The sequence below is a fragment of the Coloeus monedula genome (assembly GCF_965178545.1).
Source record: "Coloeus monedula genome assembly, chromosome: 14".
NCBI lineage: Eukaryota > Metazoa > Chordata > Aves > Passeriformes > Corvidae > Coloeus > Coloeus monedula.
The window spans coordinates 17767458-17911636 of record NC_138794.1 but is presented as its reverse complement, the minus strand read 5'-3'; the positions used below and the strand labels follow the sequence as shown (position 1 = coordinate 17911636).

The following is a 144179-nucleotide window of genomic DNA, read 5'->3' as shown; positions in this document are numbered from 1 at the left end:
ATTCTTAATCTACATAAGGCACAGCTTAAGTGCTTTGAAGCCTCCTACTTTAAAGTGAGAAAGGGACGGAAAGCAGGACAAGGAGGAAAGAGTTGTAGGAGTCAGGGGGGCCATGGAGAAGCTTATCAGGACACATTCAGCTGATGTGGCCACAGATTACCCATCCAGAAATGCTCTAGTGCTGTTTTCCCTGAAGCTTGTGGCCAAAGGGAGATTTTGATAGAACAGAACAAGAGAGACTGTGGAAGAAAGAGATTACATAGACCATTCCTACCTTGTGTGCACAGGGAGGTCAACAGGAGCATTTTTCTTGACTTTGGTAGAAGTGAGATCATCAGTCACACTGCAATTCAGATAAAGGAAAAGTGGGGGATCAGGTAAGAGGGAGAACATGCACACATTAAAAAATTTCCACTCGAGCACAAGACTTAACTGTGTCCTTTTTTCTATCCAGTACAGAGCTTATGCAGTAAAATAGGAAAGGCCAGATTAGATGAAACTGATAGACTAATAAAATATGTAATAATTACTAGAATTAACGAAAGCACTTTCCTAGCTGGGCAGGCAAAAATGGAATTTGGGATTTTCGTTGTGTAACTGAATGAAATTTTTAAGTTAAGTCTCACTTCAGGCATTCAAACCCCATCATTTTCTGCTTACATTATGTCTACAGCAAAAATAGCAAACCAGAAAATTACTTTTGCAATATAAAAACTCCCTAAAGGAAGACACTGCTAATCTGAGCTGCTGTGGAAACAAAAGGCAGATTTAGAAGTACTGGACATGGAAACAATAACAGTTAAAGGAATAGCCTCAATGAAGTGATAGATTCTTCCCTGTCCTGCCCCAGTGACACAAGAACAACAGAAATTGTATTTCTCAAGAGTCTGGGATCCAGCTGCTTGCTACTCTGAAGTTTTTGAGAAGCAGTATCTCCTGGGATGATTTTATTTTTGGTGACTAGAACTGCTCTGCTACCCTTTCCCTTCTTCCAGGAGTAGCTGGGTGCCAGTTAACTGCAGCTGCTCGCCAAGGCTTGCTGAACTAAAAGAAGCTACAGGCAGTGTCTGGGTCTTGCTCACAAAGACAGACTTGAGCACAGTTCCACTGAACTTACAGCCATGACCTGCATGGTGTGAGCCAAGATCAGGAATGCAATCGGGGAAAGAGTTCCTGCAGCAGATGTGGCAACACTCAGAAGGACTCCAGGAAGAACAAGAGCTCCCACTGCAGACAACCACTGGAGAAGTTCACCAGCAAAACTGCAGCCTGCAGGCAGTTATGGTGCCTTGAGCTTTACAAGGTTGGCAGAAAAAGAGAGAGCTGTTGCAGGGTAAATCCATGAGGCCTCATTTTCATTTCACCTGCTCTCCTTCCATTTCAGTGAAGTTCTGGATTTAAACCAGGGGCAGGAAGAGCAAAATCTGCCTGAGAACAACTATTTCCACTAGATGAGCCAGTAGGAACCATTCCAGTCACTTCTGGCCCATCTGGGACCTTCTGTGCTTTTTAGTCTCCAATAATTTCTCTTCAAAATGTGCTAGGAGAGCTTCCTAGGACCTGTCATCTACTGAGCTAAAACCTTCCAGCACTCCCTGAGGCTCAGTTAAACTGGGTACAGAAGTGGACATGGATTTTTAGATGGCTCATAAACTCTTTAGATCTTTAGTACTATTATTCGTAGTGGATGATTTTATAACACGATTCAGGACTTCAGGAGGGATTGCTCAAAACCATACAAGATATTATTAGCATGTGTCACAGCTGGAAACTTCCTTTTACTGTGCTATTTTCTAAATGTGAGATTCTTCACTGTTGCTCTATTTTCAGGCAAGCAGAATTTTTGAGGGATCTTGGAAAATCTCAGTATTTGACAGGAAACAGATTTGTCCAGGATATTTTTTCCATCAAAGAAGTAAAGCACACAAATTCCCTTCTCAACATAACTCTTCTTTCATTTCAGAAAAAATTCAAGATTCTTATTAAAAAAATCCACACACATATACAGACAAAGAGCAACTCAAAGTACAAGTCATCACCATAAATCAGACACCAAGAAATCACTCTTCCAGTTTTAAAAGCAAATAAATTTATCTTGGTAGAAGTAACCTTCATTGCCAAGGCAAACTGTTTTTTTACTAGTCTTCGGAGATATTTAATAAGCAGTATGTACCCTTTTAAAATCCTCTTACATTGTTAACATACATTTCATAAGGCCAATGAGGCAAAAAGAAAATCATAAAATGTCATTAGAGTATTGCCAGAAGCTCTGCAGATACAAAATTTGCAAGACTTGCATATCCAGACTTAATACAGTCAGCAGCAGCAGCACAGTTAGAGCACTGTACTCAGATCTGCTCAGATCTTACTTCAGTTTGTAAGGATCACTCATTTTTTTCCTTCCAAAGTTAGGTTTACTCACGTGAATTTTCCTCTCCCTCAAATGCAGTTGTGAAAAATCAGTGTGTAAAGGGAATGCATCACCCCACACAACCTGCAGAGCTGTGGTAGCCCTTTTTTCTTTGAATTGTGCCTCTGAAACCTGTTCAGCTCAATACACATATCTGCAGACAGCAAACACACACTGTATACCCCCCTGGAGATTTAGCTTTTCTTTCATCTTTATTGTTAACTTAGTGAGACTAAAAGCTTACTCTTTTTTTTTCTGTGTAAAAGGAAACCATATAAACCTCATTTTGTCCCAAAACTATATAAGCATTTACATGCAGCCTCTTTAGTCTAATAGAAATATTAATGAATCTGAGTTTCAGCATCTGTGTTTGATTCTCTCACTTTGTCACAGCTGACACAATTTTTCTAAACTCATCATTTTCTGCCTATTCATAAATGAAAAGAATAGGGTTCCTATGAGAGCTGTGCATGGTAAAAGATGACAATTTGCTGACTTATTACTACTCCAGCAGATGAGGTTGGTCGTTTGCATTTACCTCGGTGCAATTAGATAACAAACGCGAAAGGAAAAGAAAGGCTCTGGGGATCTACACATGAACTACCTGATTGGCTGCACTGCCACTAAAACCAGAAGAACCTTCAAAATGGAGTGTGAGCCTTTTTCTCACAGAGAAGCTTTGGCATTTTACTTATCTTGTTTATATACAGGCAACTGTCCCCAGTGCATATGCACAAGATTAAATCAGAAAAGCTTATTCCTGCATAGGAAACCAATCTGATAAAAGGCAATCTGATTCTATTTTAATTTTACTAATTATGAACTGCACAACTACCAATTTGTCATACAAATGTATTTGTAAAAACATAAACCAACATTTTTTTGCCTACACAGACTTTGTTTCTGGTATGAAAACTCATGCATGCAGAGAGTCTCTGAGAGCTGTTCTGAGAGGAATGATCTATTCAGTTCCCAAATTATCCCCTACCACTATCAGTCTTAGAAGTTCTGCTTATCCACATATTCAAATTACTTCTGTCATCCTCATGACCCACTTTTCTTCTTACATGTGAGGATACACAATTTCAGAAGCTTGAGGTCCCTCTGGGATTGGCATATGGAGTTACACAAATAGATGGATCTGGAAACAGTTCTGTTCATGTGGCTGTGGGAAATCTCACACATACTGCTGCCTTTGGAATTGCACAAGTTACAGCATAGGGATCACACATAACTGTTTTCATAAAATCAGAAGGAAAGAATTAGAGCAGCCTTACTGATATAAAAGCTGATGGCAACATGTCCTCCAGGTGCAGAAAGGAAAGTAATGCTAACTTGAGAGAACACTTCACTTGACAGTGAAGGCTGAGAAAGAAATAATCGATCTTCTCTCCTCTCCATCAAAAATTCAGCTGCTGAGTGTTTTTGTGAAGAAAAGAAGGCAGTGGCAGCTCTTCCTCTGTTTATTCCCAACAGAGGACACCAAGATGTTGCTTCCCTTGCCCAAACTGCTCCCTTTGAACCTCCCAAAAGAGCCACATCCCTCTTGGGCTGTGAGCAATATTGTCTTTCTGCTTTACTCTTTAGCCTTAATGCCAATGTAACCAAAAGGACACGAACACCCAAGTATTTGCCACAGGTAAATTTGATGTGGACTGTGTACCACACCTTAACTATTGTCAAGCAATACTGAGCCCCACAATCACTTCAAACAAGATTATAACCCAAGCAAAGAAAAACAAACCAACACCAGCAGCTGAAGACCAGATTCTGAAGAACTTCTTGTCTTGTGAGAGAACTACAGTACACAGAGTTAGAAAAAGAAAGCAGAAATGTTTGAATAGTTTGAGTACCTAAAATGTTAGGAAGAACCTTATGGAAGACAAATATAACAGGAGGCACTATCACTTGTCAATCCTGCAGGAGCAGTTATTTTGTATCTTCTTGACTTTAAAACCACTTCATAAATCCCCTCTGTGGAGACAACCTCCCCGCTTCTCACCTTCTTCTGGCTCCTAACAGAATGAACCAGGTAGAGAGAACCAGTAACCAGATTTGTCTACAGTACCCAAGCCTGCTCTGTACAGGAAGGGAAAAAAATAAATGGGACACTGGGAGAAGGAGAAGCTGAAGGGAAGTTCAGGAATTAGGCTTCTTTTCAATCCCAGGTAGAAAACATGTAAGCTTTCTCTGCTTCTCATTCTTCCTCAGTATCCAGTAAAATAATATTAAAAAACGATGCAAACTACAATTGTCAATCACAAGAACAGCAATGGGAAATAGCCTTTACACAGCTTTTAGGATTCTTTAGTCTAAAGGCAAAAAGAACACAGCATGAAAGAGTGCTTCAGACTGTTGTGTAGACTAAAATGTGGTCTATATCCCTGTAAATCCTTATCTTTCATTGTGTTTCTATGTTGTCAGTGTAAGCCTACAACTTGGGCTATATCACAAGAGAAGACATGCTCAGTTTGCCTTCCAGTCCTGTCTGCCATGGTACAGCACTCCCCAGAGATGTTAGGCTGTTTGCAGAGCAGACTAAGCACACAGTGGGAGCATGATCCCTGTTAAAAACAGGTTGCTGGAATTGGCTTTCACACAGGATAATTAATTAATGAGAAGAGCTGTGGTTAATGTGTAATGCTGATAGTTGCTGTTTACTTGTTACAGGATAATGAATTTGTTGCAAGTAAATGGATGCTTTGAACAGTTAATGTTATGTCAAGTTAATATCTTTGTTTTCCCTATAATTTAAATTAATAATAGTTAATGTTAACATATTTCAGTGATGGAGAAGCTGGGAATGTTCTAGAATACTGGTGATGTAATTGAAGGAGGAGTTTGAGTGAGAGTTTAGCATAAAAGGGGTATATGCAAGAAGATCATTGGGTGAAGACCAAACCTATGACAAGACCCTAGACAACGGGAAGCAAACACCAAGCCAATTGAAGGGACTGACTCAACTCCAGCCAATCATCTCGGCCCTAGGAGGAGGGCAGAGGGGAGATGATGGGCGGGGTCTGTGGGGTATAAAATGTAGCATCATGGGCCTCGAGGGTGTCTGGCTACGGGCTTAGTAACACTCAGCGCGGCATTTCACTGTGTATTGTTGGGGTCTCCTCCCCCACCATGTAGCCCTGGGAGAGGGGCCCTGAGGGGACAGACACAGGGTTTCCCTGCCCCTGCTCAGCCTCGTTCCCCATTGGTTGGTTTGCGTTCCCTGCGCGGGCAGGGACGCTCGGGTCCCGTGACTGGAACAGTTCCTCGGCAGAGCCCCGGCCATGCGGCTGGAGAAATAAACAGCTCTGAAACATCTAGCAAGAATCCGTCCATATATATTTCCTTTCCACGGGACTCCTGGTTTGATATATGCATGTTGCAGTATCTCCACTGCAACATAATGGTAGAGAATTGTGAGCAGAACGATCCCCGATCCCTAAGCGACTGATTTGTGTGAGTAAACCCTGGAAGCTTTGGATTCCTCTTCTTGGTTTTGCTTTGTGTTGGGGTTTTAGTTTAGTCTTAGGGGTTTTTTTTTTTCTGTTAAAGGAATTTTCTCCCATATGCATGTTGCTAGGGGACAAATAGCTGTACTTAAGAAAGACAAAAAGGGAGTGGGGCGGGCCTGGCTACTCCTTTGTCTACACCTGGGTGTGGGGACAGTTCGCTCTGAGCGTCCGGAGAGAGAAGCTGCAGAGAAAGGAGCTGCTGCTTCTTTCTTTTTGGCCGTTCTTCTCTTCCTGCTGGAAACAACGCCGGGACCCCAAAAGCCGCTTTTCCTGCCCTGCTGGAGGCCGAGCTGTGGCTGCCCTGACCCACTGCTGCTGCTTCGAGTTTTCGCTACGCTATAGCCCTGCTCGCCCTGCCTGCCTGGGCACCCGTGGGGTTCTCCCATCTGGATACATCTCGCCTGCCACCCGGGATTTGCGTTCGTCCCTGCTGCTTTAGCCTGCTGCTCCCGCCTGCCGTTTCCAGCCTGCCGTTCCCGAGAGTCCGGGATCGGCTGCCCAGGGGTTTGTGAAGCCTTTGTTCCTTCCCTTCCCGGGATCCCAAGGCGCCAGTGCCGCGTGTTTCCCGAGCTCGCTCCGGAGCGCCCCCTGCAGCCGCGGGGGAACCATCGCACCCGCCCTGCTCACCGGGAGCCGCCAGCGCCCCTGCCGGCTGCGAGCGGAACTGCACCCGAGGGGAAAGGGCCTGACAGCCGAGAAGGCTGGGACTGGGTTTGTGTGTGCTGTTACTGTCCTAGGTGTTGTTGTTTTGTTTGACTGGTTATATACATATACATATATATATATATATATATAGTAAAGAACTGTTATTCCTATTTCCCACATCTTTGCCTAAAGGCCCTTGATTTCAAAATATAATAACTTGGAGGGGAAAAGGGGTTATATCTGCCACTTCAAGGGGGGCTTCTGCCTTCCTTAGCAGACACCTGTCTTTCAAAACCGAGACACTTTGCTATTCCATATCTAAACTATGGAGGAACCATGGGAAGACTCTTGGCTCTCAGAGCCGCATATGGACATTTATCTTAAAAAGATTCTTGAACAACGATTTGTAAATTTTAGCTTGATTCAAGCTCAAAAAGAACTGAAACACTTCCTGCCATGGTTGTTTAAGAACTTTTTTCTATGTTTCTTGGGATTTAATTCTTACAAAGGGCTTTTGGAAAACCGTTTGGACACAGTTAATATTGGAGTCAAAATATATGCCGATGGAAGAATATTTTCGTGAATATTATTTAATTACCGAGACTGTTGAGCAATGTCAGCTGTGTCCTGGCGAAGGGAAGCCTGGCGCAGGGACCGTGCGGCCCAGGCCACGTGCACCGAGCGCTCTGCGAGCAGCAGCGAGGCAGTTCCTGTGTGCGGGCGGAGCCATGCGAGCCGCAGTGTCGGTGGCGGAGCGAGGAGCGGCGGGACCCGGCGGTGCCCGCATGGCCCAGCACAGCGCGTGGTGGAGCGAGCCCTGGGAATGCCCAACCGAGAGGGGCGGCGTGCGGGCAGCGGCTGGCAGCGATGGCGGTAGAACGGAGCCGCGCCCAGCCGAAAGGCGCGCTGGAGCAGGGTGCGGGGGAGTCGTCGCTCGGGGGCCCGGCCGAGACGTGGGTACAGCACCTGGCAGCGGCAGCGAAGCTGCGACCAGAGGAAGCAACACACGGAGAACTGAGCAGCGCGGCCTGGCCCGGCCCGCGCAGCCCCGAACGCGACCCCGGGAAGAGCGCGCAGGCACAAGCAGCCCCGACAATTCCAACACGGGAGCGACCGAAGGAGAGAGCAAAGACGCAGCGAGACAGAAAACAACAGCTACTCGGAAAAAGGAAAAGATCATAGTAGCTAACATCTTAGGGATAGTAAAATGGTATAATGTTAAGCAAAATTATGGTTTTATAACAAGGTGTGACAACCAGCAAGACATATTCGTGCACAGAACTGCTATTAAAAAGAATAACCCTGAAAAATGCATCCCAAGCTTGGGAGATGGAGAGGTGGTGGAATTCAAAATTATACAAGGTAGAAAAGGGTTACAAGCATCGCGGGTCACTGGGCCTGATGGTGTTCCTGTAAAAGGCAGTATATATGCAAAAAATCGTAGTCATGTTAGACAATATCTCCATTGTAAGCCCTCCCTACAGTCTCCCTTTCCTAATCCCACCTTTCCCTTTTACCCTATGTCCTATTACCCCCAGTGTATTCTCAATCCGTTTTTTTATCCATGGTTTCCCTCACAAAACCATGCTTTTGCCAATTGTTTCCCCAAAAATCCCTTTCCAATGCCGAGTGGGGGATGAAAAGGGGGAGGGAAGAAATTAAACCCTCTCCTGCCTCAGTTTCCCACAAAGCATGCTCAGAGAGTTCTGTCTCCCTTCTGTCAGCCCTAAGATGTTCCACAGAATCTGTTTGGACATTTAAAGACTCAGGAGGGTGGCTTGTTTTGTTTTGAAACTGTTCTTGTAATGTTTATCCAGTTGTTTTCATTCTCCTTTTTATTAAAATAAAACGGGTGAGGTGTTGGGGTCTCCTCCCCCACCATGTAGCCCTGGGAGAGGGCCCCTGAGGGCACAGACACGGGGTTTCCCTGCCCCTGCTCAGCCTCGTTCCCATTGGTTGGTTTGTGTTCCCTGCGCGGGCAGAAGGACCCTTGGTCCCGTGACAGTAACAGTTCCTCGGCAGAGCCCCGGCCATGCGGCTGGAGAAATAAACAGCTCTGAAACATCTAGCAAGAATCCGTCCATATATATTTCCTTTCCACGGGACTCCTGGTTTGATATATGCATGTTGCAGTATCCCCACTGCAACAGTGTGTAATGGCAGATAGCCAAGCTAAGCCTCTTATCGTTGTGTTTTGTTATATTAATGAGTTAAAAAATTCTTCACGGTTCCAATCGTGAGAGGTCCTTTCTCACAATCCCCCTGACGTGCTCACCCCTGCAGGCAGGCATTCAGTCCAGGATGCATTGAGAGAGGCCCTGAGTCTGGCTCACACACAGTGGCACAGAGCCTCGTGTGCAGCGAGTGAGGAATTGCTGGCAGGGCTGGGCTCACGCTCAGCCTTGGGATCTGTCTCGGTTTTGAAAGACAGGTGTCTGCTAAGGAAGGCAGAAGCCCCCCTTGAAGTGGCAGATATAACCCCTTTTCCCTCCAAGTTATTATATTTTGAAATCAAGGGCCTTTAGGCAAAGATGTGGGAAATAGGAATAACAGTTCTTTATTATATATATATATATGTATATAACCAGTCAAACAAAACAACAACACCTAGGGCAGTAACAGCACACACAAACCCAGTCCCAGCCTTCTCGGCTGTCGGGCCCTTTCCCCTCGGGTGCAGTTCTGCTCGCAGCCGGCAGGGGCGCTGGCGGCTCCCGGTGAGCAGGGCGGGTGCGATGGTTCCCCCGCGGCTGCAGGGGGCGCTCCGGAGCGAGCTCGGGAAACACGCGGCACTGGCGCCTTGGGATCCCGGGAAGGGATGGAACAAAGGCTTCACAAACCCCTGGGCAGCCGATCCCGGACTCTCAGGAACGGCAGGCTGGAACGGCAGGCTAGAGCAGCAGGGACGAGCACAAATCCCGAGTGGCAGATGAGATGTATCCAGATGGGAGAACCCCACGGAGGTCCAGGCAGGCAGGGCGAGCAGGGCTACAGCGTAGTGAAAGCTCGAAGCAGCAGCAGTGGGTCAGGGCAGCCACAGCTCGGCCTCCAGCAGGGCAGGGAAAGCGGCTTTTGGGGTCCCGGCGTTGTTTCCGCAGGAAGAGAAGAACGGCCAAAAAGAAAGAAGCAGCAGCTCCTTTCTCTGCAGCTTCTCTCTCCGGACGCTCAGAGCGAACTGTCCCCACACCCAGGTGTAGACAAAGGAGTAGCCAGGCCCGCCCCACTCCCCTTTTTGTCTTTCTTAAGTACAGCTATTTGTCCCCTAGCAACATGCATATGGGAGAAAATTCCTTTAACAGGAAAAAAAACTAAGACTAAACTAAAACCCCAACAGGCCCACACTTGCTCTGCAGCTTAGATGTACCCTGCTGACAGCCCTGAGCCACCACTGTCATTGCAACTTCATTTAATTTATACCAGCTTCATTATACTCTGCTGTAGAGTTGTCAATCAAAATGACAATCGATCCATTAAGGCTGCCACCAGTCAAATGCAATTTTGGATAACTCAGAGGTGTTGAACTCACTCAATGTATGAATCCTGACAAATTGGCTATCACCTCCTTCCTTCCTTTTGTGGTTTTGTTTTTTGTTTTTTTAAGTCACCATGTGAGCTATTTCTTGCATTTCTAGTAATCCTATTAACTTCCAAAGTGATGCAGCATGGGAGCCCAGTCAATCAGCCAGTCAGTGAGAATTAATGGCCAGTGGAAAGGCTTCCTGTGATAGATTGAGCTTTCATGCAAAGAAAATTGGAAATGCAAGTGAAAGAGTCAATGGAGTAACCGCAGTAGCCTGTGGCCCTACCAACAACTGAGTGAAAAATATCTACAAAACACACAGTACAGCTCACTGGAATAACCTGACCCTCAGGTCATGTGCCAAGCAGATTGCTCAGGCCACAGAAAAGTAAGGTCTGATGTCAACACATTGTTACCAACCTCAGGTGGAGCTGCTAACTGATTAGTGGAATGAAGCTGGGGGAAGAAGAAGATGAGGCACTATGTTTTGGAGAAGATCTAAACCATCTCCAAGCCTTATATATATAAAGGTGGGGAGGCTTGTGAAAGGCCACAGAACACAAAGTGATTCACCACAACTCACTCTGTGTCTGCTCACCTTTATGTCAGTTCATAGAAACCAATGGCAGTTTTTCTAGAAGGACGCACAAGAAATAAATGCGAAGTTTCCCTTCTTTTGGCACCAAAACAGTGTTTCATCATCCGAGATCTGAGATGGAACTTCAAGGCCTCAGTCAAACAGAAGGGCTAAGGCAATTTGATTGCACCTCTCTAGTCCTCTGCATTTGAAGCAAAAATCTTCTAGTTTTGGCTGCTTGAGGCATTCTGCTTCTATAAAAGTTTTTCCAATAGAAAAGCAAAAATCTCCAAATCTGGCAGGTGGTTCTGGAAGATAATCCTCCTTCCAATAGGAGTAATGGGAACAAACCTAACCAGTTCAGATGCACAAGCTCATACAGGAATGCTTGAAAGCCAGGATTTGGTTGTCCGCAACAACAGAGGATAAGGTGTATTGGTTTCCAAGGGTCACATGTAGGCACACCACAGTCATACAAGAGCTTCTACTGTCACACAAAAGCAAAGAGAAACCCAGCTGACCTCATCCTGAGCCTTCAACACTGTTCTTTTATAATTTGTGATGCTTGATGCTCTGCATTAAGCAGTGCACATAGTACCAAGAACACAAAGATCAACTTTTTCACTCTCACAAATAAGATTTTCTTGGTCCTGTAATGAAGAGAAGCAGATAAATATGGCTTGTGGTGCTCTTTAGTCCTATGTGCCACGTCCATTATCCAAATGTCACATAAGCTGCTCACTTGTATCAAAATGCATCTGGGGAAAACTTTATCACTGATGTAGTCCAATATTGTTTGATTCTGTAAACCAAGTATACATGGGTGTCTTCTCAGTTACTTCTGAAGAGATACACTTGTATCCAAGGGAAAGTCTTCACCATAAAACAATAATGAACATGTTGGGGGGGGGGGGAGGTGGGTTGTTTCTGCATGTTCCACGTGATTTCAATCAAGAGATGTAAATATTCCACTTCTGGAGTCTAATGTCTGTAGGACTGAATCAAATTACCTTTTGGAAGAAGTGACTTCTGGCTAGCACTCTACTTAATTCATTCTGTCAGCGTGTACTTTAGTGGTCTGTGTGGGAGACTGACTTTGTCCAAGACCGACGCTCTCTACTCTATAAATTGAATCCACTGATGCATAATTGAGCCCTTGACTATATCAAGCATTTGCTTCACCAGACCCTCTTCTTGCTTACTTGCTATATTTGCTCTGTGAAGAATATGCTCTTTTCATTCTGGGGAATGAAAAATTGGGAGGTGTGCTGAGCATGCTGGAGCCCTGCAGAAGTAGGTAACATTTGATATATGTCAAGTAACACCTTTGATTTCTATTTTGCTACTTCTTTTGTTTTTTTACAACATGTTTTTAAGCAAATCTTGTTGAAAGCAAGAAACAGTTAGTGTTTGTGTTGAAACAGCAATTATTCTGGTTTTGGAAAGACAAGAACCAGGCTCACTCCATAGCATCCTGTAAATCTGTGTGTATCTTACAAAGCTTACAAGGCTGCTCTTGGGGAAGCAACCCACAGTCTGGAGCCTTTTGGCAGAGCCCACCCAGCATTCGGTGGTGCCCATTGATTGCACAGCACACATAGCACCCACCCTGTCACACACTTCAGATGCTTCATCTTCAAAATGAGGGAACACATTTTTACTTCATGAGTAAGTGTCCCACGGGAAGGCCAGTTTGCTTTTTCCTCTGTCAGTGCTCACTAATAGCATATCAAGATTGGTTTTTAATCATTCAGAGAGAAGCACAGAACAGCAGGATTGCCATTCTAAGTGCCATTTGTCTCTCTGTTACTGAACTTCCAGGCTTTGTTCCAAAGATATTTGAAAGATGTTAGGAAGCAGCTGCTCGCAGCTAATGTTGTCTGACAGGCACAAGTGTCTGAGAACACCAGCCTGAGCCAGGTGTAAGCAGCCCCAGCACAGAGCCCTATCTCACAGGCTGTGCTGTGTCCCACGACTGCCCCATAAGGATTGCCTGCACTTGGTTGTAATTCCAGTATCTGCTGAATCTGAACTGTCAGAAAGCTTCCCTGCTTTTCTGTGTATGCTGAAATGTGGAAAGGCACCAAAGTGCCACTAGCACCATGCAAAATGGATAACAAGAAAGGAGGAAGCAAAAATCGAATTTTAGCCAACACACTTATTTGGAGAAGCGTATTTGTGGCCAAGCATCACCAGACCTTTTGACAGAGGGGTCTGTGTGTGGGTCAAGAGGACAGAACAGCTCGAAGTAGTGGTACAGGAAAGTCAGACCATTACTGCGGGGATTGCTTGTAACATTCCTTAAACTCTTTTTGCTGTAACCAGGAACTATGTGACTATGTTAGCCTGGAACAGAGAAGCTTATTCCACAAACATAACATAGTTGCACCTCACTTGGATATACTGGAAATTCTGCTAAAACCTTTGAGGATATCGTTAATCTTTCCTGGCTTAATTTACAACAGCCTCGTAATTCTGGAGAATTTCAAACCTAGCGTTTGAGAGAGAGGACAGTGCTGAGGTTACCAACTCCAATGCAGTTTACCAGCTTGATTAAAAACTGTATTTGCCCCAGACTCCCTGCATGATCTGGCCAAGCTGCTCCCTGCCCATCTTGCAGAGAGAGAATACTCTTCCTTCACCAGTTGGTGTCCCCATGTGGGACACTACAAATGGATACTCCTTGAAGCAGGGATGGTGTTCCAGAGTACACAGCAGCACTCAGTCCAACAGGGCTCTGATTTAAAACTATCTTAAATGAAACATTGTGTCATAACGTATATAACAACAATCACCTCTGGACTGGGGAATTTTCTGTTTGACAAATCTCTGTTTATCAGCAGCACTAATCCCCACTAGAAGACCTGATCTAGAACCTTTGCACAGGAAATAAAGTAGTAACAGAGAAAATTGAGCAATCAGGAGAAATAATTTCAAGTAAAACAACCTGTAGCCAAACTTCTGGAATAACTGTGCTGGGAATTCTATGTTGCACATAGAGAAGTTTGCCATCATTGTACATTCTTAGGTTTCCTTTGTCAGGTTTTATCAAGAATGTATCTGAGGTATTTTTACAACACTGATGTCACTGGCACATGTAAGTTATCTCATGATTGTCATTTATAACAAAATAGGGACAGGTTGTTACAAGTTTAACTTTTTCTGGAAGCCCTTGGCTTTCTCTGCACCAGTTAGGCAGATTGCTTTTGACAAGTGGGTTGCACTTGCAGATGCCAGTCACAGAGCAGCAAAGAGCTTCAGAGCAGTCTGTCATCCCTCCAGCTCTAGAGGTCACTGCACAACAACGATTACACTCAATACTGGATCCAGAGCCTCTGACTCACCCACAGCTAAACGGACCTCGTGGTGTCATAGGGCAAGACCCACATTCTTAAGTTTTTCAGGTTCTCCCTGCATGTAGAATTAATATCATATTCTGGATATTGGTTTATAGTATTCTGCAAATAAGGCATATTAAAATGGCATTCAAATGAAGACTGCTATAAAAAATAGTAAGAGTACTACCTGATAATACAAAGTTTTACATTTTCTGAATTTTTTTAAAGTAGTAGTTTTTTCATTTGTTTGTTTGCTTGTTTTTTAATGAGGTTAATGCAGATAAGCTTTCTGCAGGTGTAAACTGTCCTGCCTGGAATAACTGTAGATCAATATGTACCGAAGCAGGACCCTAGGATGTGATTTCCAAGTCCTGAAGCACAAAGGAGTAAATTATTTGCAAACATATTGTGTAAAATTTGGCTGAATTACAGTGCAAAAAATCTGTTCCCAAGCTTTTAAAAGCCCAGTAAAGGTCCTTACAATTGATTTAATGCCATCCTTTGCTTAATCTGTTTTCACCTTACAGGTATGCACAGGAACCAAAACAGCAGCAGTCAGGGGGTGAAATCAGATGAGACCTTTCCTAAGAAGGCTGAAACATAATCAGCTCAATTCCCCACATTCGAAAGTAGTGGTGAATATGATACCCCACCTTAATGTCTATGTACACATAGGAGAAGAAACATTCATGTGAGTCTCAGAAGCATTTGGAAAGATCCAGAGAAAAAAAAAAGCAAGTTTCCAGTTTCCTCAAGTATCTTTCCACTGTCTGCTATGATGAAGATGGACAGTCCTGATGCATTATTTACAATGCTGTTGGGAATGCCCCAGAGCCAAAAGGAAGCAAATTGTAGGCAAGAGAACTGCTGTTGCAGAGCTTCTCCTGTGGAGACACAGTGAAGAGCTGCCCAGGCAGGGCAGCCATGGCTTCCCATGGTACCACAGCAGTGCAGGCACAGGTGAGGCTTTTGGGGGGGTAACAGAATTATTCTTTCTGGAAAGAATCTGATACTCATGAAGCAAGATATTTCTCAAAGGCATAAAGAAGCATAAAGGCTCAGCTCCCTCCATTAACAATTCTAACTTTCCATTATTTCCTTTATTTCATGAGCCTATCAGTCACACATTAATTATGACCCTCTTTCTTCTGCAAAACAAGCCTCTTCCCCTGACCAGACTTTCCTCTCCAGCTTTCTTCCAAAGTTGTCCTCTTATCATTCACTTCCTTCCATGCTCCATGCACCAGCTCTCACCTCTTTACTCAAATCCAGCATTACTCTATCTTCTTTCAAATCCACCATGTCAAATACCTCACAGGAAAATGCTTTCAGATCAGCCCCAAGTTAAAAAAGCACTCTAATATCATGTCTATAAGTTGTCTTTTCCTCCATGTTGCAATGCATTAATATCCAGTTGTTTGGCAAGGATCAGATGCTGCAATGGTTTTTGCTGTTAGTGCAACAACAACAACAAACAGCTGAAAGCATCAACAAAAGCTGTACCGCTCACAGAGGTGGCATTTAGATTTTAAACTCAAGACAACAGGAAACATCCACCTCCCTCTGGCACAGCATCAAGAAATCTGCTGGTGCTTGACAAATAAATGTAATAAAAACAGCAACAGCAGCAGCAACTTCATCAATAGGGATCAGCCTGGGCTTTTGTGCCTCTTTCTGCCTTCCCTGTGCCTGAGAACCTGGTGGGACGTAAGCCCTGAGGCAGCATCACAAACTGTGAGTAAAAGGCTGAGGATTCTAGGGGTAAAGCTGAAGGGAGAGCACTTTGTACATGTGTGAGTACAGGCTTAGCACAGAGGCATCCAGTTCTCAGCCAGGGCATCCAAGAGCTGCTGCAACAACCAACAGTGCAGAGAACTCTCCTTCGAGTGCTCAAATATTTTCAGCCTTGGGCTATTGAGAGAAGATTAATGTCTCCTTCTGTATTTCCCTACTTAATTTCTTATTTTCAGGTGGTTCTTTTGAGGTGCCTTGGTAAATAAAACAATATAAAATATTTCAGTAGGACATTGCAAGGAATGAATGACAGAACAATAACTTAAGGCTAGTACATAGTTACCTCTCAACCATGGCCCCAGAAGGAAAACTGGAACAAATCACAGCACTGTAATTCATGCTCTCAAACTACTATGGACTGACTGCACACTGAAAGTTGTAAATTATAGATGAATATTTTAATGCCAGTAGCCAATCCAGATTTATTTGTTACTCAGTTATTTGTGGTCTTTTCTGTACAGGTCTGTGAGATGTTGATGCAGAGCTGCAGGGTATTTTGAAACTGGAAATTTTATCAAGCCTATGTATTTGGGTTCTGAGGTTTTTAAATTGGTACTTTGACAGTAAAGAAATATTTGAACTTGTAAGTGGGAATTTATTTTTAAAGACATGCACTGTTTTTATTAAGTGACCAAATGTGACCAAAAAGGCCGACAGATGAGATTCAAAGCCTCCCAAGCATAATCAAGACGTCACCTTTACTAATTGTTTAAAAAAAAATGCAAACAAACAAGTATGCAGGAAGACAAACACATTAGATGCTAGCTCTATTGCTACTGGCTTAAAAGCACAAGGATCCCAGCCTTACTGACATTTCACTCCTCAAGATCACTCCAGGGGTTTACTCTCAAGTGAACTACATGAACAAAACCAGCATATGATGAAAAGTCTGCATCTTAGGAGCAGGTGAAACTCCTGCTCTGAAGGAGTCATGTCAAAGCTGAATGGGTATATGAAAACCTGCAGCTCCAGTGAAATGAAGCTTTAATGTTGCAGTTTGCTCTTAGCAAGTCATTCTGGTGAAGTCTGCCAAAGCTTTTTAAATGTTAGGGCATTTCTGCATGTTGATTAGCAGCCAGGAGCTATAGGCATGAAAATGCCATTTGAAACACTCATAGCATAATTTGCACGTGTTTGTTGCAAAACCTAATCAGGATTGCAGTGCTTGAGACAGTAAATTGACGGCAAGTCATAAACTTCTCCAGCGAGTTGATGTCCAGCATTTTGCAGGAGCTGGGCAAATATTAATGTTAAAATAAGAGTGCAGTCCAATGTAGGTTCTCACATCCACAGAACTAACTCAAGTCCATTTATATTCAGAAAAGAAGTATTGCACTCTGGAGTTTATCTGTTACGTGACATATGAAAATGCTGCCTAATGAGGACTGACCTAGTTTTAAGAATGGAGAGAGCACCCGCTGTTTGCTTCTCCTTTCACTGCTCATTAGCAAGTCCCTTCCCCTCTGACAGCCCCTGACCAAACCAGTACAACACATGGCTGATAGTGTCATATTTTTCACTATCGCTTTAGGATTTCATTGGGTAACAGTAACTAAATTCCCCAGGGGAAAACAGACACCGCCACCAGCCTCCCCTGCACCTGAAGCTCAGGAGCTTCTTGATACTCATCCTCATAGCGGGGGCCAGAGCAGTGTTCAGAACTCCTGGCTGGGCAACCTGTTTGGAGAGTAGTTACTTCAGCAACATTAATACACCACAAGGAGGAGGCAACACTGCAAAGAAAATTAAAATATTTCTCTGATTGCATTGAAAATCCAGCTCCAATTAAATATCATTGACACTGGGGGAAAAAAAAAAGGATCTGCTTCTCTCAAATGGCTTCTAAATTAGAAGTCTGAGAGAGGCCTCTCACCCAGGTAGATTTAATGAAATATTATTTCAGAAGCAGAGATCATGACTGCATAGCAAAAGCACTTCATCAATGGGAATCTGACTCATAAGGCATCTACATCCTAAACAGAAAAGATATAGCCAAGGTCAAAGGGGAAATGAAAGCCAATGGGGTGGAGGCAGTGTGCCCAAACTCATGCTTCAGACCCGAGCCAATTCTACTGATGCCACGATGACTTTTTGCCTTTTCTTTTATACCTGTTATATACCTTTTATAGCTTTTTGTATTCTTAGTGTTTTTTAGCTTACATTCTTAGACTTATTTTGTTAAGCTAGGAGACTAAACATCTCAGAAAGCCCCAGACCCCAAGGTCCTCTCCAGAACACATTTTGTAAACTAAGACAGAACCATCCAGGGGAAGGTTCCTTGGGGAGGGAGGCTCACTCGAGCCTCTCACTGGGGAATCTTTGATACATGTGCTAATTAGCAAAACCTATAATGATATACCTGATCTATCGTGTGTGGGCATTGTGGTGTGCATTTCGGTGCATTCCACCTGGACGTAGTGCACCTAAGGATCCTTAAATAAATACTGAGGTAAAACCCCTTTTTCCCTTCTAGCCGTGTTTGATTCTTGATTTTAAAACCAGGAAAAGGTATCGTTACAATTGGTGTCCTGACTCTGCTCAAGCAGTCCTGAAAGGCTACTGCTCACTGCATAATCTTCCTTTAGCTAGTCATGTGTGGATTAAACTAAACATCTTAAAAGCAATTTCTGAATTAAAAGCCTTTTTTTTGGTCATATAGCCAATGTCCTTCATATATACCAGGAAAGCATACCTGGAAATATACCTGGAAAACTTGCATTTGCTCCTGTAAAAATTCACCACTGTAAATGTATCACATATCTTTCTATCCTCAATAAGCTTTAAGTTTTTACATGTCTATTTATTTTCTCTACTATTTATATGACTTTTTAAAAAAACACAGATATAGTATAAAGAAAAAATAGTAAAAGCTAAAATCCTTTAGTTGTGAAATGATAAAATTATCAGGATTAGGGAGCTGCTGAATTACCTGAAACTACATTAAGTTCTCTGTTCTGCGTGTCTCAAGTAACTCTCTTTATGGTATATACAAAGAAGCTGCACCGAATCAGACTAATAAATGAATAACTGCATGAAAAGCTACTGGGCAAACAGCCAATATTCAGACCAATAATGCAAAAAGGAACATTATTGCATTTCTCACTGCTTCTTATTACACATGTAAAAAGCGGGGTGCTCTGCTCTTTTGACATCTGGAAAAAAGGAAAATTAACAGTCATTGTAGTATGAATACAGTAATTGAGTAAGACAGCTCCTTCATATTTATGGGCAAAATTAAAAACAGTAAAACATTCATTTTAATCCTGTGGGCATCAGCTCTATAAAGCACAGCTCTGGATACTAGGGTGAGCACTCATGTAATTACTTTTGTAAAAGATTATGTGACTTAAATGTTCTTGAAGTACAGCCAGCTGAAAACCCTCAATTCTTTTCTGTAGAAGAGAAGAAACACGTTTTTATTCTTAACTAAGATACACAATGGAAGTCCGTGTGCAAGGAACCTCTAATTCTCCTACTGAAACTCCCTGGCCTGCCATCTAAAATATCATGCAATTGGCAGCGGATTAAGCTGCCATTCTTGAGACATTTTCTTTCCCTGCTGCCTGCCCTGCCCAAGTGGACTGACATTCTCCCCAGAGACCAGCACACAAACCCACTCCCAAACCAATGCCTTCCTCAGTCTTGAACTTCAAGGCAAATCACGTTCAGTTTTGACTCACACTCATATTTCAGGCTAAAGATTGTTGCCTGTCTGATGCTGATTTGTGGCCCATTGAGGTTTCTGGCATGGAGAGAAGCAGTGCAAAGGGTCACAACTGGTTTATCCCTTTTAACTTAATGCACTGCCAAGTGCATGTCAGTCCTGAGAGTTAGCTGACATGAAGCTTAGCCCTGAAAATGAACTGTGGCCAGTGCCATGTCACAGTGATAATTTAATCCTGTTTTTATTTACACCGACTACTCAAATCATGGCTTTCTCCAGTCAAGCAAGCTTAGTTGCTTGCAGTCCTGCACATGCAGGAGCAGTTCAGGCGAAGTACTGTGGATGAACAGTGATGAGTTTCCCTTGGTTCATTGTCATCCTCTGCCATCACTGCTAAATGCACCATCTAAAAACCAGGCTAAGAAAAACAAACCTGTCTTTTGTGGGTCAAAAGGCCTCTGGACAGGCAATGTCTGTGGTTTGCACCAGGCAGAGGGGCAAAATCAAGTCCCACTTCTTAAGGTAAAGCATTTAATGTTAAAAAAACCCCAAACCATAAAATGAGCTGGCTAGTATCTTCCTCTCTTCTCTGCTTATTTTATGCTCTTAGGTGGGCTAACCAGAAAGGGAAGCAGGCCAGCATCATGAAGCAGATAATTAAGTCATCCTGCATTATTTCAGGTATGATATTGACCATTCACAAATATAATTGGTAGCTAATGGTGAATTAGTGCTGCCAAGTTGTCTTCTCTCTATTTTTCTCAAATAATTTTCCCTGGGGATGTGCTAGAAAGGAGACATTCCAAACCCCTTTAATAGGAGTTTATTTAATATAGCCACTGACTTTCAAATGAAGAAATCAAAAAGGACAAAGTAGAGACAGTGACTTAGGGAATTAACTTCATATTCTAGAAAATAGATTTGTTCTCACATCAAGTGAAAAAGAACTTGATGGTCTCAAGCAAACCTTCCTGGGCTTGTTCAGGTTACAACCTCATTTACAATGCAAAAAGAAAGCCCAGAGCTATTCTATAAGCAAATTTCAGCTTCAGAGAACTCACAGTGTCACAAACTCATGTCATGGAAAAATGACCCAGCCCTGCCCCACAGCTCTGGGCAGCCCCACAGTGGGCACAGCTCCCCCAAGGGAAGAACAAAGCAGGTTTTTACCAGCAGGAGCTGTTAAACATTCAGAGGCTTCACTCATGGCAAAGCTATGTACTTCATATCAAACAAACTCAGGAGTGTTTGGGGTACAAGGTACCATTCACACCATGTCTGGAGTGAATTCCTTCATGTGAAACAAATGGCTCGATGGATGGGTGCTCCCAGGATACGCATTCTGAGCATCCCACAGCACCTACACGTGGCTATAAACCATGAGGGGCATCCTTCCATTCAATTTTCTTGATTTTGTATCAAGAAAAATTACAGTTATTCCCTCCTGTAAGAGCCTTTAGTTCTCTTTAAAGACATTCATCCTCCAAAGAGTTTGCCTTTTTCATCCAACCCCTGCACTTGCTGAAACCATTTCAAGGTGACAGTCCGTGAGGAAATAGAAATTATTAATGCTTTATTACTCACATTTTATTGCATCTTTACGGAGAGGAGACTTTGCTTTCCTTATAATTTGAACAAGTCTTTTCTGTTCTTTACAATTCATAAAGAATTAAAAACTACTTTCAAGTTCACCCTGTGAGGTTCATTTGTGATTGCTCTCCCAGCACTGGTTTGGTTTTTTTGATCAATCTTACCAGTCCAAATACTTGTAGAGCAACTATATTATCAACTGTTACCAAATCCCCTCCTACTGCCGCAGTCAGACAATATTAGGTTACTTCAACATATCGAATTATAGTCATCTAAAGTTATGTATGTAAAAAGCAATACTGCAACATAATTTCTGTCCTTAAATATCTAAAATAAACGAGCTTTCAGCATTGTTTCCTAATTTCCAGAGGAAAATGCATTCATCTCTAAATGTAAGAACTGCATTAACTAAGAACAGAAATTGAGAGTTTGAGTAGATTGTGTGGTCCCTGTGCACACCTGTGAAGTTTGATACTGGACACAAGAGGCTACTCTCCTCGTTATCCACAGGTGTAATTGTACTTTTTAAAGTCCCGGACTTTAGTCTTGGTCATTTTATTTAGACATTTAAATCTAAAAAAAAAAAGAGCTAGCAATGCTATACTGTCATTAGAGAATTGTAACAGCATGAAAATCTGTATTTGTATTCAAAGCATACACACATTCAGAGTGTCTGTCTCAAAGCTAAATTGCCTCGCAGTCACACAATGAAGTGACTTGAATAAGAAACTTGCTTGATTGGTTCAGTAAGGATAGAAAGTTATTTCAGGTAATTAAATCCTCACGTGACTGCAAGGAGTTACAGAAAGCTCTGACAACGCTGAAGGAGCATTCAAATTCAATACTCTTAAAACACTGTAATGCACACAAGGGTAAAACCGTGCCAACTAAATCTACTTCTTAATAGAAAACTTACTATCCCTCAATAAAGTAATATGAGAGTCATTATGAATGGGTTTATGAAAGTGTTTGATACTCACAGGCAGTAAAAAGGCAGATATGTCTGGAATTCTTAAAAAGAAAATGAAGATAAACAGAAAATATTTGGGTTTTTTCCTAGCAGAAATCTCTGCATTTTGATCACTAATCTGTTTCTTTTATTCTTCTCTAAGTGCTCTATGTATTACCAAAACATCAGCAGAGATCCAGAATTTGAATGCCAGGACCTTTGTTTGCTCAAGCACAATTGTTCTTGAATTAAAACCCCTATTTTAATTACCAGTCACCTTTTCCTACTCACATTTTCAGTGGGATTATGTTTAAAAAATATACAACTGATTATTTATTTATTTTCAACCCCCTGCATACAGTTGAGCTGTGATGGCAGAAACTTCTGAGCAGTTATTACTGTTCCTCACACAAGCCATGTGAGCCAGCACTTCCCCTGGCACCACATGGGGATGTTCCCTGGTATTGCTGCCCTCTTGCTGCCCTGCCAACCCCTCCCTGCCTCCATGGCTGGACAGCACATCAAATGCTCTGCTTGCCTAACATGTCTGCAGGACAAAGATGTGCTGAAGTGGGACTAACGCTGGTTCAGAGAGAACACCTTCCAGACTATCATAACAGAAAGGTGTCAGAAGAACTAATAAATAATGAAACCTGACTTTGCTTTTCAATATCTGCAAGTCTGGCATTTAAGAAGTTGTCTGTAAATCCAAAGTTTAAAAAACGTGATGATACAAGGAGAATAATCAGTTATTGTATAAAGAGCAACTAATTCAATTCAGGATGAAGCAAATTAGTTTCCCTGCATGGGTAGAGCAGCAGAGTAAGCAGTGTTTGCTGAGCACTCCCTCCCACCTGCTGCACCCTTGCAACATAGTCACATTGTTGCTTCATGGATGTGGCAGGACTGAGCTGGCATGCAGAGGCAGCAAAAGAGATACAGCATCCCTGGGAACTCATACATAGACAAAGACAGCCCAAGGCAGTGCCTCAACCCACCAGGACATAACACTGTTGAAGAGGATTTCAGACACAGAAGGCCAATACGGACACCCAGGCTCACCTGCAACTATCCAGGAATGCAGCACTTCATTTTATTGGTACTATTGAGAAGTCACTCTTCCTGCACAAGAGGAAACAACTGAAAGCAAGTAAAATCTTTATGGTGATTTCTGTGGTCTTTAGAGTAGTTTTTAAATATTGTGTCTTTAAGCACTGCCCCTGGAGACACTACAGCTTCTCATGGCTTCCACACATGGAAAGCCCATAGCAGGTCCTTCCTGCGCAAAGTGACTCACCTTCTGCTGCATATGCCCTGCTCTGCCTTGGGAACTGATAGAGAAAATCTTCCAGTTCCTTAACCTCCTCTCTGCTCTTTCATCTCATACAACACAAAACTAATGTGCTTACTCCTAATGGCCAGTTATTGTCCTTCCTAAAGGAAGTCACTAGTGGTGTTTGCACATTTCAGAGAGTTTGGAGTGAGTCACTTGAGTTTCTTCATCAGTTTCTGTATTTATGAAGGGTGGTAAGATCGATATTGTACAGACAGTCCTCTGTTACAAGAGTACTGCTACAGATTACTATAAGCAAAAAAGTGCATGTCATTCATGAGAGGACATTTGGTAAATATTTTACAGTGCTGGTTATATATGGGCTCACCGATTTACCTACAGCCTGGTGCACACACCCCTGCTGGGACACCATTCATTTTTGCAACACTTTGTCTTCAGGTAGGACAGTGTCCTAATACCTAAATGCATTTGTAGAGTGAGTAAATTTCTCTGTTCCCATTATTCATTGACTTTTCATTCAATGTCCTGCAAGTCCCACACATTCTGAAAGCAGCAGTGACTTTTTAAAAAACCTATTATTAGAGCAAAGCAGGAGCCCAAAACCATGAGGACATACTTTCAAAACCCCTTTGCTTTGATTCTGCATTTGCTATGCAGAAATGAACTTTCCAATACAGACAGTGGAGAGTCCTGGCAAACAGGCAAAAGTCAGAGAGATGGCATTATCTGATAACAGGTACTTTTCTTGATGTCAGTTCTTCCATCTCAGAATTTTTACAAGGACAGCATTATAGTTCTACCAGCAATGCTGGGATAGGAAAGACTGAAAGAAACAAAATTTAAAAAAAAAAAAAAAAAAAAAAAAAAAAAAAAAAAAAAATCAACATGACACTTAGTGTGTCTATTTTCTTACTGGTCTCTGGGATAGCATGATCTATTACAGCATGCCTTCAGGAAAAGTGGAATAGAAAAGGCATAGATATTTAAATATTAATAACTTTTACTGCTCTAATGCATTAGAAACAGCTCTGCTCACTACACACTAGAGAGCTGATCCCAGCACCAGAGGTATAACCCACCATTATCTTCCTAATGTGGGCAACATATTGATTTTTGTTTCTTTTATTCATGCATCAAGGCTCCCAGAGAGTGCATGTGCACATGTGTCTATTTGAGTGAGTGGAGTAAAGACTTGAGATGGATGATATTCTTTGGAGATTTTGATCCATGTCTTTGGACACAACAGCTTTTGCCCTAACATTTTATGTTCCTCTGCTCCTTCATCTAGGAGCTGTTGTTTCCATGCTCACCCTGCAGCTGTGAAATGAAAGAGTCTGAGCTGGGCCTCAGCTGAGAGCAAGCGGTGAAGCATGATACAAACCTGACCTTCCATCCTCTCTGCAGGCAAATATCTTGCTTTTAGACTGCTTCCAGCCTCAGCTGAACCGAAGTTGAAAGGACAGACTCATTCTGGATCCTGCAGCTAGTGCAGCATGTTGTACAGTGCACACATCAGATGTCAGCTAAGTCTCTGTCAGCAAATTGAACCATGTCAGAACTGTCTAGAAAAGCAGGAGAAATAGAGAGGAGAGCTAAATAAACTAACTCTCAGCAAAGTAAACTCACAAGCCTGTTTCTTATTACTCACTAGCAGTATTTCTTTCTGTTTAAAGAAAAAATCAGAAGTGTGTAGCAATTGTTGTAGTTCTCCTGGTATTTTACTTATGTGGAAAAAGGTAATAGAAGAGTCTTTTTCATGATACTCCTCACTCCCTGTTAGCCAGTGACCAACCCTGCATTTCAGAATAAACTCTTTTTTGCAAAGGTAGAACTGGCCTTGAGCCCCAGTGCATATTGGGACCTTTGATGTGTCTGTACTTCTTTTTGCAAAAGAACAAGATTTTTCCTAAGGGGAAAGGCAGAATCCCCTGAATGAGTGTTCCCGATGGCTGTTTTTGGGAATGTCTGAACATGTGTGTGAAAGACATTGTTGCTATTACAGGACACACAGCATGTGAATGGGAACTCCAGGGCTCATGTGTGGTCTGTCTGCAGATTCCAGCCTGCTGTATTTCTTCTCCAGCCAGGACTTTGGAAAGATAAGAGGAGATATAAATAGCACTTAGCATGCTGGCAAACTGAGCTGTGACAAAGTGCTGTGCTGACTGCTCAGTGTCATCCTGAAGGAATCAGCACTTTTTTGGGATGCTACTTCAAATCTTAATAATTGGAATAGATTGAAAAGATCAAGTGTGCCAAATACACTGATTCCAGTTCAGAGCAAAATTTTAAGTACACAAAAATCAGGGGCATGGAAGGAAAATTTTCTCTAGAAATAGTCTCTTTTCCTCTCATTTATCTAATCCAAAAGGATTTAGCCTAGTACTTAACATACACACTGGTTAGAGAAAACAATCCATCCAGCATTAAGTGCCTTCCATGGCATCTGCTGCAAAAATCCAGTGTCCCAGAATACTCCTGACTTAACCACGCTGTTTTTGAGTGAGCTCATGGACAAAGGCAGGAGGAAGACATGAATACATGCAGACTAGACAGAAAATTCACTTCCAGAAATTCAGTCTTATCTTTTCACTGACTTTCAGGGACACTATAACAGGGATAATTCTGCCCCAAATGTAGCATGGTGATGACTTCAAAAGGCTGTGCCAGTTGGTAGGAGAAACAGAGAAGAGTCTAACAAGGAATGGTGCTTGGAGTGTGTACAAGCCCAGAAAGCCCTGACTGCCCTGTTAGAACATGGAAAACGCTGAAGTAAAACCAAACCACTCCTTCCCTAGACGCTTGGCTGGGCTCATTTTCAGTTATAAATCATGCTTACCTAGCCCTTGCCAAGAACTGCCTAAGTAAAACCAAGATGACTTCCCCAGCCACCTCACTCTCCTGTTTACACAACAGTATCATGTACTTCTCTGTACTCCCCAAGAACAGCCTCACTGGCTGTCAAACAAGCCAAAATATTTCTTTTATTATACACCTCTCTCAAACCCTAAAACAAAGACACTGTGTGATGTCTTTTTGGGTGTGATGACAAACCCAACAAGGGAGGCTTCAAAACATCATTCCAGTGACCTGGATTAACCAAATGATGGTCTTGTCCAGACTTCCTATGCAGCTCTACCTCCAAAGGAGACAGCCTGGGACTTAAGGCACTGAATGCTCCTCCTCAGACTTTGAGGAGGTCTCAGTAGGAGCAGTCCTTGCTGTACCCACCTACACAAGGCTTTCAAGCATCAAAGAAAGGAGTGGAGTCTAAAATGTCCTCTTTTCCTAAGTCTGAAATCAATAACTATTTGCCAAAATGTTTGTGTCAAGTACTACTCAGAGGTCATGATGTTCAGTGTGAGCTCTACTGCCTTATTATGCGCTGGTAATGAACTCATAAATGTCTGAAGGGGACATGAAGTGAATGTCACCTTGAATTTCTGTAGAGGCCAGTTGATTATTATGGCCCACATAGAGTAAGGTGCTACTTGACCTACTAAGAGGCTGACTGCATGAAGATTCAGGCTCAGGAGCTTCTATGCATAGATGCACTTTTCATGCTCTGTATACTGTAATTTACTGGGTATTTTTGCCTTACTAGAATTAATTATCTCACTTTTCTGTCAGTTTAGTTCAATCTTATAGAGCAAAATAATTGGCCTTTACCAAAGCAGGCATCCAAAAATACAATTGAAAGGCATACAGTCCAGCGTTCAGACTTTAGACTTTTTTTTCCATTCCTCTGCCTTTATTTGTGAATTTTTCTGTTAAAAAACAATCACACTCTGACAGAACAGTTTGAAAAAGGATGGCAAAACCTGTCAATAAACCCGGTGGGACTGGGAGCTGGAATGCTTGCTCTACTCAAATACAAAACATCTTAGTTTTTACCCCATTGGTTTGATATTCAAGCTGCTGCAAACAGCTCTTTTTGGTCTTAAGAAAGTGTTCTTTGCATAAACCTAGCCTATGGCAGACACCATAAAGCAATTTTTAGAAACACTTCTAAAGCAACTGAATATCCTGGATGAAGTGAAGCTCGACTGGCACATGAATCAAGCTGAATAGGTAAAATTCACATGAACACATTGTATAATGCACAGATGTGATCCCTGTTAACATAGGATTTAACAGTCTCCAGCTTTGTAAGTCGCTTATCCTCTCAACTTCCCAGTAAGGAAGCAGAGAGAAGCTAGGGGACTTGTTCAAACGCACAGAGAAATCATGGAGAATGAGAAAAAGATCCGACCTAGACAAACCAGGTACAGAGCTCTGTGTGCAGAGCCTGCTCTGCTTGTGCCACAGAGCCAATCCACCTGCTGAACCCCCAATACAGAAAGAAAAGTCATGAGGGGAATCATAGGAAACATCACACAAGAACCTACTTCTTGGGCAGAAGCAAGATTTCTTTCCACGGCTCTCCTCCCTGACTGCTGGTTGCCTGCTAACAAGCTCCAGTAGTTTCAGCAAGGCTCAGGCTTACTCCAAATGCTCTTAATTAAAGACCAAGGAACCAGCTGAACTCTATTCTCTGTTGCCTTCAGTTATAAAGAATTTTCCTGCTTCTAGGACAAAACTCCTGGATATAGAGGAAAATAATTAAGAACTGTCTCACATTTTGGTTGCTACCATCTTTCTGCTAATTAGATGACTTATTAAGTAAATTATCAGAAATAAAACCCAGCCAATTAATCATCCTTTATAATGGCAGATTACTTTGATTTTTTAATTGCTGCAAGATTTAAAAAAATCCCCAAATTAATGTGCACACTCACGAGCCAAACAGGAGGAGCTCATGATACGACTGCCCCAGAAGCACATAACCCAAGGAGTCAGTTGTGATGCAAGTACCAGAAACCAGCACAATGTTGTGTCCCCTGTGAGCTGCACAGTAACAGCAATCTCTCTAGAAGAATACACAGCTGGCCTGGGCTCAGGAACTGGGCTATTTGTCATTTGCCTGACAAAAGTAATCAACTATCGCTATGCTGCAGTCATCAGAAAATTCCCGCTGCAGCAACCTGGTGATGGACCCAAATGGTTCTCCAAGTGGTGAGAGAAGTAAAAATAAAACACATGACTTTTCTTAATTATTTAAACCAATAATCCTTGCAATAAATACTGAGCCAGTAACCAGGAGTTCTAATATTTTATTGCAGACTTAGAGCACACATTTTTCATCCCACCTGATTAAGGTGACACTGATTGTACACAGGGTAGGATCTGGGTCTGCAGAAATGGCATAACTGACCTCAGAGGGGGAAGAAATCACTGACAGCTAAGCAAAAGTAAAATTCAGCCTTCCTCATGTGGAAAGCTACCAGTTTCTGCACCTGCTACTTTCCGAACCCAGCCTGCCTCCTCCTTTACAAGAGCACTTGTAAATCTACAGGTGAGTAATAAAAGAGAAAAGCTCCCACAGAGCATTTCCCTTTAATTCTGCATCAGCAGAACATGATATCTGATCACCCTTAACTCCCCTACCCCTCTTGTCTACCCAGTGTGCACAAAACCAACTCAAGTGCTGCTCTCAAAGTCATAACAGAAACGAACCAGCTGATGCACAGAAAGCAGTGGGTGGTTTGGATCTCATAGTAATATGAAGTTCAATGAAACTAGACTGTATCTGGATTACCAGCATTTAGTTCTCCAGCTGGGTACTGGCAAACATAGCAAGAACCATCAGTGAAGTGGTTTCATGCATTTGCCAACTTCCTGGTCCCCCAGTGCTGTAATAAAATTGGAAGAAGAACCAGCTGAGGTGTTAAGCAAAAGAGGAGGAGGTGGGTAAAGGCAAGGAAGGGGTAAGGGGGTGCAAAGAGTAAAGTTAGAGAAGGGAAAGATGTCTCTAGAAACTCAACAGTAAAAGGGGTCTTGTGCATAGTTAATTCACAAAAACATTGGGATTAACAAACTGTGAGAGATTTAAAGGAGCAAAACCAGAGGGGTTGGGAAAATAAGGTTCAATGTAAGCACCATTTTAATATTAAAAACCATACCGTATGAGTAAAAAGCAAATAAAACAAGGAAAAGCTCATCTCCGTAACTCCTGTGGGTAGTGACTTTATGCTTTATATTCCTAGCCTTGTTTCCTGGTAAAACAGGAGTTCTTATTTATGTCACATTCCTGCCCACTTGGCCCCCAGTCGCTTTGGAATTTCACAGCTGATTGAAGCTGTGCTCACCAGAAGGGCAAGGCTTCGAACCACTTCAATACCTCTGCAGACAGGCAACCAGCAGCAGAGAGAAATCCCAATATGCTCATCTTGATTAATCAGGGGACCTGTACTAGAAACAGCCTTGCAAACCAGACTCCATTTTCAGCCAGTTCTGAAATTCCTGGGTCTGAGCTACTCATAACCTACTCTTCAATGACCCAAGCAACTACAGAGAATAAGACTGGGTACCAGAGTTTCTGGGGTTTTTTGGTGTTTTCTAGGCAGCAGAAGCTGCTTAAATTATGGCACAACATAACATTGTATGTAGTTGGGTACTAACCCCAAATAAAATACTTTGGCTTACTCTGTATTAAAAAAACCCCACCACCTACCATGGGGGATGAGAGCCTTAATTCATTGCATGACCTCAGGCAAAGCAGTGTGTAAGTTTTCAGATACTTTGAAGAGTTGACAGACAGTAGACAAAAGATTCTCCCATGGGTACACAGAGACATCCCCCCAGGCATTCCAGTATTCAGTTCAGTGCTTCCAGCTCTCACCTACAGAAGTTTCCTTCTTGTCTTGGCAAGCTGGCTGCCTGCAGTTTTGTGGAACCTGTCTCCTTAGACACCTCTCTGACTTGTGGCATTGAAGGGCTGAAAAGCACAAGCTCCAGATCATCTGTACTTCTGGTTTAGATCCCCATCTCTCAAACTGCTCCTGATGGCAGCATGGCCACGAGCAGGCGGCCCTTCAGATGCATTTAAAAGCACTGCATCGTTTCCAGCACTTATCAAACATTCACACAGATTCACTCCAGAGTATTTCTAGTTTTAGGTTGTGGTTCCTAATTAGTTCAAAGCTTTTTTTTTGTGAAGACTGCAATACAAAGTGAAGTATCAGGCATACCCTTTCCAGCTGGGAGTGGTTTATCCTCTGTACCGCCTTCTACAAGATTCCATCTCTTTTTATTGTAGCTGCCTGAAAACAGCCTGGACACAAATCATATTAATAAAATACTAATCTGCTTTAATTGAAGTATTTTCCAAGTGTACACAATAAGGTAGTATGAAATACCCTGAAGATAATTGCTTTAAAAAGCACTGAAGCCAACATAAACCTCAATAATTGCTTGGCAAAGCATAAGGAAGAAAAAGACCTGTGGGATCTGCAGTTTCCTACAGGATCACATCCATGCTACCCTCTGCTCAAATACAATAAAAGGGCCAGGACAAATGGGTTACACAGACATTTCCAGTTCAGCTGTGCTCTGGAGAGTACAACTGGAATATAAACAGCATGGATCTTGGTTTAAAGGAAACAGCACTTCATGCTAATGGTGTGCATGCTCAGATCAATTCTATTGCTGCAGCTTTGGAGGTGTCCCTGGCAAGTGAACCCATGCAGACATGGAATGGGTAGTGGGAAGTAAGACATCAGGCAGGAGAGTCCTTTGAGCACAAGCTGGCAGAGGCAGAACTTGTGAAAACTGGGGGATGTGATATTTCCTCCTACCCACCACACAGCAGTTGACTTCAGTCAGAGAGAGAGGAATGTAAGGGGGGAAAAAAAAGCTAATGCATGACATGCAAATATTCTGTGCTCCCTCGTGACCACCTTTCTCTGAAACTTTACCAGGAGACCCAGCTGGTCACAGAAAGTCTGGAACAATTCCTCTGATTCCTCTGTTAGCAGAGAGCTGTTCCATACAACATGAGTTTCCCAAAGCCACCTCTTGAAAGCCTTGTGCATTAATGAACAGTGCCTCTCTCTCTCCTCCTCAGGTCCGGCTAATAAGCCCCTACAGATCTGCTTTGAGAGCAGTGGGGAAGTTCTGCTAGCTTGAAAATCCAATTTCATTCCCAGCACAGATATTTGTATCTTCACAATCCACTCATTTCTGCTCTCCTGTGACAGTCACTCACTTTCTGCAGTCTCCCTGATCCCAGTGGCCCAAAGCCAGAAAGAACCACTAGGCTCAGAGAAACACAAGACAGTTTGATGATAAGTGGATTCTTGTGAGAATTAGGCAAAACCCAAGGGATTCATCTGAAAGAGAAGTTTTTGAATCGTGGAGTGACACTTTATCAAGGTTAGCTTGCCTTGAGGTTGCTAAAGACACTATGAAAGGCCTTTGGCCTCTTTATTAGCCATTCCCATATACTAAGGGATGATGATAAATCTTTAACAAACAGCACTTTAAAATTCTTTGTTCCAACACATTTAGCCTTTATAAAGAAATCAAGCATTATAAGCTCTCTGAGCAGTTTGTCCCCCTTTCTCAGCCAGCGTAACTGATCTCTGAAGAAGCTGTTTTCCAACACCTTGATTTCCAACCCCGTTCATGTCACAGTCTAAGACTGCTTTATCTCTGTCTTTCAATGACAGCAGCGTCAGGGACATCATCTTCTTAAAGTGCAGGGTTAAAGGAACTCAGGTCACCAGGAAGGCTGGGAGGAGGAGTATCCTCCTTTGGACAAATCTCACAGCTCCAATGACAAAGGATTCACCTTTCTCTCAGATTCTCACATTCAGCAGTTCTCTTCAAGTGAAAAATAACTCCTCACTGACAGCTGTTACAAAAATTAATTGCTCTTAGAACTAATTGGAACCTCAACAAAATAGTATTTAGGCAGAAAAGAGTGAGATAAATCATAAGAAGTCAGGACACATCTGTCAGAGACAAGATAGGGGCAGGCAGAAATATCCAGCCTAGCTCTGAGTTTCAAATGAGGGCACATGCTTCAAACCAATCATCTTCCTGCTCCAGTGGTAAGTGGCCACTTAAACCAAAAGAATTTTAAAAAGAGGAATGTGATTATTTTTAAAACTCTGGGAAAGGAAATCAGTGGCAATCAGAGACTAGAAGCAGTTCACCTCAGGGTATCTCCAGTTCAGTGCCTCTAATATTTACAACTTACTCAAAATCAGGCATTTTGGTCGGAATTATGACAACACAAAATATTTATTAAAACATTTTCAGCAAGAAAAATCCTTACACAATTAGTTCAGTGTTTATCTGACCTGATCTATCTGGTTTTGTGCCAGTCCCACTAAATCAATTACTCCTACTGCCTCAAATGGGACTGTAACAAGAATATCACAGACACAGTTCTAGCCTAGTCAAAACAGGATGGCTTTTGTTCCCTTGCATGCTGGCATGCTTCAGACTGCCATAAATAAGGAGCAGATGGAATACAGATTGCACTGGGTAGAACTCAAAATAGGTTTTTGGCTATGGAAGACACAGTAGTCTCTGAAGCTTCTCAATAACATATAAGAAATTGTAAGGTTCCAGTTGAATTCTAAAAATACACCACCTTTACTGACAAGCAAATGTATCCCATGTTTATATTTAGCTCATGGCCACATTCAGAGTGACTGCTGTTGAGTTTTATGTGACAACAAGGCCATTATTGTTTTTGACCACACACTGGCATAAACATATCACAAACCCAGTTTGACAGAGATTTTATGGACTGCTAGAGAGGAATCACACAGACATACATAAGTTAATTATACAGGATAAAAAAAAAAAAGCAAACCAGAACATGTAGTAAGCCAGATGCTTTGTTAATCACTTTATGTGTACTACTTAGGAAACAAATAAACGACCCTGTGAGTCAGATCTATTACCTGCTGAATCAAATATTTTGCTACTCAATCAGATACCTCATCTCTTAAAACAGAAACATAGTTTCTTAAACTATAGGCAATATACTGCCTTGTATGTCATATAACATGATGTCCATCCACTGGGAAAAAACACAGAAGCAATGAGGTGCACTTGGAGGGTAAAGATCAGGTCACAGATGCTGCTGGGTAGAGCTCCCCCGGTGAGCTCTGTGTGGCTCAGGGGCACCACGGGCTGGAAATAGAGAGTAGGTGTGCCCCCTTTGGGCACTGCAGCTGCCTGCATGGCACGTTGTGTGCTGAAGGCAGGGCCATGAGCACAGCCCTGGCAGGTTAAGAACTACAAATAACCACCAAATGTCCATCCATCAGTCTGGGCTGTCACAGGAGTTTGCTGCTGGGGAGGAGGACCCAGCCTGTTATTCAGCATCAGCACCTCACTACCACCAACCCCCAAAATATCAAGCATTTGTGGGGGTTTCCTTGCTTGGAAAAATAAACATTTCCTGAGTTCTCATAAGCACAACTGCCACAAAGGATAATAAACCCCATAAGTGGTTAGAAAACTGAGGCCCTATTAATGATTTCCTTTCAGTCATAACTGATTAAATCCACACAACAGAATCCCAAGACGTTGCTAATGATAGTAGAATCTGTCAGTATGTGAGACACTATAAGGCTTTGTGAATTAAAACCCATTATTGCCCTAAATTATATATAAATTTCTCCCTTTCCTTGGTGATATGCAACATATTTTTTCTTCAGGGCAGTTAGATGATGTCAGCACAAATTACTGCTTTCACACAGTGCAGATGATAGAACCAGAGGCATTAGAGAAACTTACAAAAGCCAAATCTGAGGAGACAGAAAGAAGTGCTTCCTTTGACTTGGAAATAACAAATTCTGCTGTGGTATGATGGGCAAGGCAAAAAAAAAAAAAACAAACCAACTTAATTTGGGACGCTGATGGAGCTTCAAAAGTTTCACAGACTTAAAAATCTAAATTCAGTTTAGATTCTTGCTCTAAGTTACCAAAACCCCTCCTCAAATAGAAGTGCCTGTCTTTAGATACTCATATCTCTCCATTAAATGTATATTGATGTGTAATTGGATTGTTATCTAGCAAACTAAGGAACTCTATTTTCAGCTTGGAAAAACAATGAATATACAATTAGAGTGTTTTCTAAATGGTTTCCTATTCTTTAAATTTTTCTTAGTATATCAAAGTTGAAGGAAGGGCAGAGGAAATGCTAGAGGTTACATGACAGGTTCACAAGTTCTATACATGGCAAAGTTTGCAGGCAGTAAAACCCCAACAGGTTGTCAGACATATGACTCTATAAAATTTTTTTGTTACTTGAGATAGAAATACTGAACTTTCAAATTCAAGACCTGGGAATTGCTTTATTACCCTGCATAATATCCCTTTATTACGCTTCCATTACTGCCGTGTGTACACCAGCAGCCAAGCTCTTGGTTGCCATCTGCTGTTCCTGCTTCTACACGTCTAGCACGGCCAGGCCATGACAAGGAGACTCCCAAGCATTGTTAGGAACAGGCACAGCTGCTGCTTTCACACACAACCTGGGGCCCGGCTGGTCACATGGAGAGTAATCAATGCCCTCTCAAACCCAAATGCAGAGCACGAGTAGGGAGCCCAGGTTCAGTAGCAGCAGATCCAGTAGACTGGCTATGGATCATTTGGTGACCATGCATTGGTATGAAAGCCTTCCTTCCCAGGGCTGCCGTCCTTTTGCCAGCTCTGTGCTCGCCATCAAGGTGACTGCAGCACTCCCTGCTGCCAGCCCCTGCTGCCACTCGCCCCCGTCCTGTATCTGGCTGTGGACAGAACTAAGAAAGATCCCACTTAGACTTCCACTTCAGCCCTGCCCCCTGCATCCAACCTGGAGCTCCGTCTCCCAGCTATTTGCTCTGGTATCAGACCTCTGGGTTCCAAGTCTCCCAGTGCCTGCTACTTCCCAAGCTAAGAAGGTATAAAAGCCCTAAATTTAAAGTATTAATTTTGGAGCCTCTCTCTAGGCAAGAATTAAGGCTGTACCTGCCCCTCCACCTGTGAGACCTTTTCCACCTGTGTTTTCAGTTCCATCCCTCTCTGCAGTGCAGCAGGAACAATCTGACTTGTACCCAAACACTTGTAAATGACCTTGAGGAAAGTCCCTCATATTGAAGATTTTATGCATAGTGCCTTCCCATATTTACAGAATCACATGCCCTGCTAATCTGTCCTGGCCACATTTCTTTACATTTAACATGTTTAATTAATCAGTTTAGAGAGATCAAATTCACTTCATGACAGACAAGCCTAGGAATCATTTCATTTGCTTGTTAAGGAAAGCAAAAGCCTCTTTGGTAGTAGAAGTGTGAAAGCCAAAGTACTAAATGGCTTCCTTGTGTTTTCATGATTCTTTTTCATTCCGTGCCATCCAAGCCCTCTACAAACATTAGTTAATTCTTTGCAAATCCTTATCTTTGCTTTACACCTGGGGAAAATGAGCAAGGATGGTACTTATCTAAATACAGCCCCAGAGACTCACCGGTAGAGCTGAGAACAAAGCCCATGTATTTGGGTTCTCAGTCTTGTATCCTAAAGCCCTCTTTTTTCAGTGCACTTTTTCATTTTTCTCATTTTGAAAAGTAGCAGTTCCAAATAAAAAGGTTAACCTCAAACAGTACAGTTGTCCTTCACTCTTCTCCTGCTTCTCCATTTGAAGGGATGTGCAGATACAGAAGTTATGATTCCCTCCATCTTGGGTGCAAGAGAAAAACCTTTGGACTGTGCCACAAACAGTTGTGAGTTTATTTATTTTTCTGGCACACAAGTGATCTTAGTAACAGGAGATTAATCCACAAACGCCAATGTCTCATCCTAAAAGCCCAGTGTACAAAAGAACCATTACTACCCTGGCATGGGCCCAACACAGTGAAAGCAAGGAAGGAGGTAGCAGTGGCCAGGTCTGTCTCACTGAAGAGCAATGGTTAGAATTCAAGTAAAACTTTTCACAATTTTGCAGTGAATGTGTTCTGCACCACAGCACTGCTGGGTTTTCCAGATGACCAGGTATGTACTTATCTATTGCTATTAGCATCCTGTAGTATAGAGAGGCATCTTGAGAAGCAAAATCATTTTACTGCCAAAAAAGTGACCCTTCTAATACCAGTCTGTCCAGTACAAAGTTTGCCAACCTCATGGATAAAACTCACATCACCCTACAGTCTGAGCAGGATCTGCAGGTCTGGCCCTGCAACATTAAATTCCAAAAAAGCTTGAAAAGATCATGTTTGATTTATTCATAGCATCTACTTTTGGTAGACAGTAGAGCTTTTCTCATTAGCTTACCAATTACTGCAGAAAACATGGTAGTAAATGGTATTAAAATTTCAATCTGCATAGTTGACTGTGCATTTGCCTTATAACAGGCTGCTTATTCTTTACTCTTGGGATAATGATGTTTTATTTCACAGCAACGTTATTATATGCATTAAAATTTTTGACACCCATGGTAAAAAGCTTTTTGCTGTAGGTTTTCACTACAGGACTTTTCACGTATTTCAGTAGAAAGGTGTAAATACTGAAAAATGCTGGAAATAAATCCTTAGTAACTGACTCTTAGGCTCTGTTTGGTAATAAAGAAAGTGATGAGGATTAAAACGGGAAATTCTACTGAATCTAGAAAACACTGTGAATACTAAAAATTTACAAATAGACCTTTACTTTCCACCAAAACTGGAAACTGCACAACAATTACAGCGATTCGGCAAGTAAAGAAGCACAGTTTCTTAGTCAGAATAATGTAGCAAGACACATAAACTTAAGAAATTGTTTCCTACTCCTGGAATCTACATTTAGAGTTTTTACTTCAGAAAGTAAGAGCACACAAAAATGCTTATGCTGCATATAGAACACACTGGTATTGCCAAGGATGTGCATATACTTAGCCCCTTATTATTAACTTCATGCAAAATACAGGCATTGCAAGAAAGGCTACAGCTTCATTTACAATGTTTTCAAAGAATGCATGACTGTTTGCCAGTCATATATTGGGCACTCAACAAATCTCAAAGCACATAAGAGGAAGCAAAAGAGACTAATAAAAATATCAGCTCCAAAACAGCATCAGCATGTCCAGCTGCTGCTTCTGCACTGCTTTAGAGAGCTCTCTGGACTCATTACACTTGTGCACTTTGAAGGTTAAAGATGTTGAAGGTAATCACTGACTGTTAGAGGCTTTAATATTATTGTGTAAGTACTCTACAAACACAACACACCTGTAACTCACAAAGCACATGGTGACAACTTCCAAAATTAACCAGGAAACAAAAGCACTGTTTTTCCAGGAGTGATTTGGTCTGCCATCAGGCATATTCCAGAGCAGAAAGGTGGCTTTTCATTTATCCATAGTAATTCATATTTTAACAATGAAAGCTCTCATCCATCGCTACAGAGTCATTACTGTTATTAACATTGTCCCAGTGCTATGAGTGGCAATTCTCTGGAACATTTTGGGGCTTTGGAGCAGATTCTGATGGGATAACATACAGTATCATCATTTGAAACCCTAAAGGAGTGTTATTTACCTGATTTGGTAGCATCCACAGCTGTTTTGCACTGCCATTTGCAAAAGCTTGATGATGTTTTGCCTTGCCTGAAGACAGCTTATTACAAATACCTGTACAAATTGGTTAGAACCCATCTGGGAAGGCGAATCATCTACAGGAATGCTGGAGGAAACAGACTTTATGATATGATTACCCACATAGACACAGTCCATCCCTGTAGAGTAAGCCTCTGGATGAAAACTAGTTCTCCTGTATAAAGCATCTACTAATCCAAAAAAAGCTTACTAAATTCCAAAGCTTTAGATTACAACAGACTAGATGTTCCACATACCCCTGCCCTTCCCATTAATTTCTACTAACAGTTGTGAGCTCATCCAGCTGACAGTTATTGGAACTACAGTGCCACAGTTTTGTTTTGCCTTGCAGATTTTAAATCGGGCTACACTACAGCACTGTGAAATGAAGCTGCAGCAATACAATTTAACCCAAAAAACATTAGCACCAGAATGACTGAGGCATCACATGTCTCTAATAGGACTGTTAGTGCACTTGTAAGAAAAAAAATTCCAAGAATGCAAGACGTTAGCTCCAGCACAGCTGTTCTAATGAGCTCATCTAGGTAGTGGTCAGTAGGGAAAGCCAGGATTTTACCTGCAGGGCCCTCTGGGTATTTGCAGAAGTTACCTGTAAGAAGTTCCATTTTCAACCAATCAGAAAGCTATGTAAGCCTTGCTGCTGATGACACGAGCCAGGACTTTGGTAGATGTCATTAACTTCACGTCTATAAGGGGCTAGGAAAAAGAAATTGCCATTAGTTGACATTTTCTGTAGCAATTTTCAATCAGAAAGGGACAGCTGTTCTGTTAGTGCAACAGTAAGTCAGTCCTATGTGTTCTGAAACATCATTTCAGCATCACAACTACTGGAAACTAACTGTGCCCTTCCACCCAGAAGCGTTTACTTTTGCAGCAAACTCCCTGTACCAGTACTTGTGTCATTAAGGAAGCTGGCTATACACCAGGTTACTTCCACTTTGAAAGCTCCAGCATTTCTGACTGGTTCTTTCCTAATGCAGACAGGAGATGGAAATCACCATAATAAATCCACAGAAGGGGACTGCCAGTTTCCCTGGACACTTGAACATCTTGCATTCCTCATGCATCTGAGATCTCTAATACCCTAAGGCATGCAAAGCATGATAGTACCAGTAACAACCCCCAGCCAGTTCAGTGAATGGCTCTCTGCCATGCCATTCCCACGCTTTCACAGTGCATTAACATGCAAATCCACAATATCACATATGCTAATGTCTGCTAAAAAGGCTTTTCATTTCGGGACCTCAGCTTTAAGAACATCCCTTAAAGAAGATCCCTGCAGCATCACTGTGGGGAAAACAGGTGCAGTGCACAAGTGATGAAGGAAGACCTTGAGTGCTGTGTCACAATGAATGAACACAAGTGGATAGCAAAGGAAGGAATATGAAAACCAGCTGTGGTAATTCCTCCCTCCCACCTCAGCTTCAGCAGGATAACCAGAGCAATCAGTACATGGTCTGTGACCCTTTGGCTCTGTGAGGGGCCACTGCTTTGATGAAGCAATCCCAGCCTGTTTTGTTATACCCTGAGCTGCTACTCAGCTCTCAAGCACCAAGTAGCATAGATGATACAAGCACAGTGACTTCAGGGGCCATACATCTGTTCCTTCTACAACCACCACAAAAGCACAGAGCCTGAGTTGGCAGATGGAAGATTTGCCTTTGGGGAGAAATAGGTCACATATCAGAAAGTATCAGCTGAGAAACAGATGCAGTCTTTCTTCCCCAGCACACTGGTACTTTCCTCAAACACATCCTTATTAACTGAAGGCTCAGCTCTGTGAGAGCAATTCCCTGTACATTATGAGAGACAATCTTGCCCAGCAGGCTCAAGAGTGTAGCAAGGTCTCTGATGTACAAGCCTCTGACAAGGTACATGACAAGCACACTGTCGTGAGAAGCACAAAGTGGAAGGCTCAGAATAAAGACTTTACTTGGGACACACCACCTAGGATTTCTGACCGTTGCAAGGGAACAATTTTCCAAGGTCTCTTTTCTACATGCTGTCGATTAAACATGAGAAAACCAGAGAAATGGTGTTATATTTTCATGCAGTTGGGCTATTTACAGGTATTCACTAGGACTGCACTGGTATTTTAAGTCAAGTAGATTTCCCCACCGTGACCGTTCTGTTTGTCTTACTGAAACCATTCACAATGCCCCTCAGGTCCCACACTATTTAGAATCATAGAATAATTTCAGTTGGAAGGGACCTTTAAAGGTCATCTAGTCCAACTCAACCCTGCAATGAGCAGGGACATCTTCAACTAGACCAAGTTGCTCAGAACCCCATCCAATCTGACTGTTTCCTTGGATGGGGCCTCTACCATCTACCACTTCTCTGGGCAACCAGTTCCAGTGTTTCAACATCCTCATTATAAAAATGTTATTCCTTATATCTAGACTGAATCCACCTCTTTTAGTTTGAAAACATTTCCCCTTGTCCTATTAAAACAGCTGTCCTTATCTTTCTTATAAGCCCCTTTAAGTACTCAAAGGCCACAGTAAGGTCTCCCCAGAGCCTTCTCCAGACTAAACAGTCCCAATTTAAACCAATTCTAGCTAATGGATAGTGAATAAGGGAGAAAAAGGAGTGATGAAAGTGGAAAAAAAGACTGAAAATAACAGGCAGTAACTTGCACAGGTGACCTCTGATACCAGGCTCAACTTACCAATTACAATCTGCAGCAAACCCAGCACATTCATGTTGGTATGTTTAACAGTAAGGCAACAGTGTGCTGCAAATTTTTTTTGAGTACACAGAAGTCATCAGCTATCAATTCCACTACACAGTCCACAGAACTTTTTATCATCTGAGACATTTGCATAGCACTAAATACAATAAATGCAGCTCTAAACAAAATTGATTACATGTATATGTAGAAAAGTTTAGAAGTTACAGGGGATCAAAGTTGGTTTGGTTTTTTTTCTATCCATGGACTTCAGCCTGTCCTACAGTGCTTGCAAAGGGCACATAAGATCTTCCCCCTTCCTTCTACACAAATCTTCCCATGGCAAGTCCCAAAACACATGACACTCCACACTCTGCTAAACCCTTCAGCACTAAAAGATGAATTCCATAGAATTTCTCTAATGCTCCTCTGGAGTGTCTTTATCCATCTGCTACTTCACCACAGATTGCTTTAGTTTTCTTTAAAAAATCCTATCAGATGCTAATGACAACAAATTTTCTGTTCCTCTCTTGGTGCTCCCAAAAATTTTTTGGAGCTCTAGTTTAAAGAGATCACATGTGTGGGCCTTGGAGTGCAAAAGGGTTGGCAGTAGGTAATAAACTTTCTCTCTTGACACAGAAAATAACCCTCTGCTGGGGCTATAATTTACTGACACTAAGAGGTTTTATGGCACGAAATTATAACCAGCTCTTCCCACACAGCTATTCCCACCCATTGCACTCATTAATCAGAAAGCTTTTTAAATGTTATCTAGTAGCAAGAATTAAGCAGTTGTCTCTCGCACATCATGTCCCTTAGCTTGCTCTTTCATTTCCTCTTTTTCAACATTATCACATTATGTTCCCTCTTCTTATTTGCTCTTCCTCTTTGCAAAGCTCTTTAAACAGCTGCAAAGGGGGAGGGACCACTATGCTCACGAAAATTCCACTTTGCAGAACGCTTCTGTCAGGTCCTACTGTCTGTCTCTTTCCAGGCATTTCATACCTCCAAGATTCAGGTTTGCTTTTACATCTCTTCCCTGTGCATCCCTGAAAACAGAGCCTATTGCCAGCTGTCTAAGCTGAAGAACAGTAATCCACCTCTCCTTGTTACTGCCAGGAGGAAAATGTACACCCTCGTTCTCTTTGTAGTGGGCTCCTTTTGTCTGAACGGTAAGTGACCTTTTCTTTCACATACAGTTTCAGAACAGTGAGAGCTTTTGGGGGTAGGAGGTAGGACAGTGACATGAGCTCGCAGACAATTTGTAACCATCACCTCAGGAGGTTGCTGACTTTAAGAGGATGTATAAAATTGATTATTTTAGTGTTGTTTTGAGCTTGTTTGATATCAGCAAATGCAATACAATGGATAGGGACAGACAGTTAAGTTGGATATAAAATTACATAACTGTAGGAGATGACAGTGATAATCACTAAATAATATCCCTTTAGATGCTCCCAGGATCATCTGTGATAGGAAAAGCAGATATTGTGCTGAAGGTGAAAAAATGAACCATGACGTGATCCATAAAATAAGACAGATCTCATCCCTCCACCATTATTTGCTCAAGTTCCTATATTTTGCAAAGTTCATACTTCCTAATTTTTTTAATTAGAGTGTAAACAGTTTAAATTAAGTTGTCACATGTAAATATATGCTACAAAAAGCAAACGTACTTCAGGAACATTTCCTTCAGTCTGTCAGGATTTCTTGGATATGTTTTAGCCAACATGAACAGCCTGACAGCAGCATGAAATAGTGCATTTACCATGGGAGCTTCTTCCCATGGAGAGGCTCCACTGAAGTGTTCTGAGAGAAACTGGCTGAAATTGAACCAAGACAAGATCACACATATCCCATTATCACATATTTCCCATTATTATCTCACACTTGTTTTGTTTCTTCAGTCTCTGAAAGGGAACTTTAAAAAACATCTGCTTTGTAACAAAAGAAGAGTGAAGGCCCACTTTAGATTTTTAAATTATACACTTCTAAACTCCTGAGTATTTCCTTTTTTATTTGCATTAATTGCAATGTAAAAATTAAGTCTTTAAAATACAATAAATTCACTGCTAGTTCCATTGGAAAAATAAGCATTCCAAATCAGCATGTGTTGTTCTAAAAAGTTATGAAAATCTTTTTGCTTGAGAGTATGTTGAGAATTAACAACATCATGAAGTAAATTCAGAGAAGATAACGGGACTGTTTCATTGCTGCTTCTCATTTGCTCTTTGCTAATTACAGATGGGAATTTGGTATGTCACTTATTTGTGAGAGAGTAAAGAACTAAAATGATAACACATGCTCCAATGTTACTTCTAAACAAATACTCTTTCAACGCTTATCACAATAACTAAATTAAGGGAAACACAGAAAATATGCCTTATGTTAAATTTTGAAATGTAGACAGTGATAACAGTGGACTTGCCTGTATCTCTCAGCATTGCTCCTTATTCTTTTCTGTGGGAATCGCTCTTAACAAATTTGTCATTACACTGAAAACAAACAGCATAAGGCAGCATGTCTAGTTATTTCATTTTATGTATTTAAATTAGACTATGTAAAAAGGAAAGTCTCCACAGGGGAGTGAATGAAATCTGTGGTTTAGTTTCTTCTGCTGTGGAATTGGAAGCATCTTGGTGCAATTTTTTTTTTAATGCTTATACTCCCACAGAGAAAACAAACTTACTGAGGAATGTGTACTGCAAGTTATGTGGCAATTGCTCTCTTTTTCAAGGAGCAGATGTGTAGCATGTTCAGTGAAGCTAAAATAATTCCCCCAGCTCAGGATCCACCCCGATGGGCTTTATTTATTACTGCTTTCCATACACAAAAATACTCCACCCCCAAATTAGGACTGCTTGATCATTGTTGTAAAAATCATTTGTCTAAAAGCATCAGTCTACCCTCTGCAACATCTCTGCTATTACTGATTACTGCTATTTGATAAAAAAACAGTTTGTGGGGGAAACTGCTCTTCATTTCTTCCAACTCTGAGAGGAAAAAGAGAAGTTTCAAAGGCCTGGCAACTGACACACAGTGCATGTAAAGATGAAACTGGATGCCTGGTAATTTTGTTCTCATTAGGTGCCATCTGATTTATATGCAGATTGTTAATGGAAAGTAGACTATAAAAATTATACAAGAATCACTCATTTTTCCCCAGTATTTACAGAGATTGGTTTTAACAAGTTTTAAGGCAGTGCAGGGCTGACATCTAGTGGTGTATGATACAGGCTTCTGAGTGAGGTGACAGAGTGGCCCCTTTGAGCTTTATTTCTGATTATTAAGTTACGAAGGCTGGGATGGAATGGCAGTTTTTTAAAGGATTATCCCTAGTGAAGGAATGCCTTCACTAAGAACAGGTAATAATTTCTCAAACGGATTCATTGTTGAATAAATACTTCTTATAATTAAAGTCATGGCTTGTCATTAATCTGCATAAAGTTTATAAAAGCACTTGGAACTCTGAGCTGTTCTCATCAGACATGCAGACCCCACAGTATGTTTCGATTTGCAGACCAGACGACTGTGATTGCTAAACATGGGTTTCAGAGTAAAAACTAATTACAAATCCAGAATTAGCTTTCTGCAAATATTCTGCAGTTCCGACTTCTTACTCCCTGTTTAGCAAATACTCTCTGTGCTGGAATATTCACAGACAAAGGTAGCAGCGCAGTGAAAATACAGTTAACAATTCAAACAAGAACTTACCATCTTTGCTAACAGCATTCAGTGACCACTAAATGAAACAAACCAACTGACAATTTATTTATATTAGAATTATAGCCATCTTATATATGCAACAGTGGGAATGTCTACTAAAAAACTACTACAAACAAACCCAACAGAAAACTCCACCAAACCACATAATAAAATAACTTCAACCAGGGTTCTCTCTTTAACTACCACAGGACTTCTAACCTATCCTTATAACCACAAAAAGATTCATTCCTAGAATGTGGCCCACTTCACAGTATCAAATTTAGCTTTTCCTTGATTGCTATACACAAAAAACCACCCCAGAATCTGAAGCTTAGCAAGACTCAGCACAGCTCTGGCTTGATAAGCTTTTGATTAGGCACCTTGCATTGAGAACAAATGTAATATTAAAATATCACACGGTATAGGGCTTTTATAATGACTTGCAGGGAGGTATAAAGCAAGTGTGAATCTAAAAACACACTGACCCAACAAACACAGATACATTCATCCTAATTTGTTTTCCCAAATGCCTTGGAAAGTATTTGAAAAGCCTATTCTGAAGAACAATGTTATATTCAGTAATTGTGAAAAAAATTGGGCTACCAGGCCACAGCACATCCTGGTCTTACAAGAATTAAATCAGGCCTGGTGTTTACCTCAACCTTTCCACAGAGCTTGAGTAAAAGTTGTTCTTAGATGTGAAATCTCTGTTTGATAATCTTTCCTCTTACCTCACTCCACTTTCTCACTGGATCAGAAACAAGAAGGTCTTAGGGTAATTCTTTAACCTGAGTTGGATTCAGAAGAATTTCAGGTTTCAAGAGAGACTTGTTCAGCTAGCAGCTTACAGCCCAGTTCACAAGGAAACTTGGCACCTTCCACAAACTTTGGCTGCTTATTTGATCCTGGCCTTTTGATGTCTGCCTTTCCCCAGATTTCATGCATATGCTACAACATAAAAAAAACCCAGAATAAATTAATGCACCACAAATTTAAAATACTTGCATGGCCAATGTTTTTTTACTGTGTGGAACTGCTCTGGGAAGTAATGAAGCAAGTATGCTGTAAGGACACTACCCTCATTTCTGCAATATCTAGAGTTGAATTAGGTGAGCTGAATTAGGTGACCTTTTCTACAGAAGAATCATTCTATCAATTGCATTGGAACCTGCTTTCACTAACACTGTAATTTCATCAGCATCACAACACAGAACTGCCCGACACACAGCACAATGTCTCTGGGTCAGTTCTGTTGGCAGGATGTTACCGGGACCTTGCTCATCAGTATTATCAGGTGGTCAACAGTGGTTTGAAAAGTCCACTGGGATGACTTTAAAAAGCACACAAAGAACATGAGAACAAAATGAACTACCCTGGGGTTGTGCCAGAAGCTGTTCTGCTCCATGGGGAATGATCAGGCTTGTTTGATAGTAACCTGTAGATACTATATTTTGTAGTCACTGGACTCCAGCTTTGGCAATCAAAGATTTACAGTATTTGTGCTAGGCCACAAATCAGGTTTTACTTCCACATAAAATAAGGCTAACATACTGACTTAGGTTTTCAAATTTTGAAACAGAAACATCACTAGCTACCAGAGAGTCCTCAGTCATTAAAAAATCCTTTATGACTCCTACAGCTTATCCCCTGGTTTTCTCTACATAAATCAGAGTCTTTAAATTTGTATGTGTACCTGCAACTCTTTCTCCTACGGCACTAAAGAGAGAAGTCACAGCTGGACCCCCTGCCTTTGGATCATAGAATAATTCTTCACTTGCTATTAAGAGGGTGGTTTGCTCCCAGTTTCTAAGTGTAATCCCAAAAGTATCTATAAATTTTAGTTTCACATTTTATTGCAAAAAGCCCCCAAAGGGTTCTGATTGATCTGCTTTCATCTGTGCTCTGTGAAAGACAGTCAACTTCAGCAGAGCAGATATTGGTGCAAGCAGCATATCCTCCTGTTCACACAAGCCTACAGTCTTTAGAAAATCAAAAGCTGTCATTATTTCCCAAAGATGATCTGATGCACAGATATTCTGTGATCCCTACACCATGTCACTTTAGTCTCCCTTCCATAATCCTGTTTTGTGATGCTTTACAGGAAGCATAGCAGCAGATGCTGAAGAAAAACTAATGAACCACCTACTGAGTCCTGACAGATACAATAAGTTAATTCGACCAGCTGTCAACTCCTCCCAGCTGGTATCTATAGAACTGCAGGTTTCCCTGGCACAGCTCATCAGTGTGGTAAGTTAAAATTAGGCTATGCCTTTAAATTCAATACTGCCTGCACAGCACTCTAAGTAAAAGTGATATTAGTATTGCTACATCTCTGTTCGTTTCTCATTTGTGTAATACTATTAATAGGCAGAGCCCATACATGCAATTTACTGGTTTTATACCTCACAATGGAGCTACAACAGGGAAATCAGTCTATGCCTAACATTGAAGGACAGGACCATATCTTCATCCAATAAAATTCCATCTAGCTAAAATTCAAAATCATTCCACTGATTTCAGTACAGCTACTCTAAGTTATCCCAGGTCAGGACCTATCCTGGACTGTGCAGACCAGCAATGTGCACTCCATCCACCATCAGTGGAATGCTAATCCATTTTCTTCTGACGTGGTTCAATGGCCTGAAAATAAGCTACAAAGCCAGATTCAAATCACATGACATATCAGGCATATCAACAAAGAACAGTGGAATGTTGTAAAGAAAAACACACATTAGTTCTGGCTGGAATAGGTTAACATGGTTAAAACAATCCTCATGTAAGCAACTCCTCATATTCAATAAAATTATTTCAATGGGTCTGAAAGACATTTTCACCCACAAGATTAGCATATGTTTGACAGTTATTCCAAGGTATAAACACATCATTGCTAGGAGAGGTTAACAACAGCAATGGGAACGAGAGCCAGCACGTAAGCAGGAATAATTTTCTCCACTGGGGCTTTCAAGTCACTCCCTGGATGACAAAGAAGATACAGATGACTGCCTCCCTGTCAGATTTTGTGTAAGGGCTAGTGACTGGACTGCTGCAAACTTTTAGAGACATAGAGAATTTATGCTCTGAAATTCAAGAGGAAATGAGAGAGACTTTGGATGGAATGAAAGGGAAACTGTACAAACAATTGAGGTTTCATACACACATGCAGACTGGATATAATATATATAGATACACATGGATGTATATACATATACATACAGGATTTAATGCCATGTATACCAGATGACTCGAGTTCAAGTGCTCTCTCTCTCCTGGGGAACTCCACCTGGACACAGACATGCCTCCCTACGTCCTGCACTACCACCACGAGCACAGTGTCCCCCCCAGACTGCAGATTCTGGGCATAAAAAGGGAGACGTCTTGCCCTAGAGGCCCCAGTGATCAACAGCCTAGAAAAGGTAGATGAATGGGCAGGGATCGAGAATAGCACAGCTCAGCCCCTATCCCTCTATAGCCTCACTCTTCAAGCAGAACACAAAATTAGGCATCTTGTAGGCTCTAACAATCTTAAGCATCTTCAGGATCAGAGAATTAACTCATTTTCCCGCAGAAATACTCCTGACAGATCTTCTGCAGGGAGGTTTCTCTTCTGGACTGCTGTCCAGAGACAGTAGTTCATGAAGCAGAGCCTGCCAGCTGAAAGATTACATGGCAAACCTTACACCAACCTCACACAACCTCCTGTAGGCCTCCTTAATGGTCAAATGTCCCTTCTGTTTCAAATCAAAGGTGGAGAAGTGGGGTGGGGGGAGGAAATCAAGCCTGGCAAGAATCATACTCACTCTTCCCATAACTGTTCTTATTAAAAGGCATTAGGAATTCTACATTTATGGGATTACTATTTGTCATCAGTATGTGTACAAGACTGGCCATCTTCCTCAGAGAAATGTCTGTCTTGAACTACACTAGACAAAATCATGTTCAAAAACCCACTGAATAAATCTTATTACTGCAATAAAGTAAAACATTTTAGAGGCCAATTTTTGTCTCTGTTTTTCCCTGCAGAATGAACGGGAGCAGATCATGACTACAAACGTCTGGCTGAACCAGGTAACAAACCCACAGAGAAACGGCTCTTGCAAACCACAAATGCGACTGCTTTCACTTCATCAAATGATTGTTTTGTTAGTGCTGGTCAGGACACTCCCATCACTACTGTACAATTCTTCTCTTAGGAGTGGATTGATTATCGGCTGGCTTGGAAGCCCTCTGACTATGAAGGAATAAATAAGCTGAGAATACCTGCAAAACACATCTGGTTGCCAGACATTGTGCTTTACAATAAGTAAGTAAAATGGGTATAGTTTATGCAGACAATGAACAAAATTTTAACCAAGGTACAAGCATCAGAAACAATGAAGTAGGTCTGGTAAAATTTTAAAACTGAATTTTGTATCTTTTAGATAGTTTCAAGTGTATCTGACTGGGCTACTGGGCTCAAAGATAGTTTTAGTAAAATCAGTGCTCTGGTTAAAGAAATTCTGGTAGAGCTGGAAGATGTCTGCAGTGTGAATGGTTACAGCAGAGGATCCATGACAAGGCTCACAACTGAGACAGATTTATATGAAAATAGACTGTATGGAAAGAATGGATTGTAGGTATAACTGCAGTTGCAAGAAGACATCTGGAATCCTATCAGACATCTTAGGGTCTGAGATAAGAGTTTTGTCTCCTTTCCCCACTCCTTTTTCTACCACAGACCCCAGGACATAAATCTGTTACAAAGTTCACACATACCATAACTCCAAGAGGTCATATTCATGCAGAAAGCCAAATTATATTCTATTTTCATAAAGCATTGAAAAAATCCATTATATGAATACATAATAAATCTGTCAACACTTGACCACGTTGCTTTATAGTACTGAGAAAAATAAAAACTTGATGACAGATCATACCTCAGTTCCTCTTTCAAACAAATAAATGCTAACTGACAATCTTGTTTCGCTTTGGTTTAAGTCTCTGGCAAAACCTTGAAGTGGATGATAAACAGGGTTCTTTTGAAAAATTATCAAAATTTATACTTTTATGATACTTTGAAAACCAATGAATTCATGAACACATGATGATTTATGAACATATACAGATGGGAAGCTCAGGAAGTTTATATACAACTGAGTTAAGTCCTTGGAATCATACTACTGGAAATCAGATTTGATGCACCTTTAAAACTAGTGTATTAGTCACAAAATAATTCAGTCAGTGGATTAGGATGTACTCTGCCTGCTCTAAGCTTGTTCTGGTAAATTGTGCCTCTGCCCTCTGCTTCTTTTTGCTACTGGCCAAGTAATACCATTTAATGGTTTGTAAGAACAGAAATAGTTTCAAAAGGTTTCTTAAATGTACAGGAACAAGCCCCACCGTGTTGATTTCTATGTTAGTACAAAGCTTCAATTAAATTTTAGCTAAAGGACAGCTCCATGTCATTTACTGCTGCTGGAGCAGAGTTTCACAGGCATCAGTCAGTTCAAGCTGCTCAGGAAAACACAAAGCAGATCCCCACGTGCACAGCTCTGTCTGTGGTCTGTGCAGAGGGCTCTGAGACTGCAGCCCAGCCTTTTCCCACAACTGAGACAGGGCAGCCAGCACTAGAACCCACATATTCCCAGCCCAGGAGTCTGCCCAGCACATGGTATTGCACGATGGCAAAGCTAACTCAGGGAGCACAGATATGTGAGAACTAAGATACAATTAATTTCTCAAAAAAATAGCTGTTTTATTGCAATGAACTAACAACCCCTATTAGTGGATGTAGCCACTCACTTCTCCATCTGGTTGTTTCACTGTCTGCATGAATTAGCTCCAAAGATCTCATCTCAGTGCCAGGGACTCATTGCTTCACCCAGGTGAGCCCTTTCTAGAGCCAAACCTAACTGATTCAGGCACATGTGCCAAGCTTTAGATATTTGTAGGATTTCCCTGCTTAGAAAAAAAATCACCCTTAGCACTGAAATAACTATTTTCCACTACGTCTTGTCAACAAACAAGAATACTACCACAGGATACTTACTGGCTTAAACAGCCCCACCTTGTTTGACCAGAATATTGAGCAGGAGAAGATACTATTGACTGATAATGATCTTCTCCCTGAGTTAAAGGGCCCATCACAATGTAGAAGACTCCCTTGGTGGAAGCTCAGCAGTTGGAAGAGATACAAAGCCAAGATTATTTGTGGGCACTAAGAATGCTGTGGCTTGTCTGTTCTGGTTTTGTAATAAGTAAACATTAACTGGAGTGATGCAATAAATTATAACCAATATAATTACATTTCCTCTGCCTACACTCTCCCTGCATTTCTAACTAATGCTGCTCATCCTTATTTCCTTGTCCAAGTCATTTAGGAGTGTTGCTCTGTGTTCTTAGCAGTGGCTGTGTTCCAGATCAAAGGTACCTCCATTTTCACATGGGACGATCTCACTCTTGCTCAGCCTTCAGAGATGTAGTAAGCTTTAATTACTTGAGCAAACAGTTACAAAACACATTGATGAAACAGAGGTGTGTATTTGGTTTTTAATAATAATTTTATAATTTTTTTTCTCTAAGTATTGGACCAAAAATCAACTCTCTGACTGGGAGAAATGCATACATTGATCTCCCTATCAAGTCATAGCTCTCTACAACATGGATTTCAAAACAAAAATATTACTAAACTTTGATTCTTGGACCAACTGAGGCCCACAACACCAAGAATATCAAACCTTTTCTGTTTTCAACTGTATTTTTCCTCCTAATATTTTATCACCTTCTCTCCCTTCTCTTCTCTCCTCTCCTTAGTGCGGATGGCACATACGAAGTCTCACTGTACACAAATGCCATTGTAAAGAACAATGGAAGCATTCGCTGGTTGCCACCAGCCATTTACAAGAGTGCCTGCAAGATTGAGGTGAAGCATTTCCCATTTGACCAACAAAACTGCACACTGAAGTTCCGATCCTGGACATATGACCACACAGAAATTGATATGGTGCTTAAGACTTCCATGGCAAGCATGGACGACTTCACGCCAAGTGGAGAGTGGGACATTGTAGCACTCCCAGGAAGAAGGACTGTAAATCCTCTGGACCCCAATTATGTTGATGTGACATACGATTTCATTATTAAAAGGAAACCACTTTTTTATACCATTAATCTTATCATTCCCTGTGTGCTAATTACATCCTTAGCCATCCTGGTATTCTACTTGCCTTCAGACTGTGGTGAAAAAATGACCTTATGCATATCTGTGTTGCTTGCCTTGACTGTGTTCTTGCTGCTGATCTCCAAAATTGTCCCTCCAACATCTCTAGATGTTCCACTGATTGGGAAGTATCTCATGTTTACAATGGTGCTGGTGACCTTCTCAATAGTTACCAGTGTCTGTGTGCTCAATGTCCACCACAGATCTCCAAGTACTCACACTATGCCCCCCTGGGTAAAGCTGGTTTTCCTTGAAAGACTCCCAGCCTATCTGTTCATGAAGCGCCCAGAAAATAATTCTCCCCGGCAGAAGCCGTGCAACTGCAAAAAGACAAAAGCAGAGAATCCTTGTATGGAGCCATCTGACTTCTACAAGAACTCTACCTATTTTTTGAATACAGCCTCTGCCAAAAGATATGATATGAAAGTCTCTGAGACACTTGACAATGTCAGCAGTCATCGAGATTTTAGGTTAAGAACAGGTGCAAAATTTTCTCCGGAAGTGCAAGAAGCAATTGATGGAGTCAGTTTTATAGCAGAGCACATGAAAAGCGATGACAACGACCAGAGTGTAAGTAAAACTGAGAAATCCCTGTCCTTCCAAACTTCATCTCCTGCCCTCCTCTGTAACATGCTATTCCTCAGAAAGCATATTTGACCTATTGTCAAATTTTAGAGAGATTCTAGGTATAGCTCATAAGAGGAAATAATTTATGCCATTAAAAGAACTTAATGAACAGCAATTTGGTAACTGCAAACACTCACCTGATAAATAACATGGCTATTTCTACAAAAGGAGTTTGCTGATTGCCCAGTAAGTCATGAAACACTCTAAAAAGCTTTGTTGTCACATTCAAGTGGTGATTGGCAGGGGAAGAAAACAATATTCAGTTCCAGGTTAGAAATAGAATATTTTTCACCACTGTGAATCAGTAAGACTGTGATTCGACCCGTGGCCAGGCCAAGTTAACCAGAAACAATGTACCTGCAGCTCAAGCATTTATTTACCTAACTGAGCACCACAGGAGGATTTAGTAAAATTGGTAGAAGGCCTTTGCAGACAGCCTTTCTGGGCTAAGACAACTGTCTGTATATGGCAAACACAATGGGTAGGATTAAAAACCTCAGCAGAGCTGACACTTCTTTCATTTGAGTTAAACCAGATTAATTACTGGTTAGGAGAAGTACTTTATTTAAGCAGTGCTGCTGCTGCTCTATTCCCCCGCCCTACTCACAGGCCACTAGCTAGCACAATTGAGCTGATATAAACACTCTGTGAATAATGCTTGGAAAACATAGGGGTTTTTTTTAGACAAGCACTCACGGTTGGGAAAAATCATCCTCATACCTACCATTGTCCCCTCTCTAACCCACACCCCAGTGAGACTCCAGGTTCTCTATTCCTGTTGTGCTTCCCCTCCCTCAGCCAAGCAGATTAAATAAAGTCTGGTTTCTGATCTTGCAGAAGTCCCTAGAGGAGCATGCTGCTGAGTAGTTCATGTTTTCTATTAACTGAAATTACTGTCAATATAAATAAAGAAGTTCAGCTATTAACATTAGACATGAGCTTGTAAACACTGAAGCTGACTGAACAGAAGCCGACTTCATAGTGTAGGAAAAGGTCTTCTAATAGCTCAGAAATTCTTGCAGGAATGTGTTGCACACTAAATGATCTACAAAGCTTTAACTTGATAGTGAGAACAATTTTCAAGAGCATTTTATATATTTAAAATCCACGTAATGCTTTTCACATAGGGTCCTCTGATATTTTACATAATTTTTCTAGATTCATAACTTTATTCTCTGCTTCCTTCCCTCATCACAATGGTCTGATAACAACTGCTCATGTACATGGTCTGGCTGCAGAAGTATTCAATTCCCATTAGCAGTGGTGGGAATTAAAAGTGTGCACTGAAGGAAAAATATGTAATATTCTAATATCAGACATGATTCAACTGACAAGGATGATAAAGTCACTGATGTGAGGACATCCCATCTGTAACTAGAATCAATGAGAGAGGAAAAATTATTCCTGAGATGCAAATGAAAATTGATATATTTCCCCTTTACAATAATAGCCCAATTAGTCACTTCAGTCTGAGACAGAATCTAAGGCCATGACTTTTACAGACAACATATGCAAGGCAAAAAGGGATTTTAATAAAAGCAATAGTATTAATATGCATTAAACCCCATGAATAAGATGACTGCTGATAAGAAAAGAACTCTGAAGCTAACCTTAACAGCAGTAAACACCATCTATTTTTGCTCACTGAGATTAATAGCATTTACAAACTAAAATTAAAGAAAAATAATTCCCTAATTGGATTATACTGTGGGTCCTTTGGGGCTGGTACCACACCAGGCAGCCACACTCAGTATCTGATGTATCCAAGAACGCTAAAAAAGATTTACTGTATTTTTCTCCACTGCTCAGAAGGGTTGTAGGAAAAAAATCCCTTACCAAGCCTAAAGTCAGTTTATTCCCTGAACCTTGAGATTTGTTTCCTTTTATTTTCATAAACAGAAACTCAGCACTAGCACGAGGAAGACCAAAAGAATATGACAAATTGCTAATATCTTTAATTGGCTTTTTCTTCCAGGTCATTGAAGATTGGAAGTATGTTGCCATGGTAGTGGACAGGCTGTTTCTCTGGATATTTGTCCTTGTTTGTGTCCTGGGGACTGTTGGATTATTTCTGCAACCACTTTTTCAAAACCATACTGCTGCCATAAACCCTTAGTTGTTATTTAAAACTGTCAATACTTACACAGATATTTGGTCTCATTCTGCTCTCAGTTCCCCTCTGTTAAATCCACAGAGGTGCCAAGTGAGTTGCACTTACATCCCTTAGAGTACAGAAAAGGAAAATAGAACTTGACTTATTGGAATAGGAAAAAAAAGCAAAACAAACACAAAACTATTTTTTTTCCAGTGAGTCTAGTACTTCTGGTGATATCTTGCCCTTTTTTCAATTATTTGAAGTCTGAACATTACAGTGAAAGATTTTTTCTGTACAAGGTGTCATCCTGGCATAATCATCATCCTATTATTATTATTATTATTATTATTAATTTTACATATATTGCCTTAGGAAGAATATTTTCTTTCCTTAGAATACTGCAATTTCTCTATTACAAAGTAAGTACTGCTGTGAAATTTATTTCCTTCAAATGCATCAAAACTATTTGTGTCTGATTTATAAAGAGCTTTGCAAGTGGGTTTGATACTTAAATCCAAACTGAGAAACAGAAACACTTCTGAGGTAACCTCTGAAAGGTTTGTCACCTCACCATCTCTGGTAGCTGATGGATCAACAAAGGCCAAATTAATGTATGATAACCAAACATGTATATAATACTCTGTTTGATGATGAAATATAAATAAAACATTACATTTTCCTTTATATAGATTTAGTCCTCACATTTCCTGCAAGTTTAACAGCTCATGTAGTTGGGGCACAAACACACTTTAATGAGTCTAAGGCTAAGAGTACAGGAGAGCAGTGGGAGAAGACAACGGTGAAATGCAGCAAGAATGAGAAGACACCTGAGAACACACAGACCTGCATGTTTTTCTGGGGAGATTTTAATGTGGATTTAAGTATAACCCACAACAAATCAGCTAGGGAAGCACGTAGAGTCTTAAAGTCTTTGGCAAAGGACAGATTGAGGCCCTAGACCTCTGTCACAGGACAATCCCACCACAGTTTGTTCCACATAACCTGCAAAAAGAGAAGTGGGCCCCTGGCACTTTTTGAGTTAAACCAGTCTCAGTTTTTCCTTAGGGTGCTGTCAGGACATACAACAATTGTACCACCATTAGTAAGTACAACTAACGTTGGTGAACAAACTGTTAAAATCCACTGCTACTTGCGAAAGGGATTTGAGGCTCACCTGTCCGGGGGGATAAGTTGACACCTAAATCTGTGTTCTTCAACAAGCCACAGCTGAAGACAGTTCCAGCTCTAGTTACCTTCATCAAGACCAAGCTACATTTCCACCTAGATTGCCATTCCCCAGGCAGGCCCAGGTAAATACATAGATTTAGATGTGCCAAAACATCTGCATCCACACCTTTTCAGTTGTTCAGAGTAGCTACAGGACTGCATTCACTCCCTCCCAGCCTGTGGCTGAACTCCCCTGCACCAGTGGCACACACACCCTTCCCTGAGTCATGGGAGGGCTCCCTGAGGGCCTGAGCACTTCAGCAGGGCCTGGTGCCCAGCAGTGTGGGAAGGAGATGGGGGAAAAGTATCACAAATGGGGTAGGTGAGGCTGTCTTCAGCCCCATGTTAGAAGAAGGAAGGGTTGTGACACTGTCATCCTCCCTTCCATTCCCCTTCCTCTAAGCACTGTAACTGTGTCCCTCAGGAAGGGCAGGGAGGTGATGGATACCTGTAGGACTGGTCCACTGATGCAGGTACACCCTGGGATCGCCATATCCTCCTTTCACAGAGAGGGCAGGCTGCTGGCCATTTCCCCAAATATTAACTACTCTGGACACTCCCATGGTGAGCAGTGGGTGGTGTAAAGTTTAGGTGGGTCAAACGGGCTTTCCCCACCTTAAATGTTTCCTTCTCCTTTTCAGACCCAGAGAGCAGAGCTACTCTGCAGGCAACTGAAAAAACAGCTGTGAGGTGAGATGGGGGCACAGACAGGCCCTGGCAGCAGAGGAGTGCTTTAACCATGCAGGGAGATGCTGCTGTATGTTAGGTTATATCCCAACCACAGGTGCACACACTGCCCCAGCTGCTGAACAGCTCTTTCTGCTTACAGAGAAGGCACAGGGAAGCCAGAGCAGCTGCCAGCGCTGCGCAGGCAGTGTAAAAGTGAAGCCCCTTTAAATATCAAAATAACCCTGAACAGGGAATCTGAAAGAGGCAATGCAGACTTAAAAACTGTGAGAGCTGCTGCACACTCCTTCAGGGCAGGAGGGACAGGGACTCACCCAGCCAAGGATGCAGCAAGGCAGCTGCAGTCCCCGTGACTGACACGGGCCTGTGCAGAGCAGAGACCCCTCTTTACTGTTTTCACCCAACATCAACAGGACTTAGGGCTCTGTCCCCCTCTTACCCTCATTACTCTTCCACCCTTCTCCTTCTTATCCTTCCCCTCACTGCCTGAATGCAAACGTAATGAGGCCTCAGGTGCTCCCGCCTCAGAATTGGCCTTATCTTTATGAGCAGTAAAGACTGATAATGCTTGGCTCTGTAACTGCAGCCTTCAGCTGAATTATCCTCAGCATGGACAAAAGTTTTAGAAAGGATTTGGCAGCTCAGCTAGCAGCTAACACAGAGTACAGGCAGATGAAGGCCTCAGACTTGACAAACCCAGAAAAAGCTTTCAAGAGGCACATCACTGGCCCCAGGGAGATCCCTGCAGAACCAGAGCTCCTCATCCAGGAAATGGTGGGTTCTGGTGCTTTCCATACAGTGTGGCGGCCTTATTCCTTTTTTAATCTTGAGTGAAACAATATACTCTTTCCTTGTTATGTTCTTGGAAACTACCACTGTATCTTTAACATTTCCAGAAATAATTTAATCCATAGCAAACTTCAGAATGAAAAATTTCACCCGAAGTCCTAAAATTCTGAAAAATCTGACCTCCTAAAACTGCACTTTCCAAGTCGCAAATGCTATTTTTGGCTAACCCTCAGCAGCTCCACCTACATAATACATAGAACTGCTCCCAGTTTCACCTGTCAAAGAATTACAAGGTTTTCTGCTTTGATTTTTTGGGCAAATTTTTAAAACTAAAAGACTAGAGAAAAGGAATTATCAAAAATGTTGTCTTCCAGGCAAACATGAATGTGACAATGTCCCAGCTCATTGAACAAAATAAACTTCAACATTTCTACTTTTCAGGGGTTTTACCATAATGCTTTCCATTAAAACAAAAAACTGGATATTCAAAATGTATTTTACACTAAAATTGCTTTTCAGTGGTAGCATGCAACCAGTCTTTGCTTCCCTACCAGTGAGGAAAAGCCTCTGTTTGGTCTCTGTCCATTCCCTACCATTACAAAACTCTTTAATCCGGACCCATCTTGCCTTCCATCAGAACACATAGAAATGCCAACACCACCACTCACATGCACCACCTGCACCCAGCTGAGTTTACTGGGGACTGTTTCTGCACCCCTGCAGCCACAGCAAATTGGGAACAACTGGGAGCATCAATACCCCAGACAAAGATGGGAAAATTTTCTTTTCTTCATCTCCTGAGTTGATTAAGATTTGATCTTAACAAATCTTAACAAAGTGAAACCCCTCTAATAGCAGTGCGTTTATTAAAGAACAAAGGCTGCATATTTTGTTACTGCAGATCTTCTTGGGTAGATCAGCTTCTCCCTACCCATACAAATTCTTCTTCTCTGTAGTTCTGCAGTGCAGTCATGGTGACGTGTTCTCATCACATCACCCTCTCCAGCCATAAAAATAATCCTACCACAATTCTGAGCTGATTTCACCAGGAGATCCAGTATGGGATGTTAGAAACAAAATATCTGTGCCATACAAACACGACTTAAAATTTCAGTAACCAAGCAAATTAAGCTAAAATACCTATATCTCTTGATGCTATGGCTCTCTGCTTCCTCTGCAAATCAGATGTTTCCAAATTATTCAGGTTAAGCATTGACTTCTGGGGAACACAGATTATGATCTGATCTTTGAAGCTTGAACTCATTTCTAGTTGGGATTAAAAAGAAAAAACAAAATTCTCAGTTATAATGCTGCTTATAGCAAGGAGACAGAAAGGGAAAACATTTAGTCTCAATGCCCTGGAAATGCAAAACCAAAAGTATCCACAAAGGGTTAAGCTAAAAGACCAAGCAGCCAAGTTCTCTGGAAAAAGAAGAAATAAAATCAAATGGACAGTAAAGCCTATTTCCTCCAAGCTAATAGAATTACAGAAATTATCATAAGAGCATGTGTCTGGGGACAAAGTGAATGATGCTCTGAGAAACAGGGCTAACAGGATAAACAAGCTCTGTGCCAAGAACTGAACCCAGTCTGATGCTCTTTCTCCCACTGCTACCTCTTAACACAGTACCATAGGGGGTCACTGCTTATCCTTCCCTAAGGGCAGGCAATGAAGCACCTATTGGTGCTGTCCTACAGGGCTTCCTTCTCATCTGTTCTAAAAATGAGGGTAGATTCCCATATTTTTCTCTCCCTCCTTCCTCCTTTTACACAGATGTGTGCAACGACCACTGCATGAGCTTGCAACACCCAGTCATTCCAGATGGGGAGGGGAGTGCAAAAGGTGACATGTAAGTTAACAAGGAAGCCTGGGACACGCCTCACTTTGCAAATCATGATTTTATGGTTGAATTTCAAACAACTCCTCCTTCTTTCCAGTGTCCTTCCCCATGAACAATTAGGTTTTGTGGGATCATGTTGGGATCCTGTGCTCATATTCCCCTTCTCAAATGTCACCTTTCTAATCTACAAAAGTAGGAATGGTCCAAAGACAGTTATTCTCAAGGGTTTGGTCAAGTTTGATTACCATTCAAAGCCCCAGATTCTTGCCAGATCCCAGCTGCTATGTTTACCACTCTGGGCTCAGATCCCACCAACAGTTGTACATGCCTTTAATTACTCCTTGGGAATAGCACATCCTTTTTACATGGTCAAGCACCCAGCACACGCTCTTGCAAGATGAGACACAAGCAGGAAAAAAGCCTCAACATTAACAGCATAATTGGAAATTCAGGTCCCATGATCTCAGTTCACTGCTAAATCAAGCATCCCTAACGTCAATAGTCATTTCAGTACAATTCAATTACAAGATTTGTATTAATTAAACTTCCCCTAGTAGATTGGCATGAGCTTCTGATAGATAAGAATTCTGTATAGCAGCTGGCTGGAAAACTCCTCAGCATTGTCAGATTACCAGGCTCATTTATGCACCATTTTAAGGAATCTTGCCTACTATCTGTGCCAGAAGACTGCTCTTTGCCTACAATAACATCTGTTTTTCCTGCACTTTATTTGCCATTTCCAAAGCTCTGACAGCCTGGGTAGCTTGAAAGGGGGCAGCACAGCAAACCTAATGGGATCTCAGTGCGCAGAGCTGTGCTCAGGGTCCTGCCGGCTGCTGCTTGCAGGCATTTCACGCATCGGAGGAGCGCAGCTCGCCCCGCTCCCTGTGTTCGTACAGTCCTGGCAGTGAAGCTCATCCTCAACAGCCCCTGTCCACAGGCAGTAATTCATAAGACCATGGAGAGCCTGAACACTCTCCTTCTAACTGCTGCTGTTTGCTTTCTCTGTCAAGGTGAGTGATCCTTAATTTGTTATTCTTTGATGGTGAAGGGAGGGTTGAAAAGGGGAGCAGGAGATAGCTTTGGTGCAAATTATTTTTAAGAAGTGCAGAAGCACTCTCCAGCCTAAGGGGCAAATGGACAGAATCGTGGTACAGCTCTTTCTGTTACATAGTTTGTTGTTCAGTGGGGGTTTTTTTAAGTTTATCCTTGCAAAGTAGTTAGGTAGTCCTGATTAAAGATACCAAACAGGACACATAAAGCCATGTTAACATGAAGAAATAGCACCTTATACATAAAGGTGTGGTTTCATATATTGCAGAAAAGACAAGAAAGTGACAACATTAAAGAGCTTTAAGTATGTGCTGCAAACAGCATGTCTTCTCTCTGCAGATATGGAAAGCACGAGATATTTAAATGAAAAACCACATAAATGCACTTCTCTAGAGACAGTGGATGCTAGATTTAATTAGAGTGCTGGTGACATGTAAAAAGGCTGGCAATTTGGGATTGACTATAATAGTGTTAACATCTAGATTTAAAATTATTTATCTAAAAGATTGAAGGGTATTTATTCCAGGAAATCTCAATCTATGAGGTAGAAGATATCAACAAATAGTACAAGCAAGACTGGCAGTTAAAAATGTTCATTTTTTAGTTAGCAAGCCAGCTTGAATGATTTCACTAATCTGAAAACAAAATTGCACTCCAAGGGAACAAGAGAAGGCACAAGGGGTAAAAACCAATCAAACAACACCAAACCAAAGACCTTTTAGCTGAACAGTTTCACATGAGGGGAACCCTCTTGTCTTAGGGAGAGGTGAGGTCTCACAGATTCGAAAGCAACACCTGCTTGGTGCAATCTGTCACCTGCAGATACTTCTGCCTCCCCCCTCTTTCTCTACTAAAAAACAACTGGCAAAAAATAAACATGTCCTTGCAAATATTCATATTTCCATTTCAAAGGAACTGTAGAATATGTTCAACAGACTTCAGTTTGTGACTTTGCCAAATTTGCATAGTGCTATCCATTAATGACAAAACCTTTTTTGGTTTTTCAGTTGGAATTCATGAGGATGTGTAGTTCAGAAGAGAGTTTGAGATAGCTCTCTAAAAATAAAAAGGCCACTGGCTTCTAATAGTGTCAGGATGGTTATTGCCTAGTTTGATAGTAAAATAGTAGTGTAAAATACAAGCTCTCACAGCTCATCCTGAAACAGGTGAAGTACCTTGTTAAGAATTTCAGCTTGCAGCTTTTTTGTTGGCCACAGAGTACGATGAACTGCACTTATGACTGGCAAAAGGACAATAGGAATCTACTATAAATAAAAACTACTTAGAATAATAAAGGGGTAGTTAGCACATTTCTTTGAGTGTGCTGAAAAGTCTGTGAATGTAACAGTTAATCAAATTTTAATCTTTTTTCTTTTTTTATATTTTAAGAAGCAGGCTGTTATCCTCACCGTAATCATGCAGTCATGACTCAGACTAGAAAGCAGACTTTTCCTGGGACTCTTCCTAATGCAAGGCGTTCTGACCCCTTACCAGAGGCCTGGTCTGTTGGGTTATACTTTCCCTTTCCTCTGTTCCACAGCCCTGTGGCCTTGCCAGGTCTGGGGGATTGGGACTGTGAGGGAAAACGGTTTTTGCAGCCCTAGTTCTTCAGTAATTCCCCAAAACTATTTTTTTAACTCACTTTGCAGACGTGTGTTAGGAAACCTCTGTCATAGCATTACCTTTCACTGCTTTTCTTCTCGCAGCCCAAGCGAATGTCCCCCATGGCACACTACTCCCCGCTTAGGTGAGGCTGGGGCTCTGCCCAGCGCACAGGGATGCTGGGCAGTCAGTTCAGTAGCGGGGCGGCCCTGCTCCTCACGGGGCTGGCCCGGCGCTCACCCCGTGCCCTCCGCAGGCTGCGGCGGCTCCGAGGCCGAGCACCGGCTCTACGCGGCCCTCTTCGAGAGCTACAACCAGTTCGTGCGCCCCGTCAAGAACGTCTCGGACCCCGTCATCATCCAGTTCGAGGTGTCCATGTCGCAGCTGGTGAAGGTGGTGAGTACAGCCCCGCCGGCCGCCGCGGCAGGGCCGGCACATCTCCCGACACACCTCTCTTTTCCAGGACGAAGTCAACCAGATAATGGAAACCAACTTGTGGCTGAAGCACGTAAGTAGCGCTCAGTGACAGCGCAGACGGCACCGACTCACTTCCCCTCCAGCGCGGGAGTGTTCCCCGCTCCACCGGGGCGACCCGGGGCGGGAGGACCCGCCTGCCCAGCGAGGCGTCTGCGGGCTCCAGCAGCACCGGGGTCGCGGGGGCGGCGCCAGGCTCGGGTCCCTCGGGGCACAGACGCATCCCGGGAGAGAATCCCAGGAGAGCATCCCTGGCTCTCCCGCTCCGTGCCGGCGGCGCCGCCCGAGCCCTTCCCCGGCGCGCTGCTGCCCCCCAGCGGCCGCCGCACCGCCCGGCGAGAGGGGACGGGAAGGGACGGGACAGGAGCGGAGGAAGGCACGGGACAGGAGCGGAGGAAGGCTGCTACACTTACTGCAGTCGCTAAATACGAGATTTTTTCTCTGGAGACTCCCAAACGCGCTGCCTTGGCAGACACCAACACAAGGGAAGCAGCTCGGCATGGAGGTCCCCGCACAGCGCCACTTGGTGCTGGTTAGCTCCCGTAAAGTGAGAACGAACCAAAAATGTGTACTTCACGTTAAAATGGCTTTTAAAAATGCAGTTAATAACTTTTGCAGTCGGCTTAGTAACCAATTTAGTTCCCACCTTCACCTTGATATTCAACCTCGTTAAAATGGGGTTTAACAAGTCCTAGCGACAAAGGCTGTTACCTGAGCCGTAACACCCTGGAGCTCTCTCTGACCCATCTACCCAAGGTCCCTCGACTGATGCTCACAAATTGCTCCACAGCCTCCAGGAATCTCTTTTCACTGTCCCACAGATACCTGGTTTTTTGAGATCAAAGTTATTATTACTCTCTTTTCAGAGAGTGTGGGACTGTATCTTAGTCCCTCTTTCACCTTGTTCCAGCTACTGAGTAGACATTCTGGGACAGTCACATATATTTAAGTCATATATGCATATGACCAACAAGGTCTAGCTATCTAGGCCCACCTAAAATCTGCACATGAAAAAACACCACACATATGTGTTTGTTAAAGAAACATCTAAACACTGTAGTATCCAAAATAAATCAACCGTGGAAGTGATATGACAGCACTCAGTTCAGATCTAGTCCACTGAATTTCAGTTTCTTCACAAACCTAACATAGACTCATTTCTACCATAATTAGATCTGGAATGATTACAAGCTTCGGTGGAATCCAGCAGACTATGGAGGTGCTGAATTCATCCGAGTTCCATCTGGCCAGATCTGGAAACCAGATATTGTTTTATATAACAAGTAAGGCTCTTGCATATTTAACTTCTTAGTTCAGGGAGAGGGGTTGATGTTACCAGTTCTAAAAAAAATCAGCAGCAAGTTCACAGAATGCACTGAAAAGCTGCTTTTCAACACACCTGTGTCCTGCATCCCCCCACTGCTGTTCTCACCTTCATGCCAGCCACATCAGCACCACTGGGCAGGAATCAGCTCTAACCTGGAGCTGCAAGTGAGCAGGCAAAAGTGAACTTGGCTTTTCCCCTTCACAAGCCCCTGTGAATCACAACTTTAACTGAAAGAAATGCAAATTCTAGCTTTTTAGCAGTTAAATTCACAATCTGACACCTTTTACTTTAGATGTCAGTTTCTGAGACTGTGAAGAGCCAAACTATAACTAAATGGATCTGTAAGAAAGCAATTCTCAATGAAATGGACTCAGCTACAAGATCCAAAACTCAGGTCTATGGAGCAACAGTGATGACACTCCTTTTCTAACTGGGGCCTTAACATTTCAAATTACCCTTTAATTTTACTTTTTCATTTACTCAAGTGGATCATACAAGATAGCAAAGTGGGACTTAAAAAAACCTCTTAGAAAATACACTCATTATGCAAAGATAGACCCCAAACCTAATCCCTCTTTCCACAGTTACTACCTGCACTGTCCACAGAAGAGGTGGAAGTATCAGTAAAATTCTTATCATCCCTTGAGTTCTGATGGGCTTGATCAATCTAGATATAGAATAGAATGAAATAGTTCAGTTGGCAGGGGCCTACAACACTCATCTAGTCAGACTGCCATTTGCAATCTGTTATTTGCCATTTTGAATATTGATTGCACCAAGCCATGCTATTAATTAAGAGAGAGTATTTCCTTCCAACTCCTCCCTGGTGAGTTTATAGAGCTTTTGTTTCAGTTTAACTGTGCAAATTTATGACAGTCACTGACTCAGTCTTGCATTAGCAACTGAGCTCCAAGTAAACAAGTAATTGCTGACTTCCCCAAAATAAAGAGTTAATGTATATGATCTGAATGTATGGAACTACCTGGTGTAGATCATTCTAATTTTTGTTATTTTTACTTGCTTTACAGTGCAGTTGGGGATTTCCAGGTTGATGACAAGACAAAGGCCCTTTTAAAATACACGGGTGATGTGACCTGGATACCTCCAGCTATATTTAAAAGTTCATGTAAAATAGATGTAACCTACTTCCCATTTGATTATCAGAACTGCACCATGAAGTTTGGTTCCTGGTCTTACGACAAAGCCAAAATTGACTTAGTTTTAATTGGCTCTACAATGAACCTGAAAGATTACTGGGAGAGTGGAGAATGGGCTATAATTAAAGCTCCAGGGTATAAACACGACATCAAATACAATTGTTGCGAAGAGATATATCCAGACATCACATACTCTCTTTACATTAGGCGTTTACCTTTATTTTACACTATCAATATGATTATTCCCTGCCTGCTGATTTCTTTCCTGACTGTATTAGTTTTTTATTTGCCCTCAGACTGTGGTGAGAAGGTGACACTCTGCATATCAGTTCTTCTCTCTTTAACAGTGTTCCTTCTTGTTATCACAGAAACCATACCTTCTACTTCCCTGGTAATTCCCCTTATTGGGGAATACCTCCTTTTCACCATGATATTTGTAACTCTATCAATTGTCATAACAGTATTTGTACTAAATGTGCACTACAGAACACCCAAGACACACACAATGCCCGTGTGGGTGAGAACCATTTTCTTGAACTTACTTCCCCGGATCATGTTCATGACAAGGCCTGCCAGTGATGAAGAGAATAATCAGAAGCCAAAACCATTATTCACTTCTGAGTTTTCAAACTTAAATTACATCAACGGTTCTGAAACCAAATGCTGTAAAGATGGCTTTGTATGTCAAGATACGGCATGTAGCTGCTGTCAGTACCAGCGCACGAAGTTCTCGGATTTCAGTGGCAATCTCACGAGAAGTTCAAGCTCTGAGTCTGTAGATCCTATGCTTTCATTCTCAGTTCTGTCACCAGAAATGAGAGATGCTATTGAAAGTGTGAAATACATTGCAGAAAATATGAAAATGCAGAATGAAGCAAAAGAGGTAAGAACATATTTTACTGTTACTCAAACTGCAGATACCTTTTGCCATTAGTGTGTTTGGTAAGAAAAAGATCTCAAACAAACAGACAAAAAAGATAACAGAGACCATTATTTTATGCAAGTAAATTACACAAGCTGTATTACAAGTATGTGCAGTTTTGAACTTACATAATTGAGAAGCAGCTCTGCTGCACAATGATCTCTTTTATTCACAATATGTACTGAGTGAGGCATGTTAAGGCAACCACTGCTAGGGGAACATACGAGACCACCCATCCCACAAGAGTTGAAGTTAGGATTTTCCAAGTTATAATCTTAATAGTGGAATTTGCTGACCCTATGGCCTTTAGAAAGTTACATTCTTCCTCCCACAGCTTACCATCAACAACAGAAATGTAAGAGTGAATGTCCCTCACAGTGATGATGGTGCTCATTCTGTTGCTGCTGCAGAGTAAAGTGCTGTAGCTAAATGAGGCAACTACTGCGAGACAGGGACCGGCATCTTTCACAAAGCTGCATCTTAACACAATAAAGGAGAAAAAAAAACTAAAATTTTTTTCTATTATATTCCTCAAACATACTATGAGCAGTAGCCACACCATCACAATTATCACAGAATTTAAATCCCCACACTCTGGCACTTCATTCTAACTTCACTTTGTTTATACTGAAATCAGAACTCTATTTAGTTTAGTTGGTACAGAAAATACAGGGTTGCTTTGGGTTTTTAAGTTTCCCTTAACAAACAAGTTCTAAGCTAAAAAGAACAAATTTTAAAAACAACAAATGCATTATTCATTTCTTATCATTCTTGAAGAAAACAAAAAAAAATTGAATTGTAATCTCAATAGTAACTAAAATGATCACCAAGTTACTATTAATATATAACATATAGAATACTTCAGTGTCACTCTTGCTAGAACATTCACTGTAAAAAAAAGAAAATTAGAAAAATCTGTTGTTTTTTGAAACTTGGTTCCCTTTTTACATGAAAGGGACAGAGATGAATTTTGCATTATGCATGAAAACAGTCAAATTTCAGTACTACGTAATTAACGTACCAAATAATTATATACCAATTAATTTTTGCTTTTTACATACTACCTAAAGACCAGCAGGAGCAGTCTGTTTCAGTAACATTTTCTGGACAAACCTGTTCATCTAAGAATCTAAAGCTTTACACTTTCATCTTTGAATGAGAAGTTGTATCTCCTCAAGTCCAGTGTCTTGGTGATCAACCTTTTGGATTTGAAGCAGCAGCTTTTGGCTTTGCTCCAAAGAGGATATGCAAATAAAGCTTCTTCAAAATGAATTAATTTGTCAGTGAAAACAGATGTGTAAGTTGTGTATACATAAAGATATCTACATACAGAAGAAAGTGCACTTCCTATATGAAATGGTATTATTGCTAATGCAACTTATTCACCTAATAAACATGTCAACTTGCTATTTTTTTTTTTTCCAGATTCAGGATGATTGGAAATATGTTGCCATGGTAATTGATCGTATTTTTCTATGGGTTTTCATCCTGGTATGTATTCTAGGAACAGCAGGATTGTTTTTACAACCTTTGATGGCTGGAGATGAAATGTAAAGATTAAATAAAACATTGTGAAATCAAATAAAACTGCCAACCAACTCTGCATCCCCCTCCCAGCACCTCATGTCTCTTCCATGTGTAGTAGAACAAGGATCTCTCTTGGCTTAAACTTTGCTTGACCAAGGCAGCTTTGTTCAGAATGCAGAAAAAGAAATTATTCTGAACCTTTATGACAGCGAATCTCAAAGTAATACGAGCTATGCTTTACAGCTACTTCTCTCAATAACTGGAAAAGATGGAAGCAGTGTGTTAAACTTCAAAGGAATTATTTAAGAAGGGGTTAATAAAGAAATGGAAAATTACATGAATATTTGGAAAGTCAAGATGGGTTGAATGCTTTGGCCTACTAGGTTTGTTTCCTAGTCTGGTGCCAAGCCTCTTCAGACCATGACAGGATCTTCTGGAAGGAGTTCATAGTGAGTTCCATGAATACCCTCATGAGGATGGAATGGTGGAAAGCACAAGTACCAAACTGCTGGAATGCAGACATTGCCACCTGCTGTACAAACTGACCCACACAGTGTCAAGAAAGGACCGAGAAGTTTATCACAAAAGGAAAACAAATAGGTGAATAATAGATGACGGTTATAAAGCAGTCATAAAGTAAACTCTCTGTATCCCCAGAATGCAATGTATGTGAAGGCCATCAGAAAAAAAAGCTGCTCAAACCTAATGATGTTTAGAATTCTGTACAAGTGAAACACACACTAAGACAGTCTGCAAGTGATGCAAAGGATCACAATGCTCTGATTGGATAGTTTGGATACAGAGGCATCCTGCTATAGCAAAGTGTTTTATGCCAAGGGAAGGCAGGTAGACAAAATAGTCCTGTAAAGTGTGCTAAAATTGTTGCTTAGGCATACTTTTTTTTTTTTTTCATCAGTAACTGCAGATTATTTAAGAGCATGAATAAAGAATGCAACAAAACACTGTACATATTTTGTAAAAATATGAACTGTTCTCTCTGTACCAAACTGAAAACTTTCTGGAAATGCAGTGTATCATGTGATATAACATTTATGAAAATAAAGAGAATGAAACTGTTGAAAATTGTGCCTTATTTTCATTTATTTTGAGCAAGTGACAGTAATCTATGTAAGGTACCATTACCTACAGTTCAATACATTCAGCAATAAGTCACAGAAGTAAAAGTCCATGCTTCTGAGTATATTAACATTCTTTTGTTTCAGACACACCTGATAAGCAGAAGACCCCAAGGATTCCAGTGTCAGCTGTTACCTGAATCTACCATGATCAGACTAGAAGTCACTAAAAAAAATTCATGCATTTGCAAAAATTGTGAGTTACTATAACAAAGAGAGTGACTCCACTGGGCAATGTGCTGCCCATCATGATATAACTGGGCAGCCTGGAGACATCACTTAACAAGGGGAAAGAGATGAAATGGAGAGTTAAAAAAATAAAGATATATATCTGATCTACAGTTTTACTCACTTTGCTTTCTCTTCAGGTAAATTTCAGTAATTCAAACCTATGGAAGACTTTAAAAAGAAATGTTGTATTTGAAGAGGAAACAAGCTATCTGAAGTATTTCTGCAACCTGCACACAGAGAAAGTCACTGATGCATTGTTTAACCTCAGTAAAACTGAGAAAGTCAAAGCTCTTATATCTGAATTAAATCAGATAATCTTGAAAATTCACCTTTAAAGTTATGATGGGAATAGAGGAAACATGCATATCCAATGTCAGATGTAACTGAATTGTAACTGAAGAAGAGTGACTCCCTAACTACTATTAAAAAACCAGAACAAAACAAAAAAGGCCTGCCTGACATCATTTTCCTACTTGTGAGCCTTTAGAAGCTACACAAACCCAAGAATATCCTGCAAATTAAAACATTTTGAAATAAATATTTAATTATATATGTTATGACATAAGTAGTAACTATTATAATCAGTACAGAGCTATTATAAAGGAGATCTGGGAGGGGGTATGGGAGAAATAAGTATCTGTTGTTCAAATTTATAATCACTATAAAACTGTAAAATTTTTGAAGATACCAAAGTTTACATTAAAACTTCTCACCTAAACATGTTATTATTAATGTAGTAATTTAAACAAACAAAAACTTCCTAAGACTTGCTCTAGCCTGGCATTCCTGTATTAGCCCTACAGGATGCAACTACATTATGAACAACACTAAAACAACTTTGGTGTAGGAAAATACCCAACTATTTTAGAGTCTTTTCCAGAAATAAAGCTATTAAGAAAGGAAGACAGGTGGCATTGGAATCAATGTAAAGAATGTATTTAAATGGAATAATTGAAAAGTTGCAAGTTTGTTTTCAACAATCTTAGGAAAAAGGAAATATGGAAAACTCTAAGTCCTTGCTGCTTAGAGTTACATATGGTTTTGTAAGGGAAAGAAATAATTTAAGGTAGCTCTCAAGTTCAGTTTAATAAATGTGAAAATCATTAATCATCTGTATTTGGTTCTACAGCATGATAATTCGTTACCCACTTCCTTCAGAAAGATGCTCCACAAATTCCTTCTGCCTGTGCTTAAATAATTCTGAGAAACACCCAAAGACAGGAAATAATTAATGTGTCTGCAAACTCACATACTGTATCAAATTCTTCATCAAGAGTAAAGAAACTTGAATGTCCCAGCCCCTTAGAATACAACTTGGGAACTCAGTTAACTGCCTTTGCCTTCCTTTCCAAAGCTGATGGAGACATCAGTATACACATATGCTTTAGGCATTTTAAGGCTTGTTAAATGCTCCTGTTGGTATCACAGAATTAACAAGCTTTAAAATTTAGCAGCAAATTCCACTGAAAAGTTATAAAGGCCAATCATGGTCAAACTGCTGTTCTTAGTTGTGTATTAGATATACAGGAAGTTTAACTTGTATTTTTATTATATTTTAATTTACTCTGGCGAAATTTCATACTTCTACAACACACTGAAGAGAGCTGATAAAAATTCTCCTTTGTATACTAAATTGAAATAAGCAACTCTACTGTGTAACTGCAAATATTTAATATTCAGTGTAGCAATTTATATAGTAATTTAATATTTGGACTACAGTGATTATCATTAAAAAAATTTAAATCCTTCTATTTCACAGTAGGTGTCAGTGTATGCTTTTTTGATAAATCATACATGCAATGGCTTGAGAAGGTTCTTTTAATTCTGACCTGGCTTAGCAGTAACTCAGTAGACTGGCAATAAGCAAATTGACTTCTATGTGTCCTGGGAATGCCATGCTTTAAGATAAACCTAATTTTCTAGTTTTGGATTTTTCTTTTTTACTCTAGCAGAAACATGACTACAAAGAACATGCATGGAAACAGAGCTACTGCAAAACTCAGAGACTTAACAGTAGGACATGGCTCCGAAAATATTTATGCATTGGTACTGCCTATATGGGTAGGTACTATTATACTTGCCCATTTATGAATAACAGGAATAAATAACACAAGTGATCCAATTATTGAAACCAGAAGAAAAGCCCATAAGAACATTCGATCAAGCACCTGAGCAATGTATTTCCAGTCTTCAACAACCTAAAAGAGAAAGAGCACAAGAGTTGGTCAGTGTGTGCAAGAACAGGTAAAAACACAGTACCAAATCCTGCAATTCTTAGTTATTTCAAAGTACACTTTTTTCAACCATGTCCATGATAACCCTCTTGAACAACATTTTACAATTACGTTGTGAGTTAGAACAGAAGCAAACTTCCCTCTGTGAAGATTGATAAGCTATGTAGATTTTGATGCAGAAATTGACCCTGACAAGCACCAAACATAATCATCTACAGAGAGATGAGACTGGTCTGCCATCTTCTAACATACTGCAGGATTCATGGCCTGTGACGTCATAAAGCAGGATTCCCAAGCAGGAGTTGGAAGCAAAAGTTGTAAAGAAAACCCAAACAACCAACAACACCAGCCCACAACAAAAAACTAACCAGAAAACCAAACTAATCAGAAAACCAAAACCAAACCTCCCCAAACAGTAATAATAAAAATTTTTTTTTTAAATTGTTAGTACAGAGCAGCTGTTGTGTTACAAACAAGAGCTGAAAGCTGCAAAGTTACTGCTCCACAGAATTATACACTGGGCAGAATACTCACAGTAGTTTCAAGACTACTTTCCTTTTTGATAAAATTATTCATATCTATACACAGCTTTGCAAGTATTGCAGATATAATTGTGCAAACAAATTAAAACCTTCCCAAACAATTGTCTTGGATTTGAACTGGAGCTATCTACATTTCCCAAGCCTAATGCTTCCTAAGATGTAAGGCTCCAATAGCCAGACACTAGGTGTCCAGCATTTATTAACAAATTTTGCAATTAAAGCTTGCATTCTCTGGAGCCCAGTAATAATAAAACAAGTGAGTCCCCAGTCAGCTGTATGTTAATTTCCAAGGTTTACAGTCACAACAACATTACACTTGTAAAACAAAATACTTGTCACTCACAATCATCCTTTAATTTACAGGAAATTATGTATTTAATAGCAAACTATTCTATTTCTGTTGTTCATACAATGCAGGGCTATTAGATGCTGCTTTAACAGTACAGCAGATATATTTCTTAAAAATCTAGGCCGCATCCCTTGTGACAATGTCAGAATCAAGTCCTGAGAAGGCACATCAGAGGAGGCACATTACTCCTAGTCTAGTATGGGAGAACACACTCTCAGCAACCAGAGACAGCAATTCCCATATAAACTGAAAGAACCTCAGGCTCTGCCATCAGAAACAGACAGTACACTATAAACTTCTATATTTCTACAAACTTCTACACTAGACTGGAAATAGCATTTAAGTCTCTGATGTACCTATGGTGCTAGCGTAAAAAGCATGTAAAGAAAAGAAATTTTAATGCTCTTACACAAAAGTTGTAAACATTTATTAAGGACAATTCAGAGTGCAAATGCACAGACTGAAAAAAGCCTCTGACATCTTTTGGTATGACTTAGAGACAAATAATAGTAAGGGTAGAAGAGAACAGTTATGAAGTCATTGAGTCCATATTTGATCTCAGCACAAAATGACCAACATATGGCTATAGCTTGTATTTAAACTAATACATGTGAGTTAGAGCCCTTATTTGGAATTGAAAACTGCAAGGTAAGTCTTGCCAGTATTTATTTGGAAAATATAAGGCAACTGCGTTTTTCAAGATAGTCTTCAGGTACAACATTAAAGTGAAAAATAGCTCCTTCTCTCATCATCTCAGCAGTGCTGTAGGGAATAGTTACAGTACATGCTCTTGTAATAGACGAGTGTCTCACAATGTGTAACTAATGACAAGAACTTACTTCTAGAAGAAAGCAAAAGACTTCTAAAGAACCCAAAGACTCTACTGTATCAGCCAAATATTCTCAGTATTGTACCATAGTTGCACATTTTTTCAGTGGAAACAACTACACAGCTTTCAGTGAAGTACAAAAGCTGTAGCACATCTTTAATAGGCAACTGCACAGTAAACCACTACTTGGTTTTCTAATTTCCACTCTTACAAAATCAGTGCAGCAGGACTAGCATACCCACCTCGCGAACTTCATTCTCCTTCATAACGTGTCTTGTAATATAGCGGATAGAATCCAGAGCTGCTTCCAAGGTGTTCCTAGATGATTCTGATCCATTCATATTTGCTGTTTCCTCCTTCTGAGCAAAGTATCTATCGACATGGCTTCTCATGCAAAGCAGCTTGGGCAGTTTGTGAAGAAATATCTTGCGAACCCAGGGTGCCATCGCATTGTGTGTGGACGAGGAGCGGTGGTGGATATTGATAGCAAAGACAGTTATCACAATGGACAAGGTCACAAATATCATAGTAAACACCAAGTACTCTCCTATGAGTGGAATAACTTTAGAAGATGATGGAATAATTTCTTCAATAACAAGAAGAAAGACAGTCAAAGATACCAGTACGGAAGTGCAAAGTGAAATTTTTTCACCTTCATTTGAAGGAAGATAGAAGACAAGGACAGTTAGAAACGAAAGCCCAATACAAGGAATAATGAGAAACAAAGTGTAAAAAAGTGGCAAACGTCTAATTATAAATGAATATGTAACAAAAGGATACCAGCAGCATCCATCAGTCCTGTTTCCTTTGCTCCCTGTTGCAGTGACTATTTCCCATTCTCCATTATCAAAAAAATCTCTTTTGTCAACATCATAATCTTCAAGAATTAGATCAACCTGTGAGCCATCGTAAGTCCAGGAACCAAATTTCATTGAGCAGTTTTGAAGGTCAAAGGGGAAGAATGTTACATCAATAGTACAAGAACTTTTGTAGTTTGCTGGTGGAGTCCAAGCAATGGTGCCATCGTATTTTACCACAGTTTTTGTAGATGTTCCCTCAAAACGTCCATCTGCACTGAAAGAAGAGAGATAATGCATGTAATTACAATGGAGTGTGGGAGTGCATTTAAATACGAAATTATGCTTTGTTATTGTCATTTCTATTATTTATGCCTGGATAGACAAAATTTTGTATTGTCTTCATAGTCAACATTTTTCCTCAAATTTGAATCCCACATAGGTAAACAACTTTGGAAGACAGAAGAATATTTTCCAATCCTGAAAAGATCTGTGCAACTTTCTAGGGTCCCAATGACTTATGAAAAGATTGGAAAAATCCTGATCTTTAATAGCATGACCCAGCTCTGGTGTTTCTACTAGTAATACAGAATAAGTACTTTTAAATTTGGCCAAATCATAATTATTGAAGAAAAAGAGTCATGAAACAGGTAAAGTAATACTTGTGTCGAAACTTGAATTTACAGTCACCACAACAACCTTTTATCCTGGCTCAACAAGTCAGGAAATGTAAAAGCATTGTAAATGCACATAAATTGTGCAGAAGGGTTAATTCAAAAGTTACTGTGTCTGAGATCTGTTAATTTTCAAAAGAAAAAAAACAAGAACAACCCAAAACCAAGGCAACCCCCCCTTACAGTTAAATGTACCTGACTTTAACTCCATTAATATAACCTACAACAGCATAAATTAGTTGCTTCCCTCCCATCACTCTACACTATTTGTACCCAGCACTTTGCAAGACATTTTTTTCTAATTAAGAAAAAAGCTTACACAACAAAATGGAAATAACCTTTTCAAAGGGACTAGAAATTCCATTCAGAAGTAAAGCAAAACATTGGAGCATTTAACATGGCAGCAAAGTCCATTTGGATTCAGAGGCAAATTCTTCCACAGATTCTTAGCCCACTAAACGTACACATTATGTCTATCCAACAAGCCTCCTAGAAGCAGTTTGGCCAGTGAAGTTATAACATAAATGCATTTTGTATGAGAAGATTCAAAGCTTACTTGTCATACAGCACGATATCTGGAATCCAAATAGAATCTGATGGGACACGAATAGATGTTATCCCAGCATAGTCTTCAGGATTCCACCTTAATTTTACATCTACCCATTCCTGTGGATATGAGAGACGTAAAAATCATTATTATTGGGAAGTGGATTTAAGCAGGGTGATAGTACATGAAAATAGATAATGAGGCAATTAACAACAATCAAACTGGCTTCTTAAATTTGCATAAAACAATGAACGGACATGTAGTTACCTCACTTAATATTTGTTTTCTGTTATAAGAGCTACTTGACAGAACTTAAGATAAGATGTTCCTTTTTCAGAGCATGTATTTATAAGTAAGAGCTATTATAATGTAATTAAATTGTATAAATTAAATTTGAAAAAAGCTTGTTCTGGATGAATACCAATGACTGGAAGCTAATCAGAAGCAATTTAGACATTTTCATTATACAAAAAACCCCATCATACTCCAACTCTTGAAACTGGTTCAGCTTCAAGAAGATCTGCAGAAACTATCAAAGAGGGCACAAAGTATCATCAACCCACACGGCCATCTCATTTTTGCTGACTAGTCTCAAAGTTTTCCTAAAAATAAAAACTTGGCCTAAAATTACAGTTACTGGAAAAGAAGGGAATGGGAAGCAAAAGGAAAAAAAAAAAAATCAAATAAACAAACAGAAAGGAATTAGCCCAAACAAAAATAATTCCATAAGCTATTAAGTATAACCAGCATCTGCAAAGATTCTTATCAGTTACATCAAGAATGATCTGTGAGCAGCATTACCCAAGTAAATAGTGGCAATTAAGTTTAGTACCGGACTCTTACAATTACAAAGCTTGAGGATTTTTCCTGCCCAAACCCAAATATTCTTCAGAGGAAAAAGTACTTCTTCTAGCAAGCATATTTAATTGAAACTGGAATTCTTCAATAATGTACATCCAATAGTTTCAAACATCCCACAGGAAAAAGACCTCAAAACTATTATACAGAAGAATACACCAACCATACTTTTCTTAATAAAGCTTTTGAATGAAAACTTTTGTACTGAAGCAGCAATTTATGGTTGGAAATACACTCCTTGATGTATTAAATGGTCATGCAATACCATAACAGATTTCTTTTAATTTGGTGAATTTTTACTTACCTTGTTGCTATGGTTTTTTTTAAGAGGTTTGTCACAATTAATCCTTTAAAGCATTTCCAGGGACATTTTATAATGATACTGTGTGAAATAAAATTTCATGCAAGAACTAAGTTTTTTGAATATACAGTTAACTAGAAAAGTTTCTCCCAAATTTTGATTTGCAGTTATGAAGCTTCAGAATTTTTTATCAGTATTTTACACATACCTGTTTCAACCATACATTTGTTGTCATCAGTTGATTTTTCTCGTCCTGTAAAATAAAGCATATATCACAAAAAAAATCTATCCATAGGAAACAGTTGCTTTAGTTCACAGAGGTCTGTAACTTGAAATACAAAATACACTGCCGAAAGCATTCCAATCACTAAGTATGTTTATATGAGAACATCATATATCCATCTACAGTGCATTTTTATTACAACTGATAATAATTTTAGACACTTAATCTATTGTGTTTAAGCTAAAACAGCCACAATTATTTCACATGAAATTCTTCTAAAGTTAATGGAAAAATACAACTTATTTCCTGTACATACCACATCTACTAGCTGAGAGATTGCAAGGCCAAACTTGATTTTTATTGTGTCATTCAAGTGTTCCACTGGACGAACCCATCTTTGATAGTCTTCAAATAAATGCTTAAACAAACGATCTTCACTTTTAGCAATAAAAGAAGGTTCAGATACAGCTATATTAAAAAAAAGAGAATGTATTAACATTGATTCAAATGAGCAGTGTACATCTGCATTCTTGTGTCCAAAGAGCTACAGCTGTGCAGAGTTCAATTTCTCATCTCATCCCCTTCTCTCTAGAAGCATGGCCAAGGTCCTAGAAATATACTTTTATAAAGTTACCTGGTTTGATTAGCATCCTCATACCATTGTCACACTCCTGAAATGGATGACTCAAGAACATTAAGATAATCTCAGTAGGCAAAAAGCTCTTATATCGTTTACCCAATGCCATGCAATTATGGAACTTCTCTAAAACTGAAAGCTGATCTATGAGGGACTGAAGTTCTGTCAGTCTCAAACAGGGTGGTACTTTTTAAAAACCTACATCCACATTATACATGTCTGTAGTATATTGCATAACTTGCAATCCAGTTTGAAACTTCAGTCTCCTCATGTTTTAATGTACTTCTTCTAACGTTTGGGAACATTTATCATGTATAAATCTTGCTGCACTTGTAGAGCACTTTCCCTCACACTGTTTTGCATCTTAGATGCATATGCCAAACTATTTACCAGTTGACTCTACCTATTCTAATGTTACACTGACTGGAATGCACCTTTCTAGTTCTTTTTCATAGTTCTCAAGGAGTCATTCTGGGGAAGATAGAGGGGAGGAAAAAAGGCAAGATCAGTGTCTAGCTAAGTAATTCAAGTAAGAATAGCTTTCAAAGATGGTGTGAAATACCTGAAGATGGCCGCTGCCTCGAGAAGCACAAACTACACACACCACCTTGCACAAAAGGGTCTCCAATTCTCAGACATAAGTTAGGGTGACCACCAGAAAACACACACATATGTCCTAGATAAAGATTTTTACTACTTACCAATGAGATTTAAAAGGAAACCACTGCCAAAAAAAGACATAGCAACTATTATCATCAGTTTAAGGGACAGCATAAGCAAAAGAACAGACCTCACCACCATCTCTTTTTAATGCAGACTTAAAATATTATGCCATTACATAAATCTATGGCATGACCTCTCTAGAAATCATGTGCTCACTAACAGCATCCATCTAAAAAAAGATGTATCAGAAGCAGAAAAGCACCAGAGAATGTCATAAACAGATTAAAACCAGAGACAGTCATCCATACAAGGAGAGATTGAGAAGATTAACATTACTTTGTTTGGAGAGGAGGTGAATTTAGTCAACACAACAGAAGTAGATCAACTAGGAATGATACAAGCAGAAAAAACATTGGTGGTATTTAATCTTTCTCATAAAAGAAGCTAAAGGAAACAAAGTATCAATTAAAGGCAGCACAAACAATGTCTACTTGAAGTTCATTACCATCAACACTCAGTAAATCAGCGATTCATAGATACTGAAGAGGACTAGAATTTTAGAATTGCCTGGGATGACTACACTGTATGTCAGGCAGTGTCACACCTGCATAGAGTATCAGTTCTCATTCCCACAAAACTCGCAAAAGCTACCTCAGAGTTTGACCAACAGTTCCATGAATTGGCATTTGTGGCAGAGGCTTGGCTAACACCATTTAAGCCATTAATTTGAACTGACCTAACCCAGTTCCATGTGACTGCAGCCTAGACAAATTAAGATGGGCAGCCTAAGTTTTAAGTTCCCTCCCATCCATCAAAGTGTGACAGCAGTGGATTTCTGCTGTGCTGCAAAAGGCTTCATGTCCAGGTCCTTTGGATGAAACACCCAAAGCACTGCAGAGCCCAACAAGGCAGTTCCCCTCCTTTGGCACTGCAGTTGTGGGGCAGTCCAGCAGAACTATTATTTTAAATACTAACCAGATTTCTCTGAAGTGTCATAGTAGCAGCAAAAGCAAAACGTAGCTTAAGAAATTGGACCCACAAAATGGGAGCAGCAGGACTCCTTCCTCCTACAAATATTACCCTCACTAACATGCTGCTGAACAGTTCTTGCTGCGGGTCAAATCAACATTTGGGGTTTAAGACAGGTCACCCTTCAGTTCCAAAATACAAATTACCTGTTTAGAGTGTATTTCATTTGCTCACAAACCTACTGTTCTTTGAGATACGTTATTTGTACATGTTCTACAGTTTGACACATCTCCATTTCAAGATTGTTGACTTGTGGGATGTGCAAAGAACTGATGGGCACTTGACACTGTACCACTGAGATACCTCAGGTGCATACAGGAAAACCCACAGGACATAAGAATTGCTGCCAAAAAGGATCCAGCAACAGAATGTTGCACATGTACAAGTTACCTTGTAAATGTACAAGTGCCAAAAATATATTTAAGTGGTTCCGTATATCCTCATTAGCCAAGGATTTTTTCTCATCTATAACTGTATCAAGATTTGCCAAGCCTACATTTTACAGACACCGAAAAGAGTGCTTCCTGAAGACACAACTTAATTTCTCTATTTCTATATCCCTATTTCCTGAATTATTAATGGTTCTGTGTATATTAAAGTCTAATATTTCATAAATACTTGATTTTTATATTAGCATTAATTACATTTTCCGCCTCCAGTTAAAACTCTCAACTGAATTTTTCGTACAATTCAAGACTGACTATGCAGCTGGGTATTATCTCTCCATTAATTGACCTTGAAGCAATGCAGAGGCAAAGTTGTACTTTCACCATTTCTGTGTTCCTGTAAGATGACCTCCTGAGCACCTTCAGGGTACATGTTGTTTCCAGATTAAGCTTCTCCTAAAAAACAGCATCTCCTCTGCTATGCTAAAAGGGGACATGTTCCTTTACTGCCTTTATATACTAACAGGTTATTTTTCAAATATTTTATACTCAGACCCATAGTATACTCACTGACCTATTACAATGACCATTATTTACTAACAATATAGTTCAATTATTTCTTTCTTTTTTTTCTGATCATGGATGTACCCACACTTTTCAGTATTTCTAGTTTATTCTGTTTATTAATATGCTGGGGCAAACTGGTCTATAAAAGACATCTTAAACAAAGGAGAGCTCCATGAGGAGGCTGGGAATGGTAACAGTATATTAAGACTTGGCAAAAATAAAATAAGTAATCAACCCTACCCTGTACATTTTATTTAATAGGGCCATTGAAATAATTTGTTACACAGACTGCATATGTTTAATATCTCTTTTCCACATATCTGTATGATTTTAAGATTATAACAAGGGTGGTGATTCTTAGTAACTCCTTGTACTAACATCAATTTAAAAAATTGTGAAGAGCTGGTGACAAGTGGAAAAAATGTAAAGAGAAGAAAACAGGTAAAACAGTTTTAGTGGCTTAAGGCAGCAGACTAGCTATGATGGTTGGAGAAAAACAGAAAGAGGTTAAAACCTATGACTAGCAAGATTAGCAAACAAACAACTCAGAGCACAATCTCATACTAAATCAGATGGCAAGAGATTATGGAAACACTCACCCCTGCCACTAGCTCAGTGTACTAAAAATTACTTAGAAGATCTGCACCCTTTGAAGGGCAGTTCTAAGCTTGCCTGTATTTGTACGTCTTCATTTTTATTGAGGCCGGATAACCTCTGCAGTTTAAATCAAAGGCAGCTCTCTGCACTGTTCAGTGGTAACTCCCAATGACAATGTTTATTATTTGCACCTTAAACTCTTCTCATAGCCCCTCAGTATGAGTTCATATTGAGCAACAAAAAAAAAACCCAAAAAACCCCACCTAAGTCACATATGATGTTGGATGGCCTAAATTTTAATTCTGCACAAAGGAGACAAATGTTTATGCACAAAGCAGACCAATAATTCAAAATTTTTTAAACTCTGAAGTAGTTGGAGGACACTTTTTACAAAAGACTAGGTAAAAATTCTAATTAAACACTTAACCTTGGAAACATTGTACTTAAAAATTAGTTTCTACCATTTCCTCCATAAATATTTAACAAACTTTTTTATTAAAGTACTTTGGAAGAACTATTTAGAAAACAGGATGAAGCATTACATGGGCCTCAGATGCATGAATAGCATAATGAAACGTACATGTCTATTCATCTTGTTAACATTCTCAAGTCAAAATTTCACATGAGCTGCTAATGACAGACTTTTAAAATGTTGTAGATAAGAAACAAAAGATGGGTTTCACAAAAGAATAACACTTTCGTAATTTACTGTACCATTATGGGATTAAATTTCCTAGCATCTTAAAATGATTTAGCAACATTATTCCCTTTGTAAGAATTACCAGTAAAATACTTAGTGCTACAGCTTGATCTCAGATGTATTTTTATAAATCTTTGGTTTGAAATAGGAGAACATCAGAGTCCATGTTTCTCCAAATAACAAGCTTTCTTTGAACTGTATTCCTCTGCATTTCCTTAGATAAAGTGTCTAAGAGCCAGATTGGGACTGCAGGTGTAACGCTGCTCCTTACACATTAAACAGTGTAGTTCAAAGCATTTTCTAACTGACAGAATTGAGTGTTAATGATTTCAGGCTTTCTTTGCATCACTACTGGGTGCAGTTTCAAAGGGAAAAGGGTCACTTTTTAGAAGTGTAACGTTAAGATGTAGATTCAGAAGTAATATATATTACTAATGCATGTTTATAATCATATACCATTATAATGAAAAAAAACCCTACTACTGAGGACAATAAACATTGTAAAATACCCATACTTTGTGGTTAACATTATATTATTTAACTCTAGGCTATCATAACACAGACTATTGTCCACAGATCTAACTACTACATACTAAAACTAATAATTTGCTTAGAAATGGAGAAGGTGAATGAATATATACAGTACACCTGCCTCCAGTACTCTAGTATATTTATTAAGACTATCTCCCACCATTACTTCATTAGGTAGAAAAGACAGGTAATGTATTAAATGGAAATTTTATTTTTGTACTGATTCCCCTGCCTCTTTGAAAAGCATCATGAGTCATACTTCCAACATGGTCTTTAATTTTTTGGCCTACTTTTCCTTCTATGCATTAGCAATTGCCAAGAATCCAATCACAGTCAAGCGTTTAATTAACAGCAAGCATTTAGAAAGATCACAATTATCTTAACTAGGATTTCTGTAAGTCAAAGCAGCAATACTAACACTATTCCATTTACTGAACAAAAGTCAGAAAAGCTAACAATTACATTCTGAACTTCCCAGAACTATCTTTTCCTCCCCTGTTTAAAAAATAAAGGCAGACCCCATCACCACAACTACAAGCATGGAAGAGGTGGCTTCAAAGTTACTGGGAGGACTTGTGCCTTCTCTCTTACCTAGACATCAACATCTGGCCAACCAGCAGCAAAATAAAATGATACATATTGGACAGGAAACTATGAGGAATTTTGAACTGCAATACTGCTTAGTAATTACCAATATGCACAGAGGTACAACAGTTGCTCACAGAAAGAAGGGAAGGTGCTTCTTACGTTCAACTCAAATTTGAAAGGTTAAAGTTACAACTTGATAGTTGTAAAGTAGAATGAAGCTATCCCCTAACAGCTTGGCAACAAGGTATAATTATGGCACATATTTCTAAATGCATTTACAAGTTTGATTAGTAACCATAATAGACTGCCATGTAGTTTGTAAACTAACCAAGAAATAGATGTGAACTGACAGTCTTTAGATTAAGAGCTAGTTGCACCACAAACCGTTCCTTTCTGCATACTTGTGCTATGGATTCTCGGGTAAGTACACACCATGTGCCAAACAGCTTCCTGACCTCTCTAGTGACACGACTGCCAGCAGCAGTGACAGCCACCTGCAGCTGTAACTGCAGGTCTGTGCCGTGCCACAGCACCTTCTCCCAAGCTCACTGACACACTAACGTGCTCCACTGGGCTTCCCACAGACAGAACTGGGATCCTTCTCCCTGCCCAACAGCCAGGCCATGAAAAGGCTGCCTCTCGTCAGCCTCCCGTGAGGAAAAATTCTGTCACCCTGAAGTCAGGAGAACTTCTCTGTAACCAATCCAGGATTTTGTCATCTCTCTTTTGTACCACTTTTAATCATGGCATCATTTTCACTGATTGCTGACCTGTCAGTAAACACTGAAGATGGACTGTGAAGTCAGCACCGAGGAATGCTGAAAGCGAGCAGCAAAAGGGTGTATAGAAGTGCAGATAGCACGAGGAGCAAAAGGAAGAACAAGTATGCAGAATCTTGTCAGAAGAACCATTTATAAATTTAGAGGCTATCTGTCACAGAATTAAACACAAATCCAAAACATACATAAATAAGACCTTATGGAAATAAGAAACAGGCCTGGGCTTCTCACAGGTTGTTGCCAGTGCAGGGCTGGGTGCTGCAGACACTGGGCACTGGACTTACCTTCTGCCTCAGTAGCATTTTGCCCACTCAGCTTCATTCCAGTCTTGGATACACTGGAACATACAACCCTACAGCTCACAGAAATCAGCTACATTGCTCAAAACCAGATAAAAGAGTAGGAGATTTCAAAACCTATAACATCACACAAACCCCAGGTTTTACCATTCTAAAAAGCAGAAAACTATGCAGGTACTGCCTTCCACAGCTCCTTCTACAAACCAATACAGACATTTCTCCACAAATCAATGCTCACGTTTATCCCCCTAAGAATCTCTAAAGAAAGCACAAAATATTTTAAGAGAAAAATCACAAGAAACCCATACAAGCAGGAAGGTTTGCAGCTTCCTCTTGGGTAGGGAGAAGGATTTGATTCATTAAACTGAGTGGAAAACGCTTGGGTGCATGAACTGCCAAGGAACAATATCACAGGTCTGCAGCACAGCACAGCAGTGCTAGAGGTTGCTGTTAACCTCACCTCCGTTTGGGTGTTCAAGTCTCACCTGTTAGTTTAAAATTCAGAGCAAGAACAAAACTTATACTTTGACTATATTTTAAATCAGCAACTATTTTCTCCTGACAATTCAGAGTTATCCAAGCACTATTAACTGAAGGAAACACCAAATTAATTTACAAGCACTCTTACAGCAAATTTAATTTTATTTTAGAAAAAACAAGTTGTGAAAAGAAAATTTTAGCCTCACTATGTACAATCAGTTGTCTTTTAAGTCAAAACTGCTGGCTTGTGCCAAAAGGAAAAATTTGGCTTAACCTGACTGCAGGTAATTCCATGCAGTCATATAAATCATAAAATGTAACATAATGATTTTGCATCTTCTGTCATGACGAACGTGAAAAGCACTACTTTTCCAAATGTTGAAACAAAGAATAATCTTTTAAATCACATTCAGCAATAAGACTGAGTATTTGTAGGCTGAATTAAAACCAAGACGTTGATACAATCAACCTTCCATAAACCATATTTACAACCATTTTTTCAATTTTCAGTTAATATTAAAAAAAGGTCAAATTTATCTTTCATTAATTTTCTTTCTGCCTGTAATTATTGCAGCTATCGTTTCAAGACATTCTGCAAAACTCTTGGCAATGTACTTACAAATTATGTAAGTGCAGCGTTTTGAAAGAACTGTTTCTAAATAAATCTATGGAAGAGCAGTGATTTTGCTCCTTTAATGTTTGTGTAAGTCTATGACCACTCCAGCTTCACATGCTATTTTACATCCTTCAACTCGGGAAGTTAAATTCTGATTGAATTACGAGACTGACTCTTTTGAAGTCAAAGAAATAACGCATGACCAAACTAAAGAGAGCTCTGTTATAAATTCTTAAGAGGGTTGTTTTCATGTGCAGTCATATTCATATGCAAATTACAGTTATTAAAATATATTCTACAAGTTTATCTCTGTACCAGCTGCAGATGCAGAGCACATACTACAACTGCACCTCCGCTCAAAAAGTGAGTGGAGCAAAAATTGAAAGCTATGGCAGCTGAGATCTTTAAAGCATGATATATACTACATTTAGAAAGTGTAACCACTGCGTAATGAAATGTGAAGCACTCAAGACTGCTAACGCACCTGAAAAGCCGTAGTTTGGCAAAGACATTTTCCCCCTTTTCTGTGAGGGGGCAGCCCTGGTGAGCCTGTTCGACCGCGGTCTCCGGAGGTCCCGCTCGTTTTCTTAAAGCCAGCGGGCTCTACGATCCTCCTTCAGCAGCCACCGCCAGACCCGGCACTAGCCTTACTTTAACCTCGTCCGGGAAAAGTTGATGGCGCGGCAAACGATGCTGGTGCGCAGGGACCCCATTGCCGGCAGCGTTTACCCCCCACACGCAAAATCCCGCCTCATTTCCCCTCACGAACCGCTCCCGCTGCCTACGCTCCCAGCCGGGCCACAGCCGGGGGGGCAGCGGCGCACCCCGGGCCGCGGTACCACCCGCTCCATCCCCGGCGTCCTTGCACAGCGCCAGGAGGGCTCGGAACCCCCGGCCGGCCGTGCCCTCCCCTCCGACACCCCCCTGGCTCCTCACCGGAGCGCCTTTTACCCCTTCATTCTTCTTCCCAGTGGCCCCGCCGACCCTCACCCCCCGGGGCCGCCCCGAGCCACCTTACCCGCGTGCGAAGCTCCGGGCTGGCCGAGCAGTGGCGCGCAGAGCCAGGTGAGGAGGAGCAAGGAGGGGGGACGACCGCAGCGCAGCCGCGCTCCGCGCCCGGCCATAACTGGGGCACGGCCCCCGCTGCCTCCGAGCCCCGCGGCGCGGACGGGGCGCGGCGGCGAGAGCTGGGAGCCGCTGGGGCCGGGCGGCGCTGGCCCCGCCCTTCGGGGGCCGTGAGGGGGCGCGAGGGGCGGGAACCTCGGACAGCGCCGTCCCGGCACCCACCGCTGGCCTCCCCCGCGCCGCCCCCCCCCGGGCCGTGAGGCGAGGTGCGGGAGCCGGTGTCGCCGAAGGAGCTCCGCGGCAGGTACCGCGGGAAAAGGCGGCAGCGCTGCACCCACAGGCTCGGCCCCCCGTGCTCGTCCCGCAGCCCGGGAGCGGCTCCTGCCGAGGCCGAGCAGGTGCGCGCTGAGCGGGGCCGGGGCCGGGGCCGCTGTCCCGCGCGGCGGCAGCTGCAGTGCCAGCGCTAAATAACTCCGGCACATCCACCCGGCCAACGCCTGCTGCTTCTGCACCGTGGTTTTGGGAGGGTACAAGTGTAAGTGACTTCTAGCGAAAAAAAAAACTTTTAATTTCCATTCCATATGAAACACTCAGTAGAGCTGGGGTTTTAAAAAAGTTTTTAAATCAGTACGATTTTAAAAGTTTCTAAAGCAGAATATTTTGGAACTTTTAATCTAAAATAGATAAACTGATTCAAGCTAAAAAGACCTAGGATATTTCCACATCTTTAGGTATATTATAGATATACAACATATATAATAAATACTCTGTACAAAATACCACTTTTTTCTATATCAGATAAACAAAATCTGTTACAAAAGACAACTTTCAACACACAAACTGTGAAATTTAATCAGTGATTTTTCCTAAATCATCCTAATGGAAATGTACAGTGTACACATTGCCACAAAAAAAAATAGAAGCAGCTGGCATTAATGCATTTTTTACATCTAAGATAGTGTTTAATATTTTATAGAGAGAAAAGACGTGGAAAGAAGGGCTAAATGACTTTACAGTGTTAATAATCTTCTACATGAAAAGTGCAAGATACTGGATTCCTCAGGAAAATGGTCCTTACTTAACTCAAATAATTTTATCAACTTTATACCTTTCTAAAATGAGCATTACCCGAACAGCAATTTCATTAATCATGTTGTCAATTGTCAAAATTCTTTCATACCAATTGTTCATTTTACAGAAAAACAGTGCATCTCTCAGTGCAAATGGTGATTCTTTTCAATGACTAAAACAGGATACTGGAGCATTTCAACCCCTTTCTTAATTTTTAAACTCATGTTTTTCTGTATTTTCTTTTTCTGCAGCCATGTTTGGGTTATGCATGTCTGTGCAAGACATAATGCAGTCTGTACAAGCACACAAAAAAAGGGTGCTTACACAGGAGTTTCTTCCAGCATACTTGTAGTGACAGGATGTATTGATTTGAATGCTCTGCAGTAAATATGGTCATTTTATATATTGAGAATCCACTTGTATATGCCGTATCTTCCACAATCAAAATATTTGTGTAAAGGATGCAGCATGACTCTTATTTTGAAATGCTCAGTGTACATGCAGTGGTCAACCTAAGATTGTGTAGTAAATAAAAAATATATTTTAGCCTAAAACAGGGCATAAAGCCCCAGGTTTTTGGGGTTTTTTCTTTATGTGAACTGTAGTTCTGATGTTTTCTGAGTGCTTCAAGAATTACTGGGCAATATTTGTACTGAAATTGCAACTCTGTAGTTTTTGATGGAAGCTGGTTCACTGCTGCACTGCACCTGGTGTTCCTAACATGAGGTTATCAGGTAAAATCTGTATTTCTGAGCACTGCAGTAGATGCATTTTAGAGCCATAATGTGCCACTACCGATGTTGAACATAGCTGCCACTAGAACGTGCAGGACATAAGAAACTGGTTTTATTACATAACTGTGGATTTGTGTGCAGCTGGGTCCTAACTAGGCAAAACAGATGCTGTAAGATATAAAAGGATTAAACTGTCTGGGTTACATGCCTAACATTTTGCTAAATATTTTATGTAGCATCATCTGGCACACATTAATTATGTTGTATTACTACTGTTTTAGAAAACAGTAGTTATAAATAAGTAGCCGTTTTTCCTGCTGCTTTGAACTTGGAGCAAAATGTTAATAATATCAGCAGCATGTTAAGTTTAATATTTATCATTAAGCGAAAGCCTAAACAATTACATGAGTAATGCTGTCTTTCAAAGGGCCCTTGTCAGCAGGAGGTGACATCTGAAGGTCCCCACTAAAGTATGCTCTGAGAATCTCCAATAAATTGGCTGATGGCAGCTTTTACTGTGCACTGAAGAGTATTTTAACCGGAAAGCCAAATGCCAAATTAAACACAGATAAAAATAGCCAGCTGCTCAGTTCTATTTGTAAAATAAGAAGGATTCTAAAAACTTTGTGAAGCTGAATTTTCTCCAGATTAAAGCCAGTGAAGGGTACTCTTAGATCCAGTAACTTTAGTGGGTTTTCATATTGTAGTAGAAATAACTGCAATTAAAACTTGAAAATGAGGACAATTTTTACTACAGAAGAACTGTAATGGAAACTGCTTTAAAGAAAATGAAAGACATTTAAATAAGTCTTAGAATCTCATCCAGTCTGAAACAAGGTGATTTCTCTCATGTATGAAGTATTTGAGTGCACCAACTTCTTGCCTTACATGTCTTGTATACTTATCTGTGTTACCTATGTATCACATACAGTCCTGTGGCTTCTAAAACCATTGACATCTTTCAATCATTATATTCATTTTCACAACACAGTGGAGAAGTATCATCCCTAATTTTAAGGTTATGAACAGAAAGAATAAATAATTACCTTGGAAATCCATAAAAAAACAGAAGTAGCTGTCAAATTTAACATTGGTAGTCTTTTGTTTTTCATCTTAGTTTGGGTGCTTTTGTATCTGACAAGTAAAATATTTGGATGAAGAGGAAAGCATTCCTAAAAGAGGTCATATAACAAGCAGTCTTGGAAGTTAATTTGACTTTATTTGAACAGAATACAGTCACCTAGAAAACAAGCTAACTATTTTTAAACACTGACAGATGCAAGAGACAGCACAGGTAATTACTGGAGAAGCGGTAGTTTCATTATCTCTAAACTACTTAGAATAACAAACCACATTACAATTCCTTAGGACAATCTATTTGTGAATATTTGCATACTTGCCCTAACAAGTTCTATCATGCACTCAAGTGAGATATAAGCTATCCAGTTTTTTAAGCTTACAAACATCATATTATGCAAACAATTTTAAGTAAATACTTTTACCTAATTTGAAAAATCTGTCACCTTCCACAGCACCACATGAAGTTCTTGTTTTAAAATAACATTAAATCCACAGCAATAGCTAAATATTTTAAATACTTATGTAATACACTGTAAACTCTACGTAAACACTACGTACACCAAAAAAACATACAAAGAACAGGAAGATCATTTTGATTAGCAAAGATACCTCAAATGTATCGCCAGAATCATTTTTTCTGTTCTTACGACTTATCCCCAAACCACTCCCAGAAAAGGCACAGTTGGTGGTGATTTTTTTTTTTTTTTTTTTTTTTTAAACACACAAAGCCAGAATCAACACAATAGGCCAATGCAGTCAAATACTGCTCTTATTTCCAGGAGGAAAAGGTAAGGAACTTGCATTAGTGTCCGGATGGCTCAGGAAGATTCTAATCATGAAAGATCTCCAGCATCTGCTTACTGCCCTAGGCTCAAATGCAGAAAAGAATCACAAATTAAATTTAGGTTGGAGAACTTGGCTGTACATCTTGGACATGACTGCCAGCTAGAGTTACTTGCCTATTCCAAGGCAGTACTGAGGCTCAGCTCACAATCAGCTATTAATGGCACTCAGGAGAGATGATAGTTTTTAAAATTAAATTGGTAATTACTGTTCAAAGATTATACTCATAAAGTATTAGACAATACTTCCACTTTGTGCAAACAAAACCTTTAAATAAATAATCTTTTAAAATTTATCACAATGCTTCAATACATTATGCAGTACAGTTCAGAATATTAAAGTCATTCCAACTTTTTATTATTACAGTATCTAAAAAAGTTCTCCTTTACCAGCAAATGGTGCCATATTTGGCAAAGAAATGGTATTGTTAATTCTTTAAACCAAGATATGCATATATGAGTTATCCCCATTTTGTTAGAAAAAGATGCATTTAAGAAAAATATTTTAGTAGGTCTATATTCTAAGCTATCTGATAATACTTACACTACTACACTAAATGAACTGCCTTTTATGGACTATATACATTGATGAACACAAGTTCAGATGCTCTTAAGTTTCCTAGAAGACAGAAAGCATTGCTGGAATCTATCACTTACTGTTGCAAGTAATCTTTGAAAAGTGAGAAAAAACTCCCATTTTGGGATTGCTGCTTTTAGAGCATATTCCAAATACCTGTATAACCATCATCCAGAAATCTGCAAAAGATGCTGATATATTGCATTCATGGTATCAAAAAATAGAAAGATTGAGCACTGGATTTCTACATAAAAATGGAGCTTGAGGTATTTATACAATCCTTTATAATGGAGATTAAATATTACCCATTGCATGTTGTCTGCAACTATTCAGGACTTGTTACACAAAATACCATTCCTGTGTTGTTATTTGGAAGACCTACTGTTGCACAAGGTGTAAGTTAATTAAAGTCAGTTGAACTTTCATTAGCTATAAAATTTGAGTATTAACAAAGTGCTGTCTAAGTTCAGTGCAAAAGACTAAAGCAATTGGTCTGCACCAAGACTTAGATAATGACCAAGCAGGTCCTGCAAAGAACCCACAGCCTCCTTCTCTGTACAGAGGCTGCCAGAGTGAGTGCAGGACAACTACACAAGCTGCAGCACAGACATCTCCAGTCAGATTCCTTCCCTCTGTTCTCAACAGTGACTCTTCAGCAGTGAACTCAAAAATGGGTTTAGTCAAGAGAAAGGGTCATTTCTGGCCATGTTGACAAAGTACATTTTAGTCAAAAATGTCTGAGATGGATTAAAACCAACAAAACAGTTTAGAGTCACTCAGTTTCTTTAAATAGTCATATTAAATCCTGTATACATCAGGTATCCTTTGGGGTAAGAAAACCAAACCAAACCAACCAACCTACAAGATCAATACAATCCAGGGTGGGCACAAATGGGCTGGATCACCACTGTCATAGTTTGAAATTCAGCAAGACCTCACATTTAAGCATGTCACTCAGGCTTTTCACTTTGCTTTTGGTATCTGCATGGGTGCACAGTAATTTTCAGTAACTTGTTTTCATTTCTTTTGTTCACACCAGATGATTTTTTTTTCAGAAAGAGATTTTTGCTAATCTGACAATCATACTGTTTTGCATTCAGTATAGGGGCAAGCTGGACAAAAACTACTATAATTTCCAATTCATACACAATTATGATTTCTTGGTGGTTAACTGATTAGTTTTCTTGACTGGTGCGTCAGAGAAAGGAACCAGATTCACTGGGGAAGTATCAGCAACACTACACTAAATATAGAACATCTCAATTTCCTTTCAGGATAAAATGTGAAATAGTCAACATGGTCTAAAATCATGCACTATTTTACTTACCTATTTGTATTTTGACAAGATAAAACATTTTCACGTGGCCTTTGTAAAATGTCTTTCTAGTTTGTGTGAATATAACTAGTGTTGTATGATTAATTCCTTAGAAAACACATGCACTTGTGAAGGCTATGATAAACTGAACACATTTGCTACAGGGCATTTTTAAAACACTACTGCTTGCAAGACCATCAGTTTGACAGAGTCTGCTATAGAACAAAATAGGCCAAAACTAAAACTTGGCATGCCAGCACACTTTAATTCCGTATTTGTGAAATGACTTTTCAAACTTAGGAGCTCTTTTCACTACCTTAAAAGGAAAACCCACACATACACATGAAATTCTAACAATTCTAACACCATATTTGTTCTTTACCAACTAGCATATACCTTGTTTTAATGGTTTAAAGCAATTAAATTCCTCAAGATTGTGCATATCCAGGCATTACTGAGGAAATAAAGACACTCATCACTATTCTTCTTAAATTTTATTCCATAATAAAAAATAGAAGATGAAAGAAAGAGTGTTCAAGAATTAAAGCAATTATTGGTCAATGTAAGGAGCAGTAAACTAATTATCTAAATGATGACTAAGGACCTGGTTCATCAAAACTAATTCTGGGTCCTCCATGGCATAGTTGTAGGTTGTAGGCTTCTACAGAACAGAAATCCAGATTATCTTTTGCTGAAGCAGGTCCTTTATTATCTAGAGAACACTTGATTTCATATACTATTTATCCTTCTCTTTTTGTTCTTTCTCCTTCTTTTCACGTTCAGCTTTTGCTTCCTCCTCCTCATGTTGTTTTATCAATTGTTCCACCTCCTTTTGCTTCAGAACCCTTATTACTGTCTTTCCGTTCTCTCTTGTCAGTGTTGCAATTTCAACTGAAACACATGGAACAGACAGCAGCATTTAGGCAGAGCAATCATCAGCAGGGCAAGGTTTGAGATTACAAGTGACAGTGAGGCAGAAGGCTCCAATCCTCCCTCTGCCAAGCAGCCTGGCTGGAGGCAGCCACCCGCAGTCCCCTCCTGCAGCAGAACACAGCAGCAGGGTAGCTCCTCTCAGGGGTTCTGCTCCCAGACACACAGGCATTTCAATCCCCAAACTGCAGCCTCATCTCTGCAGCTGGCCAACAGGGATCATCCTGGACTAAGCTATCTGAATGCCTCTTAGGCTAAGGCTGAGAACTGCTGCGTCTTCTAAAAATGGGTTTTTTTGTGACAACTAAAACTCCAGGAGCCACATCTGGAATATGTGCACTCACTGTTCCCTTTGTTTAAGCAGAGGGTGCCATCCCATCAGCGAACGCTCACCTTTCTCAGCAGAGAGCTTGCTGACATCCATGGTTTTGTTTAGAACCTTAATGGCCAATGCCAGGGCAGTCTTTAAGGTCATTTCCCCTTCTTTGTAGTCTTGCTTCAGCATTGACACAGCTGCCTGTAAATGTCACAGAAATTAAAATGGTGTCTTTGGGCAATCAACCAAACAGTTGGGGTTCTGCCAGATAATACTAACACATGAGTTAACAGCAGCATTTCTACAATTACCTATAAATCTCTCCTGCACTAATAATCAACAATTCAGCTTAATTAATACAGTACAATTTACACTTTTTAACTTGTCTTTTTGAGAAGAAAACACCCAGAACTTACAGCACTGTTATTCCCAATGCATGTGGCTTTCCACCCTCCATAATTTCCACTAGGATCACTTTGATACAGCTGAAATCCATAATGCTTATCCCAGCCAATGTAGAGCAATGAAACACCAAAAGGACGTTTTCCTGTTGAAAAGAAGGCTATTAGCAACCTAAATTTAGTAACAAGATTGGTCGTGAGTGACAATTACTTTCTTTGATTTCGTTTTTCAATCTATTCCTGTGAACTAGGATTTAACAGAGAGTTCTGCACTTCTGTTGCTTGAGATAAGCAAGCCAGCATTTCTTTCAAAGTCACGGGGTGGGAGGCAGCGGAGGTTTATTCCATTTAACCTTAAGAGCAGCTCATTTGTGTCTCCACAAATTGTAATTTATCATCTCAGGACTTCAAATCACAATTTAGTATTTCAAGTATGTAGCTTAGCTGTTAAAGCATTTAACTTAGCAGTGTCAAAAGCCAGGTAGTTAAAAAGGTAGTTAAAATTCTCTCCCACTACATACATGTAAAACAACAGAATCATCAGTTCACATACTAAGGAACACTACTTACAATATCATTTTCTAATATGTTGCTTGAGCCACAGAAATAGTATTTTTTTTTAAGTGTTACAATATTGATATCACTACATACAGCCTTGCTTTTGATTCATTGTGCCATTATGCTGGATAGGCCCAAAATGTTGAAAGGTTGCCTAAACAATTCTCTGCTGGTCTTTTGAAGGTATTCATTAAATGGAAGAGCAATCAAAGCATTCTATGCAATGGCCCAGCATCTCAGCCATCAATTTCCCGAGCAATAAAAAGTAGAAGCCTCAGCAGCAAAAAACAGTAACCATGACTACCCATTCCCCTCTTAAATTTTTTCTAAGCATAACTTTTTAAACAGAATTCACTAGGACTGTCCACAGACTTAGATCCTTCATATTATGTAAGAGAATTGTTCTTGAGACATTTGGTAACGCAATGATTCATCATACTTCATTACCTCCAAACTGCGTGTAAGCCTGCTTGATATCACACAGTGCTGTTACTAGTTGTTCACAAGGAATGGGCTCTTGATACTGTAACAAATACCTAATATCAAAGAAGAAAAATACCAGGTTTCAAAACTTGTTTTGCTGACCATATCCTGTATCACATTTAAGAGGAAACAAGTTCCTAAGTTAAAGCCTCTTTGATCTAGCTGTTCTATTTCAATCTACTTCTGATCTACTAATGCATGTTCATTCTGATCAAATGCATAAAGAGAGCTGAATGTGACAGCACAGGCAAGTGAAACCATGTTAGCTGTCAGCAGACCTACCTCTGTGCAATCAGTCTCAGCTCATTTGTTAGAACATTGGCATCTGAAGTTATTCCTGCAACACTGCAAGCCATATCCCTGCAAGAAAAGCATACAAATTAACTGAATCCCTGTCAATCTCCAACCAACAGTCAGGTCTTTATGCAGGGATTCAAGCAGAGCACCTACTGTCGGGCTTTTCTGATAAAACTACACAGCTGCCATACAAAACAGGTTAATCAGCTCCTGCCTTTAGGGTACACCAGAAATATCCGTAACCTTTTGCTAAAAGCAAAGGTGGACAGCAAAAGTCAGCGAGTCAGTATATTAGTTATACATACAGTTCTGAGAAGAGGGCTGTGCCAAGGATGATTAAATTCTGAGTGGCTTTACAAGAGCCATTAGGCAAATACAGGTGCCTCTCAGGAGGCCACCTGACACAGCACACCACAACACCAAAGGAGCCACACAGATGTGACAGGCCTTCAGTGGGAGTTGCTGGCTGACACATGGCATCTGTGTAACTGAAAATTAGTGGTCTTGACAGGACCCTAAGAAAAATAAGCACTTCAATGCTTGATTGTTTTGTTAGCTCTTAATTTAGAATCTCTTTAGCTCAATCTGATATGCTACAAAGCTTTCACTACACAAAAAGGATTCGTGAAATTACAAATTTTCCAAAAGATGGAAGGGCTGTTTTAGGTGACTACTCCAGTGTGCTATTACACTGCCTCCTTGAAAATTCAGCACTTCTTCCTGCCATTCTAGATGCTTTCAAGATCAATGTGGAATAGGAAGCTGACAGGATGGAAAACTATTTGTGCTTCATGTGCAGCTTTTGTCAAGGATGAAGCTCTACCTCCCTTGCTACAAGAAAGCACAATCCATAAAACTCCTTGCTCTGACATCACAAATTTAACTTCCAGGAGCTAGAAAGGAAATGGTAATAGAAAGACATTTTATCTCTGCAACAATTATGGCAAAGAAGCCTAAGGCATGTTTTACCCAGTCATCTTGTTCTTTTTGAGTCACCAAAGAAAAACAGAGACATAGAAGGTGAGCTGAAATAGCATGGTAATTTTTGTGGGCATTCTTTATTCTGCCTCCCAATGGCATTTTGTAAAACTGATATTTCCCAGTTTTCTTAAATGCTAAAATACCATTACTTTGTATCGTGTAGTACCAACAAACAAGCTATTCCACCTAGAAAATTCTCCTAGAGATAAAAAAACAAGCCAGCAATACTTCTACTTTAGAAGAACTACTGAAGTGAACAATGACGAAATAGTCCTACTTGTCTAAAACGCCAAACAAAAAGATTATTAACAGTTCAAATAAAATAAGACCAGGTTACGTGCTAATCAGTGCTTTGTGGCTAATAACATCACTGGACATTTAACCATCATTTCAACTTACTCATTAAGTTTGTATATTTTCTCTGAGAAAAACACTTCATCAAGAAGCTTGTGAATGTTGCGCCTCTCTGCTGCCAGCAGAACTCCATCATTTGCTAGAATTCCCAGGCAAGTGCCTGCATGCCCGATGGCTTCCATTGCATATTCAACCTGGTACAGGCGACCTGGGAAAGGATTGAAATTCCTATCATCAAAAAATGACACTGAACAAGACCAACTACACAAGGTGACTTAAAATTACAAGAATCTGACAAGTGCTCATTGTACCATCTACTCTTACTTCTTCAGTGTGTTACCAGTCAATAGAAAATTAACTGGCTGAAAAGGAGGGAGTCAGAGAAGGAAAATAAGGTAATACTGGACATGGCCACTGGGGAGAAAAACCCTATAAAGAAAAAAAAAAAGAAAAAAGAAAAAATTTAAAGAGCTCTCTGCTGCAGTAAAATGAGCCAAGACAAATTTTCAATAAACAAAGAAATATTTAATATTGGACTTCTTGAGTTTATCCCATCTAAGAAGTAAGAAAACATGGTTTGTACGTACTTGTTTCAGCATGTGCAAGAGTAACAAGGAGAGGTGTGATTGCACCAGCAGGTTATTATCCATTCTCAGGGGACCATACTCATACTCATAACCCATACTCATAACCATACTCAAACAAAAGATAAATGGTTATTTCAAAAACATGGCAGGTGATATTACTAATGGTACAAGGTCTCATTATTGCTTCAATTAGAACGAATTTGAAAGTGTCCACTTTGGACCCTTGTTGTTCCTACAGAACTAGGTGTGGGTAAATATGATTTCTGTAACTTATATTCATTCAGACAGAAACATGCTTCAAACCACCCTTTGTGCAAGTGTTTTGATAGTTTTGAGAAGATGGATAGAACAGTCAGAGTTTACTTAAAAGTGTCGGGTTAAAAAATACCTTCTGGAGAAAATATGGTAGTTCTGGAGTCATATCTTCGAGACTGTAAAAGGAATAGCTCAGTAAGTATCACCAGTCTCCTGTCAGCAACGCTGTAAAGCCCCTGTATAACAGACCCACCCACTCGGTAACCAGGCTGGTCACTGATGCCCGCAGCCCAGCCCCTGCAGTGTGACCGCCGCCCGCCGCCCCCGCCCGGGCCGTGACTCGGCAGGACCCGCGGCTCAGCAAAGCCCCTGGGAAGGCGGGTCACTCACCATGGTGCCGGGGACGCGCCGCGGGCAGAGAGCAGCGGGCCGGCAGGAGGGCACGGGAACCGGCACTGGGTCTGCAAGAGAGCACAGGGCACGTGAACCGGGAACCCCGGGAGCCGGCACCGAGCGCACCCCGGCACAGCCCCAGGGGGCGCTGCCGCCCGCCTCCCGCACTGCACAGTCATCCTCAGCGCGGCGGAGTGCGAGGGCCGCGCCGCCTTCCGCGCCGCGCAGAGACGCGTCCGCGCCCCATCGCCCACCCGCCGCCCGTCCTCACTCACGGCGGGCCGGAAGGAACCGATAGACCGGGCGGGGGAGGGGCTGAGGCCCGGCCGGCGGGCAAGAACCGGGCGCTGCGGCCGCGCCCGAACCTTCACCGCCGCGCCGGAAATGGCCGCCGCGCCTGCGCGGTGCTGCGTGCCGGCCTGGGGCGGGGCTTGCGCCCGTCCCTCTCGCCGCGGGGCGGGGCTGGCGCGCATCGCCCGCTGCGTGACGTGCGCGTGCCCGCGCCCGCGCTCCCCCGAAAGGAGCGGGAAACGGCTCCCCCCGCCCTGTGAGGGCAGGTAGTGGTCACACCACACCCCCGGTGTGAGGGCGAGTAACAGCCCTGCTCCCGCCCTGTGAGGGCAGGTAGTGGTCACACCACACCCCGGGCGTGAGGGCGAGTGACGGCCCTGCCTCTGTCATGAGGGCGCATAATGGTCACGTACACTGCCCCTGCCGTGAGGGCGGGTAACGGCCACGCCCCAGTGCCCGCCGTGAGGGCGGTAATGGCTTCCTCTCCCGCTTCTCTGCCAGGGGGACGAGCCTGGCCCGGCCCCTGCCCGCGGAAACAGCGCGGGGGACGCGCCCCATTCAGCCCGGGCAGCGCTGCCTTTATTGCCTTTATTCAGTCCAGTGTCACCCTCAGCACCTCAGCGGTCACGGACCTACGGGGCAGGTGCGTGGTGCATGTACGCCTGGGCTGTCTCAAACCACATCTTCTCCACAGCTTCCTGGCCCACTTCGAACATTGTCATCAAATGTTTCCAACCAGTTTTGGCTGTGATTGTGAGGTACTCCTTGTTTTCCGGGTACAGCAGAGCCGTGTGGGCAGCAATGACGAGGGACTGTGCAAACCTCCCGCTCACCAGGAGGAAGAGGGCACCTCTCTCCTCGACGGTGAGTGGCACAACACTCTCAAACCCTGCGAGAACATGTCCCCCAATGCTCAGAGGGTCTGGGCTCTCAATCATCATGTACATGATGGCTATCGCAACCTCAAACACGTAATACCCATAACTCATGTCGCTGAAGTCCAGGATGCCAGACACTCTGTACTGGGGATTCTCCAGGGAAGCAGAACTAGAGTCTACTAGAATGTTGTGGTCATTAAGGTCGCCATGATTGATACCTAAACACAGAAGAAATAGAAAAAGTATTTAATAATTATTAAACAGCTGAAACAGCTTTGAGAAGATGCACATCAAACTAACACTCGAGTACAAAACCACACTAGTCCCTTGCAGCATCAAGTGCTGCCTTTCACACCTTTACTGCTTCCCATGAACCTCCACTGCACTGCCAGATGACTGACAGCAATGGGTAAGAGGGAGTGTTACAAGATCTCACTCCAGGCTGGTGTGACCTGCAATACACTACGTGTTTGCAAATGCACAATAGTAGTTTCCAACTGTAGAACTGTCACATCATCATCATCAGTATCAATGTCAATTGAATTCCAAAAATATGATTAAGTACTTATATGGGCCTTTTTTACAGTAGTACTGTATTCCATATATATTTAGAAAGCTGATATAACAGCATGAAAATCACAGCCTTAAGTGGGAGCAAACTCATCAGAAACATAAAGAATTGATCCTGACTAGACGGAACATTCCTCTTGGCTTACTCTGTGCTGTGCACATTCAGCACAATATTTGTCCAAGTCTAAGCTAGGGAAAAGAGATATACTTTGTTTGCCATTTTTGTTTTCCTTTTCCACAGACCTAAACTCCTGTAAGAAATTTCTGTGTCTCAGTTCAACATAATTACAATAAGAATAAAATACTCACAGGCTCGGAAACTGCTTAGCTTGGGTATTACTTTGCCTTTGAACTGCTCAATAACTTGCTCCACCACTGCACGGTATTTGTTCTGGCCCAAGGCATAAATGTACTGATCTAGAAGAGGAACATTTGCCAGGTTCCAAATGAACTGACCTCGATGCAGACTTTTGACTGATGGGTGCTGGAATTTCTTTGGAAAAAGCACACAATAATGTAGGCCATAAGAAAAAAATGCTGACTTCATGATTAAAGGGCTTGATTCAAAACTCCTATTAATTATAACAGGTTTCTAATAAGACTGAGAAACACTATGACTTGGACTATTGCTTTAATAGTAATGAGTAAAAAATAACCTGAAGAATGATTAAGGCAAGCATCTTAGTATCTACATACAGCCTGAATGGTTTTTTCCCCATGTTTTAGGTACAAAGGTTATCTTAAGTAATTTGTCACTTTAATAATCTAAAATTGCTGTTGACTGTCCATAGGGTGACATTATGTGGCAACTTTGAGCCTCTGCCAAGGTCAGAGTCCCCCTCTGGCAGAGCTCAGCCTGCACAGCTGGTGCTGCAGAAAGCTGTGGGAGCACCAGAGACACAAAACCTGCCAGTGTGCTGGGAACAGGCATACTCTGTGCTTTTAAAGGTGAGACCTTTGGGGCACAAGCCTTAGGAACAGCTGGTGTGTGAAAAATCCTGAGCACAGTAGTTTATGGAGACACTGACCATGGCTTTATTCTTATGGAAATTTGCCTTTGTACATCCAGGTCTCACTACTTTAAACAAACAAGGTCCTTGACCTTTCTCTCACTAGCAAATGGAAGAGATGGTTTGGAAAGTGACATTCAGAGGGGAAAAGCATCTCTCCCACTGCACATCCCATGCTTATCTTGGACTCCTCAGATGCTTATTAAGGTTACCTCTGGGCCAGATTTGATCAGTGCATAGGGCAAATAAAAAAAAGCTTCCCACAAGAGTAGCTGGCTTCCTTTTAAGAAAAAACCCAAAAACTATGCTTGTAATTAAGGCTCTTAAAGATCACTAAATGGTAGTCAAAAGTGGACAGCGTATGAACAGGTGAAGAACAAGATTGAGCCTAAACCACCTTGGTGGATGATAATCCATATGTTAAGGGAATAAAGAGCCTTTTCCATCAGAATTGCTTCTCATTAACTACTTCCTCCTTGGCAGGACGAGTCACAGGCATATTTTGAGACTTATTTTAATCATAAGAGTGTGACCAGTGTGTAAGAAGGCAACAGTAAGTTATCTTCCCCAACTGAAAAATGCTCCTGTAATTTAAGAATATGGTTAGTAAAACTGGCAATTCACATTTCATAACTGTCTGAAGCTGGTAGCCAGAACATGAGAAGAAAAGGTTAATGAAAGGTTAATAAATAATGTGAGTTCTTTCATGCATGAAACTTAATTACTGGCTGATTGATCAGCCTTATTGTCCCGTATAACTACAGAGTAAAGACAGAACTTATTTTGCACTAGAACTATTTAAGTGGAAGCAATGCAAATGAGAAGTGTCACAGATCCCTGTTTGTTGGCACAGCTGGCACTGTAGGGAGGGTACCAGCTGCTACCAATGTGAAATGGTCACATTGCTAATGATGAGGAGAAAGTCAACAAGTCAAAAGGAATTCAAAGTAATAGATCAGCCAGCTGTGTACTATGCAAAAATCCTTTAAAACAAGCTTGGCATTCTTCTAATACAAGATCCCTAGGGTTCATTCTCCTCTATTTGCCAGGTTTGAAACACTAACAGGTGAGCTTTGCATAAGTAAAAAGAACGCCTTATCTCTCTGTGGTACAAAAATGCATTGCAGAAGGATCATCAGTACCAAGTCACTTGCCATGTACTTGGAGAAAGGCTTTAAGTAGCAGCCAGCTTGGAGGCTGGCACCTGAGCCATGAATCAAACTGACATCTGCAGTCACCAACTTGCATTTTGCAGGTCAGAAAAGCAGGCAGCAAGCACGTGAGCAAATACTGAAGAGACATTGATTAAGAGAGAAGTCTGAGGCTGAAGCATGAGAACTCACCTCTGAGAGCACTTTATCCACCCTGGCAGCGAGCTTCCCGATCTCATACAGAATCTGAGCATTGGTAGCAATTTTTGCTACTGGTGTACCTGGCAGGTAAGTCAGCAGTCTGACCATGTACTTCTTGCTCCCAGGTCTAGTATCTGACAAGGACACAGGCAGTCAGTCACTCCGATATGTGCTATTGAGTGTATTAATTAATGCAAGAGGCAAAAAACGTTTATCCCAGTATAGAAGTTGTCAGATGTAGCTCATAAAACAGATTTCATGCAAAGATTTGATTTACCAGAATGTTGTATAATAATGTACAAATCTTAACACACTTACAAAATCTATGCTGGATCTTTAGTTCTTGTGCTTGGACCCAACTCAGCACTAGGCAGGGTTCCTACAGTGCCCGCGCACACCCACGTAAAGTTTTGCAGCAGAACAGGTCTCAGGAATCCCAAATGTTGTATGGAAGTTACAGTGACAGTAAAAGCTAAATGCCAACACAATTTTTCTTCCAAACACTTAAAGCAATTTGCTCTGGCTTCAGAGATGGGCTAGAACTGTATTTTACACCACTCTGCAGGCAAATAATTTCGAGCACCATGTAGTCAATGAAGCGTTTTTTAACATTTCTTGTGCATGGACACAGACATCAGATAAATGTTTTCTCCAATTTGTTAAACTGAAGTGTTTTCCTAGTTAATTATTACTCTCTCTGAGTTACTTTGCTTCTGGTATTTTAAGTTTGGACTATTATGGCTGGAACACAGGTCACCTGATATATATCCCTACTATTGAAACACAAGCCTAGAGTTTGCCTTTAGCACATACATGGTGTGCCATATAGCAAGCTACTGCCGAGCTAAGGGTGAGAGTGGGCACCTGCTCTCAGGCGCCCACTCTCAAAGGTGCCCACAATGGCTCACCTCCCGACTCCAGAGACATTATGTTGCCATCTTTTGTGAGATAAGGAGTAGCTGAAGGGAAGCCTTCAGCACTGAGAAACATCATGGCCTGGGTCTGTGCTTCAATGAGGTCAGGCTCCTGGCTGTCTTCTGAATTGGTGATTTTGAGGACATACTCATCAGCACCTTCAGCTGAGACACGCACATGGAAGTTCTGATCATCATAGCTGGGGAGTGGCCTGACCCAAGATACCTTCAATCCAAACACCCTGTCAACCAATTCAGCTGCCTCTTTCTCACCAAGTGTTGGTTTGGTCAAGGTCTGGGGTTGCCAGTCATTTCCAGAAGACATTGTGTCTCTAGGAGAAAAAGAAAAGCTGGATGATCTGATCTGTAATCTGACATCAGAAGCAGTAATCACTGCAAAAAAATACATTCAGCTACTGGAGAAGAGTTTCCCACATTTATTAAACAAGTAAAGAAAACCAACCCCCCTTGCCAGCTCGGGTTTCTTACATCGTAGCTTATGAACTAGTTAGGCTGCAGCCACTCCAGAGAAAGACTTGTTAGAGAGATGCACTCAGTCTGTTCAGAAGAGCAGGCATGAAAAGCTTATTAACCAAGCTTTTATTATCTCATTTCTAGCAGCAACCTAACCTGGTATTGTTGATAGGTAGGAATGACTCCCTAAGGAACAGAGTTGCTGAATCCCTGATCAGGAAGTCTTCAGTTCGTGCCTGCAAAAGGCAAAAAGTACTTTAGTAAATCATAACGTTAAAGCAGATTAAATCTTTCCGCTTGGTCACGGCCTTCCACATTCCTATGCTAAGAAAGGCAGCACAAACCTGCAGACGCTCGCTCGTCTCCCGCCCGCCCAGCTGCAGGAATCTCGAGTCTCCCCAGACGAGCAACCCTTGGACTCGGCGGGAGCCGCGCCAACCTTTGCCCAGCCCGGGGAGGCCGAGGAGCTGCAGAAGCTGCCGTCAGCCGGGGGCCCAGCCCCCACCAGCCCGGTTCTCGGCCGGAGCGCCTTGTGTTCAGCGGAACGCGGGGCTGCGCCCGCCCTTGCCCACCCCGAGCGCGGGCAGGGTGGGCCCAGCGCTGCAGCCGAGCCCGGCCTGAGCCTCCCCGCGGCGCGGGAGCGCTACCCCAGGGCACGGGCTTTGTTTTTCAACAGCACGAGAGGGAAGGAAAGCTACGACTTCCTGTCACAAAGGCAGAGAATACTTAAAAAACCCTGCGCCCACAGCGAGCAGGAGGGAAGACATCCGTTTTATTCTTTTGTTTAAACCCTTTTATCAGTACACCAGATAAAAATCTCTGCCAAATGCTTAGCCTGAAGACCACATCTATAAATATATGTAACAAACCTGAAGCATCTTGCTCAGGATGTCCTTTAGACTGTCTCAGAGATCAGACTGGGACAATGGATCCAGTCCTAGAAAACTTTACACTTAATGAAAATAATGACAAACTTCAAGATTAATATAGAAATCTCTTCTGAAACTCCGAATGAAAAAAAAGAAGTAATCTGTCATAGTTGACGTTCTGCTATGACAGAATTAGGAACCTGAACAAAAAGGAATTTAGGAAAGGCATGCTGAAAAAAACCCAAAAACATCTCTACACGCCCCCCCGCCCAACAGTACCCTAAAGCATCTTGGGTTTAGGTAAATCAGTTAAGAATCTTCTATAACAAAATTTTAGTATTGTTTGTAATATTATGGACACAAAATTAAAAACATTATTTTAAGCAAGTAGGGAATTTAGAAAAGAGAAACTATTTCCCCAAGGAACATTTTTTTCCCTCCAATTTCAGAACAGATATTACTAAAAGTAATCAACCAACTCTTCTCTCTAGAAATCACAAAATTAAGGTTTTTTCAAAAAGAAAAGAGCTCTGTAAAATATTTAGGGTTCCCTCTCTTGGTTTCTGAGGCCCTGAAGCTTTAGCTCATTGGAACAAAATTGATTCAGTGGGGAAGCATTCTTGCTGTGCTTTAACATAGTCGGTTACAGAAATGTACTCCTGCTCTCTGCAAACAAAATTACAATGCACTTTGCAGACCTCTTTACTCTTGCTTCAGTTGGCAGACTATAGTGCCAAAACTGAAGACCTATCTCTGCTTCTCCTGTCTGCCTGCTACACTGGGGAAAGCCCACTGTGGTTGCGAGCCAAGGCAGAGGTTGAAGGTTGTACTTTGGCCTGTCTTATTATCTGTAGAAAGATAGACTTGAATAATTTAGCATCCATGAGATGAACTCCAGTATAATGCCTGTGCTGAAAGTGAGGGTTGAAGTAGGTTAGTGTTGGACATCCCCAAATCTGAGGATCTTGTCATAGCTGTAACCTTGGCCAACAGCTTGCTTTAATACAGGATTTCATCTAGATTCTAAATTAGACATTTTTCAGAAGGGAAAGAAAAAGTTATTCAAAAAGCATTTGATATAACATCCAGACTGGTGTCTGGAGTACAGCTAATCCAGAGAACATCCTTCTACATCAGCTAAGCATGCTTTGCGAGCCCACCTCAAATACTCCTAACAAGAAAATGAAACAGGCATAATTATATGATATATAATATTACCCCTTTCTTTATTCACCCCGCCCCTTCACACACAGTACCATTTTAAGTGTATTCCATACTATCTATTCAAAATAGACAGTAACATATAAGAACTGTGATACAATTTTCTTTATTAAAAATAATTTACAGCATTGGTAACATTTTATGCACAATTTTCATCAATTGAACTTAAGATATATCTATACAATACTTACTGAACTTAAAACTTACACTATTCTGTTGGCTTTAAACATCAGACAATGATTTGCAGTTGCTTAAATATGATTAATATACATAGCTTCTTGTCTTTATACTTAGGTGTAAAATGTATAAACATCAACACTATCCCAAAGCTTTGTAGTTTGGGATGGGGAGGAAGAGGGAAGCAAGAAGAGAAAACATTTACAAAAATTTCAACATGATTCTCCCCCCAAATCCAAATCAAGAGAGGTCTAGGTTAAATACATTTAACACATTGAGTCACTTCTCAAACAAGGACATGTCCTCCTATGTTTTAGGATACTGAAGAGAGGTCTAACTGAACGGCGTTCGGTGTGTGAGCACAGCAATCCTGACTGTCCCCTGCCCTGCCCCTGCCAGAGGGCTCCTGTCACTCCTGCCCACCTAAGGCTCTCAGAGTCCTAGCAGTGTGTCCAAAGTTAAATGTCTTCCCTTTGCTGCTGGGCTCTTGAGGTGAACTTTGTACAGGGGAGAGGGAACAGGGCTGTTCCCATGGATCACAAGCCAGTACAGTTCCCCACCACTCAGCAGATGGTATGTGGGCAGTGCTGTCCCACACAGCACCCCCACACCACAGGGGATCCAAGGGTAGGAGTCAGCCTGTGCATCTCGGAGATGCCACTGACTTGGGCTTGTTTAGAGCTGGACCTGCTGCAGCAACAAGAGGAACCTCCAGCTGAGCAGCCCCCGTGCCCAAGCACTGCTCAGAACTGCTCTCTCATGGACATAAGGCGCCATAGAGCAGCAGAATTAAAGTAGCTGCTAAGGTAATGAAGCCCCCTGTGTCTCTAAAAAGAGCTGACTTGCTTTACTGGTGACAACTTGCAGGTAAGTCACATGCCTTGAAATTGCACTTCACCTCATCAGTCTGCCTTGACATGGCTTGGATCCCTGTCTCCTGAAACATGGAGAGAAGGCAGGGGGCTGTGTTCCCTTCAAGCATTAGTAGTTACACAGTTATAAATAGCCATGGAGTTGCAGTTTTATTATCTGCACGAGGCATCATTATGTACTAGCGCTAAATTCCCTTTTTTTCCCCAAACACTTGTTTTCTTGAACTAAATCAAGAATATACCTTCAAGCTGGGATAAAATAGAATCAGACACTGTTGTACAAGAAGTAAGATCTGCTCAGTCAGTCTGGATAGAATTAATGGAAGTGTACCACCGAACAGGAACTCATTCAGCATTCAGTTGAATATAATATTCAAAACCGCATTGACTTATCCCCCTTAGAAGTGGTAGGAGTCACCGGAATGGTTTTCATCTCACCTAAAATAAAACCACATCAAACTAGTGAAATATAAAAACGGATTATACAGAAGTTAAAACTTTAGTGAACTTTGTCTAACGAAACAGAAAAATATGTATCAAACTTATGTCAATCAAATTAGTTTGGCCTTTGAACTGTCAAAAATACATTGTATTGATGTAATTATGCAAGAGGTTTTGGGGCTTTTTTTTAAGGAATGTTAAACATACTATTTAAAGATTTGAACAGCACATCTGTTAGTTCACAAGTCAGCTATCTTAGTGTCTGGTTATAAATGAAAAGCACATGTAAATAAAGCTAATATAGTCCTCTTGAATGTTTTGATATTTAAGACAACATTTATCAAGAACAAAAAATCTTAAAGCAAAATCTTGACAATTTATAGGCAAGTATTGCAGTTTTGTTCTCCAGCAGAAATTAATCTCTACACAAACTGTAAGTGGAGTTATGAAGCTTTTCAAGACACAGGAGCACAGGAAGAGCCTGCTGGAGCTGCAGACTCACTTGCACAGCTCAGACACCACCAGAGCTCAGTGCAGTGGGAACACAAGCCATTCTGCAGGAACTCTGCATCTCCTGCCAATACGAACTATGGAACAGGGGCTTTACCCTCAGTGTGCTGACAATTCCATCCACAGCTACTGCAGTGCCATAAGAGAAAGGTTTGTTCAGTACTCTGGGCTATTCCTCAGAATGGAACACTTTGTAAGAGCTGGGAACTGCCAGCACATGAGGAAGCATTAAAAGGCAGTATGGCGACCTGGCTGGCTCTTGAACATCTGACGAGTGTAACATTAGACATGGGTTGTATTTAAAGCAGAGGAATTTAAACAACCCTAGTAAATGTTTTAAAAGGTTTTTAAAGGTTAAAACATTATGGGGAGGTACTTTGTCTAACAATATTGCAAAGAGCACAATAAAAATAAATGTCACAAATGAGAAAGTGCACCCTTTGAAGCAGATGTGACAAACTTCAGTTGAAGGGCATGAAGAAACATGGCTTAACCTGCATGAATGAAACAACTGTGAGATTTTTTTTTTAATGCAGAAATGTTTCCCATATTTCTAGGCACACAGTGTTTCATATATTTCATAGCTTGAGGAGTTTAAATCTGGATCCAGATAAAATACAATCCCATAACAAAGGTAAGGAAGTCATCATCTGTGATACAGGATACCATGGGCCTCAAACAAAGGTAAGGAAGTCATCATCTGTGATACAGGATACCATGGGCCTCATGGGGACTGCTTTTGTTCAGCCCATAACCTAAAGAATTTGAAAACTCAGTATCTTTTCTAAGTTCTGGATGAGGAAAAAAAAATTAATGTTTGGCCTTTAAGATTCTATGCCATCTGCTACTCTTAAACCAACAAACAGCAGTACGCAGATTTAAAGGTGCAAAAACTGAGTGGAAACAACTGCAGAAAATCTCCTTACATAATAATCTTCAGCACAATCAGTTTCAATTTCGCATAGTTTATTTACAAAATGGTCTGATAAAACATCCCCTCCATACTTACAGCTCTCTTGTCACAATACACATGTTGATTTTAGCAATGTTTAATAGCACCATTAGAATATTATTTAAAATCAGAAAGGATCTCGTTGCAGTTACAATGATTCACAATCTTTTACATCCATGGACGAAGTAACTTTGAGCACACTAGGACTGTTTGCAGTTCCACGGTACAGATTCCTGGGTTCACACAAGGCATTTGCTGAGTTACCAGTTATGCAGGGTACCCAGAGAGTCAGTAGCTACTATAAGAATCTTCGAGCCACAAAGTTTAGACTTCCACCATTCTTGTATAAAGTTATCTCCATATTGTTTTCAAACAAGGCAATCACGCTGAATACTTTTCCAGTGCTTGTCTTCAAAAGAAAAGCAAAAAAGAGAAACCAATTAAGCTTTGCTTTCACTTCCCCTTGCTTATTCTCAGTCAACATTCTAACCCCAAGTTTTGTTGAACACAAGCAAATTCAACCCTCTGACATGCCTCTACAGCCCCAAGCCTGCTGGGGCTGGATGAAAGGAAGGCTTGTTTTAGGGCACAGTTTAGATGCAGCTGTGAGCAGGCCAGGGGCCTGCTGGTAACCAAAAACCACCATGTCCCTAAGATGGCACCAATTTTGTTACGGGCTTGTTTACAGAAAATGGAGAGCTGAAGCCTCTCTCAAATCATCACACCTATGAGAGACAAACTCAATTCCACCCTAATACTGAGCCCATGAGGGGCAAAATACCACTCTGATCAAAAATATTAGGCTGCATACAAAGTTGTGTACGAAGAACATGTGTACATGTACTTTGGGAAACTCCAACTGCCATGACAAACTTCAGGTAGGACTATAAGCTTACCTTCCAAGAGAATTAAATTTTGTTTTTTCCTGCTTTGCTTCCTATCATCAGAATTAACTTCTCTTTCTCTGTTTTCAATCATCAGAACATTCAATAGAGAAATTAAAAATATTGCAAAGATACCTTAATATCCAAAGTCATTCTGGGCAACAGCTCTGGAGGGAACAATATAGAAAATTGCTCTCTTCCAGTGAGTCCCAAAGTACTTGGATTTTCCCCAGGATGAAACTGAAGTGGAGCGATGCCAATTCCAATCAGCTGACTCCTATGAACCTTCTCATAGCTCTCAGCTAGGACAGCTTTAACACCCTGTGAAAATGCAAGCAGAGTGAAACACAGAAGTAACCTTTGAACAGAGATTATGTCCAACATCTCTCAATTCAAACTCAAGAGTAAAGAGAGTGCTTTGCACAGAGTCCTTTAAGTACCCTGGTAACATCTTTTTAGCTTTCCAGGTAGATGGAAGCAAACAAGCCAGAGCAGGCCCATGCAGTGTGAAACAGTTTGTTACAGACAGTGGCCATGCTGGAGTTAACAGGACGTGAATCAATGGCTGACTCGGAATACATTCTCAATATAAGTGGAAATTAGTCTCCAATAGAGATACTGATCACCCCATGGAGACCAAACAGAGGCCAGCATAGACAAATGCCTGATTTGTCTCAGTCTGGTATTCAAGACAGTAAATTACATAATGAGGAAATTCAGATTTATCCTGACTAGTGATTCTCCCCCATGAAGATTCTAGCAAAGAAATTATACAATGTGTTTTTAGGTATTTCTAGAAGAAACAAAATCACCCCCAAACCCAAACAAACCAGCAGTACCAGTAAAAAAGGCCCTTTTGCAGCCCAGTCTCTTGAGCTACCCAGTCCATACTTCTTTCCTGCTAGAATAATTACAGGAATGCCTTCCTTCTGGTACAGCTCTGCTGCTTCAAACACATCTAGCTGTGGAATGACAAAGTGACACATTTTGAGTGAGTTCTAAACCTGCAATCCCCATTCCAGAGCAGCTGTACAAACAAATATATTCCTACCGTTTGTCCTGATGGAAAATGAATTGTTTTAGGAGCTGGTTTTCCTATGAACTTATTCAGAAGCTTGATATTTGCAAAGGTACCTCTTGTCATCACAGCATCATTACCTCTTCGAGCCCCATAAGAGTTGAATTCACGAGGTGTGAGTCTGGAATAAAAAGCAAATTGAAAGAAATCAGTTAAAGATTATCTGATTTAAAAGGATATCATGATTTTTTTACAATTATTGCAGCATATCTAAGTCTTCAGTGGAAGATGTAAACAACTAGACCTCCAACAAATGTAATTATTATAAATCATGAACAACATGGGTAAATCACTGCTAGGTTATTCATGAGGAAAACTGCAATTTTAAATTAATTTTCTACAACTTCGTTACGAAGTGCTACAAGCAGTGTGGTACTTACAGAAGACTTATGGGGAGATTGCTCTAGGAAACAACCCACCTTACTAATCCTCTTGCCATTACCAGCATATTTATTAACATTGATTAATTATTTTGCTTTTCCACATATAGTCTCCCCTTTCTGCAGACAGGCATTTCTAGAGGAAGGTGACAGTGCGAATCAATTATCCAGCACGTGCAGCAGTCCTGTGCTGCAGCAAGTGCTCACCCTTTGCTGGTCAGGTACTTGGCAGCAGCACTGCTCCTTGCGATGCTCCCAGCAGGGGAAATGTGATCTGTGGTGACAGAGTCCCCCAGGTACAGCAACACATGGGCGTTTTCAATTGCCTGCGGTGAAACTGGTTCTTTGGCCTAACAGGGAAGGGTGGGGGGGAAAGAACAACAGAGGGGAAGAAAAGGAACATTAAACATTTTCTTCCAAGAAACAGACATATAAACTGTATCTGCAGTATAGGAAGGCCCCTTGATGTACAGGCTCCACTCACTCCAGAGACATCAACAGTATTTAAAAGACTGAGAAGTATTAGTGATAATTAAATTTGTTAGTTCAACATTGAAGCTTTACTGGAATAGCTATTCCTTTACTTAAAAGTAATCCATATAATCTGGTGGATAGATCCACTGTACTTACAAGTTTATCAAAAAAGGAAGGACATCTAATATAAGTAGATTTTAAATCCCAGGGAAATAAAGTTGACTCTGGTGCTTCCAGTAAATTCCATCGTTTGTTTCCTTTCTACAAGAAAGAAAATTAATTGAAAAGAACAGAAGTTAGTTTATTGTATTTTTGTACTCAAAAACTAAAGTTGTACTGGTGATTTTATTAATTACTATTATTTAGTAATAATTTTCTATTACATATTCCAAGTTACCTCACTGGGTATTACTTGGGAATTGCTTTTAAATACAAGTACCCCTCAGTTAAGCCCTCCATTACCATAACAGAAATAAATGGCAAAACAATCACATTCAACTGCAAGATATTATAAAGCTACAATGAAACGCAACCTTTAAATTAGGTAGAACAGACCATTCTTACCTCCATCTTTTCTTTCAATTCCTTAAACATGGATGATATCACACACTCTTCTTCCACTGTATGAAGTTCTTGTCGGGTGGGCCAAATATCTCGTAAGTAAATACTTTTGCCATTAAAACCAGTGCCTAAGATTTTAAACACAACAGTAGTTTTGAAGAATAAAATACTAGACTTGAGATTTGTATTAGAACATAGATGTGTATATATTCAGGCCTGCAAAGATGGTACCAGATAGGCAAAGAATTTGATCAGTTAAGTGAATGTTTTGCTTTAGCCATGAGCAAAGCAAATATGGCTGTGCTTCCTCTTTGAATATATTGGCTCTGGGTGTTGAAATCATGTGCAGGAATCTCTGCCCATGTGCACCAGCTGCAGAAACAGAAGCTGTAGGAAAACACTCACCCAGAGGCTCTGTGTCAAAGTCTATTCTGACGGTGCCCGCAATGGCGTAGGCCACGACCAGCGGAGGGGATGCCAGGTAGTTGGCACGGACACAGTCACACAGGCGGCCCTCAAAGTTCTTTGTGCCAGACAGTACCCCACAGGCAATGATATCACCCTGAAAGGCAGACCCAGACATAGTGTTGCAGCAGTTTGGGGTACTTAAACAGCTTATGCTATTTTTGTTGACTAAGTTAGATGTGCTTTTAGCATTCCCCTTCAAAAATTTACTCTAACACTACAACTGAAAGGCATTTTGCTCTCTCCCACCGCCCTTCTCATTTTCCCTTTTGACCCTCTGATATGCTCTCCTGTCAATTCAGTCAACTCCTCTCCTGCCTTTTATTTCTCTTCTGCTTCAGAAGAGAAAAAAGTTGTAGCTTTTAGACACTGCTGGTTAAAATGACTTGAGCCCATAGCTCTTTAAAACCCTCCTCTTCACTTATGATACAAAATCTACACATTACATCCCCTGCAAGATTAGATCATATGTATTTATCTTGTCATTTATAACTGTATTCTAAAAATACTACTTATTACATTTATTTTACATAGCAATGAATTGGCATGGTCTCCCTCTAACAAGCAAATATGCCAACAACATCATGCGAAGTCCAAACCAAAAAGGAAGTTTATTTTGCATGAATTACTGTATTTCTTGATTGCTTAACTGGGTGAGAAATACATTTCTGTGTTCAACAAGCCAGACAAAGCTTTACCTGTTTTATTGCATTCCTGATGGCTTCTGGCAAAGGGGCCGTGTTCCCAACACAGGTGGAACACCCATAACCAACAATCTCAAACCTACGTGGGAAAAACCAATCAAGTCACACATTACATGGTCACGAGCAATTTGTTAACAACTGCATTTTCTTTTATTAACAATCCCCAATAATTTTTTGTCCTTCGACAGTTCTTTTTAGAGAATGCACAGCAGACACTACATGTCACTGATGCAAACCACAGCTGAGTACCGTTACAGAATATTGAACATAATCCCACTGTTACTGCTACAGAGCAACCAGAAACCAACTAAACAACCCTTGACAGCAGCAATGATAAGAAAAGACTAATACAGACTGTCCTGATAAATTTGCATCCAGCTTCCACTTTTAAAATACATTATCAAGTACATCCTGTCCCGCAAGTCACTTAAAATGAAGTAATTTGTGACTGGAAAAACAGAGCTCTGATATATTAGAGCTACACATCATAAATTTTAAAGAGGGAATACAATGAAGCAAAATAATTTTAAGTCAGTAAGTAAGATGGCAATCTACTAAGTTAGGAATTAGCCAACCCAAAATGAACAGCAATCCTATTTATCAGCCTGTACAACCCCGCTATGTACTACTTGCCCAAACTCACGAACAGAAACAGGCCTTACCCAAGCTTGCTGAGGTATGGCAATACTCCACTGGAACTGAGGTAATGTGTAACCATTCCACTCCCTGGTGATAAACTTGTTCTGATGTAGGGCTTCACCACTAGGCCAGCCTCAACAGCTTTTTTGGCCAGGAGTCCTACCAAACAAAAAGGAAAAAACGACACAGATTATGATTTGTATATCCCTTAATAGGACATCTGTATGCTTCTGCCTTAGTTAAAGCAAGCATAAAAAATTCCAGAGGATTAAACAACTTTCAGTTTATTAAACTATTACAGCTATTACTGGCCTGAATAAAGTTTCTTAGCTCGTAACAATACCATGCTTGGTTTTATTCCCATTCCTGGAAGGTAGACACCCATTTTACTTTCTCTAAGACAAATCTCTGCCATGTTCTAGCTGACAGTGCCAATCCGTTCAGTCTCTAGAGACAGGCCACACAGCCCTAAGGGGAAGCTCACCCTGGCCACAGAGGATCTTAAAAAGAGAGCAAGGTCTGACAGATGAGCTGTTCCAACAAAATCATCTGCAGCTTGCGAAGGTGTGGCAGATACTCCTGAAGCAGTGACAGAACAACTGCTCAGCAATACAGAGTTTCTGTCCTGGCTGTGGCAGCACAGCTCATCATCCAGGACAGGCTGGAAGCTAAAGCTCACCTCCTGCATCAGCAGTGCCACTGTGTGCATCCACCTGACAGGAGCCCTAGAACTGCTTACCTGCTGTAATACTACCAAGTGTAAATATTTTATAATTACTCTCCTTAATACTTGCTTTTATGGGACAAACTAAGATTGTATTATGGAAAAGCAACTTTCCCTATATAACCTCCAGAGCCTACAAGCTAAGGCTACAAGTCTGCAGTTTCAAACCTGTAAAGTTGCAGTTTCAAACCTGTAAAGAGAACCTACAAAATTGAAGGTGAGGGCTGTGCAAACATGAGTGCACCATTAAGACCCTGAGCTGTCTGGTCCCAACATACCTGCAGCAAGCATGACAGACGGATTGCAATTGTTTGTACAGCTGATGACTGCAGCAATGACAACACAGCCGTGGGACAGCTTGTATTCATTTCCTTCATACTGAACAGGCACAATGTCATTCTGCTTCTCAGCTGCAATCTGAAACCCTTTAACACCAGACTGGATGACAAAAATACATGTTACCAGTTGTTACAGAACAGAAAGGATGACATTACATCAAGACCAAGTAAACACTGGTTTTGAAATAACACTCAGCTGTGCCACTAGGAACCGTTATAGATCTAAAAGCAGCCCTCAGTTCAGGTCCTTCTGTCTGTACACTGGTCTCGGCCTTCTTCCTTCACAACTGCTTTAACTCTGCAACAGTTGTGAACAAATGCCAGTCCATGTGTGGCTGTTCCACAATTCACTTCCTTCTGTATATGGAAGAACATCCCTTTAAGAGTACATGTCTAATCTACACAATACTGGTTCCTGAATTAGAAGCATGTCCAAGATTTTAATTGCAAGAGGGTGGTAACTAAACCAGAGTAGGTCAATTAGCATTTTACACCCTCACCTGAGTGCTCTTCAGCACTCAAACATCCTCCAGAGGTCTCTACCTAAAGTTCTTTCTCCCTAGCAATCTAAATTAGGACTAATTAATAAATCCCTAAATTAAGGATTTTTGGAAGGTCATGTTCCTGCCAAACACACCAATGATTTACCCTTGGGATGCCTGTCAAGCGAGAACAGAACACCCTGGATAAGCAGTTGAGTAGCAATAAGGAGGGCTCAGCAGGTACACAAGGAATAGGTAATATAACATATATTCATGTGAATTACAGGAAATACCTTTTGAAGAGAGCATCAGCAATACAAACCTTTTCACTTAAGCAGGCTTGGAAGTCACTTTTCATGTTATTAACAGCCACTCTATCTTGGGATCTCTTGGGGCCACTGACATATGGAATTATAGAACTTAGACTAACTTGCACTACCTAAGAAAGCAAGAAACAGAAAGTGCAGGCATTACCAACTCCGGACCAGCGGTACATGGAATATACTCCTGAGACACCCAGGAACTCTTGTTTCAAATTTGAATGTTCTCAGACATTTAGAACTCTGGGATTCCATTTTCAACACCACTGACTGTAAGAGGCTATTCCTCTTATTCCAAGCGTTTTTTAACATTACCCATAACTTTTCTACCATTCACAATCCTTGGGATGACTGGAATTCAGTATAATGTTACCATACTCCCTTCTTTTCCCCATCCCCTCCATGTTTTACAGAAAAGCTCTGCTTCTCGAAACTGTGAGTTAATAAATACAACTTTGCTGAAAACAATGAAAATTACAGTGGGAGACAAGACTGTGAAATCATCAGTAGTTATTTAAGAGAATCAAACAAACAACTTTCAAGCATACCTGGGAATACTCGGGCTCTCCAGAAGAACTCGCATCATTTCTAAATAACTTCACAGCTTTAAGATACGCTTCCATGACTTCAAGCTTGGCCTTATCAAAACCTAAGGAAGGTTATTTCAAACATGAGAAAAGTCACATTAAAATACATAAATAGAACAAATCACACAACTTTCAGACACTCAGATTGTTTTAAATGTAACATTCAAAGTACTTTTTTTTTCTCCAAGTATACCACTTCCATATCCCAAATTCTATTCAGGAATGATACACAAATGAAAACATTTATAAATTATTACATTTTTTTCTAAATTAGCTTAACTTGTCTTTCTATGTCAAGAAACAAAATAAGCTATTCCAGCTCTAGCAGTGGTAACTCTAACTAAATTGACAGTTGTGTTCCTGAAGTCCATAAGGCTTTTCTGTGTTAGGACTTCCTTGTTTAATACAGACCCTGTGCTTAGCTGACAATAGGCAGTACTGCTGGCTACTCTTCCAAACCCATTCATTTACTCTGCACCGATCAGACAAACATGTTTGCTATTGAAAGCATTTAACTCTCATTTGAAAGTGACAGATTTCAGTCTCAAAGTCTCACTCATGAATGAGCTTTTTTTGGCATCTGTCACCCTGTGGTTCTCTGTTTGCAGTAGCTTGATAAGGAATTGATATCCTCCTTGCTTAGCTTGAGATGCCAGTGAAATCACACACTTCAAAGGGAAACAAACCACTGGGAAAAATCAGAGACATGTTCAGATTTATTCTGCAGTTTCACTTATTTCTAGTAATCATTTTAAATTTTGATTTTGTAGGGAATCTCTAGGTGGTTATGGGATTCATTTCAAATCAAGAAGACTTACATTCCATACATATTTCAAAATGTAAGTGAGAATTTCTTTAATACTTTTCTTTTATAGGCTTACATATGCTTCCAAAAACTAGGATTCTGGATGTTGAAAAGTAGTATTGTGTTCGTAAATCAGGCATTAGACAAATGGACCAGACTGGACACAAACCTCAAGCAAAAGCCTAATTATATGTTAAATCCATATCAGAACTCTGCAGAAAAGCACCACGTAGGAATTGAGGAGTTTTAAGCAAAAACTCTATAGTTCTTATACTGGGTTTTTCTGCAGAGCAAAAAACATGTTTTACCACAACTGAAAAACACAATTAAAATAAATCGTTGCTTTAGTTTAATCTTTACCTGTATGCTTTAAGTGCTTCAATGTCACATTATCAACAGGGAAAAAACTCAGAATAGCACCATATTCAGGACACATATTTGCTATTGTGGTTCGGTCTGCTACGGACAGTTGGGAAACACCACTCCCAAAAAACTCAACAAATTTTCCAGCGACATCAGCTTGTCTAAGATGCTGTTGGAAAGAACACACAATACCTGTTATGTGAAGAGGTACAGTGCAAGTTGTGTTTGTCACAATTCACAAGTCATGAACATTTAAAACAAGAAGTTGAAACCCTAAGGCCTATGTTTGCAAAAAAAAAAAAATTATAAAATTATTATGAATTATTTTTAGTTAAAGAGGGTCTGTAAGTAAACCGCTATAGAGGAGAAAGAAAAAAAACCCCATTACTTCAAAGGGCTTGCAAATATAAATGGTTAGAGATTATTTGTACCTTTCTGCACTGCCATGATTAAAGGTATACTAAAAACACTTCCTGCATTTAGTTCATTTCTCAAACACCACTGGCAGTACTTGCAACAAATTCTCTTTTGTTTGAAAAGGCATTGAACTCTTACCTTTGTAATGCTTAGAACAATATCTATGGATGTGGCAAACGGGCTGACTGTGCCTGTCAGCTCACAGCCCACAACCTCAGGCAGAGTGAGAGTGACTGGCATTCCTAGCATCACCGCTTCCGTCTCAATGCCCCCGACGCCTGCAAGGAGAGTGGGACATGGCTTTTCAGCACCTTAACTAACCTACACTCATTACATTAAGGTACTAAAACATAATAAAACCCTTTATATTGAGCCTAAAGACCTATGACAATAAACATACTTCTGCTTTTTCTCTCACAAGTGAAGCGCATACTCCATTCCCCAAAAGGACACAGCAAGAAATGTAGAAGTTCCGTTAAATATTTGCACATTAAAAATAAAAATCAAGCAAGACTACTTATTCAAGTTAGACATAACAGTCAACCAGAAAATATTTTATATCTGAAACTAATTTTCTGAGAGAAAAGAAACCTTCACGCAAATTTCTGCTGTACAAACAGCACTTATTTGAGTAACAGCTAGTTTTTGGCTGTTTTCTCTTTAAATTACAAAGAGTTGTTTCTCAATGGAAAGAAATCTTCATCAAGATTACTTGTAGACAAAAAACATTCAGAACAATAATTCAAGACAGTCTCTTATGCCTGAGATACAAACATCCAGTGGGAAGAAATATTTTTTAGTCAACTTTAGTTGCCTTTCCAAGAGCAATGAAGTTCTGGTGAGCATACTTACCCCAGCCCAAGATACCCAAGCCATTTACCATGGTTGTGTGCGAGTCTGTGCCAACCACGCTATCGGGATGCAGGAAATCTTTAATGTCAAAAACCACTCGGGACAAATATTCCAAGTTCACTTGGTGTGCCGTTCCAGTCTCGGGTGGAATTATGGATATATTCTCGAAAACTTTTGAACTCCACTGTAATTTTCCCAAAATGAAAATAAGAGTTGTATTTTTTTCAAAGGTATATTCAATTCTTAGAACATTACTAAAAAGACAAAACAAGACACAATAAGAGTTTTTGCTATTCACCCCAAGTGGCTTTTGCCCCTTTGTCAAACAGAGGTGTGTGATCTCCTTGGATACACTCTTAATCATCAACAAAAGCTTTCACTCAATTCCTCTGAAGGCTGAATCAGTAATTCATGCCTACCTTTCAAAAGCAGGGCTGCAGAAATCTCTTACCTTCCAGTTCACACAACTGATTACAAGCTCACCTAAGACTGGTATTCAGACAACAGAACCTAAGCACTTGTATTTATAGCAGAATTTATATTTATAGTAAAACTGAGTTTGACACTCCAGGGTGAGACTGCTTGCAAACTCAGGACGGGACATTTAATAGAGCAGACATGGAAACATGGAAACTTGTAACAAGATCCAGCCTGGCCATTTTCCTTCCTTAATAATGGAAAAGCTAATTTACAACTTTCAGAAAGAAACATCTAGTCTACATCCATGAAAAGAGCTTTAGACCATTGCAGTGAATTCCTAAACCATGTCAAATTAGTGCATGAGGATCAAATAGCAATGTTGCAGAGCCCTGCCCAGCAGCAGAGAAACTGATGTTCACCACAGGACTTCTGCTGCCCAGTTTGAGAGCAGCCATGTCTGAACACTGGTCTCCACTCAACACTTCCAACTTCAGCATCTTTTGTAACAGAGGTATGGATAAATGACCCTTTCAGCCAGAAACTCACTGCGACCTAAAGCACTGAGTTCATGAAAGGCATTAAAAAGACTAATGCTTCATAAATCCCCACTGACAAGAATCAAATCAGAGCAAACTTTTTCAAGTTAGAAAGCAAATTTTCTGTTCTTGTAATTAATTCAGATTTGAGAACCTGGCATTTCCAAATAATTTCATTTAATTTATAATTACACCTGAATACTGGTAGACAAATGACTCTTTAATAAAACCCAAACCACAAAGCCTGCAGGTACACAGACATACCTTAAAAAATTGAAGCCTCTCTCTATTTCTGCCAAATTCCATCTCTTGATTTTTCAATACTGTCTCAGGCCTAGGAAGAATACAAGTTTACAAGTACTGTCATAATTTATTTCAAATTACAGAATAACAAGTTGTAGTTTTAGTTTGTTTGATGAAAGACTTATTTAAGCCTGCAGGACTCTTTGAAGTGGTTTATTAGAACAAAGATAACTGCTTCCCTGCAGCAAGCTTTCTGTAAACAGTGAAAAATAGCTGATTTCATATGTGCTGTGTCCGAGAACCTGTTTATTCTAGGTATGGTTTGCCTGAAGTGTGCAATCTTGAAAATACTAAGAGATCTATTCCAAGCATGTGCTACAATACACAGAAGCTTTTTTACCCCCCTATCAGTCGTCTCACAAGCTGCACATCTCAAAACTCCATACATTAAAGAACCACAATGTTCACTAGTTCAACTGTAACTATCCTCCATTTTTCCCTCCAAGCCACAAGATTTTGTCACAAGTACTCATCAGTATAGTCCCATAAAATGAACTATCTTTTCTTAGTAGGTGTAATTTATTAAGATGCTGATACTTGTTGTAACAGAGTAATCCATAATTTAAGAAGAATAATCTCTGCTTTGGGCAGCTGAACAAGGAAGGGGACACACTTGCTTTGTACAAGGAAGGAAGTCCTCAATTTTTAGAAGTGTATTTTGCAGTCATGACCCTTTCCTTTCTTCTCTGCAGCAGCAGCAGGTCAGCAGCTCTCCTGCTTCACCAAGTCCCAAGGGAGAGTCAGTGTTCACACTGCAGCTTCATAAATACCACTGTTGGTGTACTGCCAGAACACCAGTATTGCTGAAAACATCACTCCTTCTGCATTCCTACACCTGTACTGAGCAGGAGTATTTCCACATCTATTACTGTTACCACAGCATTCAGCACGATATCACTGTGGGATACAGATTTGATCAGCTTTCTAATTGTACACCTGTCCAGCACAGGCAGATAGGGATCTGAACAGTCCATCAGGCAAAGAGGCAGCAGCTGAAGGAGGAGGATTACACATAATTGGCATAGATGGAACGGTGCACAAAGACCTGTTAATAACACAGAAGTCTGGGAGAGGCACAGACATGAGGCTCCCCACGGCTACTACACAGGCAGGATATTTACTGAATTTCAACTCAGTGACAGATGGACTGTGAGATCTTGTACAGGCTGGGGGATGATGTATAGGCTAGTTCTTAGTTCTTTAAGAGCCAGAGGCTTCTGAAAAGTTACTACACAAAAGCTGTGAATTACTTTTAGAAATAAATTAATGCTTCATTGAGTTACTCACTCAGGCTTGCTCTGCAGCAGAGAATTACTCCAATTTGTTGTTGTGAAGAAATCAGAGAAGTACTAATATTTAATTTAAAAGTCACAGCCATGAGCCAATAGGTGGCCATCTGCAGGGTGTTCAGTAAGGCTCTTCTTGTAAAAAGAAAAATTTATTGTAGACCAATTCCTATCTGCTACATCCGACCTACTTCTAGATACTGATACAACTTTTCTAGGCATGGGTGAAAACTACAAAGGATGTTTAAAAAAAACCCAACCCCGTTTCCCTGAGCTGTCACAGGCAGTGCTCAACACACAAAAGTAAAAAACAATTTAGCACAGGAGCTTTCATACTCAGGCACGGGTTGAAGGTGGAAGGGGCAGAGGATGGGGGTGTTCTCAATCTGCGCAGAGAAGGGTCCCGAGCTGCGGCCGGACTCCCCTGTGCTGCACGAGCCCCTGCAGCTGCTGTGGCCCCGGCATGGGGGCAGCTTCCGAGGCTGCGCCTTCATCGGGGACAGCTTGGCTGGAGGCTTCTGCTCACCCCCACCGGGGTTGGGAGCATTCTGTATTGCACTGCAACATTAAACACAACATTCATTGAGACATTGGGAATCTGGTTACACATACAGACACACACCCCCTTGTTTTTGAGCAATCCCTTCAACAGATTATAAAATAGCATCTGAAAAAATAGAGTTATTTTATTACAACCCTGTTGCAAAGTAAACTACCACCGGATAAGCTTAGTTAAGTAATGTGGTGTGGTAAGAAGTGAGCAAAACTGGATTGTCTGAAAGATTAGCACCAAACAACTCCTTCCATTCGTTCACAATAGACCACAAATCTATAAACAGCATTGCAAAGGCTGAACTCAAGAGTTTTAAACTTGGAAGGTGTGGGTAGAGTCTCATCCAAATGGTAGACTGAACTTGTTTCTTTTTTTAATACAGTGCTGTACATGTTCTGTTAAAACCACTGCTTTCTCAAGGAAAGAAACATAACTTGATCCTTTAATTAGGCTTTTTATACAAATTCTCAAAGGCTCAGATAAATTGGCTACTCAAGCCAGTCAGAAGTAAGAGAGAAAAGCCAGAGTTTTCTTAAAAGAAAAGTCTATATAGCACACTACCCTCTATTTGTGCAAGATTCAGTATCTGCAGGACAGCAAAGAAAGCTTATTGTGAAAAACTAATGACTTTTACCTCTCTCAGTAGTAATTAAATCACAAAATTGCATTAAAGCCACTGCTTTCTTCTGCCTCTAGCACAGCCAGATACTTAGTTATCAAATTGCAGGGTATTGCCTGGCCTCAGAGGATACCTTGTCTAAATCCCACCCCAGCCCACCAGGCTGTGGCCCACAGATGGCAGCTCTCTATAAAAGCAGCACAAATCACCCTGCAGCTAAGGGCTTCTTATCACAGGCCAGCAGCTGCTGAGCCCCCACAGCTTTCCAAAGTGATGCTCCAGAGGCTGGATTTATCATTACAAAGCAGTATGTTGAGACCTCTAGCCAACACTTGGTCTGCCTGATAATTTTAGGCTGGCCTAATTGCAAAGGAATCAGCTGTCCCTCCGGACATAGGCATGGACAGAGCACAGAACTGACACAACACATACGCAGCACAACAGATAATCTGTAGCTTCTTGCTCTTCTAACACTCAGCAAACTGAAATTCTGTGAGCATTTGGAAGGCTGACAGAAATGACTCACACATCTGTGTCCTATGACCACAGGCTTTTTCCCCATGAACTTTTAAGATTTCCAAAGAACCTGCTCAGTTTATGCAATTCTGCATGGATTTTGGAAGGCTCCACAATCAAGAGGCAGGGGAGAAGGTGAAGGGAAACTGCACCATTTAGTATTGACTTCAGCAAACACTAAACAAAAGCTCCAAGTTTTTCCTCTGGGGCAGTATTTATGTTTCTAGCACAGGCAGCCCCAGGCTGTGTTCATCACATAACTGCCTGTCAGACAAGGAAAACCACGCTGGTAGCTTTCCAGTCCCTTTAATTTTCCAGACTTCTCCAAGCACACTTTTCTCTTTGAAAATATCCACAGCCTCATTTATCTGGTGTTAAATCAAAGGCCATAAAAAACCCAAACCAGTCACAAGCAATGGACTGCAATGACAGTCTTTTAATATGCCCAGTAGAATTGCAGGCCCCTTCTCTGGAGCTGTGACGAGGCAGCCTGTATGGAAAAAACAGCTCTGTTAAACTTGAACAATAAAATCAGAGCAAAGCAAAATAACAAACGCCCTCTGCCTCATTCTCTTGAGACACATTATTTTCTGGAAACCATGCCAGATCCCGTTATTTCAGCCCAGAATTTGGATTATCAGTCAGCTTCACCCATAAGGCCTCATAAATATTCTTCCTCTCCTTCAGGAGTTCTTATCCATTTTTATCCAGCCCTTTTTCAGATACCACAAGGTCTTGTTTCAGGGATCCATGCATGGCAAACGATTAATGGGATAGTAACAAGACGTGAATGAATCCACATTTCAGTGTCAGACAAAAAATGTTTGGCTTGTTAAAAAAAAAAAAAAAAAGGTATGTTGGTATGTTACCATTTGCTGAAATCAATCTGCAGAGAATGGTCAACAGTGAGATCAGTTGGGCAGGCAGGATTGACTTTCACCGGATCTCCTCCAGCATTTCTCACAGCTTCCCTCATGGCAGCAAAATCGACCATTGCTGGTATTCCACTAACAGATGGAAAAACAGAATAGTAAAACAACCTGAGACATTAACTGACTGAAATGCACAAACTTATTTTTAATTTTATTCAAGTCTAGAACTAGCTACATCCATATTTCAAAAAATATACCTGTTATTCTCTAATTTTTAAAGGACTGGAACCATTCTGAAAGTCACTGGAGTAGGTACACCCTCTCAAGCAACAGCATGTTTGAAGACAATAATGGGCCCATCTCAAAGATGACCACATTTCTCTCATGTCTTGTTTTGCTTCTCAAGTGTGATGGTACTTCAGCACAGAAAGGATCTTTAGATACTCCTTACCTTTACAACAGAACCTTGCTATGCAAGTGAAGCTTGTGCTAAACATTTAACACCTCAGCATGTATTATTTGTCTAACAGAGCCATTTCTAAGCTCATAGCATTTCACAAGTATATTCATGTTGCCGTACAAAACAGAGAGGGGCAATGTTTATATAACACAGTACTACATAAATCTTACTGGCTTTGCCTGCTAAGCAGATGTTACCTCATTTTTATTATCATCATAATTCCTTTTTTTAATTACCTGACTGCTTAATAAATATACAGAGTCAGCAAGACAGATTAAATTTAATATTTGCAAATTGCTGAAGGACTGCCCTTTTAGCTATGCCATAGTCAAATCACAAAGGAAGTTAATATCCTAAGAGGCTGCTTTTTCAATATATGTATTATTCATGGTTTCGACTGGATTACTTATTGTGGAGTAAGCAATATTTAATCTTCAATTATCTCAAGGAAGAACTGTCAGTGACAGTGTGAACTGTCAACCATCTGGCTACAGCCAAAACATCACCACTTCCATTTGTGTTCTGGCTCTTATCTATCCTGTGAAGTGTTCCTTGCAGGCCAGCAGTTTCAGCCTTGCCAACCTGTCCCAAAGCCAAAGTACCCTACGGAACAGCTTCTACCCTTACATCATATGGAATTATGAGGAATCTACTGAACAGCAGAGGCAGTGCACAGGTTTCCACCTGGGTATCAAGAGGGAGGTGTGATTTATTCTCAAGCCAAAGAATTGAACACAAACTCAGTGAGTTTGCACAGGTTCTTTTGGGGGTTTTGGCACACACACACTCACGTGAAGTCTTGAAGAACAACTCTGGCAGGACAGAAGGGCACTTCAACATGGTTCTGTTTTGTTTTCCAGTCCAAGATGTTCATAGCATCCGTTTCTTTCACTAAGAAGCCATCGCAGTTACGGACACTGGACTCAAACAGCACTCGGATGGAGTAAGGCAGAGTATCTGCGGTGAGGCAAGGGACAGACCCCATGAGTGCAGCACTTGCAGCTTACACAGTTTTTTTAAAATTACAGTCTCCCATTTCTAAGGAATTCCACTTTTCTACGGTTTGGAAGGGTGAGAGCTTCAGGAGCCTGCTTTTCCAGTTGCCTTTGGGTTTGATCTTCCTTACACAATATGGAATGGTGAGTTGCGCAATGTACGAATTGATGGGTTATCCTATGGGATTTTAATGGGAGATACCAATGGCTTGACCACACTGTTCAGACAGTGACATTTAATAAGGTACCTTATGCTGGCAGGGGAGAGATGCAAGGAATATAGACCTGGGATTAGTGATCAGAGCAGGTCAAAAGCAACAACTACTGGAATACTCAAAGTCATTTTAACTGTAAATTTCACCATTCCGTTACTCAAGATACCAAGCCAAAAGCAACCAATGCCAGAATATTATTTTCAATAAACAGTGATACAAAGACCAGAAACTATTCTGCCATGTACCCTTTTAAAATTATCACATTTCATAAAATATAAAGAAGAACATGTCATTAAATACAACTTGAGTTAGTTTGCTACTGATACGAATTAAGGTACTGAAAACCAGCTGTTTTCTGCACAGAAAAAAAAAAGGGAAATGGAAATGAGAATGAATAAAGAGGGAAGAGGAAAAAAACCCCCAACATCATTATTCACTGCAAACAAAACAAATAACCACTAAAGAAAAAAACATCAAGATTTATTGACATTCCTCCCCCAAATCCCACTGTGTTCAGCATCATTCAAGCAGGCAAACAGCTTCATAAAAACAGTGAGAAATACAAAAAAAGTTAGCTGGAGGAAGGTGAAACAATTAAGTTCAGGCCTCAATTAAAAAAAAAAAAAAGGTTTGGTGGTCTCAACCTAATACAGTGGTTTGTTCACAAACTATTAATATAGAATTTGCTGACTCTGTTCTCACTGTGTCTTTCACAGATAATATCCACTGTTTTCTAGTTAGACAAGTCACTATTTTGAGTTTAAGATTTGAGTAAACTTGAGTATAAAGATGTCATCAAAAAGGACTAACAAACCCTGCCACCACTCACTCAATTAAAAAGCCAGGCTCCCAGAGGAGAACTGGTTTGCTTTCTTGTGGGTTACAAACCCCACTGCCCCAGGGGCTGCCCAGCTCTGGAGAAGCAACTGCTTCCAGCAAGGCACCAGCAAGCTCCTGTCTGCAACACCATGTGCAGTTCGGGGCTTCCCAGGGTACAGGATAGCTTCAGAAATGAGATCACATCCAGCACAGGCCCCTCTAGGAGGCTCTGTACCATGCCTGACACACAGTAGCTGCAGGGAGAGCGGGGCTGGATCACCCCCAGGGGAGATGGTGACCTGATTGTAGTGCCCAGCACCTCCTGGGGACTGCAGCCAAGGGGAGGCCTGACTTAGCAGAAGTGCCCAGTGAAAGCACAGAAGTCCCAGGGTGCAGGGAGGGACACTGGGAATGGGTACAAGGGAAAAGCAGCTCACAGGGGGCACGGTTAAGCACAGGACCATGGGAGGCAGTGGAATATCTGTCCTCCCAGACTGGCACAGCTTAATCACGAAAGGCTCCCCACATCAGCTCCAGCCCCCGCAAGAGCCTGGTCTAGATCTCCACATGTCCTCTCTGCCCTAAATCCTTCTGAGCTCTTCTCATTTTCCCCATAAGTCTTAAACACTAGAAAATTTGCAACTAAATCAATTAACATTTACATTAGTAATATGATTAATATCAGCTAGCAATTAATGTCAAATTAAAGTCAGAAGCCCCAAGGCAGAGGGCAAACAGGTAAAACTCAAAACTATTCCAGCAACAAATGCAGTGAGCAATTCCAGATGCTGGATTTGCTACCAGTGCTGTCCCACACTGTGTCTAGACATTATTTAGTATTTTGCCATCTTGAAGTTAACATGAGGCTTCCAGCTTCTGCACAGAAGTTTCTGTTGGAAGAGAAAGACCCTCTTAGTGCAGTCTGTTTAGACTCCTGAGAATATCTTCAGGAATACCAATTACTGCAACAACCTTTATGGCACATTTTAGCAGAAAGTTGTATATTGTTGTTTTATTTCCACTGCTGTCATAAGGCTTTTCAAAAAACTGCCGTGGAACCGCCTGGTTTTGTTACTACCACAGCACTGCTTCTCCCTGGACCAAGCCACAAACTGAAGCAGTTTCCTCCATGTGTGCTTATCTGAAAGACTGACTTTGTTACTACATGCAGGGGAAATTTGCAAGAGCACACAGCTGTTGCACAAAGTTTCAGCAGACACTGTGCCCTCCTCTCTTTTCTCTTTAAACAACAGGGCATTAATAACTGTGGCCAAATATAGATTTAAAGTGAAATATCCACTGGTATTTTATTCATTCAAGAAACGTATCACAAATTCCATGAATAAAGAAGAATTCAGACCTTGCAAAACTGAAAAACATCCCAAATGCCTTTACTAAGTACCCCATGTAAGTATTTCAGTTTAACGTGAAAACAAAGGGAGAGACTATTGCCAGTATGCTTTGATTACCTGCAAGACTAAAGCCTGTTCCAGCTGGCACAGAGCAAAGCACCCTCCCCTGCATGGACTTCCCTCCCACCACATGTGCAACACTGTGAGTTTTTAAAAGGCACTTGGACACAGAGACCCAATAAAGGTCTTTTTGGCACAGACAGCTATTGCATACTAATGACAAGCTGAGATTAAGCAACAGCATGAGCACCACAAAACCTCACCCTGCAGCAGGAGCCATGTTCCAGCAAACAGTCACCCACTATGTGAGGCTGCTGGGGAGATGAAACCAGGACACCTCGAAGCTGTACAAAACCACACTAAAAGCTGTATTTATTTTTGAAGTATTAAATAGGAGTTCTTTGTCACTTCATTTTTTTCAAAAGTGTAATTCTTCTGATTTGGAATACTGTTGAAAACTGCAGAAACACCTGTATTTTCTTCCTTAATTAAAAAACGCTACAAGTATTGCCCCTGCCAACTCCATAAAGTACTGAGAAATTGGGAAATGATCAGCTTCCAAACACACCCATTAAGAATTCCCAACTGCATCTCCTGCCACTGCAGGGCAGCCAGTGGTGCAGTCTGCTGCTGGTACCACCCCAATTACACCCAGAGATCATCGTACCATACTTGGCGCCTCCGAGCTTCGACACATTGTAAAACTTTTTCTCAGGGTGGCTTTCCAAAGCTTCAACAGCGGGCTGGTAAGGGCTTCCTGGGAGACGAAACAAACAAAGTTACAGCCACGAACGAACCGGATATTTCAGGACTGACTGAGGACTCCCAAAAAGAGATCGTATTTCTGATTCTGCCCAAAAAACCGTTCCTCTAGACTGTAAGTAAATGCAATATGGAAAGGTTTCTAAATGGATTGAGACACCTCGTGATGTAGATGTGTGGCTAAGGTGAGTTTTAAAAGCATCAGTAAGAGTAGGTACATACAGGTCAATGCAGGTCACTAGCACAGCCTGAACACACCTGACCTTTGTTGTCTCAGTTTGCCATCTACACACAAGATAAGACACCTCACCAGAGCAGATAAGAGACATGGGTTTTAATACAGCAAGAAGCGTAGCGCGCTGACTGCCAAGGCAACGTCAAGGGAACAAGGGACAAAAATAAACCTCGTAGCAGCCATTAGGTGCCCGGAATAAATAACCCACGGGAGGGAGCAGACAGAGGGGCGGGGACGGGGCCGCTCCCCCCCGGCGGGACCCCCGAGGCCCGGGACACCGCCGTTCGGCGGCGCAGAAGGCGACCTGACGGCCAGGGCCACGGTATCCTGGCGGGCGGGGCGGCCCCGTCCCCGCAGTGACCGACCTGTCCTGGGAGGGTCCATCGCCGGCGACCATGTCAGCGTGAGGGAGCGGGCCGGGGGGCGCCGGCGGGCCGGCAGCTCTCGCGAGACTGCGCCCCACGCCCCGCCCCTCCTTAGCGGGAGGTGCCGCTCTCGCGAGACTGCGCACCCTGACGGGGAGGAAAGGGCACGAGATCGCGCGAGGCTTCGCCGAGAGGGCGGAAGTAGCTGGGAGAGGACAGCCGCCTGCTCTCGCGATAGCAATAACGAGAGCGTGGGCGGAGCTGCCCGGTCAGGCCGCGCTGGGGGCGGGGCCTCAGGGGGGCGGGGCCGTGCGAGGGGCAGGGCCGCGCGAGGGGCAGGGCCGCGCCGGGAGCGGGGCCGCGGGCGCGGCGCGGTGGCTCCGCCTGGTGGTGCGGCGCGGTACCGCAGGCGGGCGGGGCGGCGCCGGCCGGGCCGGGCGGTGCCCCTTGGGCCGGGCTTGCCCCACCCCTGGGCGCGGCCCCGCCCTACAGCGCATGATGCGACGCTGAGGGGGTGGAATGGGCCCGAAAGATCATGCGCTCCCTCTTCAAGCCCCATCCGACCTGACGTTGAACTCTTCCAGGGATGGGGCATACACAACCTCCCTGGACAGCCTGTTCTAGTGCCTCACCACCCTCACAGTAAAGAATTTCTTCCTAATATCTAATCAAAACTTTCCCCTTTCAATTTGTACCCATTCCCCCTTGTCCTATCACTATTGTTCCTGCCCACCTTCCCTGTAGGACCCCTTCAGGTACTGGAATGCGCTGTGAGGTTTCCACACAACTTTCTCTTCCCCGGCCTGAAACAGCGCCAACTTTCTAGCCTGTCTTCATAGGGGAGGTGCTCCAGCCCTCGTGGCTTCCTCAGGAGTTGCTCCAACAGTTCCAGCGTCGTCCAGCGGGGTGGCACTAAGGACAGCCGGTGCTGTGGGTAGCGCTCGCCGAAGCCCTGCGGGCACACGGGCACAGCAGCAGCGCTCGGAACACAACAAAATTCATGGTGGTCCCACCTCCCACCGCTCAGATGACAAAGGATGACCCTTAAGGAAATAAACAAATGCTAGCAAACCTCTCCCAGGGCAGGCCATCAGAAGTCTCCATGAGCTGAGTCCCAGTGCAGGGCATGGACATTACCACAGCCCACAGTGAGAGTGGAAAGGGGTGTACTCAGTGTTCTGTCCCACAGCTGGGCCTGACCTGGCTCTTGCTCTTAGTCTCTGATGCTAGATTTCTTCTGAAGGCTTTTTCCGTTTCATATCTTTCTTCTTTTCTTCCTCTTAAATAAGAGGTTTTTTTCTTAGCTGGATGGTGGAATTTTATTTTTGTCTTAATCTTTAGTGCAACAGTAGCAGTACATGAGGCCACACTCACAGTGGTGAACAAGTCAAGCAATAGTCGTTTTTCCAGGCTATAAGACAGAGATAATACCTAGGATTTAGACACTAATGCAGCCAGAATGCACCACCAGGCTCAGGCAGAAAAGAAGATTACCAAAAAGATATCTGCATCTCAGCCTCTAATCAATCAGTTTTCCCTTTTGCCTGCATCTCTTTTGACCTAAACTGCCTTTGCCTTCCTGAACAGTGACAGAGGGACTTGACACACATTGCAATTATTGTACTCAAAACTACATGAGCAAGCCTAATTCTGGCCTCTTTTTCCCTGTTCTAGGTTACAGTGATGTCTGGTGTATCTCTGATAGACTGCAGGCAGAGGGAACGGGATGGGTGGAAAGGTGGTGGAGAATGTGGCCAAGATGTGTCTAGAGTGGTTCCCCAAATTCTGCTGTGTAAAGCATGTTCAGGGTCTTTGAAGAAATCAGTCATGTGTGACATCTCAAGTACAGCTCTTACCCTTGTTAGATCAGTGCAGTCCTTTCCCATGCCAGAGCCCTGACAAGCAGTGAGGGCTGCAGCCCAGCCCAGTCCCTTTGCCCCAGCACATGTGGCTGCCTCTCATGCTGGCCACGCACAAGCTCCCACAGGAATTGGGCAGGAGTGTCTGGGTCAGTGCTGGGTGACAAGCAAATGAAGTGTTGGCAGACAAATGCTGGAGCTCTGTCACTTGACAAATTCAGATAAGAAGCGTCTCCAGGGATGTGCTGCACCATCCCTCACTGGTTGTTTTCCTTCGCCAAAGATGCTCCAGTCCCGCAGGGCTCAGTCCTCAGGATGCCAGTGACAAAACACAGCTGCTGGTTATCTCCCACTGTTGGCTGAAGGCTGACTTTGGTGTGTCAGGTACCTCCAGGGAAAGGAATTTTAGGCAGCATGGAGTATTTCTTGTTCACATGAGAAATCCTTTAGCCGCAAATGTTTAGAGGTTTGTGCCCTTCTTACATACCAGACAGATTCTTGGAAAGCAAATTCCATATATATTTGGTTTTAACACAACGTTTGGCTTCCAATTTATGCTGAAAATTCTCTTTCTTTTCTCTTATTACCACCTGAGCTACTGCACTGTTCTGCTTACTATTTTTTTGTATGATTCTTTTAGAATTAAGTCCCTTAGGGAAATGTGTGACCGTCTAGGAAGAAAGATGGTTTTGCAGCTTCCAGAATGTATTTTCAATTTCCCAGCTGGCATCCAACATCCTGAAATAAGTCAAATTCAAGGGAGAGCTTATCCAGAAGAAAGTGGGGATGAGCATTGCTGGTTTGTAATTAGAGCTGACAGAAGCAGGCTAAGCAGAATCTTAGTAGAGGTGAGAATGTGAGTAGAGGGAATTACGTTGTGGTACTTGTGTGAAAGGCAGTCACTCCACAGAGAGAATTTCAATATTGCTATTCACCATATTTCAGCCTTCAAACAGAGAAAGCAGTTTTGCTGTGGAGAAAGCTGAACTAAATACTGCTCTCAGGTCTGTGTTCCACAGCACTATCATAGAAGAGAGACCACAGCAAGATAGAGAGAACCCAGTGCAATGCAAGACACTTTTCTCGTTGTGCCCTTTTTTGTCTTCCTCCCTTTTCCCTTTAAAGACAGATGAAAGGCCACAGCAGTGACAACCAGGCAGCACCCACACTATACAGCCCTCTGCAGGAGAAGCAGGTTGACCCAGGAGTTTGAAGTACAATCCTTTGAATCAAATTGCTTCTAATCCTGGCTTCCACATGACTGCTGTATTTAAAGCTCAGATGCACTAAATCTTATGCTGTTCTTGTAAGGCAGTGAGAGATCTTTAGAGGAAGGGAGGGAAACTGTTTATAACTACCTATAGATGTAAAAAATAACACAGCAACCTGGTTTTATTCTAACCGAATGAATACATGAGATTTAGAAAGAAAATTTGGGAAACCTCTTTAGAATATTTACTTAGGAAATTTAGGTCAGTCCAAATAATTGAGTCTAAAATCCACAAGTGAATGTACAGAGTGGGTAAGACACAGTAACTATGCATAGTGAAAGTTGGGGCTAACTGGGGCAGCTGAATAAAAAAATCACAAAGACATTTTGACATTGTCACATTTCAGTAACAAACTGAAAAAAGGGTTTGTAAAATTCAGGTTGGACAATTTGTAAGAAGAAAATCAAACGGTCACATTCTTCTATGTCTTGTGCCACAGCAGCAAAGCCCCAGGAATTAGGTGAGCTGTAAACTGAGAACATGGCAGGCTGGATACTTCAGTAAGAGCATGACTGAATATTTTTTTTGACACCACATGGTCTGAGATACAATCTTTACTTCTTTAAATTTTTTTTTTTGTAATACAGTATCCTCAGTGCTACCATGTAATCTTCAAGAATATGAATGTAAGTTTTGCTTTTTATTGTATATTGCTTATAATCACTATACAAAATCCCTTATGTCAAAGTAAGTAGATTAATAACTGCCAGAGGAAAAAGCATTTCTTCTTGACACAAGGTTATGGCAACAAGTCTGTGCTGAGTGAGCCTGTGTCACAAAAGACACTGAAAGTCAAGTTCCTTACCCATGCTAAGGCTCCACTAAGAAATAACACTCCCTGGATTTCTCATACCTGGAATATTTGTTACTTCAGACTGGTGTTTATTAATTGATTCACTGCTGGCAATTCAAGTTGCTGTCATAATTTTTCCTCTAAAGTGCTGGCACTCAGGAAATAAAAAATTCAGTTTCAAGCTCTTCTTACAAGAGCAGCCATTTAGACAGACGTACACATCTCTAACATCCCTCTAAAAGTCCCTCCCTCGCATTCAGCAGACTGTTAATAAATCAGGTGACAATGCTGTTTTGTAAATATCTAGAGATAGCACATGAACTGTTCTAAGGTTCAGGTTGGGTATACGAAGAGGCTCAAGTACCATGGCAGCTGGTTTTCAAAACTTATTTCTTGGGCTCAGTACATTTGATTGTCCAGACGAAGGAAAAGAGGTGTTTAAGATGATTTTCACTTGTGAGAGAAGTGCTTGTATACAGGATCCTGCAGAAATTGTGTTTGGGAGAACAGCTTTGCTGTGAAGAGTTTATTAGAACCAAAAGGGAAATTCAGTAAACATGCTTACTTCCAAAGACATCATCTAATAGAGGAACAGGATGGTGAACTTTTGCTAATCTGAAACCAGGCACCTATTTTCAGGTTGCAGCACTGTTGGGCCTCCTGTGTCATTAGAGAGCTTGAACAATTGCCTTTTCTAGTTACTCAACAGAGTCTAAGTGTGTGCAAAGTCTTTTCCCAGAGATGTCAAGAAGAAGAAGGACTCTTTTGTGCTGATGGCAGATTAACTAAACTCTGAGTTGTGAGCCTGAGGTCTTCATTTCAGGAAGTGCAACAAGCAACTGGGGAACCTCAAGCTACACTGCCCAGCTCTTCTGTCTGTGAATTGTCAGGCTTAACAGCTCTAGAGATCACATCTGGTTTGGTTCAGGCTGTGGTTGTTACTGACATGCTTGTTTTAAATGGATGGCATCTGTTGCCTTCTTTCCTCAATGCTGCTGGAAAGAGAGAGGGGAGGCACAGTTCAGCTTTCTTACCTCAGAATTTTTTGCAAGCTCAGGCACTGCTGGCCTCTGGGAACAAGTGTTTTCCTTCTCAGGAAGGCAGTGCTCACCTGGAGAGCCAAATTGCTTTCTTTCCTCACTCACTGCAGAAGAAAGCTTAATTTGGCAAGTACCACTATGGGCGTTTCTCACACCTGCAGGGAAGAAGGTGACAGGAGGGTGGAATGCTGGGCACGCTGTTGGGTGCATCCCAGCTACAGAGAGCCCAGAGCTCCATCCCCTCAGAGAGGGATGGCAGCAGGGAACATATTGCATACATCCACAAGAAAGAAATTTGGAGGATTTAGTGACAGTTGGCAAAAACAGTCATTAAGTAACACCCTTCAGCACTAGGCACTGCAATTCCCTAGTGCATAAGGACAGTGTGGATGGTGTTAAAGCTCTTCTTAACTGCTGATTGCTAGTAGATGCTTCTAATCTGATGACAGCTCATCCACACCTGACAGTCCTTAGTCATCCACAGAAACCTCCCCAGCGGGACAAGCCACTTGCTGTTTTTGTTTTCTGGAGAGTTAGGATGTGGCTCACAAGTTGTTGTGAGTTATTGCTCAAAGCAAGTTGTGCTTTGAGCTCAGTCACTGTGACCCAAACGACAGAGAGATGTTGGGGGTATACTCAGGACTTTTTAATATATTGCACTGTTTGAGGCTTTTAGTAAGATAACCCCCAACTCCTAAAGTTAATGGCCACTCAAAACCATATCTGTCCTTCCTACAAACTGTTAACAGTCTGAGCTAGGAACATTGTATCATCTATCTTAGAAAATGGTCCTCAAGTCAGCACAGGTTAAGAGTCCCACAGACCTGTGTATGAGGCTTACTGGGAGAGAAATCTGCTGTGGGAGCAGACAACTCCAATCTTTCTGTCTAAATACTAAAACACACTTTTACTGGAGGTGGAAAGCCCCTTGCTCTACAATGAGAGGAATCTACAACTTAAAATAGGAGGGATGCCTGAGCAAACCAATCTCCCCCACCCCCGGACCCTGGCTGAGAGAGGCAGTTTTCCTGCCACGCATCATTGCAGCTCTCTCCACAAAAAAGGGTTGTGCTTCCTTCCTGGGGTGCAGGCAGGGAGGCAGACGGAGTCTCTCTTCTGACACTTCTTTGACTACTAGAATTAGATCTTCCCTTCACAGCTATTGTAGCTTGCAGGAGGCTGGATCCAGTGGCTCCTGCAGATGGCATCTGCATCCTAGGGATGGAGTGAAATCTAGGCTAGAGCACGGCAGTGCATTAGAGAGATATCAAAGGAGCTTAGGCAATTCTGAACCCTACTTCTGTCAGTCTATTGTTCAGCATCCCACTGGGGTCACCCATCTGCAGCTCTTTAACATAAGAGGAGCTGTTCCAGTCCTGCTGTCCTGGCTTCTTCTGCACAGACACTCTGAACTATTTTCTCTTAAATTTACACTCTCTGTTACTCACTTCCAAGTGCAGTTTGAGTCTTCCAGCCCCTCTTCATCCCTGCATTGCTACTAGAGATTTCTGCACCCCTTTATCCACAGCAGAGACAGAAACACTTGTTATTGCTGGTTTTACAGTCCTCACCATCTGAAAGTTTCACCTTCATGTGGCCTGTCCAAGGAAATAGCTGTCCTGCCTCTGCCGAGCAGCCCCCTGGCACACAGGGGGTTGGCTGGCCACACCAGAGCTCACCTATCTATCAGTACAGAAGAGCCAGCTAGAGCATCCAGTCCTGGTGCCCAAGCCCAGTGTAGAGGGGAGAGCAGAACAGGAGTAACCTGGCATCTCCCATGCTCACAGCCTCACTTGTCCATGTAGGCAATTTAATTTCCTTACTAGTAACCCCCACCATCCCACTCATCGATGTTGTGCTGAAGGTTGTTGCTGGGAAGTGCACAGGATATAGAGATGGAGACTGTTATGTCTAAAGCAAACACACAGCACAGGGAAGGAGGAGGAAGAGGAGGAAGAAGAGGGAGTAGAAGAGCAAGTCTTTGAGCTAAGCTGAGCAGGATGATGCAGCTTCCAGAAGGAGGGACAGCAACAGCAGGAAGTGGCATTTACTGGAAGCATTTTTAAAGTCAGTTGGGGAACAGCTGTGCTGATTTTAATCCAACTGGACTGAAGTGGCTCCAGAAGAGCCAAAAAGCCCTTTGATACCTACCACCCAGGCAATAAAATGTTAATCACAGTTGAAAGTCTTTGTTCTCCTAGTAGCAGTATTTTTCTGCTTAGCAGAAATGTACTGCTGCCTTCAGTCCCAGACCCCACTGGGATATGGACCATGCACATGTAACATAGACTGCTCCTGCTGCAATGGCTTCAGCATCTGAGAGCTGGCAGGGAGCTCAGAGTACCAGTGACCATCAGGAATAGTGGCATGGCCCTTCCGCTCCCACAGCACTGCCCTGTGTGTCAGACACTGCTTGGGACAGGCAGGTTTTCTAAAGAAGGGTGATATTATGGCTCTGCGGGTTTTTGCAAATGTGTGAAAGTCCAAGAGAGCTAGCAGGGCAAGTTTAAAAAGGCATAGGCTGAGGTTTCAAGGGCAGGTGTGAAATAGATTGTCAAAAGTATTTGAAATGATAAATTAGTAGAGGAGAGGCCTTGAAGGGCCTCATTTCTAACCCATCCTAGTGAAGTTAGCAGTCAGTCTCCCTCTAGGTCACAGCCTCCCATGATATATGTGCTGCTCTGCCTGGGTAACAGATAAAACCTTATTAATATAGGCTGCCAGCTGTTCTTTCAGCACTGATCTCTAAGTACAGCTATTCCAGTGGTGCATGTCCCTTACACCTACAGCCTTGTTCTTACCAGACCTTAGTGACAACTTTGTATTTTTTGTACATAGAACAGGCCTACCCGGCTGCTCAGGGCTCACGAGGGCTCAGGCAGTGCCTGCGTTATCATCCAGGAATGCTGTGAGGAGTTTGACAGAAATGAACCAGGCTTCCTACTTCCCCATATGGTTCACCCCATCCTTGAATTTTCTCCGTTCCCGCTCTTGCTCAAAATATGTTTTTTTTTTTTTTAATTCAATTTCATTTAAATTATGCCCCAAATTTTCTTAAAAATCAGAGGAAGTAACACAAAAAGACACTCCAGCCTTGCTGTATTATCAGATAGCATTAAGTGTGAACTGATAAGGTGACCAGTATTCTGTTTTAGAAGTGCATATAGTTTAGTTTTCTTTCTCTCAGATATTTTCATCACTTTCAGGGATTAGGAGAATCTCCAGGCATGCCAAAAAGCTCATACCAAAAGCAGGCATCTTCTATATCATCTGGCTGAAGCTAATGACATCATCTAAACAGGAAGAGGAACCTGGAATAAATTTTCCCGTGTCTCTTTTAATACTGTTGAGTGCCAAAATTACTGGGATGTTTTATAAAAGTGGCTGCTTTTTCAGTAGAAATCCTACCCTAAACCTACAGAGTTTTCATAGTTTATCTTCCATCCCTAACAGGAGAGGTTTGGGGCCTGACTGACATTTCTTGACAAAAAGAAGTGTATTTCTGAAAACATTCTGACTGGTTTCCACTTAATACTGTTTGCTGAGATATCTCATTTTGCAGAGGGCACTAGAGATGCTACTCCTGCTATCTGCAAATAAAGGTAGAGAGGCCAAAATATACTTCTGATATTCATCATGTCTGTTCATGCTTTCATGATCTCAGTGATGATTTCCTGCCTCAGACTCTTTGGTACACATCCCTTGGAGATTTTAAGTAACCCTTCATCTTTGTAGGTTTTGTCTATTGCTGCCTCTTACTACATTAATAGGCTCCATTATGCTGTTACCTTTATTGCCATCAGAATCTAAAGCTGAGGTAAATTCTAGGCATAGCCTGTTTCCATTATTACCTTTATTTTGAAGGAATCATTTGTTTTCATTATCTGCAGCTACACCCTGAAGGATTTTTAAAAGGTACATATGGTATTTTCCTCCTATGAGAGCTTGGGTTTTATGCAGGGCTTTCTCCCCTCCTCCTGCCTGTTAAAAAAAAAAAAAGTTTCCACTCCACTGCTGGCATGACAGTGTAGAAAGAGTCTCACAGACAGACTGTCTCTCAAAGAAGCAAGAATCCTAAAATCCAGCAGATCCTAGTCTAAACCCCATTCTTTCCCTGCTGCATTATGAATCAGTGTACCCTGCTGCAGTTTCTTTCCCTCTGCAGTTTTCAGCTTACTCTACCTTTTTAATTTCCTCTGTAGCTCTGCCTACAGCTGGCAAACTAATCAGTGCCTGAGCAGTGCACCTCAAAATATTTGTTTATGCTGAATGTGTCTAGCTGCATTTTCTGTTTCCCATCATCTGCTGGTCATCTTAATCTCTTTCAATGTTTGGTTCATGTACTGAGCTCAAAGAACAATAATTTTATTCAGGGCAAGGAAGTGAGGCAGTAGAAAAAAACATAGTATGAGCAAGCTGTGAAAATGAGTGTTTGGCACACTTGTAGCATGAAGAGAAGCAGAGACTTTTAGCAATCACACAGGTAGGAGAGTTAGTTGTGTGGACTTACAGAAGTGTACAATTCAATTTCTTCCCACTACAGGGTCTACGTGGCTACAGACCTCTGCTGCCACAGAATATTTAATGTTGCAAACATCTGGCTTAGACTTAGACAGCTGTTGAACTTAGGTAATTTCAGCTTCGCTCCTTTTGCCTTCAGTCAATCCCTCCCATAGCCTTTGTTGCTGTGACCTACATTGTGAGCAAATGCTTTCTGATGGCATTTCAAAGGAAACTAATCTTGCACTCAGACTGAATCATGGCTGGATTCATCTGTACTCCATACTCTGTGCATATGTAAGTTTATTTCTGCCTCCATCCTGGAGCAGCAAATCCTTAATGATCTGTCCTTACACACAGGCTCACCTGCAAGGCACAACTGCCTGGAAGGAAGACTTCCAGGGCTTTTCTTTCTCCAAAAGCTAAGCTGCTGCTGGCTACAGGGACTAGAGATTTATTAATGCTATTCAATGTTTTTCAAAATTCTAATGTGCAAAGGAAGATAAAAGCTTCAATTAATAACTTCAAAAACATGCTATAAGACTAATAATGATGCTCCAGTAATTACCACATACCCTGGTTACACTGTGCTAACCAAATTCCCTATCTAATTGTACTGTCAATAGTACACCATGTGGAGAGCAGGATACTCTCAGTGTTATCCTTGGAGTGAGGCATTCTCACAGCCTCCAGAGCTCTGGAACAAATAATGAGAAAGAGTGAAAGAAAAATACAAGAAAGGCAGCTACTCAGAGAGCTCTTTTAAGTTAAAGTATGTACTGTTAGATTTCTGCATGAAAATGGTGACATTGAAATGCCCCTTTGAGAATGACGTATCAATATTAGTCTCCTGTGTCATGTACCTATACCCTATGAGGCAATTTTTTCTTTATTTCTCCAAAGTACCCTGCCCATTCCCTTCTTGTTAAAAGTGCTGAAGCATCTACTGTTACAAACCATAAACTTGTCCTTACTGTTTTCACACAGACAGTGCAATTGTCCCGTTCATGCATTATTAAAGCCTTGCTATTAAAGGGGACAGTCTGATTCAGGCCGTGCTGGGACTATTACAGTTACACAAGCACTCACTCCATAAGAGGGACTGCTCCAGAGAAAGTGCTACATTTATGGACTTGAAACATGCACTCTCACACTCCCAGGTGTGGAACAGTTTGAGTTTGCATCCCTCTGAAGCATCCTCATAGACTAAGTGCAATAGAATAGAATAGCACCTTTCCAGTCTCTTTCCAGTCCCCTACCAGGACATCACTGGGATTATCCCTGCACCCATAGACTCCTTTACCTAAGTGAAATGCTTCGTGCTGCCACTGAAGCTACAACACAGATGCAAAGGGGAATGAAATCAGCTGCAGTAATTTCTGGCACTGAGGCCCAGGGCTGATGGGCTTCCTTCCAGGGACATCTGGTCATTAACCCTCACAAAATAAGGGCTTTTAGGTCCTTTCAGTCAGGACAATGGGCTATATGCTAGGAAACGCTAACTTTGTGCAGCAGAGACTTAATCACACCTTTTGGGACTTTAAAAGCTGGTAGCTATTGATTGAGGCAAGGGTGATGAAGCGAGGTCACAGCTGCCCCCATCTTTCATATGGGGTCCATGGAGACCACACGTAGTAGCATGCAGAGCTCCCTATTGATTCAAGTGGCTTGGCAATTAAAATCCCTGTTTTCATCTTTTCAGTCATTTACCTTTCACCAGATGAAGCCAAGAGGCTCAGCCAGTTATCATGGCTGCCCAACCAAGCTGGATGCACTCAACTGTAACTCTAGATAAAGCTGAGCACAGCTCCATTTCATGCAAGTTAGAGTTGCCTGAGACACAGACGCCCCCCAACAGATGGGGCAATGTTTCCCAGACACTGGCTGAGGCCAAAAACCCAGTGAAGTGAAAATGGTGTGGCTCTGGAGAAAGGCCTTGCTGTGGAGAGAGTTGAGAGGGGAGGCACTGAAGCAAGGCTGTGTGAATGATTTCTTTTCTATGCTGCTTTAATCCGCCTCCTGTCCCTCCATCTCGCCACCGAAATTTAAGAGATGACAACCTCTGCGTAGATCATTTGAACCTCATGAAGAAGAGGAGTGTGCCTTTCTGTCCCCAGGACTATCATCCCAGGGCATTTACAAAGGCTGAAGCTTGGGAGGGCCTCAAACCATCCTAGTTCAGCACATAGCACAGTAGAATTGGGGGCAGTGGAGGGGCTCAGTCCTCCTGTGCACTCCAATAATACCAATGGTAACAACTATGGCAGAGGCACAGTCTCAGCCCACAGTCTGCTCTGGGCCTTAAAGCACACATGGACTTCCCATCAGGGAAGTGGATGCGTCTTTTCATAAATCACTTTGTTGGCTAAATAAAATAAAAGGGCATTTAATTTTCTTAGCCACAGTTTTATAAAACAATAGTCAAGAGTGCCCAGTTTATTGTGCACATGGATGACAAGCAGAATAATGCATTCAAGCTACAAAGATTCCCAGAAACAATGGAGGACTTTGCCACGTGTTGTGGAGAAAACATATCTCATGAAGGCTCATGCAGGCTGACTGCCTTCTGGCTATTCTTGCAACACTAAGCATGAGAAGACAGTAGTTATTATACCAATATAAGACAAATTATGCCCTTAAAGTCACATATACAAAAGACACTGTTGCTATTTTTATAGTTAAAAATGCAGCTGGCGCTCTCCAAACGAACTCTGAAAGAAATCCCTTATGCCTACACCAGTAGTTCCCCTGAGCAGCCTTGCACAAAGATCTCCCAGTGCCGAAGTGTGTTTGTTCTTGGACAGCACATCCTAAGCAGCTTTGAGCAAGGAACCATCTTGCTGTCAGGTGAGCAGCACTGAACACAGCTTGCAGGACTGAAACCTTAGCTAGTGGAAAAGACATGTAATACATCCTTAAATATAAGGACACCCTTGCATCCATTTTCAAGGGATAGAAGTGTGTCCTGAACAAACACCTTCTGTTCATGGCTGCAGTTCCTGACCATTCACCTTCCTGTCATTTCCTCCATTCCTGAGCCTTATTCCTAGACTCAGCCAGAAAGGATGACTCTGTTCAGGCAGGGGCAGAGGAGGAGCGAGAGCTGCTTCCTTGGCCAAAGCCAAGTTTTGGGCTGCTGATTGGCACTGGCTCTGTGTATTGCATCCTCTACCCAGTTGCTCCATGAGGTCTTCTCACATTTTATTGCCATGGATAACCCTCCAAAGTCAGTTAGTTCCTTCTATCTTCTGTGCAGCAATATTAAACTCTGGACAGTGCAGAAAGTCAGTGGACTCCACTGGGAACATCTGTCCAAACTACAGAAAGAAGACTTTATTTTAAGGGCCTTTACATATATGTGGGTAGCTATGGCAGTAAATCCTTGCAAAGCAACAATGCAATTTCATAGGAATAAGTTTAAAATTGCTGCCCAGAGTGCAGTATACCAGGGTGATTATGTGCCTCCAACACTGGTTAACTGAGAGGGAGATTCATGCCATTCTCAGCCAGTGAACATCGTGATGTTTGTAGGTTCTCATAATTTCCTTGAGTCTGATCTCATCTGTTTACGACCAGCTATGTGAACTGTTCTCTTTACCAGCTGGATGTTACTGGGCTGCCATCAGATGCTTGTGCTGTGCCCAAGACAAAGAGTGGTGGCCCCCCGCCATCCCCACGGGCTGCCTCTGCCTCCAGCCACCCAGCTGTGACGGCTGCTGCCTGCGAGAGGAATGCTGGGACTGTGGCACTGTTGAATTGGCTCCAGAAACTTAACAGTTAACTCCTGCCTTGCTTATAGAGAAATGAATTTTAAATTCTTATGCCAATGTCTTCTTCTTCAAGATACCAACTTTTTCTCCTCAATTTCCCTCTGTATTTACTTAGCGTTATTAGATGATGAAATTTGGCTATTGGGTACCCTAATTATTGCAGCATCCAAATGACGGGCTTCAGGCAAAATTATAATTACTTATTCAAAAGTATTCACAAAACAAACATATCCTGAATAAATTCAGGCTTAATTTAACAGGCCACTGCACTTATTACAAGCATTTAGCACATGCAATTGTTTAAACTTAGCACAGAGCAACTGACTCTTTTAAAAAATATCCGGGTCAGGAGTAGAAGTAATCATAATTTGCCCTAACAAGAGCAAATGTCAAACAGTTTAGGGAGCTATACAGCAATTTGTTCAAATACATGTAAGTTATAAAAGCCTACAAAGAAGCTCTACCCAGGCTTTTAATTATGACAAAGTATCCAAACCCTTCCTTAAATTTTGTTTCTCAGCCAAAATCAAGAAGGAAAAAAGTGATAGAAAAAGCTATACATTTCCTTTCTCTCCTTCTCCTCCCTACCTTGGAACAGATTCAGGGCCTTATGCTGAGATCCCTCTACACTTCCAAGTATTATATTTGAGACTTTAAAGACTTTCATATACAATGCAGAGTGTTCCCCACAGACATACTAACACACTAAGTACTATCTATGGCGAGAGGGGAAAGAGCTATTTGTGTTCATATGAAAAATCTCATGTGCTACAATGTCAATGCCTACAGTAAAATCAAAAAGCTTTGGGAAAATAATGGAATGGTTCATTTCATAGAACATTCACCCTACCTGCAGGAGAGTACTGTATTCCTTCTATCACTAAAACTGTGTCACCCATACATCTTTCATTGTATTTCAGCCCGGTTTCCCAAGACTGGGGGGAGGTCTTTCAGTCATGCCATATCTCTATCTTTCAGTCAGGTAGAAGTGAATAACTTTTGAACAAAATGGGTCACTTTTTAATAAACTGAAAGAAAAGCAAGAGAGCATTGTGTTCATCTTTATCTAGGGCTGCTAGAGCTGTGTGAAAACCAGGTCCTGTGACATGATGGCTATTTCACACACAGACAAACACACATTACACCTCTCTTGCCTCCTTCTTCCCTTTCTTGAAAACACAGTTTTGTGTCCATACTGCTTGGGACCCTGACTATGACGTCAGGAGAAACATTGCAAGGTGTCCCCCATCCCAAATCCTGGAGTATATTCTTAGGTATTTTTCCAGCAGGATGAAATGTTTGCAGTAAATCAGTGAATTAACTAATTCTCCTGTTACTTAAACAATAGCAAGGAAGACCTGAAAATGGTCCTTTTACAGGACTCTGACCATTCCCATAACTGCCCTGTGACCTGTTTTGAAGATTTCTTTTGTTGCTGCAACAAAATCAACAACAGCAACATTTCTGTATAACTTGTACTAATGGAAAGCATTACAGATCCTTACTGTTTATTCTTCCTATTCATCAGGTAGTATTGATACCAAATTCATTAAAGGAATTATTAAATAAATCACACTTGAGAGAACATGATGCCAGTCAGGCCCAGATGCTTCCAATTTACTTCACTAAAATACTTCTGATTAAAACATATTACTGGTGACGTGCCTTAAAAGGAACTTGGACTTCAGGCTCCATAATAACTGCAATATGTTCGCAGTCTCTAGCCTTGCCACATGCCTAAGTTCAGTGTTAAAAACTCCTGCAAAAAGAGTTATTAGGTGCTTACTTCAGAGATGGACTTTCTCACTACAGTCATTGCTGATGTCCTGGCACACCCTATGGAGGATCATGCAAATTAATATCATTATTTAGATATTCCAGACTGACTACACATCATTATGGCATAGTGTCAATTCTACATAAACTTCCACACATGGAACATTTTAAAAATCTCCCAACTGCAGCAAGAGAAATAGAAAGCAATAGCTTCAGCAATCATCAACCTCTTAAAAGCAGCAGAATCTCAGCACTGACATGGACTATATATTAGTGCTCAAAAGATCTTTCCAAGTAACTTTGATATGCAGGCTCCCAAGAGTCTCAGGGAAGAGTCTTAGGCACTGAATTCTGGAGGAGAGCAGACCTTTACACTGACCCACTATAGCTATTCTTGTCTGCAATTCTGTAAGATCACTGCCACTCCAATTGCACCTTTATCTCCCAGCAGCAGCAGCTACTTAGACATGAAAGCTTCAGCCCTTGGAAAACTTTCTGTGAACTCATCAGACTTATGATGAAATCAGTCCCCCAGTTCCACAGGAATATCCTGTGAAGATTAATGTTGAGATACCTATCTGCAGGGCTTTTAAGAAATCCGTAGTTCAGACACTCACCTAGGCTGTCACATCCTTTCTGCTTCAGCAACTGAGCTGCCTCTCCTTGTGAGCAGCTGGTTTGTGCAGGAGGGAGCAGTGTCTGGTAGAAGGCTGTGGTATTGTCTGCTGCAGAAACCATTTCAAGCCTCACCACCTTCTTCTCTGGTTGCAGGAGTTGACCATACAGCAAATTCTAACAGCAAATCTTAATCAAGCCTGTAAAAGGGTTTAGCTGCCATGTTCCTCTTTGTTCTGAGAACATGGCAAAAGAACTGTGTGCCTGCCACAGATCATGTTGGTGGAGCATCAGGTTGTTCCACTTCTGGCATGGAAGTGCTCAGAGAGCATGTATTTTAAAAAGATTCAAAGACTCTGGATTCTGCAGCCATGTGGGGTTTGGGGCTTTCTGTCAGCAGAAATAGTTCTCTTTGCACTCAGTGTGCAAGAAGTGATCACTTGAGCTAAAGCAGCACTAGGTCTGCAGAGCACACAGCATGCAATGGGACAGCTCTGATCCACACAAAAAGAGCTTGTGGGACAGATATGTATGAACTGAACTGTTCAATGCAGTATCACATTTCTGGCTGAGAATTTTTTTCATATTTTGAGTTTCCCACAGTGGATTATTTTGAATCCTACTTCACTGTCTGATCTGTTTACTGGTTCAGATGTTTATTTTTCCTGAAGAAAAACAATAAATGTTTTATGAAAGCAGCTTAAGAATAAAGTATGGAAAATCAAAGGAAAATCCTAAAATGAACCCTTCTTGCCTTAGGGCAGAGAATATGGCCGCTGGATCCTAGTGTTCCACTCATGTGGGCAAGTCTTGTTGTTGTGAAATGTTACCCGAGTGCCAAGTTGCTGCAGATATCTGTATAACCCTTTCTTTGTCTCGCTGTAGCAGTTGGTTATTGCAGCCACAGCATGGCCTGTGCAGTGTTCAGTCCCAAGCCTGCAGGCACAGAGGCTGGCGGTCACTTGCCCAGTCAGATCCACCTCAGTTATGATGCCCTCAGGCTTTGTCCCGGGTTTACTGCTGCCTTTCCAAAAAAAGGCACAGCTCTCCTGAAGACCCAGCTTCGTGTAGATATCTTGGTTACATAGGATATCTAAAGTAGCTGTAGAAAGTTGTGTTCAGGCATAATACTGAATACTCACTTGTACTTATCCATTCAAGGACTGTTCAGGCAACAGCAAGACAAAGCCTTTATACTTCAAGGAGGAAGACTTCTCACCTTCTTAGCTGGCTGTATTCTGCTGTCTTTGTGTGGAGAAATGCTCTCAAACATAAACAGTAGCACGTAATAAACTCACAAGGAAGGTTCCCTCATGCATTCATTTATATTGTCAGAAAGTCCTTTGGCCATGAGCATTGAGCACTGCAGAGCTCAGGAGTCTGGCTTATAGGGCACAGGGACATGCAAAACTGCAGATGGGGGAGATGCTTATGCATACAGTGGTCAGTCAGCAGCCATCCAGACAGAGGTGGGCCATGTTTGTCACCAGTCAGTGCTTGGAACCACAGAGGGTTTCCAGCCCAAGTGACAAAGCGTTAGAACATAGCAGCATGAGGGGAAGCTTCTGCTTCCTCACTGATACACATAACTGTGAGCCCGGTTCTGTCCTTGGCTGATTATCTAGAGTTCCAGACAGTGTCTCTTTGACTTGAATCTGGAAGACAATATCTGTGAAATCCCTGGGGCCCTTTTCACACATCCACATGCTATCAAATAATCAACAAACCACTTACGTAATCCTAATTGCGTGCTCCATTGTTCTGGCACCTTTGCTGAGAGAAGTCCCTCCCTCCTGTGAGCAGAGAGCAGCCACCTGAAGCTTTCAGGACCCTATTCTGCTAAGCAATGATTTAACCCTCAGACACCATGAGACTTAATTTTTGTGGATGCAAACTACAGTAATTCTACTCTGCTTCCACCACCTCATCTGGAGGAGGGGGTAAGTGTGAATTCATGACTTTTTACACAAAAAGTCGATAAAACGGTCTCTGTTGGCCGCCACGGCATTATTCAACTTCCACGTTCCCAAAGGATCTTAATATCAGCAATGAAAAGAAAAGGCAGGAGACAATTGCAAGGCTTTTGGCCAGTAAATTC

General features: G+C 41.4%; 6 protein-coding genes across 8 annotated transcripts; 2 read left to right on the top strand and 4 right to left on the bottom strand.

The window, feature by feature from the left end:
• Positions 1-41496: 41496 nt before the first annotated feature.
• CHRNB4 (cholinergic receptor nicotinic beta 4 subunit) lies at positions 41497-54068 on the top strand (the record flags this gene model as incomplete). The annotated part of the gene is made up of 6 exons (XM_082290938.1): positions 41497-41600; positions 46235-46380; positions 48154-48198; positions 48324-48433; positions 50923-51895; positions 53928-54068. Exons 1-6 carry the CDS (start codon positions 41555-41557, stop codon positions 54066-54068), a joined length of 1461 nt encoding a protein of 486 aa, XP_082147064.1. The 5' UTR covers positions 41497-41554.
• Positions 54069-59495: 5427 nt separating this feature from the next.
• Positions 59496-66680, top strand: CHRNA3 (cholinergic receptor nicotinic alpha 3 subunit; the record flags this gene model as incomplete). The annotated part of the gene is made up of 6 exons (XM_082290939.1): positions 59496-59604; positions 61503-61642; positions 61710-61754; positions 62894-63003; positions 64076-65087; positions 66552-66680. The coding sequence occupies exons 1-6, from the start codon at positions 59550-59552 to the stop codon at positions 66678-66680; spliced, it is 1491 nt and encodes a 496-aa protein (XP_082147065.1). The 5' UTR covers positions 59496-59549.
• A 1078-nt stretch (positions 66681-67758) lies between these two features.
• Positions 67759-84395, bottom strand: CHRNA5 (cholinergic receptor nicotinic alpha 5 subunit; the record flags this gene model as incomplete). 2 transcript variants are annotated; one of them, XM_082290468.1, is made up of 6 exons in its annotated part: positions 67759-70218; positions 72217-73048; positions 74002-74111; positions 75360-75404; positions 75691-75842; positions 84265-84395. In XM_082290468.1, 6 exons carry the CDS (start codon positions 84368-84370, stop codon positions 70057-70059), a joined length of 1407 nt encoding a protein of 468 aa, XP_082146594.1. In that variant the 3' UTR covers positions 67759-70056. The 2 variants fall into 2 exon arrangements, with proteins under 2 accessions (XP_082146594.1, XP_082146595.1); XM_082290469.1 differs by lacking the exon at positions 84265-84395 and adding an exon at positions 76713-76752.
• Positions 84396-87315: 2920 nt separating this feature from the next.
• Positions 87316-96017, bottom strand: PSMA4 (proteasome 20S subunit alpha 4). Its single transcript, XM_082290658.1, has 9 exons — positions 95761-96017; positions 95483-95553; positions 95226-95268; positions 94296-94458; positions 92901-92978; positions 92583-92671; positions 91593-91723; positions 91254-91377; positions 87316-90821 (listed from the first exon to the last, which is right to left on the bottom strand). Exons 2-9 carry the CDS (start codon positions 95483-95485, stop codon positions 90667-90669), a joined length of 786 nt encoding a protein of 261 aa, XP_082146784.1. The 5' UTR covers positions 95486-95553; positions 95761-96017; the 3' UTR covers positions 87316-90666.
• A 391-nt stretch (positions 96018-96408) lies between these two features.
• On the bottom strand, positions 96409-101346 carry HYKK (hydroxylysine kinase; the record flags this gene model as incomplete). The annotated part of the gene is made up of 6 exons (XM_082290729.1): positions 101319-101346; positions 101131-101210; positions 100495-100832; positions 99578-99720; positions 97534-97717; positions 96409-96872 (listed from the first exon to the last, which is right to left on the bottom strand). The coding sequence occupies exons 3-6, from the start codon at positions 100823-100825 to the stop codon at positions 96409-96411; spliced, it is 1122 nt and encodes a 373-aa protein (XP_082146855.1). The 5' UTR covers positions 100826-100832; positions 101131-101210; positions 101319-101346.
• A 1808-nt stretch (positions 101347-103154) lies between these two features.
• On the bottom strand, positions 103155-126562 carry IREB2 (iron responsive element binding protein 2). 2 transcript variants are annotated; one of them, XR_014226829.1, is made up of 23 exons: positions 126458-126562; positions 125763-125852; positions 122446-122611; positions 121192-121329; positions 118971-119192; positions 117310-117379; positions 116090-116273; positions 115376-115515; positions 114818-114989; positions 113614-113714; positions 113068-113184; positions 112204-112363; positions 111225-111360; positions 110557-110641; positions 109799-109955; positions 109397-109521; positions 108989-109093; positions 108566-108708; positions 107952-108099; positions 107740-107862; positions 107036-107221; positions 106074-106425; positions 103155-104551 (listed from the first exon to the last, which is right to left on the bottom strand). XR_014226829.1 is itself a non-coding variant. In XM_082290931.1 (22 exons), the coding sequence occupies exons 1-22, from the start codon at positions 126474-126476 to the stop codon at positions 106315-106317; spliced, it is 2898 nt and encodes a 965-aa protein (XP_082147057.1). In that variant the 5' UTR covers positions 126477-126562; the 3' UTR covers positions 103155-106314. The 2 variants fall into 2 exon arrangements, 1 of the variants encoding a protein (XP_082147057.1); XM_082290931.1 differs by having other exon boundaries at positions 103155-106425.
• Between the last annotated feature and the right edge of the window lie 17617 nt (positions 126563-144179).

Bases quoted from the DNA above. Each gene is read 5' to 3' on its own strand.
- PSMA4 (XM_082290658.1), bottom strand. The intron at 92,672-92,900 runs GTAGGTCTGCTG...CTTTGATATTAG, and splicing joins CTGAGACTGATTGCACAGAG to GTATTTGTTACAGTATCAAG. The intron at 90,822-91,253 runs GTGAGCGTTCGC...CATGTGTTTCAG, and splicing joins CAAGCTCTCTGCTGAGAAAG to TTGAAATTGCAACACTGACA.
- IREB2 (XM_082290931.1), bottom strand. The intron at 114,990-115,375 runs GTAAGAGTTCAA...TCTTTCCAACAG, and splicing joins TTGTTCTAAGCATTACAAAG to CATCTTAGACAAGCTGATGT. The intron at 109,094-109,396 runs GTAAGAATGGTC...TCTTTCTTGTAG, and splicing joins AATTGAAAGAAAAGATGGAG to AAAGGAAACAAACGATGGAA.